Here is a 144179-nt window from a genome sequence, read left to right as displayed (position 1 = left end):
TTCTCCCACCCCAGAGATTCAAAAGGTTGAGAGACGTGCATGAAGAGGCTGAAACTGTATAAGTTATGAAATGAAGCCGCGGGGCCCCCAGAAAAGAACCCCATCCTCGTCCTTGACCTTGGCATTCGTGCAGCGCTGAACCTGTGTTTAGGAGCAGAAACAGTTCCCTTCAATTTTCTCGCGTGACTCTTGTCTGGTGAAGGTCCTTTCTTCTTGTCTTTACATCGACATCCTTCATTCACACAGCCCTGGCTGGCGGCCTAGAAGTCCTTGCTTCCTTAATCTCACTTCTTGATCTCGAGTCTCTGGAGGGTAAATCATTCTCCTGTCTCTGGTTACAGTGGATTTTCCCAGCCTGTGAATCTCTTGGCCTGTGACAGATTTTTGTTGTAGGCCATTAAGCCTCCTGTGAAATCATTTCCCGAGAAAATGAAGACCAATTTCCCTAAAAAAACATACATTAACTACTCCCCCACCCAGACGTTTAAGCTATGCTGCATGACCAACTACCCACCATTCAATTGTTATGGGGCACCGGATAAGGCCGGGCCCCCTCCTGCATGCATGCTGGACACAGAGAGCTCTGGTGTTCTTAATCTTGCTGACAGTTTTATCCGTCAGTGGGGGATGTTGGATACCGAGGCTGTGCCTCATTACTACAGTTTCTCTGGTTCAGACTGTAGTCCCGGTTTGCAATGCTTCTTGACCTGCGTTCTTGCCACAGTAGAGATGGTTTCACAGGGTCGGCGCGGCGACGGGCAGTGGGTAGAGGTCAAAAGGATTTGCAGTAACTGAAGCAAGTTTCTTGAGCTCGTGTGACCCTCTTATATAGATATATCACGTGCTGTGTGGCACGTGTTCTCACACGTGACACTGCACGAGGCAAGGGGGGTTCAGACACAACATCCTATCCCACTCATATTAAAACAAAATGATAGTATGCAAATTAGATGTAGCACCCAACATTTAGAACTCCACCCCTTTCCTTGATAACACGTAGGATTACAAATAGACAGACCTTCTCTGTATGTTGTATCTTTTTGTGTGTATTGTGTATCATTATAAATGTCTGTATATCGCAACATGTAAGCTAAGCACCCAGTTGCCTAAGGGCTCAGTGTGCTCTCTATATAAACTAAACGAAACTAAACTAAACAGACACATACACATTTTAAAACACACACCCAGCCAGCTCGGCACTGGGCACTTGAACAGATGCAAGCTTTATTAGTCCAGAAAGATGTTATACCACTAATGGGCATTTTTACTGAGCCCAAATCAAGCCTACCGGCAGTCCACAGGACCACGGTATCAGGTCGACACTTCACTATGTTCATTTTAAGTGTTGTGCCCATAACGCAGGAACCCAGCTTCTCAAAAGTCCATTAGGGATCTGTGGGTTACATACACTTGGGCAATGTCCCATTCACTTGTACAAGCGCCACAGACAAAAGCTTCCCTATTGTCGCGTGCAGCTTTACCAGGGCCACATCTGCTGTAGTTCATTCGTGGTGGCGGGGAGGCAGCTGTTCCAGGAGCCTTGATGGTGCGCTGCAGAGCCGGCCTTAATGGGGGCGAGCCGGCGAACGCCCGGGGTGCCACGCCCCCCAGGGCCCCATTTGCCCCCGCCACGTCAGCTCGGGGAGTCTTTTAAGGGCTCCCCCGAGCTGGCGTTGTGGGATAAGGCGCAGCAGGCGGCCTTTTACTGTAAAATGTGCCCGCGGCGGCAGGTGCATTAAAATGCGCCCCTCCGCCGCAGACACTTTTCATAAGAAAAGGCGCCATTAGCCCCGCACCACACCAGCTCGGGGGGGGGTCTTTCAAGGGCTCCCCCGAGCTGGCGTAGTGGCAGAAGGCGTGGCAGGCACCTCATCTCCTCACCGTAGCGAGGAGGTTAAAAAAAATAAAAATAAAACAATAAAAAGTGGCCCATCCTGGCCCCGCCCCCTTCTGCCCCGCCCCATGTTAACCAGAGGTGCACGGTGGGCGAGGGGGGGCGCCAATTCGCCAAGGGCGCTGCTGCCCTTAAGGCCGGCCTGGTGCGCTGTAACAGGGATGGTGGCACGGTTTTATTCACCGCGGCAGCAAGCCACTTCGTATGATGGCAAAGGCCGCCCCACTTATTCTCGTTAATGTGGTGGTGGTCCTATCACTCAGGCGGGAAGCAGTGCTACGGGGGCTTCCATGACATGGAAAGCAATTTTTATTTAGTGCGGCCACGCTCTGTTCCATCTGCGTGGCGGCGCCCTTATCTTTCCGATGGGTGATACATTTATTTCCTGCGCCAGCGCACCACTTATCCTACGCTCCACGGCAGTCCTTGCTGTGCATCTCCCCCAGGTGGGAACTTGCCAAGAATACCTGTGGTGGCGGCGGAGATCTTGCCTTCACTGCGTTTCTCTTTGTTGCGCAGTGAGGCGCTCTTTCCTCTCTGGCTTGTCATCACTCCAACTCTAGCCCGCACCAGGGACTCCAGGGCATGTGCTGGCGCAATGCGAGACCTCGTCGGGGAGGCCGACGATCGCCAGGGCAGGTCTGCCAAAAAGAGAGGAGTACTGTACATTGGGTGCAGTTAGGGTGTCCAACTGTCCAGTATTTTGCGGGATTGTCCCGTAATTGGGGACTCTGTCCCGCAGTTTGCAGAGTGGCTGTGCAGGGCGCAGGTTGTCCCGACTTGCTTTGATCCTGCCTCCAGCCAGGGGCGTTGCTAGGAGGGGGGGGGGCTAAGGGGGCTATAGCCCCTGATCTTTTGGTTGTAGCCCCGGATAGAATCTCAGGAGCTACAGCCAAAAGACTAGCTAGCCCCCAGTCCTGACAGTTCCAACATCAGCTTAGCCCCGGGTCTTTTCCAGACCTAGCAACTCCCCTGCTCCAGCACAGCCACTCTGCAAACTAAAGTGGCCATGTACGGCCATGTACGGCTCCTTTTGAACTGAACAGACACAAACTGTATAGCGATCACGCTGCACGTTAACGTGCCGGCTTGAGTCTGGCACCTCCTGACTTGGAGTTTAGAGAAGTCTCTTATTGATGTGAGAAGATTTAGTTCTTGCCTTCCCTCATGCACGCACCCCTAACTCTACTTTAGCGACCCCTTGTAGTTATCTATTTACCGTTTGAAATACACTACAAGTCGCCTTCTCGCGCATGGCCACAGTACACTTTAAAGCGCTGGCAACCCGCGCATGGCCACAGTACACTTTAAAGCGCTGGCAACCCCGTGCCACTTCGCTGTTTTCCTGTAGCCCTCCCGCTCTAGTCTTCCTCTTACAACTGGGCTTTGTACCCCCCCCCCCCCCTCCACTTGCTTCCTTTCTGCTTTATTCTGCCATTAACACATTTAAATTACAAATGGGGTAGGCCAAACGTGAATGATGCTGTGACGTCATCACCGCCTTGTGGGCAAGTGTCCCGTAAAAGGATATCAAAAAGTTGGCCACCCTTCTGCTCATAGGGGAATGCACCAGCCAGGCCTTTCTACAGACAGGGTTACTTTAGGCCTCGGCGCCATTGTTATGGGGCACTGGATAAGGACAGGCTCCCTCCTGCATACATGCTGCGCCCAGGAGCTCTGGAGTTCGGTTGGTAACTGCCACACGTGAGCTTGTGCAGCTCTTTAACTAGATATATCACCTGGTGTGTGCCACCAGGATAGGGGGGAATCAGACACAACATTAATGACTAGACAGCTAACAAGTTCATATATAACATACCCATTACCCTCACGCACATCTTCCTCGTCTCAGTTCTCACTCAGGAGTCTGCTTCCTTCCAAATGAATTATAGCTCGCAACATTTTACGTCGCCAAGGCGGGTGAAAATATCCGATTTATTGGGGAGAGGGGCGCAGGTTACAGACCATTGGAGTGAATGGGCGAATAGGAGGCTTGGCGGGTGAGTCAGCTGATTACAGGGCAGGTGGCACCCACCAAAAACGTGTGAGTTGAGAGCTATGATATATGCAATATATATATATATATATATATTTTCTTTTCTATCCACTCGCTCTTAGATCCATGACATAAAAGGGCCCCGAATCGATAAGACGTTCTGTTATTTCTCCTCTCCTTCATAACGCGCCTTGTTGGCCTCCATGGAAGGCACCTACTATATTTTCAGAAATTAGTGCGCTTTGTTGGTCCCGGGAAGATTCCACCACTTAAACATACCAACATTATCCATTCCATTCAGAGGACAATAGTCCAGTCCTGCCTTTCAATTTGTTTTCCGTGATTTGTAGTTCAGGGATTGTAATCGGGAAAACCAGGACTACGAGTCCCAGAAAGCAAAGTTAAAACCAGGACTGCACTAGCGTCTCCCGAATGTAGTGGATCATGGTGGCATAAATGCACTCACACTTCTCCATGCACTGGGTCTCGATTGTTCTCAATGGGTGGTGAGATGCGACAAATCAATGCCCCAGTTAGTTGTGGTGAGAAGAGTGTTCTCGCCAGGCATGCTGGGAAGACGCCAGGGATTGGGTAAAATGATCCCATTCAGTCTAGCAACAGAAAAGGGTCTTCAGCGGAGATCAGGCAGAAAGGATTCAGGGGCTCAATCACTGGTCATGCACCACACACTCTTATCTCACTCCAGGGGGGACCAAGCAGTGCTCACTGCAATGTCTGGAGTCAAGGCACCTCAGGGCTTTAAGTTGGCCAGGGCTAACCAGGACAAAGCCCTAGCAGTCTCCAAAAGCTGCTCCAGAGCCGGGGTTTTGCCGGGACTCTCCTGCATTCCCACTGGCCGCAGACAGTGCCCTATTCTCCCATGCGTCTACGGCGCTGAGTAGTGTAGACAACATACTTTGCTTGGCCTTCTGTTGATTGGGGACGGGTGATTGTCGCAGCTGCGTCATAGTGACAAGGCCGCCTGCTGTAGCCCTGGGGATCGGTGCTGCTGTTGTGAAACAAAGTGCGAGGCAGGCGCAGAAAAGGAATGCTTGCAAGGTGTGGCACCTTTCCAGCCGAGCCCTGTGAACAGAACCTATTGCATCAGAGAGATTGCTTTGGTGCAAGTGCAGACTTTCTGGCACATCTAAAGTAACATTTTTCTCCTATTTCTTTTTGCTTTATGGGGGAATATCCGATATACTCCACATAAATATGTCACTGCAATCATTTGACTGTGACACTAGAAATGATTCAGTGCTGTGCTACTGGTATCCAGAGCACACGTGGCTGAGTTATGTAATGCTTTGGTGCAGCCAGCTCTTTACAAAATCACCTGCCCCCCCCCCTTTACACCACGCCCAGCACTCTTCCTAGACCAGGCCCCCATTAGAAACCTTTCCCTCGCTTTCCTAAAGCAACTTAAAAGACTGATACCCTGTCATCACATGACTACTGAGTCAGGGACGTCATTTCACCAAAATGCCCGGGGTAGCGGAAGGGACATCATCCGACCTTTGGCCTCCTATGACATCACAGGAAGTGATGTCATTTAACCACCAACCAGAAGTGACATCACGGGAAGCGATACAACACTACCTTTCACCCCTTGACAAAACAGGAAGCAGCATCACATAGAATTGTTCCTAAGTAGACTATGAAAACTATGGTTACAATATCACTAATGTGTTATACATTTCATACAAGAATGGATCACCATATGTATCATTAATATCAGTGTGTATAGGCCCATATTACCAAATCACTGTGAATGCAAGCAGACGTCCAAGGCCAAATGCTAATGATGTGTTATTATAAAGCACTTATGCTTAAGCCCTTTTCCAGAGAACACATATACATACAATATCACCCAACCTTTGCTGGTATTCATTTGTCGACCTCAGAAGGATAAAAAGCTGAGTTGAGGTGTTTAAGAGCAGACTAAATCAGTGACTCACCCCCTGTAGTGTGCCTGAAATAAACCTTTATTGAGACTAGCAATTATTGTATCGAATTTCAGAAAGACACATTATTTGTTATTCCTATTCTTTCTTATTTAGGGTCAGTGCTAAAAGTGTTACACTTGTGGAACCCCCTGTTTTTTTTTTTAAGAGGTCTGAACAAGAAAGCCAGCCGCTCCAAAAATAAAGAGCCACATGGGTGCTGGCCACCTCCCAGGAGCTTAAATAATAAAAAAAAGAAATAACATATTTGTTTTCAGGGGTAGCAAGGCAGACCTCAGAGGTAGCAAGGGAGACCTCAGGGATCGCAACTGAGACCCTTGGCGAAGACCCAAATGACATCCCTGCCCTGAGTCCAGAATTGATACATTAACAACAAATTACTTGTATGGCGATTTAATCCAAAGCGCTTTACATAGAACATTTTATATACAATTATTATTATTATTACCCAATCGAAATTGGTGCTCATTTTATAGACCTTGCTGGGATGCAACCCTACGACCAGCAGATCACAAACAGATCAAGCAGCGAGCGCTCAACCCATGGAGCAATTTTACTGGCTATATTGGCTCTGCACTTAATTTGCTACTGAACACAGCAACATGGTACCTAAGGAGAAGGGGCCATAGAGAGTGCCCCCCCACATCAAATTATTCTTCCTCCTCTAGCTCTCCTACTCTGAACCCAAGGAAGCAAAACAGAAAGCACCAGGTTCCTTCGGACAGCAGGCACATGAATATTGCTAGAGGCACTCAGCAGGAGGAATTACGAGGTAAAACTGACTGGAAGATGCTGAAGTCCCACAGACTTATCTCTTCCACCTCCTCCTCTGCACCGTCCGTCACAGCCCAAGACAGAACATCTGTGGAGGAATTCCTTGAGGAACCCAGAGGAAAATATCAGGATAAAGTAGTGCTGGTGAAAATCCTTTCAGTGAAATTTCAGTGAAAATCCAACTTCATGTCCAACCAGTGACGTATTTAGGCTTTCTGCTGCCCTAGGCCCAAATAAGGGCACGCACCCCTCCCCACTTTTACTCAAACTCTGCCAGACTCTGCACCTTCACGAGATACCGCCCCTTCAACAAACTCTGTCTGCATTGTCCAAACTACACCCCTTCAGCCCCATTTCGAACTCCATTTTGGTTCCATAACATGATAAGGACGTTTTTAAGATTGCAGGGGACTAGAAGGTTATTGCTTCCCATCTACTAATTCAATCTTGACATCGTCTATGTTATGTTAGTTGAAAGAGTATTTTCAGACCTCTGCTGGCTATGATTTGGAGAAGGCAGTGGGCCTCATTACGAGGCTGGCGGCAGCCATGCCTGTATTTTATTTTTTCTGGCGCCCAGAAATGAGCAATTACCGGGTAATTACAGCCTTTGCCCATTCCTGGGCGCCGGGAAAAATTCTTCCCCATTCCCATAGAGCCCCATAGGGCTCTATGGGAATGGGGAAGCTGGATGCATCAACCGTTATGAACGGTGCCGGTGCATCCGAAATGCTGTGCTCGCAGGGGGCGCTCATAGTTTGCCGGTCTGGTAACTACAGTACCGGCAAGCTTACCGGTACCGCAGTTCCCGGACCGGCAAACTTATTATGAGGACCAGTGTGTTCTACAGTTGAGTGTACTAGAGGAAATTGTTACAGCTAATTGTCTACTTTTGGTTAAGTCCGAAAACAATCTTTTAGAGGAAGTGATGAGAACATAAGCTGTCTGCCAGCTGGACACCAGTGAGAGAAGGTTGGAATGAGGAATATTGGTTTCAATGCTAATATCTGGTTTCTCTCATAAATTAAAAAAAACACTTTAAAGTAGGTAAAAAGATTATCGGCCCTTTTCATAGCACGTCCTAAATAACATAGACGAAGCCTTGAACAAGAAAAACAAAGTGCTACGGGGCTATATATGTTCCCTTCTGGATATTTGTCCCACTGTCTAGAGCATCAAGCTGTAATTATTCAAAACAGATTCAAAATGTATTTACAAAAATATAAGTCATTTATTTAAATCTTTTCAATTAGCACAAATAAAAATTTAGTTCACAAAGTCAACAAAACATAAAAAACTACAATATCTCAAAAAAAGTGTAAACACAATTAACAAGTAAAGCAGCAGAGTGAACACCAAACAAAAACGGGGAAAGTAAATAATACCAAATTGTTTGTGAACCAGAAGTGATCCAAATTAGGGTCACTCGGAGGTAGTGTTGTGTAGATACCACCAAACTGAACTTATTTCCACACTACATTCATTTCAATCTCAATTCAGGCATACTCATACTCTTACATTCCCAACATGTTTCTTTCTGATCATGTGTGTAAATATGTTAAATAGAAATTCATCAGGGGTAGTTTGCCGTCTACCACGTCAATTAAGACCTAATCAATTTAATTAACAGGTTACACTTTTTCTAATTACATCCACAATTGAATTTGCGGGTTTCAACAGATTTAGAGAAAAGACACAAGTAACATGTGAATAAGCTTTGTGTACAGTTCATGCGCATAGGTTGGCCAAGCTTTACTAGTCCTGTGCGTGGTCCATGATTCATTTGGAGCCCGACAGTGAAAGGGACTTCATACCTAAAAAGGGGAACAGATCAGGGTATAAGTAAAGGATGCCCGATTATCCATTCTCTGTAAATAGAGTTGGATACACATTTAAAACTGACCTAGTCATAATACTGGTCTCCACAGGTAATGCTCAAACCCTAACTGGCGAGTATACCACTGCAGTGGTTAAGTGGTGACAGTAGCATTTCGTGTTGTCGTCCACTCTCAACAGGAGTAGACCAAAAACCACAATCATCCCACCCTCTATAATTGTGGCAGGGGGTGAGTCCGATACAATATTCAAACTATACAGTCGTCCATGCATGTCTAAATTATCTGTGTGGTTCGCCACTTACTTAGGAAGAAGAAGGTTAACTGGTCCAGAGGCCCTCCTCGGTATGGTCTCATGAGTTGCTAGGTCCTATATCTTGTGTCGCTGGAACTAAACATCTGACCATATGGAAACGGCTGATATGAACTGTGAAGACATAAGGGTAAGCGTACATTTGACCTCTTATGGAGTCCGTTCATGTGTGAATTTCAGCAATTGCGGTTATTAGTAGATTACAATGTTTACCATTCTTCTTGCAAGGGATCAAGCAGTCAGTTTGATGTCATCTGAATTGGCACAAACGTGTTTATCTCGTATCGCAATAGGTACGGAACCGCCCAGGATTATTCTTCCCGTAGTGTAGCATGATCTGGTACTAGTTCGCTGGTGAACTACATGTGGTCATTCCTTGCCTGTATAGTGCAAAAATATCAGTAGGTTAGGACAAGGTAGGTTTAGAAAAACCCTTTGTTATACTCTGCTACATCATGCCGATTAGCATTAGTGCAGGATTTTGAAAATGCTCGTAAAGTGCAGGAATGTGGCTTACTTTTCTATCGCTGGTGTGCGATGGAGATATTTCTTAACGAGCCGAAGGCGGTTCAAGTAGGAAGTTTAAGTAGGCCGCTCGGTCATGCGCAGGACTTCGAAAAGTATACTTCCTTGTATTCTCGATTAGAAACTTCCTTATCTATGCAAAGTAAGAAGGGCTTGAGTTAACTACGTCTTTCTCGAGGTAACTGAATCCAAGAACAATTCTGAAAAGGATTTATCTCGTCTCCCCCTAGTTTGCAATCTTACTGTGATCGCGTTGTCATTCGCGCTCCGCCATCGGTGCTTCCATTTCCGTGGTTGTGTCGTGTGCGGAGTTACATGATTCTTATACGTTAATGCGTACGTATCTCAGCGTCGGGCGTGTCGTGCAGTTGGAGCGTCAGTATTACGAACGCTGTATCCGCTGTATTACGAACGCTGTATTTTGTAGTTCTGAAAGAGTGATCACTTCTATTATGCGTCGGCAATGCTTCCATGTTTTCCTGGTAAGTTGTAGTTTTCGTTGAACGGTCACTTCTTTCATACATCCACAATGCTTTCGCTGTGGTAAATGGTTAAGAAATAGGAGGTAAACTTTAATGATGTTACGGAAGACTACAATCCGGACGAGACTGCTGTGTGGATTATTACATCCATAGAACTCTATCGTTTTACAAGTTGTGTGAAGTAGGAAAAATGTGTGTATTCATAAGTTCCAGTCAATTTTTTCATTAACAGTCACAGAACGTCTAGTTATGAAGATCAGTTGTGGTTCCTTCCTCAAAAGGTTTGTGCTGTCTTTATTGATGTCCAGACTTGATGTTAGTTTATAAATTACCGTCCATCTTATATCTTCAGGAGAGTGTTGATATTCCACCCAATGATCAACCATTGGTGCGTTTCTGGTCCGGTTTTTAAGGTAGCTTCTGTGTTCACCAACGCGTATTTTCACTTTTCGGTCTGTTTTGCCGATATGGATATTGTTGCAGGGGCACCATACTGCATAAATTACAAAAGTTGAGTTGCAGTTTGTGTGGGCTTCTTGTTTCCATTTGGATTTCAAGTCTATGTCTACTTATGTTCTCTTTTTAGTGTATTTGCACTTGGAATGAAAGTTAAGACACTGGATGGTGGTAAATGTTCTGTTCTGAAGTGCCGTCCCACCGTGCCTATGCCTGTCCATATAGTGGCGTGTTGTGCCCTTTCTCAGGTTCCACAGTCTACAGTGTGCAAAGGAGGAGTAAACAGGAAAAGGGGTAGATGAGAGGAAAGCAGATAAAAAGACAAACAGGGATAGAGGACGTGCTGGTGAGGTGAAAGGGAGTGGGGGGTGATTGTGCAGGGGTCGAAGTTCGGGTTTGTTGACCAAGAGCAAAAAGGAGCTCCTGAGTGTCAGGCATCACCCTTTAGGCATGTGCTATGCCTGGGGAACCAGGTGCTAGTGCATAGTAATGTGATTCAAAGAAACATTTTGTCCATTATATGTTATCTGATATGCTTTAAATATCTTTTAGGTGTGTTCTTTATTCCCTTTTATACACATTCCCAAACCTACACAGTAAATATATTATAGCTATGTTTGTATGGCACCACTTGCCTAGGGAGTCACAAGTAGCTCCTGGTAGCACTTGGTTTTAAGCTAACCAGGTTCCCCTCGGCTATAACCAGGTGCTAAATAGATCCCAGCTCCTGGCAATTTCGAACCCTGTTGGTGGTAGGTGGGGTTGATGATAACTCTGGCCAAACATGGAATGTGAATTGAGGGTAGCAAGAGTTGCCAGAGTAATTTCCAGAGGTGTAGCAGATCTATTAGAAATTTCTATAGGGCAGATTTAGGTAAATAGATATTATACATTGTAGTGTATGGCTGCGTGTTGGAATTTAGAGGTGCTCAAATGTTCCTTTGCAGCATGGATGCTTTTTGTTGAGGGAAGGCATTTAATTTCCCCTTCTAAACCAATAGTCTGCAAACTTTGGCTCTCCAGATGTTTTGGACTACAACTTCCATCAGCCCCACCCAGGATAGTCAATTGAGATGGATCATGAGAGTTGTAGTTCAAAGCATCCGGAGAGCGACAGGTTTCAGATCCCTGGTGTAAACAAACACCAGCATAATAATAATGGTACTGTCAAGGCAAGAATATCAAGAGTAGACTGTGTGATAGGTGAGTGTGAATGGAAAACATGTGGAAAGTAGTGGATAAAACGGGTGCCCATCCATCTATATGAGATACAACCCTTGACACCCTAATTGTGTGAAAAGTTCTGTCTTATTGCATGAATCCTATAGTGGGTAAACATTATACTGATGGGAAAATAAATTCTTATCTCTATTCAGGGACATGGAAAACAAATTACAGGTCATATTTCTCTCAACAAGACAAACAAAATCAAAGTGATAATATATCAACTTTATTCTTTTTTTTACTTGTTTTTTATATTACTTCAGTACAAGGAAGAGCAATGCATGCAAAGACACAAACATTGCTTAAAATTCGAGCGACTAAAGGCACACTCAGTTAAGACATTTTTTATTAAACAAGGGGCTTGTTTCCAGCTATAATTAAACTATTTACTCTCAGAAGACCTCTTAGAAATAACATTGGCAGGTCCAATACAGCTCAACGCTTGATGTTATTATGTAATACAGCTAGTTTAAAGAGATCCCAGGATGGCGTCTTTTGGGCGGGGAGGAGTAGGTAGTGGCTGTTAATGGCCTTAGGGATTAGCAGAGCCAGGAGCAGTCAATTGGTGTGTTAGAAGTCAAACACCCACAATCTGTGAGATCGTCCTCACATCCCATCTCATTACTATTTGTACTTCAATACAATACTTTATGGCTTATAGGTAGCACTAAAGTGCCAACTAATAGCCAAAACAAAAAGTATGTAGACATGGCTTATAATACAGTAGTACATCAGGGTTTTCCAGTCTGGCAGGGATATGGTGTCCCTCTGGACCTCTGTCTAATTTTCCTCCAAGTTCCAGATTTACAGCTCCCTGTACAGTTCTCGACAATCTCTGGTTTATAGTGGTTGGCTGCCTTCTTGACTGTTTCAGGGATATAGTGCCCTTGAAAGCGTCATATATTTATTGCCTAACTCACACCTTATCAGTGTAAGCGATACAGGCCTCATCACAAGTTGGGCGGTATCCCAGCATTACCACCGTGGCATGCAGCGTAATCAGCACTGTATCACAATGTGTCGTGAACGCACACACCACTCCGACGGTAACGCTAATTACGCCTGGTAGATTTAGTGCTTTGACAGGACACTCTGGCTGTAAATCTGCCAGAACCCAGTGGAATTACTGTTACCACCGACCAATTAGCGCTAATAGCGCCTGTGCAATTAGCACTGGCAAAAATAGCACCATCGCTGGAATGGGAAGCATGGCAGTGGTCATCTTAAACAGAATCCACCCTGAATCCCTCACTTTCTGCAGCCATCCGGACCCAAAAGTCACAGGGAACATGTCACAAGATAGGACAACAGGGTAGGTGCCCGAATACCAGCTACGGAAGCCAAAATTCAGTGAATTGGAGCTCCAAGTCCTCAATGATAAGGTGGTGGCCATTGCGAGGAATTGTATGCAGCCACCAGAAGAAAACCTCTGGGCAGCGGAAGACTGCAATCTGGCAATCAATAAGCCAGAAGGTGATGGCGGTACGCATGGTTCCCTGCGATGCGGAGTACTTCCTGAAACAGTGAAATGATCTTCAGGTCAGAGAGAGGGTCCTCCTCTCCCAACACAGGGAGGAGACCATAGCTACAGGAGATGGAACCACTGAGCCCCTTGCCCTCACACTGTGGGAGGAGAAGACGAGCACCATCCTGGACATGGAGGGGATCAAAGGAGTTGGCAGAGTGGAGGTGGTTACCAGCAGCCAAGAGGCAGGAGGTAAGTCATCCTCACGCCAATTTGCAGTGCAAATGATCAACCAAAGAAAGTGTCCCTTTGGCACCAATTGGACCAATGGACAGGGACAGATGCCAACAGGGCCAGCTTAGGGCCGGGAAGGCAGGGTGACTGCCTGGGGTGCCACATTATCCTCTCACCACCCCAGCCTGAGGATGGCCTCCAAGTGCACCCTGAGCTGTGTGAATTGTGAAGGTGTGGCATAGGTCCTACTGAAGTGTAATGCACCCCGGTCCCCTGCTGGCGCTGGCTGTGCCATCAGGAGTGCAGTGTGAAAGTAATAACGACACTGCGCCGCTGTCAAACCAGCATGTGCCAGGCCATGTAAGGCAGCCCATGCTGGTATGGCATCTGAGCCATATGGCGTTGTGGCACTCCCTGCACCTGAATGGGTGCAGTGATTCAATAACCAAACCAAACTGAGCACTGCTGCTGGCTCCACAGAAACGTCGCCATGGCAGTGCCCTGGATGATGCAACAAAATCCACTCCCCCCAGGTGTGTGGTGCCAGGGGCGTAGGTGGGGTCACATGATCACATACAATTGCCCCCAGACGCTGCAAAAGATAAGGCTGGGTCTAGATACAAGCACATGTCCATAAGAGTATGCCACAAAATGCATGTCCATGAAGAGCCACTTGCAGGCAATTGTTTAGATCTTTCCTTTGCAGCAGAGAACAACGAGTTCGACTGGGAGATTTCCTGTCAGACTCAGTATTACAAAGCTGGGGACTCCCTCAGGGATCCTCCCTTTCCCCACTGCTTTTTAATCTGTATGTAAAACTGCTTATGGATATCTTAAGAAAGCACATTATACAGTTTCACTCTTACACGGATGATACCCAGGTGTTGCTGAGAGTACAGAATCAAGAGGAAAATTATGAGAGAGTGGAACAGTGTCTACAAGAGATACAGAGCTGGATGTGCGCAAACCAGCTATTGCTGAACGCCAGCAAAACTGAAGTAGCTGTTTTTGCCTCAAAATATCATTTACAGAAGGAGAAACTGCATCCCCCCTGCCTCTTGGGGACGCAGCTGAATTTCTACAAAAAAATTAAGAACCTAGGCTGTATCTGGGAAGATAATATGGAAAGTGGGGCTCAGGTGAGTGCAAAGGTGCAGGCAGCTTATTACTCATTGCGCATGCTGAGACACATTCTACCTTTATTGCGAACGAGGACAGAGCGGTCATTACCGGTACTCTGGTTAACTCGAAGCAAGACTATGGCAACGCTTTATTGTCAGGTATTCCAGCCTACCAATTGCGGAGGTTGCAGCTGGCCCAAAATGCAGCAGGTAGACTGGTGCACAAGGCAAACAAATCAGATTCAATCTCTACCTTGAGGAAAGCCCTGCACTGGTTGCCTGTAAAAGAGAGAATAGAGTTTAAGATCCTCTGTCTGGTCTATAAGGGCGTGAATAAGATAGGATCAGCATACATATCAGACAAAATCAGAAGGTATATTCCTACCCGACAGTTGTGCTTGGCAGACCAAAATCTGCTCTGTATACCAGGCACCAAATGTGTGAAGAAAGGGGATCGTAGATTCTCTGTCTACGGGCCCAGAGCGTGGAACAAATTACCTAGAGAAATTTGTGATATTAAAAGCCTCTCGGTTTTCCGGAGAGCTGTAAAAACGTATTTGTTCTGCTAGGCCTCTGACAGAGTAATTGTGCTAATTATCCTCATAAGATTCAGTGGATCATTCATAGATATATGTTCAATTGAAACATCTGCGCCCAGTTAAGATTCAGTTTGTCAGGTGCGCGATACAAATACCACAATACAATACAATACAATGGTTGACCCAGCCAGCTGCACCTGCATGGATAGGCCGCCTTGGCCACACAAGGGCCAAAGGGCACCTGGCCATGGGTCAGCCACACTCAGCTGCAAACAGACTCACTGTGCTGTGGCCACAAGCAATGTCCCATGTACATCCATACCCTTGTGGCCACAAGGGTGGGTTGTCCCTCTGATAAATAGCATGTGTAACTTGCATGCCTGACAGCATGTAACCTGTTCCCCTACAGGCTCTCAGTGAGCTCAGGATGAGGCAGAGGAGGATGAGGGGGAAGGCCCATCTATCACCAGGGCCTCCAAAGCATCAACATCTGCAAAAACCCTTGAAGGGCCATCTGACGAGATGGAAAAGCACAAAGTGCCAGCGCAGGCCCTGCACTCACCTCACGTGCCTCAGGAATCACTACTCCATCTGCACCCCAACAGCCACCAAAGTGCTTGTGATGGGTGACACAGCTGCTCGCAGGTGTGCTGAAGCCAGTGTGGAAGAACCCACCCGACAGGTACAGTACACCAGAACATCACCCGCCAAGACAGCATGCAACATGGCCAGCAGGCCCAGTCATCAGAGGGAGACATGTACCCTAGTATGGGTCATCATGTTTCAGGCCATGACCCATTCCCCAGCGCTCACCTGACCACACCATCATGCTGAGGCTTGATGTGTTGGAACAGCGCCATGTCCAAATGGGGGCAATCGCAAACATAAACTCCCTCCACCTCCAGGCCATTCAGGGTTGCATCCAGGGTGCCACGCACCGGATTGTGCAGTGCATGGAGCGCGACTAGGCACAGGCAGCTGCTACGACTGCTGCACTGGCAGTATACGGGCAGCATGTTAGGGATCTCATGGAAGGCAACTCTGCCTTTGCCGAGGCCATGCAACAAAACATGGAACTAACTATGGGGGCCAGTGTCAGTTCCATACAAGTTTGGCAACACCAACGGGGGATTCCTTGCCGAGCACCCCAAGGTGCTGTTCAGAGCTCATTCCGAGCCCTAAGTCACTTGGTGAAGCCTTGAAGCGAAAGAGCCCTGCAAGTGACTCTGTACAAGTAGTTAGGCACAGTGGGTGTGTTGGGGTGCTGTTGAAGGGTGGGAGAGGGGGGGATAGTGTATCAGGGGGTAGAGACACATTCCTCCGGATGCAGATATTGTGCAGCATGGCACACACAGCACAATTTTCACAACATTTAAGTGTCCCTCCAGTATGGTCCAGGCATCCGAAACAGGCCTTCAGGAGGCCAAAGGTATGATCAATACAGACTGTGGTCCTGCTGTGTGTGTGTGTGTGTGATTGTAGGCCAACTCCTGTGATGTCTGTGACTCCTGCACTGGTGCCATGAGCCAAGGCAGCCGTGGGTATCCGGATTCTCCTGCAAGCATAAAGGTCAGAGCCGTCAGTCACAGTGTATTGTGTAGGTGTTGCCATTCACTGCATCATGGCAATGGGTGTCATGTGCATGCATATGGGGCTTCATTGCAAGGCATGTATTGATTTCACTGCATCTGCATGTTGCATCTAGCAGTTCATGCATTGTAGTGTAACCACATGCACCCTGTTCTCTTGCAGAATATGGAACTTCCAGCGTCTATAGTTGGCATGACATGATTACATGGTGGCTGTGTTGTGCCTGTATGTTGCTCTCTTCCATGTCCCCTACGGAGGGTTACTTGTGCCTCCATTGGTTTCTAGGGACAGCGGCTCTTCATTGATGGCATAGTGTACCTGGTTAGTTGGCTGTGGAACTGGCAGGGTCATTGGTGTGGGTTGTCATGTCCTACGTAGTGTAACATTGATTATGGATCTATCATGTTGCATTGTGGTACCTGTTTTCATGTGTTTGTGTTGGTAGTCCTTACTGTTGATGTGTATATGCGTATTCATATGTGTTCCAACATGAACATTGTCTTGTCAGGGCATGCATTCTGCTGTTGTGCCCATGCAACCCTCCTTCCCCATCAGGACTGGCTGTATTGCAGCACCTTGATGTATTGTGTGATATAAATTTTACTCTACCACTATCGACATCTGTTGTCCTCTGTGCCTCTCCATGTATCCAGACAGTGTACTGTTGCGTAGGACCATGGCATCGTGAGTGGACACAGGGTAGCAGGCACAGCAGTGTGTCATGTACAGGTCAGGATCACAGGTCACCTGCATGTTCAGTGAGTAGTAGTGTTTCCTGTTGCGGTACACTGCTTTGTGTGCCTGGGGGGCCACCAACGCCACATTGGTGCAGTCCAGGGCTGCAATGACATTTGGCATGTGTGCAACGGCATGAAAACGTGCCTTTATGGCATGCATCTGTGCTGGGGTGGTGGGCAGTGAGATGTACCTTGAAACATGGCACAGGAGGGCTTCCAGCACCTGGACTAACACGGAACAAAATGTTGGCAGTGACATGCAGTGCATCATGGCCGCAGAGTGCTGGAAGGTGCCAGTTCCTAGGAATCGCAGGATGGACACTAGCTTTAGCAGTGGGGTCACTGCTTTGCTGATGTTAATCCTGCTCTGTATGTCACCCTGTATTGTGCTGAGCAGTTCACTTATGCTCTCCCTGTTGAGTCGGTTGAGGGTTACCAGCTGACTGTCCGTGAGGGTCCAGGGTGAAGGCCTGAGCCTGAATGGGCGCTCACCTTAACAGGCGTATCCTCCTCTTCCTCCTCTTGCTCCTCCTCTTGCACCCTGTGCCCTAGGCTGGTTTTTCTGCCTCTGTAGTTCCAGACGCAGCATGAGCAGCTGCATGTCCCATCTAGCAACGGCTAGTAGCAGCATGTTGTTGGGAACTATGTTTGGGGAAGGTGTGTGCCTTATGTAGCCCTCTTAAGTGGATTGGGTTCACCTGTTGGTTCATTTGTGATTTGTGCCACCTGTGTGCTTTTACCTCCACCGGGAGGCTGGAGATAACTGCGCTGTGTTTTTGGCAGTATTTGTGCCGGATTGCGGCGGTAATTCTGCCATCTCAAGGCTTGTAATGTGACGGTAATTGCGTGTTACTGTATCAGCAGTATGACAGCCGGTGCTAATTCCGCTGACTGTAATTGCGCCAGCTGTAATTCCGCCGGTTGTAACACAGTCTCGCTGATTCGTGATTCAGCAGAGCTGTAATTGCAGCAGTAAATCCATTACGGCCAATTTTAAGGGTTACTGCCAGAGTCGTGATGAGTCCCATGTAACCAGGTCTAACCTGCAAAGAACATCCTTCTGTATCCAGCGATTTCTGCTCTTGTGGTCCTCTCCTTCTCCTCTCTGACCATCTTGCTCTCTCCGCCGGTTCCTGGCAATTGAGACCATGAGTTCGCTTTGCTTGAGCATTTTATAGGGAACAGTGCATGTATGCCTCAATAACCAGGTTTGGCATACAGGTCTCTGCATGGGCACTGAGGCTTTACATGGCCCTGTGGTCAGGTGGAAGTCTTTCTCCTATGTGCGGTTCTGCATTCACTTCCGGCATAGCTCAGAGTCTGCTAGAGCAATATTTCTCTGCAACTTTGCAGATCCAAAATGATGAGTGGGCTTGATTCTAGAAGTGCTGTGTTCTGGTCCAGATGTGAGCATGGGGAAAACACTGTCATAGGGATCCTGTGCTCTGTGACAGTCCGAACAGGCAATTGTTCACATCTCACAGGTGCCACTATAGCTCTGGTCCGGGTTGTTCACTTGATGGTTGAAGGGCATGGTCACTTGTGGCGCTAAGATAAAATGGGGAACCGGGTTTGGGAGAGGAAATTTACTGTAGCCAGTAAACATGGTCCCAATCAGGTGATCAAGGCAGATCTTGAATGGGGAGGAGGGATTTGAGAATCCTATCCCTGTCTGCTTCAGGTAGGTCAAGGCACTAGCACAAGAGCCATGATACACAGGATTTCCTGATCCCAAGAGCCTTCCTCAGCTCTTGGGATGGAGTCAGGACACTGCCTACATCACAATTATCTGCCTATCAAAAGTAGGGCCATTCTATAGCCCCCTGGGTCGAGTGTGAGCTGCCTACGCCCAATTATCAGAATCCTGCTAGGAGTAGTCCATGGCTACATAGCCTGCAGAATCAGGAGGATTAGGAGGATATTATGAAAGCTATTTGAGGGGTACCCTTCCCCACTAACAAGGACTCTTAGTTTTGCAGCAAGTTTATATGGATATTTTCTGATCTAACATAACTTCTAGGATAATGATGTGGACGGATGCAAAGTTTATATGTGATGTGTCATGTGCAGAAGCCGTGAGGCATATCTAGCGTACGTATTCTGGGAGGTTCTGCTTCTAGACGCCTGCCCATTCCGAGGGTGGATGCAATCAATAAGGGATTAGGAGTGGTCGTGCCCCACCTGGATGGTTAAAAGTAATGAGTTGTATCATTTGCTTCACATTTAGTAACTGAGACAGGGTCTAGACTCTCGGTTACAGAAAGAGAACTGCTACCTTGTTGTTGCTGTGCTAAGCGCTTCAGGCACTATGTGTGGGGTGAATATTAAATCATCTACTAAGGACATGTCTACGGCTACATAGAGGATAGCTACGTAGAGTATCTAGTTGTTTGACTTTAATTGTATGATCCTTTATTTTCCAGTAAAAATAACTGCATTACTTTCTTCTTGTCAAGGATGCTGGTGGATTGCCAGGAGAAAACTGAGGACGGAGATGATTTTTTGATGGTGAGTCTACGGAGTGGGAATAAAAAAATGGTAGGAGTGATATCTCCTCCTTAATGGGAGGAGCTCATGGAAAGGGATGCCATGCTCATGATCCTTCATGACTGACTATGTACCGGTTATCTGGAAAGGATGTTTGTCGATGAACAGTAAATGGGATCCTCTGAGGTGAAGGATGAGCTGACAGAGGAGAAGGGATAGTTGTTAAACTGACTCAAGTTGGTGCCTTATAGGAGGCTGGGAGATACAATTGTCTTGGTGCCTCATATGGACCAACAAATGATAACTCTTACTAAGAGGAAGATGAGGAAAAGGTTCTGGGAGGCCGAATAAGGACTGCGAAATTGAAATTGTACAGGATGGGTTGGTCTTGTTTAAATAGTGATGAGCACCAAAAGGTTAGCGAGTTGCCATTGTGCATGCTGCCTGTTCCCAAGGGTCCATAGACTAGGAATTGATGTTTTGAGACCTAGCTAATTTTTCTGAAAGACTAGCAAGTTTTTAATAGTAATGGATGATTATACTAAGAAGCAGTAGTAGTGGAGAATGTCACAACAGAAAGGAATGTAGAATTTTTAGAGGGCATCTTTTGAAAAGTAGCACATCCTGAGCTTATCTTGTCTGATAATGGTGAGCAGTCCCTTAGTGTGTTAAGTCAAAGACCATGACTGAAAAAGCATTGTCATTGTGACAAGGCTAATGGAGAAGTACTCTAAAACAAAGGGGGTAAGTTTGAGGTTTTCATCACTGTACCAATGTGAGGAATTGAACCGTCCTCACGGTGGGTGTGCGCTCACCTGGGCTTTTTTAAAATGTTAACTGAAATTGAATGATGGTAGATCAACATCCGGAATATATGTGGGGTTAATCCGCACACATTTTCCTATGCTCACCACAGGACATACGCATAGACCTGTGTACTCTGGGTTATATTCTCCTGTTATATTTAGATGGGCAATGACAGGCAGGAGTACACCAATTTCAGAAGAGAGCGGGCCAAACCTTTCCCCTGCCATGTCCAGCCTAATTAACTAACAAAGCTCCATGGATCCACCTTTTCCTTTAGTTGAGCCCTGTAGCTGGTGGCAGCAATCGCATACTAATGAGAGTTGTATTCAAACTTGCCCAAATGGGGCCTGGCTGCAGAGGCTAACAAAGGAGACAGGAAAACCCAATAACCTTGAATATGCACTGTGTCAACCTTATGCCAGCTCCCGTCTCAGTGTCGATTGGCAGTGAAATGTCTTTTCTGGGATTGCGTGTTTACAGTAGTCATCCCTGCAGGGAGATCCCATTCAGAAAGTGCGAGTATGTGGATTGACGGAGCCAGAAAATCTGGTCTTGCTGCAGCTTCAAGGGAGAGCTGCTGCTTTAATCAGGAACCACAGAGAGCTCCATTAGCCAAATGGACCCTTTGATCCACAACAGACAGGAAGATGGGTAGTACTTAGTATTATATGTTTTCACTCCTTTACCTTTTCTGTTGCAATGCACTCTGGTTATGACTTCACGCATATAGGAGATTGTTGGAGTGGACCTATAATTGGTTCATTAAGGTAGGTTTAGTCTAAACCAATTCTTGTGGTCCATTTGGCTTTAAATGAGGGCTTAGTCCCTCTTTTGGCAAATCATCTGAAGGCTTCACCAAAAGCAGAAGGAAGAACTCATCACTGGACCCTGGTTGAATGTACAATCTGTCTTATATCTCCCGCCAGCGAAGAAAGGCCAGGACCACCAAGAGGGAAGCAAGATCCCTCCCCTAAACATCTCCCAGGGAACAGAGGGAGATACCAACTACAGAGGACACTCCAGCAGCTCCAGAACGTGTACCAAGCCAGCACACAGCATGCCCTGCTAGGCTCTGAAGCAAGCTTCCTAGGTGGGAAGTGCCAAAGAGTCTCTGTACCAAACCAAGGACAAGGCAGCTGGCTGCAACACTCTCCTCGGCTTTGGGCCGTCCGCCTTAAAGGCAAACACAAGCCCAGTGAACAAGCTAGGAGGAGTGCATCGACAAGCATCTACCGACGTCCGCCTTAAAGGACATTTTCGAGCCAGTCAAGCCCCTCAAGCTGCAGCCGACTTCACTGCGGACTGTTGTTATGCCGCAGTCGCTAAAGCCATCTGAGATGCCCCGACCAGTGCTTCAGAAATGCCATCCAGCACTGTGAAAATGTTTCCTGACCCGAACCACTGTGTAGACCAGCCGGTAGCCGTCCGTCCAGCTTTGCTTTCCGAACCACCTGCCGCCTGATACCCGCAGCAGTCTCCCATCTTGAACTCAGTCGCAGAAGCTGCAACGCACCCTGGAACCCACTCGATCCTGTCGAGCACCAAGAACTCCTGCGGCACGAGGTACAATGTGGTTGTGTCCCCAGGGCCTTTTCTGAAGGCCCCCAGTGAAATTGCACCTCCCATTATGCCCTTTATGTTCAAACCAAGTATCCTTGAACTATTACGATTAATTACTATATCAACTACCCTCCTGTCAGTATTCAGGGTGCATTCCTTTTCCTTCTTTGAAACTGTATGTCCTCTGCATTCCTTTACATAGTGGGTTGTATTTTGTAGTGTGCTAGAACTGTCTGTTGTGATAATAAAAAAGTTGAACATTTTAAACAACCTTGACTGAACAGTGCCTTTTACCATTGGGTAATAATTGTATTTTCGCTGTGTTGCAACTAACCAACCATCCACGACCTTTCAGAGATAAGCCTGCCATTCCATCCACGTTACCAAAATTTGAGAAAGAGGTTTATAATTTGCTTGTGTTTCCACTCTGGTCAGATCCCTTCTGGTATACTAAAGGTGTAGGGCTGATTGATGTTTTAGAAACCGATATTCATCCTTGGATCACTGGTGCCCCGAAGTTGATTTGTTACAACCATCCAGAGAGCAATGGAATGGTGGAGAGGTTGTATCAGGTTATAAGTGACTATTTGCGTCAAGGCAAATGACACTGTGCTGAACTGGAGGAATTCCTTAAAGGAGCGATATGTTGTACGAAATTTGAACTGTATGGACCCAATGCTGTCTCTCCTTAAGGCGTATGCGGGGCAGGGTGTCCACCACCATGTTGTCCCGAGTTTGGTTGTGTGACAGAGTAGGTATGAGAATGGTGGATGAGAAATATCTGGCGGGAGCATCTATCAGGCTCAATTCAACGACAACGCTTATCATTCTAGGATCAATCTATCTAATCAATGTGATAAGTGTAAAGACTGGAGAGGGGTATCTGTGCTGCTGCTCTCTATATAGCAGAGTCGAAGCACAGAGCACTCCAGCCAAGATTCTCTAATTGGTAAAAGGTGGTGAGCAATCAAGGCTTAGGATGTGATGTGTTAAGGATTTCAATCAGGCGACACACACCTTGGTCTCGGCCTAGTATGTAGCGCACAACTGAGATGCTTTTCTCCTTATCTTATGCAGATTCAATTTGAGATAGTACACAACTCATATCACACCCCCTTTTCAAATACCCCGGGTAACAATGGACCATGAACTAGGCTGGTTGGTGAAATTCAATATTTATTTATTTATTTTAAAATTCAAAAGAAATCATACCAATTTTAACATGGGGCAGCAATCACCAATAATGTGATAATTAAAATGAGGATGTAATCAATACACTTGGTTTAACATTCTAGTGGAACATTTACAAAACACCAGGGAATAGGAACACTTTTTGATTTAGGAAAGATAGCACCCAAGTTAGGATTTCCCCCTGCAATGTCCCCTCAACCCACAAATAATAAATTCTGAATGGATAGAAAGACACAGCAGGAAATCAGGAAAAAGAGGCAGGAAACAGGATCAAAATCTGACCTTACCTCACTAAATAAGAGTGGAAAACGGATTTTAAACCTCTTGCAATGTTACGAAATGACACTCGGAAATGGATAAATAAATAATTAATGTGCGGTTAAAACTCTAAGGTAAACTCACTAAAGAAATAATGCATAGACACTAACAATCACCAGCAATGGATTACCAAGAACATACATGGAAAACTGAGTGGAAAGTTTAAAACCGATTGCAGCAAAATGACACGTGTAAAAGTTACATTTCCTTTCAATTTCTGTGTAAATTACTCAAACGGTTTCTTAAAAAAATGGGTGAAATATTGCAAATCATTATGTGGTTTTTAGTCTGAGGGACAGAGGTACATCACAGGGATATTACAGAAGTGAAAGAATGGGGGTAGCTGGTGAATTCAGAGTGATTTGGAAGGTAGAGTGAGGTTAGTATTTAGGAAAATATAGCAGTGAAAAAGAGAAAATCGGTTTTAAAAGTGAAAGGCAAATTTTACTTAAACTATATTTAATTGCTAAGAAAAGAGGAATGCCACACATGAATATAAAAGTTACGCTGCAGTTGTAACCCTTCATGCAGTGTACCCCCTTTCTTTAGGGAAAATTAATTTATTTAAACACAATGGGCCTCATTCTGACCTTGCCGGTAATCCCTTTGCACCCTATTCCGAGGTCATTTGCGGGTCCCGCTAAGGCTGCCTGGTTTTACAGAAGGCCTTAGCAGGAGCTGCAAAGGGACCAGTAAGCAAATAACTGTACTGTTATTTGCACCTTCCCCTTTCCCATTGAGCCCTATGGTGGCTCAAATGGGAATGGGGAATGGTTTGGTGAATGGAGACTTACCGGTCCCACCAAGGTCGGACTGGACCGGTAAGTCCCCCTTTCACCAAACCGGAGTCGCTAATAGCGCCATGACTACCTCCAAACACGGAATGAGGGCCAATATCACTACTGATTTATGCTCTATGCAAGACAGAAATGAAGAGAAAAGTGGCGCTAATGCTTGGAATCAAGGGCAGGGTTGCACGGATAATTCTGACAGTTTTAACAAGTTACCAGGATAAGGATATAGACTATGGATTTCTATGGGGTAGGGATTGTACTTACAGTCCACTTTTAGTTTGGGATTTTGGACCGTCAATGGTTCTGGTCACTATACAGCAGCATGCCTGGCAAAGGACAGCTGGGCAGAAGATAGCCGAACAAGGGTCGGGTCACCGGATGGCAATTCTGGTCACTGGATCGCACAAGTACCTCTAGATGCAGTTAGTGAGCAAGCAGTTAGTGGGCAGCAAGCCAGGCGGGTTCAGGATGCTTCCCAAAAGAATACCACAGCTTTCCCCTTTGATTATTTGGGAATTTAGTCGGATTTGAGAATTGAGGCCTTGCTGTGATAGGATCAGCAATGCTTGGGTTTTGCAGTGGGCCCTGGCGTAGGGTCAGCAATGCTTTGGCCTTGTAGTTGTAATCTGGACTCAGCAGGATGAATGAAACAGGAACGCCGTCGCAGGAAAATCAGGAAGAGTGTGTGTCTAGAGGCTTGTCAGGGACTCTTATTTATAATGCATAGTGGCATCCTCAAAGTATATGGCTGGGCAGGCTTAGCTAAGCACACCTCTAACTGACAGGATTGGTCAGGGGTGCTAGTCTCTGCCTCGCTCTCAACTGGTTGGATTTCAAAGCAGGAGGGCAGATTTGTGATGTGAGTTTACAATGTTCAAAAACCTCCCACAGTTATTCTAGTCAAAATCCGGTTTTGCCACAAACTGTACATTTATGCAGTTGAAATCTCTTATCAAATTATATACACAGGTTACATATTTTATGTAGAGCATAACACTCCAACTCTGCAATCCGTGAGACATTGTATCGCCCTTCTTATTCTTTTTGGTAATTTCGAGTATGAACGATTCAGCCTAAAATTCCATAACTTTATACACATGTGTGGACTATCATAAGGGATGCAAATATAAAAATGTGCATTGGCATCATGGATACCTTACTTGTAATCCCTGATTATTTGCCATTTCTATTCCCAAGGGGTCAGTGAATTCTACCATGTCTTAAATGAAAGCCCATAAAATCACTTTTAAACTGCGATTTTTTTTATATTTTTACAAAGTCTTTCTACAGAGATAAAAGTCTTTACATTTTTATTCATACATAGTCTTTGGAAGCAAATGGCAGTCCTTTGTCTGTCACTGGACCATTTTTTTCTTTCTTCAGCTGCCACCAACTATCATTTGCTCCAGAGCAAGGTGGGATATTTCCAGCCTGACTGAACGTTTATTGCCCCTTCCCCACTTCACACTTCCTTGTCCTGGAAATTCCATTGTCAGTTGGTCCAGCCTAGACTAGATTCTGTCCAACCTAATAATTATCACTGGGGTATCTGCTGAGAGAGGCCCTCCTGTTGGTAGCACCCTCCCTCCCCCAAGCAGAAACCTATTTTTCTTTTGGAACTTGCAAAATCCAGCCAATATAGTTTATCAGTTTTACTTTCTTATATTTGGTCCTGAATTAAACAAAGCCAGTTGAATAAATAACCCATGTGTGAATTTTCCCCAGCAGCAAACCCATTCACATTGCTAGATAATCGCAGGCTTTCATTCATTCAACAGTTTACTTTTAAAATGGACCTTTCTCTCCTTGAGTTTGCAAAGCCTATTTTACATGTGTGGTGAAAAGCTGCCATTTCTTTTTAAATTCAGTTTTGCACCTCCCTCTGAATTCTCACACTATCTTGCAGCTATAGTTATTTCTTGTATGGAGGAGTTTTGTTTGAAGCACAGATGCCTTGAAATTGACAAGGCTGAGATAGCTGGAGTTTCTTTTGAATTATTAATATTTGATACTTTGTGAAGAAAATGAACACGTTTTCCCGTGCGAGTAAAAGTGGAGTTCCTTGTTGATTTTTTTCAGAGTTGGTTTGACAGGGCCTGTCATTCAGAAATCATGCCTGGTTTTACTGAAGCAAACTGAGATATACTGGGCATGGCAGGGCCTTATTAATCACAGTGGTTTAAGGAAGAACAGATGGAAATAACGTCAGAGCAGCATTTTTCTTAAAGTCACAATAACACACTTGGTGCTCCGACAATTCTAAAATGGTAATTGTATACAGTTTCTATCTGGTACTACTATTACAATGATTCCATTAAAAGGCATCAACTGTAGACAGTTTAAATAGCATACAAATCAATATAGCAAACGGTATCAACCATAGACATAGGAGGAAAGCAAGGGTTTAGACAATTGGCAGAATAATGGGCCCCTACCGTAAGACACAGTTCTGTGTGAGGATACCCCTACCTGTGCAACCTGTAAAAAAAGATATAACACAAGCACAGTCCATATATTGTCTAATAGAGTCTTATCTCCTTTTATAAAAGTTCTACCACCCCAATGTACCTGGTTTAGCAGAGTTAGATGTCGGGTCGTCGATTGGATCCTTCTTGAGTGTCCCCCTTTAAGGCAGGAGTCACGGATCATCGAGATCCCACGAAGAAATGGTGAACAATGGCATCGGGGCAGCAGGTTCGGTCCTGGTGGTGCTCATCGACAATCTGTCGTGGGCGTCCTGTGAAGATGAGGCATGCGATGCACCTCGACGACGATAGTTTGTTGCCGCAAAGAGTTACTGAAGAACTTTGGCCCAGCAAGGGCGTGGGTCGTCGGTGTCTTTGTGGTCTTCGGGTGGCGGGAAACCCACCGGCGGATTCTCCTCAGCACGTTGGCAACCTTGACTTTCTCCGGTGGGACAAAGCGGTCGTCAGTGATGAGCGAGGAGTCCTTCATTCAAAGTGTTCTTAGGCAATGTAGTGTTGCGTCTCCGGTCCACAATGATCGGCATCGACAGTGATGGACTTCAATGTCCGGGCTGTTCACTTTGTGATTCCATGGTGGCCCCGCCTCAGGTCAGCAGCCTTTCTAGGACTGACTTCCAGGGCGCTTAGGCGAAGGTTAGCTGGTGCACGATAGTCCCTCATAGCTCGGGGAGAGGTCTACTAGCCAGGTCCTCTCTTGGATCAGTTCCTTGAAGGCACAGCAGCTTTCAGATTGGCGAAGGACAGCAGCAGCAATTCTTATTCTTCCAGTGGGCTTCAAGGTTAAGCATCAAGTATCAACTTCAGCTTCTGAACAATTTTCATCAGTGAGAGGTCCCCAGATATACTGTTTGGTCTCTCATTCACTCTGCTGGGTCACACTCAGGCAATCAATCATCCAGAAGAACATTCAGGCAGGCAGCCAATCAGGCTCACAGTATATTCAGGCCATTCTCCTCCCTCCAGACACTCACAACAAGGAATGTGTATTGGAACAAGTACCCAGCCATTCAGCACTCCACACTGCATTCATATCAGTTTCGGGCAGGCCTGTCTCATTCATTGTGTTACATACCAGAGGCCAGACACCCATAACATGAAGTGCATATTGGTCACACACTCCATTCACCCAAGTCCCACCCCAAGAGTGTACTCACAACATACAGTCACTGGGAAGGATCCAGCCAGTCTGGCCTGGACTTCCCCACAATACCATATATGGAACTACCACCCATCAGCCAGTCAGGGGGAAGGGACAGGGTCAGGGCTTCCCAAGACTTTGGGGGAAACAATGTAACAGGCAATAGAAAGCAAGAGGCACAGGGGCCATCTTGTCTCGAGTCAGGAATCAACTGATTACAATGTCAGGGCCTGGGTATCCCAAAATGGAGTATACTCAGAGCACCTGTCAAATTCAGCATGGAGCTGCCACCAACCCATACCCTGCTCTGTGCGCCACACACAGGTGCCCAAAAACATACGCTAGGGGTACCGGGTTGTACTCCCACCCATCGGTGCCATAAGGGTATCCCATGGGTCTGTAGACCAAACCGAAAAGAGGAAGAGCTGCACTGCCAGGAGTCCCACATGGACTCCTGGGCAGAAAACAACACAGAACATATATGAAACGGGACTACAGAGCAAGGACAGGGAGGCCCTGTTCCCTCCAATGCATTTCCAGCATCACAATAACAGTGTTCAGGAATGCCATGAAATGGAAGGTGGAGTTGTTATAATGTTAGTAGCGTGGCAAAATGTAGTACTGAGCTTGCCAGAGTGAGGGAGGATGACTGTCATCATGGCTTCATGGGCGAGGAGGGAACGGGCCCAGTGTTTGAGGATGAAGGATGAGCTAATGGGAGTCGGAGAAGAATTTGAAAGTGTGGCATAGGATGGTGTGGCCTGGTCTGGTGTGGGGAATTATAGGCTGAGTAGCCACGCTCATGCTACTAATACGTTTAAGGGCTTTGTACAATTGATTATGCTAGCTATGTTCTCTCATGAGCAGAACTGTGTACAATGATGTTGAATCTGTTATCACTTTAATATGCACCGAATGTGGTTAAGTTGTGCTGTTTCTGTAAAGTAAGTGTGTGTGTGTGTGTGTACAGTAATCCCTCACCCATGTATAGTAGCTTTTTTTCTCCTGCCACCTCTGCCACTTATGGCATTAAATAGCACATAGAAACCAGAGTGTTCCAATCAGTAATGAGAAAGGCAGAGGTAAGGAGCTGATGTGTACAGGGTCTTTCCTTCTCATTGAAGACCTGAAAACCACTACAGGCCATCATCACTCTTCTGGTGTAAGGCACACTACAAGATGCTAAATTATTTCCGCTGACCAAAGTCACCTTGTCACAATGATACAACTTTTCCAGACGGTCTTTGATGTAACACACAGATTATGTATATTTTTTGGGGGGTGGATTCTGGTAGATGTGATCTTGTTGAACTACATTTGAAACAATTTGGACTCAAGCTCCTGACACAAATCACTTTTAAAAGGAAAGAGCAGGATTAGAAAAGTGGTGTACATTAACACCTACGGTCACCTGGTTCCCTTAGGCAATGCAGAGTTGTCACCTGCTCAGATTTGTCCCAAGAAGTTCTGATTTGGACAGATATGTTGCGTGAGAAAGAAAACCTGCCCGTTAAGGAACTACGTTGTGTTTCGTCTTGAAACACATTAGGGTCAACTTAAATCCTACCTAATTGTGGGCGGTAGACAAATCCCAACAAACCATTGTTCGGGTCTCATTTCAACAACGGATGGCAACCCAACTCCGAGGAGCTGCGTTATTCCCCCCATTCTTCATTGCCATCAAGTTCTCGTGAAATATATCCTTCCCTTGGCATGGTTATTTATAAGAGGAGAACTTAGTGTCGGAGCAGGGTGGGATCCAGAGACAGGCTATCCAGCCCTCAACCAGGCGACACAGTGAGTAAAATGATCACACTGCACCATTCCCCTATTTAGGGGCGCCTCCTCCATCCCTTGGTCGATCCTCCCTTAGCAGAAGGCTGTTCTTTGTTGCAACCAAAATGAGAGGGTGATCAGTACCTGTTGGAGTAAACTGGTAACACCAACATAGCCAGACTCTTATTGGGGCCCATTTTGTATCTCTGACGAGGCGATTCATGGAGCAGGTGGTGTATCTGAGCCTAGGAAAAACGGGACTTGGAGGCCCATGCCAGCTGACAATGGTGAGTCAACAAGGTGGTGGGGGAGGGGAAGCTGTGGGAAGTTGGTAATTTATCAAATATGCAAATTAGTGTCAGGAAAGACTGTGTTTAAGCAAACCTCCTCTTTTAGCCTATGTCCCCCCACTATTGTCACGGAGTGAAAACGTGTGTGTGCTGTGTGTGTGTATGTGGGTGGGTGTGTTAATGATGTCGATTTTAAGGGTCAACTGGGTTTGGGGAAGCTGTGTCTGCGTGTATATGTCAAATCCTGATTAAAATACACATCAGCCTTTGCTTTATGGGTCCAAGTTGGTAGCCCGAACTGCTAGATGGGCTTACTGCCCTGTCGTTTTGGCACGACCTACTTCAACTTCACTGGTCACAGGTAGGTAGCTGACATAAACAATCAAAGTGGGAAATTATGAACCAAGCATTGCGCCCTTGTTTGTTGTGTCGAAGAAGGCACCAAATTGAAGCCGCACCTAATTATGTTCCCATAGAGAAGTGGCGTGGCCTGCTAGTTTGGTCTAAACTGCTCACTTTGGAGCACATTCAAGAGTGAATTTGATATAGTTGGTTTTGATATAGTTGGTCCCCTTCTGTAAAGGCACAAACTGGCAGAAGGTTGGTCCGATGGAGGAATGGAAATCTGCACAGACAATTCCAAGTGGGATAAAAGTGTTGACTCAAGCATTTTCATCTATCACTTGTTTTTCAGGCGTCTAGACCTGAAGTATTCCCCATGCTGGGAGGTATTTGTGCAAGAAACAAGTAGTGGAAATCTGACTCGCTACTGGAGGCATAGAGCAACATGTGTCTAGAGGTTGGGAGCTGTGTAGATAGGCACCGGAATTGGCAAAAGAACGGGATCATCATGGAATGTTCTCTTCAGTCAAAACCAATTCCAATGTACGTGTAACTACTACTGTGGGAATGCTGGGAGGTCTTCCCATAGAAATTCTAGGAAAAAAGACTATTCAGATGTTTTGTTCTTCTTAGCCCTGATATGCAAATGTATTTTTCTACTCCGGTAATGCCTAGTAAGCTACAACGTGATTGTAGACCCTGCTGAGTTGGCACCATCTCAGAAAACAGGTTATTTGGGCATGTTCATTCTGAGTAGACAGGCTCTCAAATGTTTTGAACATGTTGGAATGTTTGGGTTTTCTTTCTACATTAGTAGATGGTAGTCAGAAGTACACTGACCCTTTCTCCCTGTGTCTAGAGAGTGTTGCGGTGGACAGGAAGGATCCCCACAAGCATGTTGAGTCCATGTTGCGCGTGCCATATCGATGACTGGGGGTGCGGCGAACTGGGAGCAATGTTGCTATTTCATATGCATCAAGTGTAGTTAGTAATAGATGGGATATGTTACTTTTAGTGTTACTTTTTGATTAGAACTGATACATATTAGAGTCACACACGCACAGAAAGATAAAATGTTAAAATTGCCAAATGAAATATAAACGCAATTCAGACTTAATGTACTATGGAGTCCCCAGAAGTAGGAAATGAGGGATTTTTAAAATGTGCATATGCATATGAGAAAGGGGTCCTGTCCTGCAAGAATCTACTGCAAAGGAAAGGTGGTATTTACCAGACATGCATGCACACTGAGATAACATTTCAAGGGGACTTATGAATTTACATGTATTCAGGATTTTATAAACAGATTAAAGCATGGCAGTCAGGGGTTGTCTTTCATAAACTGGTTCTGTGGAGTTTAAAAGGCCAGAGGATGGGTGAATAAGTCACTACGACCTTAGTGATGGTAAACTCAGCTGAAGGAGCGGCCATAGTTTTTATGATTTGATAAGTATCACATATAGCAGATACAATCTCCTGAATGCATGGGAGCTTGACAGAGGAATAATGAGCCATCCAGTAGAAGGTCAGCCGGCGAGCAGGACGCAGTAGTTTATGGCTTAACAGTAGTAATATTGCCCATTGCATTGAAGTAGTGCAGAGGGGTTTGGCCATTTTCTTGGGCTGGCAATAAAGATGGTATAAACTGGCACCCGGGCCGTGGTGTCCGGTGGTCAATTGTTTTTTCAGGGTGGAACTAGAAGACATATGTGCTGGAGCAGTAGTCATATAAATTAGAATGAGTTAAGTGGAGCCAGTTGGGAGGATGAGATAGTAATTGATAGTTCAAAGAGATCCTGTTTGCTCAGTTTTTCCTCATGTTGCATAGATATCCATGCGGACCATGTGCAATCACACTTAGAGTTAAAAGGTTTTAGGCCAGTTGTTACTACTGATGAATTATGTTTGAAATGTGAATGTTTTATTATTTATGATGTCACAACCAATTACGGAGCAGTCTCCAGCAAAGGTGGACTTCGAAATATGATCTGAAGATGGTAGTAAAGATAGTCGATGATCAATGAGAAGGAGAGAAATGGAAAAAGATGGAATTTCTTTGTATATGTTTTGTTCAATAGTGAGTGAGGGGTGTGTTATAATAAACTATCTGGGAGTGTTTTAACTGTTGCAAAAATGTATAAAATGTATACTGATGTTGTTCGTTGAGACTTGGGTTACTTTGGTCCCGTGGTAAAATCTAACTGCTCCTTGGACAATTGTACAATAAACTTGCCTTACGTACAAAATGTGCACTCATTCCTCAGGTGCTGGCCCCACTTGGGTTGAGGTAATTAGGGGTCCACCTACACAGCTCAGCCAAACCGCATTGTTGGTGCCTAGCAAGCTTGAAGCATGTGTCTGGGATTGCTGTTGGTACTCTTGTTTAGATGAGGATTGCCACGCATTTCGGTGTTGTACTATCCTTGTAAGTTAGACTACACTAATATTCTCTGGCAAAGCACAGTGAGCTAAAATGTGATTGCAAATACTCCTGAGTTTACATCAGCCCACAGGACAGGTTATTTGGCGTTGTACATACTCTGTAAAGGGGCTGTCACGTGGGCATTGATATGATTGAGCATCACCTTCTGCAAGGCTCTCTCAAGCAAGCTGACATATCAGGGGCCACTCTTGATTGGTCTCGCTTCTCTTTGACTGGGCGTTCCCAAACCGTCTTTTTTCAGTCCTGCTACTCCTTGCAGATGGAGCTACTTTGTGGAGTGCTTCAGGGGTCTGCTCTTTCTCCGCTTCTTTTTAACTTATATGTACGGCTGTTGGCCAAGATTATCACTGCCTATGGAGTACATTTTTACTCATATGCGGATGATACCCAGCTGATTTTTCGGCTTGAGTCTCCTCTGACTGCTCCTCCTGAGAGGCTACAAGATTATCTTGAGAAAGTGGGAGTATGGATGGCAGCTAACTGGCTTGAATTAAACGGGGCAAGACAGAGGTGCTGGTGGTCGGCTCCGGGGTAAGAATTCACTTATGGAATTCTCACTACTGGCCGGACTCGCTTGACACCTGTCCATCCTCCTGCATCTCTGTAAAAGGCTTGGGAGTTAAGCTCCTACTGAATGGCTCTCGTGAAGTTCAGATCTCGGTCAGCTGCAGTGCAGGGTTTGGGAAACTAAGGGCTCTAAGAAACATTCTCCCTTTGCTCCCTGCTGAAAACTAATCTAATCTGGTGGCATCCACTGTGATAAGATCACTGGACTACTGCAATGGTATCTACTTGGGGCAGCCCAAGTATCAGATCCAACGGTTGCAAGTCTTGCAGAATACAGCAGCTCGCCTGGCACTTGGGGCTCCCCGTCTGACTCCGACCCTGCCCCTGCTACAGCACCTGCATTGGCTTCCTGTTGTGGCCATATTTATTTTAAGATTTTGTGCATTGTTCACAGAGCTATCCACAATGTGGGCCCACATTTTCTGAAAAACAAACTGCAAAACTACTGCCCCATGTGACCCCTTCGTTCAGATTCTCACCAACTTCTCAGGGTCCCTAAATTCTGTTGGAAGCGTCTTGGTGACCGCTCTTTTTCAGTGTTGGCCCCCTGAGAGCTTTGGGTGGCTACTCTTCCTTTAGGAAAGCCCTAACGACACTGGTTTGGGTATTTGAACCTGCCATCCGATCCGCTTTTAGCACCTAGACGCCCTGTCGGGCCTTAGAAGCGCTTTATACATTTTAAATATACATTTATATTTATATCTTTGGGCATCACCTCTGCAAAAACCTCTCTACATAGGTATCTATATCATTGGGTATTTTCTCTGCTGGAACTTGCCTGATTGGGTATTTCGATCATAAATCCTCTGCAAGTCTCTCTCTACTTTGGTATTTCTATCATTGGGCAACGCCTCTGCAAGACTCTCTAAATGAGCATTTATATCATTAGGTTTAAGCGCTGCAAGACTCTCTCTACACGGGCATTTATATCATTAGGTATAAGAGGCTGCAAGTCTCTCTCTACATGGGCATTTATGACATTGGGTATCAGCTCTTCAAGACTCTCTCTGCATGGGTGTTTCTATCATTGAGTATCCACTCAACCAGACGTTCTCTACATGGGTATTTCTATCATTTGGCATCACCTCTGCAAAATCCTCTCTACATGGGTATTTATAGCATTGGGTATCATCTCTGCTACAACCTCCCTGCCTGGGTATTTTTATCATTGGACGACACCTCTGCAAGACTCTCTCCACATTGGTATTTCTATCTTTGGACATCACTGCTGCAAGACTCTCTCTTCATGAGCATTTATATAATTGGGTATCAGCTGTGTAAAACTCTCTCTAAATGGGTATTTATATCACTGAGTATCAGCTCTGCAAGACCCTGTCTACATGGGTTTTTATATCATTCGGCATCACCTCTGCAAGACTCTCTCTACATGGTTGTTTATATCATTGGGTATCACCTCTAATAGGCTCTCTCTACATAGGTATTTATGTCATTGGGCATCACCTCTGCAAGACTCCCTCTACATGGGTATTTATATCACTGGGTATCATCTCTGCAAGATTCTCTGTACGTGTGTCTTTATATCATTTGTCGTCACCTCTGCAAGACTCTCTCAACATGGGCATTTATATTATTGAGTTTCATCTCTGCAAGACTCTCTATTTATCGGTATCTATATCGTAGGGCGTCAGATTCCCAAGATTCTCTCAACATGGGTATTTATATTATTGAGTTTCACCTCTGCAAGTCTCTCTCTACATGGGTATTTACATCCACAGAATCCTCCCACTCAGGGTCATTATATAATTGTGTACCGCTTCCACAGGAACCTGGCAGCACTGGTATATCTATCATTGTGCACCACCTTCACAGGAGCCACTCGGCACATGCATTGATGTCACTGTGCATAGGCACCTCCTTGCCTGGATATATAAATCAGTGTACACTGTTTCACCAGCAGCATATCTACATCCCGGTATGTACATCTGCCTGCGCAAGTTCATTAGACACCCTTCTACCTAGGCGTTTATATAAATGCGAAAATCCTTCACAAGATCATTCAAGGCCCAAGTAAGTATATAATTTTTCACTACCTTGCTGGGAGCCCCATTTGATCAGAATGTATACCATTTCTTCAGCAGTCCAGTAGGAGCTTTCATGACTGGGTGTTTTGTATCACCATGTACCACAGTTTTTGAAGCCTATGCCTGGGTGTTTATATCATTGTGCACCAACCCCTAGGATCTCCCTGAGAGGATATTTATACCATGTTGAACCTCCTCCACAGGACACTCTCTGGCTGGGTATTTATATCATTCTGTAACGCCTCCTCAGTAGCCTTCCTTCCCAGATATTTATACCATGCTGCACCTCATCCACAGGACCCTCCCTGGCTGGGTATTTATATCACGATGCACCTCCTCCACAGGATCCTCCCTGGCTGGGTATTTATATCATCCTGTAACGTCTCCTCAGTAGCCTCCCTGCCCAGATATTTATAACATGGTGGCCCTCCACAGGACCCTCTGTGGCTGGGAATGTATATCTCCCTGTGACGCCTCCTCAGTAGCCTGCCTGCCCGCCCAGATATTTATACCATGTTGCACCTCCTCCACAGGACCCTCCCTGGCTGGGTATGTATATCATGTTGCACCCCCTCCACAGGTCCCTCTCTGGCTGGGTATTTATATCATCCTGTAACGCCTCTTCAGTAGCCTCCCTGCCCAGATATTTATACCATGTTGCACCTCCTCCACAGGACCCTCCCTGGTTGGGTATTTATATCATGTTGCACCTCCTACACAGGACCCTCCCTGGTTGGGTATTTATATCATCCTGTAACGCCTCCCCTGTAGCCTCCCTGCCCAGATATTTATAACATGGTGGACCTCCACAGGACCCTCCCTGGCTGGGTATTTATATCATCCTGTAACGCCTCCTCTGTATCCTCCCTGCCCAGATATTTATACCATGTTGCACCTCCTCCACAGGACCCTCCCTGGCTGGGTATGTATATCATGTTGCACCCCCTCCACAGGTCCCTCTCTGGCTGGGTATTTATATCATCCTGTAACGCCTCTTCAGTAGCCTCCCTGCCCAGATATTTATACCATGTTGCACCTCCTCCACAGGACCCTCCCTGGTTGGGTATTTATATCATGTTGCACCTCCTACACAGGACCCTCCCTGGTTGGGTATTTATATCATCCTGTAACGCCTCCCCTGTAGCCTCCCTGCCCAGATATTTATAACATGGTGGACCTCCACAGGACCCTCCCTGGCTGGGTATTTATATCATCCTGTAACGCCTCCTCTGTATCCTCCCTGCCCAGATATTTATAACATGTTGCACCTCCTCCACAGGACCCTGCCTGACTGAGTTTTTATATCATTTGTAACGCTTCAGCTTTAGCTTCTCAGCCCTGGTAGTGATATAATTGTTCACCACCCACCAGAGGAGCGTCCCTGGCTGTCTATTTATATCTTTTTGTACCGCCTCTGCCGGAGTCTCCCTGCCTGGGTGTTTATGTCACTCTGCACCACCTACACATGAGCTTCGCTGGCTGTGTCTTTATATCCTACTGGGGTGACTCTGCAGGATATCCACCTGTTCAGATACTTATATAACGTCAAATCTTGCCTGGAGATGCCTCTCTGCCATGGTGTCTGTTTAATTTGCAACACCTCTGCAGGAACCTCCCCTGCTGGGTAGGGGTGTTGCTAGGTCTGTAAAAGATCTGGGGCTATGCTAATTCTATGACTGTAAGGACTGGGGGCTAGCTAGCCTTTTTGGTTGTAACCCCTGAGCTTCTATCCTGGGCTGCAACCAAAAGACCCGGGACTATAGCCTCCCCATCCCACCCCTAGCAATGCCTCTGCGGCTGGGTATTTATATCATTCTGTGACTCCGGAGGAAGAGCCTTCCTGCCCTGATATTTATTTCATTTTACACCCCCCTGGAGGAGCCTCCCTGGATGTGTATTCATATGCTTTGTACCGCCGCTTCAGGAGTCTCCCTGCCTGGGTGTTTAGATCATTGTGTGCCACCTATAGATGAGCTACACTGGTTGTGCATTCATCATTGTGAAGTGCCTCTGCTGGAGCTTGGGTAGCCAACCGTCCCGTGTTTTGCAGTACTGTCCCGTTGTGGAGGATGTTGTCCCGTGCCTTACACATACCTGTGCAGGACAGCGAAAGTTCCTGACTTCATTAAGTAGTTTTTCTCGACCCAGGCTGCCTTTGTGTTGCAGGTCGAGGACCTTTGTGCTGCTGCCACCGTTTTGCCAGTGTGGTAACAGTGATTGTTAACGCTCTGACGCCCGGCTTAGTTCCAATGCTAATGCTTTGGTCATGGGTTTAGATGGTCATGTTTACAGTTCCACTGGGGAACTGCGGGCGCTGCTAGTAATATCTGGATACATGACCATCCCCCCCAAACGTCAAACCATTTGCATTGGAATTCAGCCGGGTGTTATGAGTGTTAACAGTCATTCACCAGTAGCTTAAGTAGCAATTGGGTACAGGCCAAAGGTGAATAATGCTGTTATGTCATCGCCGTATGGGAGAGTGTCGTGCAAAATGGTGTTAGAAAGTTGACCAGCCTCCTCCGGAGTTGAATGTCTGGCCGGGTATTTATTTCACGCCGCATAACCTCTGTAGGAGCCGCACTGCTGTATTTCAATCTCTGTGCACCACCGCCAAGATGCCGCCCGCTCTTGGGATTTCTATCACCGTGCACTACCTCCACAAAAGCCGCCGCCCCTGGCATTTCTATCACTGTGCACCACCTCCACAGAAGCCGCCACCGCCCCTCGCAGTTCTATCACTGTGCACCACCTCCACAGAAGCTGCCTCCGCCCCTTGCAGTTCTATCACTGTGCACCACCTCCACAGAAGCCGCCACTGCCCCTCGCAGTTCTATCACTGTGCACCACCTCCACAGAAGCCGCCACCGCCCCTCGCAGTTCTATCACTGTGCACCACCTCCACAGAAGCTGCCTCCGCCCCTTGCAGTTCTATCACTATGCACCACCTCCACAGAAGCCGCCACCGCCCCTCGCAGTTCTATCACTGTGCACCACCTCCACAGAAGCTGCCTCCGCCCCTTGCAGTTCTATCACTATGCACCACCTCCACAGAAGCCGCCACCACCCCTCGCAGTTCTATCACTGTGCACCACCTACATAGAATCCGCCCGCCCCTCACAGTTCTATGATTGCGCACCACTTCTACAGAAGCCTCTCTAGCTGAGCATCTTTATCTTTTTTGCATCAGCTCTAGAGGAGCCCCCCCCCCAACTGGGTATTTATATCATTCTTTAACACCCCTCCCACACACCCCAGGATCGATCCTCCCAGCCCAGATATCAATAGTGTTAGGAAAGATTCCTCTTTATGTGAAGGTTTCTCTCCAGTTGTGTGTTCCTCAACTTTTTGCTGCTGTTTAAACACCACAGTCTGACTTTGCCAGTGAAGCACAGCCATCAGCTGCACTCCACCGGGCTTTCGCTCACTTTTTTATGGGGAAACTGACATGCCCATAACTTGTTTCCCTTAGTCCTTTTCCAATGTTACAACTTTTCTGCAACAGGTTACAAGTGCACAATGTACATTCTAGTACAGTGCGCTTGGGTCTTCCTTTCATTTCCAAAGGCTCTAGATTCCCTCAAAGGAGTTTTTAGGAGAAGTACAGATGTGCCTTGGACAGGGCTGGTGGCAGCTTATCTTTTTGCATATTTTGAACCCTTTCTTGCCATGCAAACCGTGCTTACCACGTTTGGCATAGGAAGGTGGCCTGGCTCCAAAGTGGCCATGCCACAGGGTTCTTTGTCCTGTCCTTTGGCAATTTTACCCCTTTGCCTTCCCCAGGTCGAGCCGACCCAGGTCAGTCCTTATTTGGGCATGTGTTCTCCTGTGAAATGCCAAGCTTTTGCGGGCTTCTGCATGCCTTGTGCGTGTACTTCCAGGATGTGGGTTGGACTGTCTGGTTCCAATACACATCCTGGGTGCCAGTGAATCTGGTGTGCTGTGAATGACTGGCACTATTGTGGTCCGTGATTGGTCCATGTCTGGTCTGCCTGTATGTGAGCTGATCTCCCATTGGGTCCTCTTCGTTTTGGCGCGAAGGAGATTCTGGATAAGGGATGGCCCCAAACACCCACACCAGGTCGATCTCTTGAGTTCTCACTGAACCTAGGATAAGATCCAAGTATCCTGAAACTAAGAAGCCGAGTAGAGGAACTGCTGGTAACCCGCTGGAAAGTTTGATACCCTGAGCCAGCTGTTGTCCCTCTGGACCCCTCTGTCTCTGATTGAACTAGAAGGTCTGCGAAGACTCTTCGACCCATTACGATAGTGGGGCCAACTATTCTCGGCACCTTCATCAAACACTGCAAGTAAGCCTTCTTGGAAGTGTCTCTGAGCCAATCAGTGGGCTATCCAGCTTGTGCAGGACCTTTGCTCTGACACCGCTGCCATTTTGAGGAGACCTTTGAAACTTGGTACATCGAAAGCTCTGTGTGCACGGCACTCTTACACCAAATTTCATACACTTGCCATTCCCAGGTCTGGAATAAAGAGAGAGCGCCCAAAGCGGAGTACACGCAGTGTCTGTGTCACCCAGCAATGGTGACGAACTTTGCAGGTGCCTTGCTGCTGTGCCCTTCTGAGCCCTGCAACCGAAGTGGACTCAACTTCCGAAGTTTTGTCCGGACTTCGCCGGGGGTCGGTGAGTACCTGCCACCCTTACCGGTGGCCCCTACTGCATCCATCCACTTTTGCACACGAGTGTCCGTTGAGGGCCTCTCTCCTTTCCACAGATAGCCTGTGCTGTCGAACCTTTCCCAAATCCTGGTACCTGTCCTGCCCCTTTGTGGAGACCCTGCACGAATAGTGGGAACTTGTTCTTTATTGCCTTACCCATCTTCCTGAGATGCTACAGCCCCTGCAAGAGACCCCGTTTTCGCCCTTCTGCACTATCGTGTGTACCAGCATTTGAAAGTACATTGAGCGTTAGGCTCCTCTCTTCGTAGGGACTGGACAGCCTCTCAGTTAGGGTTTTCTTTATGAAGAACTGCCTAAATACTATTTGCACTGCTTGCTTCCTTCTCTTTTAGGTGGTGGGCCTATTCTGTGCTTTTAACCCTTTAGGCCACTTGGTATTGTATATATGTATTATAGTAGTGTTGTGGTGGTTTGATGTATTACTATTGATAATTGCTGTGTGTTTAATTTCAGAGGCCTTGAATAAATGTACTTATATTTTTAACATAGATACACCTGTTTGGAAGTGATTTGTAGTGTCCTTTTCTCTGTGGGCTCATTGAGGTCTTTTAGTCACACTCACACCTCCTGAGATCTAGTCTTGACCGCCGCCAATGGTACCTTGGTTGGTCTTGCTTGTCCAGAAGGTTACGCTGTTCCAAGAAACTAGGCTGGCCTTCTGAACCTCTGCCCACCAGGTCCGCGTTCAGAAATCCATCTTAACATATATCCTTTTGCACCGCCTCTGCAGGAACATCCCTGGCTGGGTATTTATCTCATTCTGTAATACCTCTGCAGGACCCTCTCTGCCCTGGCATTTATGTAATTTTGCATGTCCCCCGAAGAGCCTCCCTAATTCTTTCTATCCTATTGTTCTGCTGCTGCGAGAGTGTTGCTACGTGGGTGTTAATGTCACTTTGCACCACCAGAATGACTACGTATTCATAGCTGTCTGAGACTCCTCTGCATGCGCCACCCTGTACAGGCACTTATATCATTTTTCATCTTCTCAGCAGTGGACTCCCAGGCTGGGTATTTATTTCATTTTACTTATCTTCCGCAGGAGCCTCCCTGGCTGTGTATTTATGTTATTCCGACGTGCCTCTGCAGGAGGCCCCCGGTTCGGGTACCTATATCATTTTGCAACGTCTAAGGAGTGGACACCTTGGTCGAGTATTTATTTCATTTTAAGTCACCTCTGCAGCAGCCTCCCTGGCTGGATACTGATATCATTTTGTTCCACCTCCACAGGAGCCTCTTGCCTTGATGTTTATACCATTATGTACCACTCCCACAGGTGCCTCTCTTGCCGAGTTTTCATATCACTTTGCACCGCCTCCGCAGAAGCCGCCCTGCACTGGTAGTTTCTATCTCTGCAGCTTGAAGAACAATGAACTGGTGCCAAGACAATCGAAGCATTAATTCCGCTTTTGCCTGAGCTCCTGGGAGAGGCAGAGACGGAGGGAAGGGAGACAAAAGGGGAGGATAAAGAGAGAGGACGAGTGAGAGAGACTGTGCAAAAGAAGGTGTGATGTCATGCAAGAGGAAGAGAGATCATCCAGAAGAAGAGATCATGCTTCTGCAAGAGGTACCATGCAGGAGGTTGAGAACATCAATAGGGATTCCATAGAAAAGAGAGAGAGAGAATGTTGAGAATGCAAGAGAGAGACATGCAGAGAGAGAGAGATATCATGCTATTGGAAAAGATTCCATGTAGGAGGGACATGCCATGTATAGAGATTCCATGCACAATAGAGAGAGCGAGAGAGGGTGATAGGGAGAGAAAGAGAGAGAGTGAAAGAGAGAGCGAGAGGGAGACTATTCAGAGATATAAAACATGCAAGTGAGAGACCATGTGTTGGGAAGGAGAGAGGGTCTCCCCATCCCCCTTGGCGATACCGAATGAGAAATAAATGCTAAGAGTGCACATCCAGAGAGTAGGGGGGGGGTGCACATGGAGGAGTGTGCGCGATCACCATAGTGCATGCATTGTAAGCTATATGGTAGATGCAGGTGTGAATGCCATCTTGGCAAGCGGCAGACATCGTATAATTTAGGCCCAAGTGTGGTGATCAGCATTTTGTGTGTTAGTATTAGACCCCTTGCATGAGCGCGAACACAACCCCCAGCCTGGCCAGGTTTCAGAGATCCACAACATCCTCTGTTGCCCAGAGGAATGCGCCCTGCAAGGTCATGAGAAGGGAGCATAGCGGCTCTTGGCAGAACCATTCCACAAAACAGATAGTAAGGCCCTTCTCCCACCAACGATCCCTACATGAGAAATACAGCTTTGCCATGCTTTCTTCCCATGACCGCCGCATACCACAGCACCATCCAAACCCAGACCACCGACCATAACACTTTTACAACCCTCGATAGATCACTAAGATTAGTAGGGAAGGTATCGTGCCTTTAAAAATGGGTCACGTGATTTGTGCAGCGAGGTGTAGGGTAGCATCAGAATTATAGCCTAAAACTAAGGTGGAGGACCTTGGGAGTTGCCGATCTGTCTGGGAGCGAGTAAAGTATGTAAGTTAGTGTGACCTCAGCTCTCCTCCTGAGCCCATCCCTGTATCTATCTGCCAGATGCATTGCTACAACGATAAAATAATATTGTGCAAGTAGTTAATTAGCTAACTAATTGTTAGGCCAGCTTCACCGCAGATGACAAGCCCAGTGATGCTCACGTAGACGAAGATGGACAGATGAAGACGGACCAATGGCCTGCCATCCCATATGAAGCAGGCCCTGAATGTATAGGCCTCCCCTAATCCGTATTCTAGAATTTTACTATATGAAATTCCATCATAAGTGATGTTGTTTGTGCTTACAATGTGCTGGACATACCTACGGAGCTCAGAACGTTTGGCAGCAGCATATTTCTTTGCTGATGCACTTCTAGTTTGTAGAAATAAATACTTGTTATCCTTGCAAGCATGTATTGATCCTTTTTCCCTGGAGGGCTGTCTTTATTCTGTTGTGAGTGTGCAGGGGCGTGCGTCCACATTCAGAGAAATAAATAATGCAAGAGGGAGACCGTGCAGAGAAAGAGATGATGCTCAGGGAAGAATTACCATGCAGGAGGGAGAGACCATGCATAGGGACCTGCTGTGTCCTCGCAGCATATGCCTCCAGTGCGCTAGTTGGAATCTCCTTCTGGTCTCACCTCATGCACCCGAGGCTGGCTATGATGTAGGCGTTCCTTGTCACCAATTGTCACTTGGTGTTTGGTTCTTCAACCACCTGACTTGGGTCTTATATTTGCTTACGCTTTGTAATATCTTAAATAAAAGAACTTAATTTAATAAACTATTTGTTCGTGAATACTTCATTGAGTGGTGACGAGGAGGGACGAGTTGGTGGAAGAAGACCCCCGTCCCGTGGAAAGTATCCTGTGCCGGGGGTGATTCCATGGGCAAACCATGAGGGAAAGTCAGACAGGAGAGGTGGTCTCACCGTGAATAGTAACACAGCCGGAAAGTGAGGTCTTGGTCAGGGAAGAGATATTAATGCGTCGGGTTGATGCCAGTTGACTGATCCCGAACGCAGGCGCCCCATGTTCAGCCTCGTCGAGCCACATAACTACAGTAAGTGGTCCAAGTAAGGCAAGCTGGCTATTGTTTGAGGAGGCAGCATCTAGAAAGCGTTGGTCTGAACAGTCGTGTGGTGCAAAATGAATGTGACACACCATGCCTTGTCCCTCATTCTGAAGTTTGACGCGGCACGCTCGCCTCAGGAAGCTGCCAACGCATGTTGCTGGGCTGTGGTGTGCAGCAAGTGAAGGCGCAAAGGATATTCCTATCTGGGCCAATCCAAAGTGGAACTGTCAAACAGAGCTTGGGTCGCCCGGCTCCAAGTCAAACGTCTGACTGAACGGTAGTCAGAGGGAGGCATACTGTGCATCACGTTACTTCAACGTGTACTTCAACGTGAGGGAGGCGTTGTTTTCATGTGATTCAGTGTGCAAGATGGGAAAGGCTATTAAGGATCCTTTTCTTGTCTAGGAGCTACGCACCAGCTCCCTCCTGTGGTGATCGAAGGTGAGACTGTGCTCTATATTTTTCCTGCACTTTTGGCAGGGTAACTGGAATCGTTATTGTGGGCAGAACAAAAAATGTATTTCTGTGATTTCAGTGCATTCCCTGAGCTCTAGCCATATAAGTCATTTTCCTTATTGGAATATCAACTCACTGCAAGGACTAATTTAAAGTAAGCATCAACAAAATATTGGAGTTGCACCACACCACTGGTGGCACATTCTGTGAGACTGTCCCAGGTCTATCTGGAGGTGAAAGTGGGAAGTGACATATACTCCTGTCTGAAGATTGCTGGTTTATGTGACATTTCTTCTGGTGTAGTGATATCATCCAAAATCTGTAGTCACTATCCAAGTTTTTTCCCCACACCAGGGGAACCACCACTTTCCGTGGGAATTATTTACATTTTCTGGGGGTGAAAGATATATAAATTGCAGGTGCAGTTTGGAAAACAAATCAATATTGTGTTGGAAAGGTACAGGTTTCTCTCAAGGAAACAAGGGGTGGGGGAAGCGGTGAACTCTTTTGTAGCAGATCTAAGGGTACTATTGGCATCATGTGAATTTACCGGGAATGAGGATGAATATATCAGAGACCAGCTAATGATGCACACGTCAAACCATAAAATACAGGAACGTTTGTGGCAAGCAAACAATCGAGCACTACTTGAGGCATTGGCAATTGCCAAGGGTATGGAATTAACAAGCATGTGTCCTCAAGTAGGTAAATTCGAAAGGGAATAAGGAGACGGTACAGGGCATTGTAGAAAAGGTGGGTGAAAATACGAGTGGGGGAGAGGAAACAACTGTATAGGCCATGAAAAAGCCATACAGGTTTGGTAGGGGTAACAATGGTGGGAGGTGGTCCGCATCTGCAAGTGGGGATAACACACCTGCACATAACAACCGCAAGGGGCAATGTACTAGGTGTGGGTTCGAAAAATAAGAGTGCCCTGCAATGAAGGTTAAATGTAGGCGGTGCCGCAAGATGGGACATTTTGCAAGGTTGTGTAAATTCAATAACAACTTCCAGGATGGGGACAGGTATGTTCAGTTTGTGGGGGAGGAGAAGGAAGAGTGGGCCAACAAAATTGTTAACATTGTTGGTGGGAGAGAAGAGGACGATGAAGAGGAATACGTTCCACCTGAAGTGGAGATCATTGCGACAGGATGTTCATTAAAAGCATTAGCTGATTCAGGGTCCCCATATTCCATTATTTCTGAAAATAAGTGCAAAGAAATTTGGGGGAGAAAGGTCATGTTTTACACAACAAGGATATAAGGCCATATGTATAAGGCAGTGGGAAAATAGACATTATAGGTTTTGTGTGGGATGACATTGCCTATGGCGACAGAATAACAAGAGCAAAGATGTATGTGGCTGTTAAAGGGGGCTGCTTATTGGGGTGGCATCACCAAGGCAAATTAGGTATTGAGTTACATCCAGGCAAAGACCTACAAGTGAGATTGGTGGGGGAATACAGGGCAGAGAAATTTGCTAAGGAGGTGGGATCAAGATTCAAGAGTGTGTTTGGGCATGGTATTGGTAAACTGAAGGGATACTGCCTTAAGATTCAGTAGTCTTTGCATGCAAGACCGTGTCTGCACAAAGTAAGGAATCTTATTTTGAGAGTGAGAGAGAAGGTGAGAGAGGAATTATGGGGTTTATCTGATCAAGGCGTGATTGAGCCCATTGAGAGCAGTGAGTGGTTGTCCCCAATTGTAGTCATCAACAGAAATTGACCAACGAAAAAGGGAATAGCCTTTCAATACATTTATCTCTTCATAAATACCAATAAATGTTCAATTGTCAATTTCTAAAAACTTTTATTTGCATATCAAAAATTCATATAAAATACTAATAAATACCTTCTTCAGGACAAGTTTTGGGGAGTTTCCTTATTCCCATAAGCATCAAGTAGGGTGAGTATCACCAGACAAATTATCTCAGTGTGAAAATTTATTACAGACCATTCAGACTCTCTTCAAGAGTGGTTCTTCACGACACAATTCACGGGGAACTGTTAGTCCAAAATAACTCATCTGTCTATGATCATATTTTACATAGAATCTTTTCTTAATTACCGCAGCTCCAATATTCAGCCGTGGAGATAATTCTTATGCTGGATCTTGTTGTTTCCTTTCATTCAAGAACCCGTCTGAGTGCCGTCTTGTATTCGTCAGAATTTGAGTGGTGATACTCACCCTACTTGATGCTTACGGGAATAAGGAAACTCCCCAAAATTTGTCCTGAAGAAGGTTGCAAGAACTAAGGGGCGACGAATATTGACGTCCCAAAAAGACAACCGAAACACATGTAGACGTATGTCGGTGTGATTAGGAACACACAGACGGAACCATCAGAGGACTGGATAGAGGACTTTTGTTCACTGTGTAAATAGAATTCGAGGCGGTCCATGCAGGAGGCCAAAAGATATATATTCCAATGATTTGGTAAAAAAGTAAAAAGTAGAATGAATGGTAGGAGTGAATCAGTATGAGTGGAACTTATAGATATTTGTCCAAATGTTTTATTAATATTTCATATGAATTTTTGATATGCAAATAAAAGTTTTTAGAAATTGACAATTGAACATTTATTGGTATTTATGAAGAGATAAATGTATTGAGAGGCTATTCCCTGTTCCATTGGTCCATTTTTGTTGATTATTATATGATGCCTGGAGGACCAGGGACTGTAATCAGGCACCCCTTTTGTTTATAAACCCAATTGTAGTCATCCAACGACCCAATGGGCAGATTAGATCATGGGTCGACCTCATGGATCTCAATGGGTCGATTTGGCTAAATAGACACCTGTTGTCTAAGATCAGTGAGAGGCTCATGACCATGGGAGATGCTGAATGCTATAGTACACTGAACCTTTCTTCTGCATATAATCAAGTAGATTTACATTCCTTGTCATGTGCCTTAATGGCTTTCATTACCCCGATGGGTGCTTTTCAGTTCAGAAGGATGCCGTTTGGTTTGGCATCGGCATCCGCCGTCTTCCAAAAAGTTATGGAAGATTTATTGGGGGATGTACCTTGGATGCAATGTTTCCAGGACGCCATTTTGATTGGTGCCAAAAATGAATGCTAACATGATGCCCTGGTGTATAAAGTGTTACAGAGATTTGAAAAGGCAGGTTTGACTTTCAAGATAGCCAAGTGACTTTCAAAACGCACCTGGTTTCTTATTTAGGCCACAGGCTAATGACGGTGGGAATGGTACCACGACCTGAAATGGTGGATGCCATTGCGAAAGTGAAATCATCTTCCAGCAAAGATGAGTTAAAAACATTTTTAGGTTTACTAGAATTCTATTCCAAGTTTGTGGAGAATCTAGTCTAAAAAGTCAACCATTACGCATTTTGTTGAAAGAGAAGAAAGAGTTCAGTTTCGGCCAGGTAGAAGAGGGGGATTTTAAGAGACTTAAAGAGGAAATCGCTAATACTGTCACCTTGTACAAGTTCGATCCAGTAGCTGAAACTATTGCATCGGTAGATGCTTGTGTATCCAGTATTGGAGCAGTTTTGAGTCAGATTAGGAATGGCAAGGAAATACCTCTGACTTGCAAAAATGAGAGGGAACAAAAGAGAGAGAAAGAGAGAACCATGCAGAGAAATACATCATTCAAAAGAGAGATCATGCATGCAAGAGGAAGTGAAACCCTGCTGGTGGGAGAGAGTGTGCATAGGAAGACATTTTTGTAAGAGAGCGAGAGACCATGCAGCGAAACTGATCATACAAGAGGGAGAGAGACCAAGTCGAGTGAGACCATGCAAAAGGGAAACCATGTAAAAAAAGAGTGAGGGTGTGAATGAGAGAGAGATATAGTGTGAGGGACCATATAGTGAATGCACTAATGTAAGAAGGAACATGCCATACAGAAGGGAGAGACAATGCAGAGAGATAACATTCAAGAGAGAGAGTGAGAATGAATGCAGTGAAAGATATCAGACAAAAGAGGGAAAGGCCAGGGAAGGGGAAGGGGGAGAGTGCAAAGGGGAGATATCTTGCAGAGAAAGACAATGCAGAAATCAGAACTATAAAGAAAGAATCAAAGGTAGAGAGAGGATGCAGCGAAATATTTTGACGGAGGGAGAAAAACCCCATGGAGACAGACATCATGACACAGTGAAAGGGATTACGCGGAGCACTAGAGAGACCATGTAGAGAATGACATCATATAAGAGGAGGAAAAGGTGGAGACCATGTAGAGAATGACATCATATACGAGGAGGAGAAGGGGGAGACCATGTAGAGAATTATATCATACACGAGGAGGAAACGGGGAAGACCATGTAGAGAATTACATCATACATGAGAAAAGGGGGAGACCATGTAGATAATGACATCATACACGAGGATGAGATCACACAGGGAAAGAAGATGCTCAAAAAGGCAGACAGTGGTCGTGCAAAAGGAGGAGACCATGTAGACAGTAAGAGACCTTACAATGGGAAAAACCCTGCAGGAGAAGTGAGAGAAGAGCCTGTGCAGGGAACGCATTCAAGAGGGAGAGAGCATGCAGAGAGGGAGACAGCGCATGAAAGAAGGCGAGGGGGAGTGACACGGGGAGCGGAAGAGAGGTATTATGCAGGGAGACGGGGGTGGGAGGAGAGAGAGAAAGGGAAAGAGGCAGGGAAAGAGAGGAGGGAGAGAAAGGGAGAGAGAGGCAAAATAAAGATAGAGAGACAGGGAAGAGGGAGAGGGGGAGAGGAAGACAGAGAGAAGAAAGAGAGGGAGAGAGAGGCAGAGAAAAGACGGAGAGTGGGAAAGAGGATGAGGCAGAGAGAGCGAGAGAAGAGAGAGCAGAGAGAGAAAGAGAGGAGAGAAAGAAAGAAAGGGGCGAGTTAGAGAGAAAGAGAAATAGAGAGCGAAAGAGAGAAATGAAGGCAGATACTAGAAGTGGGATGGGTGACACATTCTACAGATATACCCAACAGGGCACGCCTACGTTTGTAAATATCAAGCATTAAATCAATTGCGCGTGCGTGGTGTTGTATTTATATTTAGAATCAAAACAGGTGCGGAATTACTTTTGAAAGTTAAAATGTCTGTAAAATGCTCTGGCAGAGGCTATTTTAACATTCCTGATCGTGGGAGGTGGGGTTCAGGTGACCTACTCAACTTAGCTGGCGATGGGGCGACACCAGTGTTAGTTTAACTTGATGTTTTACACATTGGGCCAAGAGATCAAGCTGCTGCACAAGAGTGGCTGACCATGGGGTGGAACCCGCCCTGGGGGTGACTCTTCCCTCGCTCCTGTCAGAGGGAGGATACGGCTGGCGGACCTGGGAATTCTCCACCCAGGCAGGTCCCATGAAGTGCCCCTCAGGGGTCCACTCCATCACTTCCCTTGGACATTCATGTAAGGTCACTGCTGGGCCAGTGGAAGAGCCATGAATGAGGCCAAGCAGGATCCTATTACACTGCTGAACACTCTGCCCCCGCCCATCATCTTGAGATCCAATCAAACCAAAGTTGACAAATCTGGCAGTCATCAGGGAACCGTACCTCAGTCTTGATGCAATGGCTAGCTTAGGTGTGTAGCTGTCATTCTCCCAGTTCAAAATCCCCCTGCTGGCCCAGGGCCAGGTGCTCTGCTTATCCCGAGCCTGGTCTAGGCGAACACACTAAACGCTGATTTGCCAGACACCAGCTCCAACAACTACAGGAAGCCCATAATGCAGTCATTGGACTAAAAGAAGGCAACAGGTGTCACTCCCGCTGACCATCCTGCACTGGCACCCACTGCAGCATAGAGTAACTTTCAAGGTTCTAAGTTGGCCCTGAAACAGCTCAACAGCTCGGCCCCAAAATAGGACGCTCCACTGGTGCCAACCAGCTGTGCTGTGTCTGAGGGTTCAAATGGGTGAGGAAGATTCTGCACAATGCCCCAGAGATTTATAACTGGAAAAACACAACATCACACACCCTATTCCTCTTAAACTTAAAGGCAGTTTTAACAACATTATCAATTCTGGCGGCAAGAATGACAAAGGAAACTGCAACCGGAAGCACAACACCATGAATGCGCCAATTCTCCATCAGATTGCATGGCATGGACAATGTATAGCCACGAAAAGGTAACTGCACTGCTGCACCTCCTCGCAGCAAGAAAGCACCGTGCTCTGTACTTACCTGACGTCTCCCCTCGTTGCAATTAAGGCATAACCGGCCCCCTTTATGCTGTCATGGATCCCTACTCTGACTGTACTATTATCCCACCCTTTTGTGAGATCACCGCTGTTGTGATGTCATCAGAGCCTATTCTTGTTATCAGCACCCATTGTGATGTGAAGGCCTACTGCTATATCATCACTAAACTTTTGTGTGATCACTGCTGATGTGATGTCATCAGTGCCTACTCTTGTTATCAGCACCCATTGTGATGTGAAGGCCTACTGCACTATTATCACTACCCTTTTGTGTGATCGCTGCTGATGTGATGTCATCAGAGCCTATTCTTGTTATCAGCACCCATTGTGATGTGAAGGCCTACTGCACTATTATCACTACCCTTTTGTGTGATCACTGCTGATGTGATGTCATCAGTGCCTACTCTTGTTATCAGCACCCATTGTGATGTGAAGGCCTACTGCACTATTATCACTACCCTTTTGTGTGATCACTGCTGATGTGATGTCATCAGTGCCTACTCTTGTTATCAGCACCCATTGTGATGTGAAGGCCTACTGCACTATTATCACTACCCTTTTGTGTGATCACTGCTGATGTGGTGTCATCAGTGCCTACTCTTGTTATGAGCACCCATTGTGATGTCATGGCTTACTGCAATATTAGCACTTACCTATTGTGAGATCGACCCATGTGTGCTCCCATGTTATCAACTCAAATTGTGAATTCAAGGCCTACTGCAATATTATTACCACCTTATTGTGAGATAACCCCTTTTGTGATGTCACCAATGCCTATTCTCGTTATCAAAGCCTATTGTGATGTCACGGCTCAGTTCATTATTATCACTACCCTTTTGTGAGATCGCCGTTGAGATGTCATCAGTGTCTATTCTTGTTATCAGCACCCATTCTGATGTCAAGGCCTACTGCAAAATTATCCCTACCCTTTTTTGAGATCAACCCCCGTTGTGATGCCATCAGTGCCTATTCTTGTTATCAAAATCTATTGTGATGTCCAGCCTAAGTGCAATATTTTCACTACCATTTTGTGAGACTGACCCCGTTGTGAGGACATCAGTGCCTATTCATGTTATCAGCACCTATTGTGATGTCAAGGCCTATTGCTATATTATCACTACCCTTTCGTTAGATGGTGCCCGTTCTGATGTCATCAGTGCCTACTGTGATGCATCACCTATTGCAATATTATCACTACCCTTTTGTGAGATCACCCCTGTTGTGATCTCATCAGAGCCTATTCCTGTAATGAACCATACAGTGATGGATGACCTAGTGCAATATTATCACTACCCTTTTGTGAGATCACCCCAGTTGTGATCTCATCAGAGCCTATTCCTGTAATGAACCATACAGTGATGGATGACCTAGTGCAATATTATCACTACCCTTTTGTGAGATCACCCCTGTTGTGATCTCATCAGAGCCTATTCCTGTAATGAACCATACAGTGATGGATGACCTCGTGCAATATTATCACTACCCTTTTGTGAGATCACCCCTGTTGTGATCTCATCAGAGCCTATTCCTGTAATGAACCATACAGTGATGGATGACCTAGTGCAATATTATCACTACCCTTTTTGACAGATTGTGCCCGTTGTAATATCATCAGAGCCGATTATTGTTATCAGCACCCATTGGGATGTCAAGGCCTACTGCAATATTATCACTACCCTTTTGTGAGATTGACCCGTTGTGATGTCATCAATGCCTACTCTTGTAATCAGCGCCTATTGTGATGTCAAGGCTTATTGCAATATTATCACTACCCTTTTGTGAGATTGACCCGTTGTGATGTCATCAATGCCTACTCTTGTAATCAGCGCCTATTGTGATGTCAAGGCTTATTGCAATATTATCACTATAGTTTTGTGAGACCACTCGTTTGTGAGGTCATCAGTGCCTATTCTTGTTATCAGTGCCCATTGTGATGTCAATGCCGGCTGCACTATTATCCCAACCATTTTGTGAGATTGACGCCGTTGGGATGTCATTAGTGCCTATTCTTGTTATCAGCGCCCATTGTAATGTCAAGGCCTAGTTCAATATTATCACTACCCTTTTGTGAGATCACCCCTGTTGTGATCTCATGAGTGCCTATTCCTGTTATCAACCCTACAGTGATGCATTCACCTAGTGCAATATTATCACTACCCTTTTGTCAGATTGTGCCTGTTGTGATATCATCAGTGCCTATTCTGGTTATCAGCGCCCATTGGATTTTCAAGGCCTACTGCTATATACTACTACCCTTTTGTGAGATTACCCCCTTTTGAGGTCATCAGTGGCTATTATAGTTATCAACGTCTCCTGTGATGCTGAGGCCTGTTGCAATATTATCACTACACGTTTGTGAGATCAAGTTCGGTTGTGAGGTCATCAGTGCCTATTCTTGTTATCAGCTCCCATTGTGATGTCCAGGCCTAGTGCACTATTATCAGTACCCTTTTGTGAGATCACCCTCGTTGTGATTTCTTTAGTGCCTATTCTTGTTATCAGTGTCCATTGTGATGCCAAGGCCTAGGGCAACATTATCACTACCATTTTGTGAGATCACCCTCTTGGTGAGGTCATCACTGCCTATTCTTGTTATCAGCGGCCATTGTGATGCCAAGGCCGACTGCACTATTATCACTACCCTTTTGTGAGTAGTTCACCCCCTTTGTGAGGTCATCGATGGACTTTGCTATGTTGTTGCTAGCCTGTTATGTATTGTTCCTGAGCCGTGCTACGTCGCTCCCTACAGGGTACTGTCCCATCTAGACTCCTTTAAGGTTATTTCACATTTACCTTCCTTACCTGTATTGCGCCTGCATGTCTTGTCCGTTCGCCGGTAGCTTTCTAACCTGCTTTGCATACTAAACTACTTGCAGGGCGTCCCGCTTCCTGTCTATTTACAAGTCACGCTACTTTGATGGTCTCGTTCGCTCCCAGCTCTCAATACGGTCACCATACCTAACTGTAGTTCTACCTACTTGGGCTGTTACTGCACTAACTGCACACTATTTAGCCCACTGACTATTCAAACTCACGCACCCTGCACATCGGCTCTCTTATGATGCTTAGCAAAGTATATGTCACCATACCAGTCAGGAAGGTGTCCTTGACCCTAATCTGCACACGTCCAGGCTGCTGGTAGTCCTACACTAAAACTGCGTTGTGCCTTAAGGTCGCTTTCAGACCTTTTAAAATTGTGTTGTGCCTTAAGGTCGCTCTCAGACCATTTCAAATTGTGTTGTGCCCTAAGGTCGCTTTCAGACCTTTTAAAATTGTGTTGTGCCTTAAGGTCGCTTTCAGACCATTTCAAATTGTGTTGTGCCCTAAGGTCGCTTTCAGACCTTTTAAAATTGTGTTGTGCCCTAAGGTCGCTCTCAGACCTTGTAAAATTGTGTTGTGCCTTAAGGTCGCTCTCAGACCATTTCAAATTGTGTTGTGCCCTAAGGTCGCTTTCAGACCTTTTAAAATTGTGTTGTGCCTTAAGGTCGCTTTCAGACCATTTCAAATTGGGTTGTGCCCTAAGGTCACTTTCAGACCATTTCAAACTGTGTTGTGCCCTAAGGTCGCTTTCAGACCTTTTAAAATTGTGTTGTGCCCTAAGGTCGGTCTCAGACCTTTTAAAATTGTGTTGTGCCTTAAGGTCGCTTTCAGACCATTTCAAATTGTGTTGTGCCCTAAGGTCGCCTGCAGACCATTTCAAATTGTACTGTGCCTTAAGGTCGCTTTCAGACCATTTCAAATTGTGTTGTGCCCTAAGGTCGCTTTCAGACCTTTCAAATTGTGCATCTAGCTATTGTGATCCCCTATCTAGGTGCATGCTACTTGGCCACTGTGATATGTCAAACCTAGGTGTTGCCCTGCTGTGTGCACCCTAGCCCACTGTAACGTGTCACCCCTAGATATTACTAGGTGTACTCTAGCCTAACCGAGTTGTATCTAATGTGCCTGACACCCAAACATAGCTGCGCTGCATCTTACAATGCCTCTCCCAGGCTTCTAGTCACACTATAGCACCTGCTTTTACTGCCACCGTCATACCTGTCCCATTCAGGACCAATCTAGTCCCTGTCAACAAGATCATAGGTAATCATTCAACGACCTAAGGCAACCACCCCTGCCCTTGAGGTTAATTATCTTGCCTGCCCAAACCTATACAACCCAGCCTCTCCCACCATGACTATGACCCATATAGCGAGCCCCTCAGCAACTACCGCAGGCGCTCACCACCCTAGTAACCAGATCAACCAATACCTTAATGACCCAGCACTCTGGCTTGAACATTTTGCCACGAAACCTACTCCTAACCAACCTTGCCCCCTCATTCTCAGGAATAAGAGACTAGGCACTAGATTCCGCATTCGTCCTTCCCGCTCTAACACCACCAAGCAAGCCCTACACACACCACCCAGCCCACCCTCGCCCACTTCTACTGGCAAAACTAAGACCACAGGGGTTAAATTGCCTGTGTTCAAGGGCGCCCTTATCAATGCTAGATCCCTCACAGCACACACGCTTGACATAGCCGACCTTATCACCACTGCAGACCTTGACTTCATTGCCATATCCGAAACTTGGCTACATGCCGCATCGGGCCCCTCTCTAGCCCTGGCCCTACCGCCTGACTATGGCATCACGCGCCGTGACCGTTCCTCTGCTCAAACTAGAGGTGGCGGCGTGGCCTTCATCCACAAAAATTCCCTTGACCTAAGAGTGGTATCCGATTCAAAACTCGAATCAGCTGAACTGCTGTCTATCAAATTATTACTAACACCCAACCAAACGGCCACCCTTCACCTTATTTACAGGCCCCCAGGTCCGGCACCCACCATTGTCAGTGAAATTTCCTCTCTCCTTCTAGACAAAACAAAAAACAACTCACAAACAATAATCTTAGGTGACCTTAATCTAGGTCGTGGCGACCCCAAAGATCCTGTAGCAACTGATCTGGAGAATGCTCTCATAGACCTCGGCCTCACCTTGTACATCCAAGAACCGACCCATATCAAAGGTAGGACCATTGATTGGTTAGCCGGCTCCAACTGCAACATCTAGATCCTCAACAACTCCCCATGCTTATGGTCTGACCATCACATCATAACGTTTAACATTGAAGCTACCCCGCGAGCCCCAACACCAATGGCCCCAGCACTTCCCACCCGCAATAAAAAAAATATAACAAAAGAACAACTCCTCCCACTGTTACTCCCTTCCCTCAATGCGACCACCAACTCATGCTCTGATCCCACCTCCCTCGCAGACACCTACAACCAAACGATGCTCACGGCTATTGACTCTATAGCACCTATCAAACCGAGGAAGGCTAAACCACGAGCACACCTTAACTCATGGTTCACTCCACAGCTAAGAATCCTCCGTAAAGCTAAACGCTGTGCGGAAAATCGCTGGAAAAGCCACCCGTCTGATGAGCATAAAGATGGTTTCCTCCTCGCCTCCCTTATTTATAAAGATGCCATCATCACTGCTAAAAAAGAATCGCTCAACAATCGTATCATGCAAGCAGATTCGAATTCCAAGGAACTCTTTAGAATCCTAAAAGAGCTCGAAACCCCAGTCTCCCCTCCAGACACATGCACGAAAGACAGCAAATGGTGTGCTAACATCCAAGCAGCCCTACTAAACAAAATCGCTGTGCTTCAATCCAAAATTAAAGAAAAGCAGGACAGCCTGAAGCGTGACAACCGCTCACTCTACCCTACCAGGTCCACCCCTCCCAAAATGGCAAATACCAAACCCTTCACCTTCTCACCGCTCACTGTCACTGAGGTAGAAAACATTATCCGGAGGATTAAACCGTCCAACTGCCAAGGTGACCCGTGCCCAGCTCCCATCATCAAAGATTCTGCCCACGACTTAGCTCCATTCATTACAGCCTTCATTAACTCCTCCTTTAAAACAGGTATTGTCCCGGACAACCTTAAGGACGCGTGGGTGATCCCGCTACTAAAAAAACCTTCTCTTGACCCAAGCATATCCACGAACTTCCGACCTATTACTACAGTCCCATTTTTGCTTAAGATATTGGACCGCGCAGCTTACCTGCAGATCCAAAACTACCTCGAATCAAACAATCCGGATTTCGGCCCAGACATGGGACCGAAACGTCTCTATTAGACCTAAAAACCCAGATCGAAGTACTGAAGGACAAGGGCAAATTAGCAATGCTACTACTCCTCGACCTCTCCGCCGCATTTGATTTGGTTAACCACCAGATCCTTTGCAGGCACCTCCACTCTGCTGCCAACTTCTCACCGTCCACTGCGGCCTGGATCAAATCCTTTTTGAGCAAGAGATCCATGAGGGTCTTTGCACCTTCGGCAGCCGCGGATCCTTCTCCTATTCATTGCGGCGTACCCCAGGGTTCTTGCGTGTCACCTACACTTTACAATATCTTTACGAAACCACTTTTTGATGTGCTTGATTATCTGGGTGTCCCCTACACCAACTATGCGGACGACACCCAGATACTCATTCCTATCTCAGGTGATTATCTAGCTGACACTAAGGCCCTCAATGACGTCTACCTGGTCATCCAAGCTTGGATGACCCAGCACCAGCTATGTCTGAATGACGATAAAACGGAGCTCCTTATCTTGGGTACCTCACAACGCCTGAGCAAACTTGAGCCATCTTATCAGTCATTCACCATAGACGGCAATACCATACGAGTCTCGAAAGACACTAAAACATTAGGCTTCTACTTGGACTCCACCCTATCCCTATCGAGACAAACAAATGCAGTCAGGTCTGCCTCTGCCTACACGTGCAAACTTATTTCAGCCTGCCGACCGTTTCTCACCACCCCAACAGTGTCACACTAGCCAGAACACTGATCATGGCAAAAATTGATTACTGCAGTGCTCTTTACTTAGGCACTAGCCAAGAGAACCTGTCCAAACTCCAAACTACCCAGAATAATGCCATTCGAGCGGCCTTGAACATCCCCCGCAACCACCACATCTCAGAAGCCAGAACTAGCCTAAAGTGGTTACCTGTGAAGCAGAGAATTTCCCTAAAAACTCTTGCCCTCACACACAAATGCCTAGCCTACAAGGCCCCGATCTATCTCTGCAGTCGGCTTTCGCGCCACTCTACTGGCCGACCACTAAGAACTGCTCAGACTCATTGCCTAACAATCCCCAGGTTTAAGCTTCAAAAAGCGGGAGGCACTAGCTTCCCTGTCCTAGCCTCTAAACTATGGAACACCCTCCCTGCTACCATCAGAGCCGAAGACTCCTTCAACACCTTCAAGACTAAAACCAAATCTTGGCTCTTCGACCAGCAATAAGACATACCCGACATTTCTGTCCTACTTACTCTGCCTGCTTATCCCTGACACCATCTCCGGTCTGCTACCTATGCTAACCTTTTTTTGTTCACCCTAGGTTATATCCTCTGTTATTCCCAGTTGCACTGTAACCTATGTAATATATGTAATTGATATGATTATTATTATGTTCGTATTGTTTAATTTTGTAATGTAATATCCTGCCTGTATGTTTCTTTCTTGCAACCCTGTACAAATTGCGCCCTGATGCCCCTGGGCCTGATGGTATGCGCGTTATAAATAAACAAATACAAATACAATATCAGTTCCCTTTCGTGTTATCAGCGCCTACTGTGAGGTCAGGCCCTAGTGCAGTATTATGACTGCTCTTTTGTGAGATCAGCCCCAGTGTGATGCCAAGGCCGACTGCACTATTATCACTACCCTTTTGTGAGTAGTTCACCCCCTTTGTGAGGTCATCAGTTCACTTTCGTGTTATCAGCGTCTACGGTGAGGTCAGGCCCTAGTGCAGTATTATGACTGCTCTTTTGTGAGATCAACCCCAGTGTGGTGCCAAGGCCGACAGCACTATTATCACTACCCTTTTGTGAGTAGTTCACCCCCTTTGTGAGGTCATCAGTTCCCTTTCGTGTTATCAGCGCCTACTGTGAGGTCAGGCCCTAGTGCAGTATTATGACTGCTCTTTTGTGAGATCAGCCCCAGTGTGATGCCAAGGCCGACTGCACTATTATCACTACCCTTTTGTGAGTTGTTCACCCCCTTTGTGAGGTCATCAGTTCCTTTTCGTGTTATCAGCGCCTACTGTGAGGTCAGGCCCTAGTGCAGTATTATGACTGCTCTTTTGTGAGATTAGCCCCAGTGTAATGCCAAGGCCGACTGCACTATTATCACTACCCTTTTGTGAGTAGTTCACCCACCTTTGTGAGGTCATCAGTTCTCTTTCGTGTTATCAGCGCCTACTGTGAGGTCAGGCCCTAGTGCAGTATTATGACTGCTCTTTTGTGAGATCAGCGCCCATTGTGATGCCAAGGCCGACTGCACTATTATCACTACCCTTTTGTGAGTAGTTCACCCCCTTTGTGAGGTCATCAGTTCCCTTTCGTGTTATCAGCGCCTACTGTGAGGTCAGGCCCTAGTGCAGTATTATGACTGCTCTTTTGTGAGATCAGCCCCAGTGTGATGCCAAGGCCGACTGCACTATTATCACTACCCTTTTGTGAGTAGTTCACCCCCTTTGTGAGGTCATCAGTTCCCTTTTGTGTTATCAGCGCCTACTTTGAGGTCAGGCCCTAGTGCAGTATTATGACTGCTCTTTTGTGAGATCAGCCCCAGTGTGATGCCAAGGCCGACTGCACTATTATCACTACCCTTTTGTGAGTTGTTCACCTCCTTTGTGAGGTCATCAGTTCCCTTTCGTGTTATCAGCGCCTACTGTGAGGTCAGGCCCTAGTGCAGTATTATGACTGCTCTTTTGTGAGATTAGCCCCAGTGTAATGCCAAGGCCGACTGCACTATTATCACTACCCTTTTGTGAGTAGTTCACCCACCTTTGTGAGGTCATCAGTTCTCTTTCGTGTTATCAGCGCCTACTGTGAGGTCAGGCCCTAGTGCAGTATGATGACTGCTCTTTTGTGAGACCAGCCCCAGTGTGATGCCATCAGTTCCGCTTCTTGTTCTAAGCGTCTGCTCGGACGTAAAGAGCCTATCATATTTTCAATACCTTATTGAGATGTCAATCCCTTTGTGATATGACCAGTGGCTATCATGAGATGCTGTTTTTCTTCACTTGTCAGAGTATCTAGCTATCGCCAGGAGTGAGGGTTAGGCTTACCTGCCAGCGGAACCCGTGTGATGGGAAACTAATGGACACTGAGAACCGCCGGCTTCATTTCTTCCAATGTTTATTTCTTTTGCTGTCATGGAATTTACAATCAGGACGTCACACCACAATAAAGCAGTTTAAAAAAATGACTGCATCAGGTCAGTTTACGTTTAAAATGTAGCTTGCAGGAACCACTCTCCTTTCAGAGGTGGAAGGCTTTCAATTTCGGACTGGCCAGTACAGACCAGTCCAAGTGTCTCAACTGGCCAGTCACTCTTAAAGGCAGTCCCAGCTGGGCCAGACTCCATCACTTCATGACATGTGACGTACTCTGCCGTGGTCCTGCCAACCTTTTAAGAGGCACCCATTAGGTCGATGAATGACCCCATTCCTCTGTAGGACATGCGAAGCAGCCACGTGTACCTACCAAAAGTGACCCTTCAGAATGGGCGAGCACTTGTTTGGCAAATTACAATTAAATTGATCACTTCCTTTAATTTGATTCCTCGTTTTGTCATTCTTTAAAGACCTTCTGTGCACAGTGCACCCCAATGGACCGTTTCAACGTGCCCTATCGGGCGCTCTAGCATCAATCATTTGGATTCAACATCCGCCATCTTTAAATGTTCTAATGTTGGCATTTCTGCTTCAACCTAGCCCTGTTCAGAACTCTCTGCACTCCCTGTGCCTTAAAGGTGCTTGTACCTGCTTCACGGCACAAATTACAGTTGCCATCCCCTGTTTCTTCCGTTCCTCTACCAGATCACAACTGGAAAGAATTCCCAAATGAGTTTGCAGTATAGTTGCTTTACCTGCGTTGCCACGTGTCCTTTGGGTAAACAAGGCCCCCCAAAAAATGGAATTCCCCCTTAAGATTCACCTGATCCTGTTTCCTGCTGCCGTTAGTGCAAACTGATGGAGTGAAGATGGGGCAGGTAGGCAGGCCGCTGCGGCTTAAGTCCGGAAATGTTTAACACACATATTTGCAAAGTTTGCTGCTAGAGCGATCCAACCCCAATCCCTATCCCTAACAATGCCCCTCCTGGCTGGGCATACCCATGCAAACCTTCCAAACGTGCTTGGCTCTTCCTGGCATAATCTGGCACCTTTGCCGGTGGCTCCTACTGGAGGTATTTACAGGTCTGAAACTCATGTTCAGTCTCCTTAGTCCTTAAACCTGCGGTTGGCTTGCAGCTTCTTGTAGAAGTTCTCCTCAATCTCTGCGTGGACATCTTTGTCCAGGGCCGCCAAGACAGGAGGCTTTCTTCTCAGGGTGGACTCCCTGCTGGACGTGCTCATTACGTTCTCGGGAGCCGCCTCACCTCTGTCTCCTGAAGTGGCCGCAAGGTTGACGGTTGCTCCCCCGAAGCGAGGCTCTTCCTGGTCCATATCGCTGATGGAGGAGCCTGGGGACACGCCCGCACTCTTGGCAGACCGGAAGCCTCGCATCTCATTCATCTCGTACGTGTCTGGAGAGTCTGCACTCTTTTGGGCTGTCTTCCACTCCCAAGGCCCATTTCCTGAGGACAGGTGCACCACCGGGTGGTGAGGAGCGTGGGCATCGATGGTGACGATGCTTGAGCTGTCTCTGTCGGAGGGAGAGCGGTATTGAGAGGAGGAGTCGGAGCTGGCGGTGGAAGAAGACGAGGTCTCAGAGTGCTTTGGTGTGACCGGCACCAGACCCTGCTGCTTTGACATGGCAATCACTTGCATAAGGCGTGGCGTGTTTGCAGGCCGTTGTGCTGAGCCTTTCTCTGCCATCATCATCCATTTGGCTCTTACAGCAGAGCTACTTTTAGGGGAAATGTTTGCTGGCCCTTGATTCTCTTCTGGAATGTGAACGAGTTGTGTGGCTCCGGGTCTTGGCTGAATCAACACACGGGGTCCTATGACACCCCGGTCGGCATTCCTTGCCTGCACGGTGGGATACAAAGATGGCGGGATTGGCTCCTCATCATCCAAGCTGAGTCCGGCTGATTCTGAGGCGGCGCGCCGGTGCGTTTGGGCCAGAGCCACCTCTTCACACAGTGTCAGGCTGCGGCCTTCCAAGGACTTTTGCTTCCATTCAGTGATGAGTTGCTTGGAGCGTGAGGCATCTACAGGGACATGGATGGTCATGTGGCGCCGGGCCGGGTCATCCATGGATGGAGTACTCACTCTGGGCAGGGTGTTGCTAAAAGTGACCATATTCTCCTTGGCCATCGGGCTGCGGGGTGCCAGGAGGTCCACATCCACGCTAGCCCGCTTCAAGCTGCCTAGCGAGTTCTTCTCCCGTTGCACCTGCCGGTTCATCCCTTCCATCCGCTGCTGGGGGTTCAGCTCATCAGTGCTTACAGACTTGTTCTGGTGATAAACAGAGTCATGGCCCCGCTGTGTGAGTGCCCGTAGTGCGTCCTTGTGAGGAGGGTTCACCTGCGCCTTTTCTGTTGGGGCCTGGAAGTTGCCCACTGCATGATAAGCCTGTGGGTGTAAGGGAAAGGGGTTATAATAATGAATGCAAATGATCCTTTATAGATATATTCTCTTGTGAAGTCTTTGGATTGAGGATTGGGCATGAGCATAACCTTCTTAAATTTTGTCTGAATGAGTATATATGATTCATGGTTACAAACACTTTAATGTTAAGACTGACGAACGTAGTGAAAAAACAAATGAGCACCAAGCCCAGTGTGCATTATACACATACACCCCTCTCAGATCTGTGGTCATTCTTATATTCCCAAATGCTTTTTGACTTCATGCAAAGCAGACAGGAACCTTCATTGGTGCTATTTGTCATCCCACCTTTCCCATAGGAGTATTTTGAAAGATTAAAATATGAGTTTACAAGACTGCCTAGCCTGAATTGATAACATTCGAACAGAAATTAATGTATACAGTTATTCTAAGTTTTGATACTATGTTTTGCTCAGTAAGCAAGTGTTACATTCATATAATATATACTGTGATCATTAAACATGCATATTGTCAAATTTTAAAAACCACTAGTTTACTATGTTACAACGTACAATTACATTATTTTCTTTTTTCATTAGCTTGATTTGCAGAGACTACAGACCATTTTGTCGCTCAAAATGTCCTTCCTTCTTGTAAAGACAAGCACTCAGATAAAAATCAATAATTGTTTTCTTCTCTAAGCACCAAGGCAATTTTTAATTTTGTGTGACAGTTGCTGACTAGATTGCAGTGTACACATTTTATTATGCACAAGCAATAATTTGCAAAATCAAGCATACAACAAACACAGTTGCTGACCTTGCAGTCTGGTCCTCTGTTCCATTACATAGTTTGTCGGAAGCCCAGGAACCCCAGCAGAGCCAATCCATGTCCCACTCTCCTCATCCACCCAGAGAGACAATAGCCCTCATTATGAGTGACCCGGTCTGGAAATAATGCCGGTAACAACGGTTACCGGCACCCTTTCTGGACCTGGTCACTCTGAGTCCGTCGGTAGTGGCTGTAAACTACCGCTAGGTCGGACCTGTCAGTAGTTCCAGCCCCTACCAGCAGATAATTCACTAGAGTACCAGCACCGTTACTAACAGTTCTGCCGCTGCCCGTAATATCCCAGTATTGCCGGGATATCGGGCGGCGGAAACTGTAAGCCGAGGTTGCCGGTAGGCGTCGGTACGGGTGATAGAGACTGAGAGAGAAACAGACTGACAGAGATAGAGAAAGAGAGAGCTAGTGAGACAGAGGCAGAGAGAGTGAGAGAAAGAGATCGAGAGAAAGAGAGGGAGAGCAAAATGATGAAATTGAGCATAGGACCTAGTGTCTCTACTTTGTTCTGTACATTGTGATGGCAGGTGACACGCTAGCCCCATAGGTGCTCTATATGAGCATGGCCTCCATCCAGACACATCCAGCAGCACACTATATACTACTACCAGCTCCAGAACATTGCACTGCCACGAGCCATCTTTCATGGATCAGAGGGAGGAATAATCATTGCACAAGGTCCAAAGCTAAGGTTTACCGGGAATGTGTGCACTCACCAGGTAGGCAGCAATCCCAGAGCCAATCAGGAAGCCCACGTACACATCGATGGGATGACTGCGGTACTGGGTGATCTGGGTAAGGCCGCAGATTCCGGCAGCAATGGCGAAAGCAAAGACCAGGACCGGCTTGACCAGCTTGGTGCTGTCGGTGATGATGGAATTGAAATACATCTAGGATAAAATAGAGAGGCCATAGAGTCAAAGAGTAGCAGAAAGGAAGGGCTAGCGTCATTAATAAGAAAAGGGGTTAAAGAACTCACCGAGACATAGACAGCCGCAAACGCGGACAACGTGGCATGCTGGGAGGGAAAGGTCTTCCTGAAAGAGGGGGAAAGGTAGGACACTGTGAGACTGTGTAGAAGTGCTGTGATGAAAGTAAGGTTCTTGGTGAGGCATAATTGTGACATGCTACTGTGGCATGCGCTGGCGGGGCACCAGACGGCACCTACCTGGCAGAGAGGATAGCATGCCGGTCAGCTCCAGAGCATATGTCCTGTGTGATATAAGGGTTGGCATCGCAGGATATGCCCAGCAAGGTATAGTTGGGTTTACAGACTGTCAGAAAGAAGGGGGCATGGTAGCCTGTGGCTAGTTGGATGACATCTGTGACCAGGGCCGTAGAACATAGACCGAAGACGTGGACACCTGGAAAGGGGGAAACCAAATCACCATTCAGTTCTCTGTTTTCAAGCCGGTTGATGGTGTGTATATCAGAAATTAACTCCCGGAAGGGGATCTAGATGTGGCCCCAGAAAATCCGGAGCTTGCAACGTGGGACTTACCAAATTGTATGGCCCCCACCTTCAAGTCCTAATATCTTGCCTCCTGGCTTTGGCCCCCGTTTGCACATTCCCCAGCGACACTTCCCCCTCATCCCACCCAGCTGCCTGTCCCTAGTTTCACGTAACATTCCTACACTCTGACTTCACCTGACCTGGAGGCTCACCACATAGCTCCTGGCCCTTCTCACCCATCACCAATTGCGACCCTGGAAATGGAGAAGGGACTATGATAAGTTCCATTCTCCTTTTTTCCATGGCAGCCATTTTCTTTTTGTAGATTTATAAACGTGTGAAACGGTCACTATGCCATTCAACAACTTAACAATAAAACTATTGGCATTCCAGATAGTAAGTCGGGGTGCTACTAGCTATAACACCCTTGCATACTTCTCAACTCACATGCTTTTGGTGGGTGTCACCCACCGCTGAATCTGTTCACTCATCTGCCAGGCCTCTTACCCATCCATATACTTCCATAGGCTCTTACCCGCCAAAATCAAAACTGTTTACACCCACCCAGGGGACTAAAAAGCCAAAATCTGGAAGGTGGTGGACAAACTTCTAATTATGTCACAGGACAAAGAGGCATGAACACACTGGTGCCTCTGCTTCGAAATAAGGGGTGGGTGCAGACCCTGGCATAAGTGCAAACCCATCATAAAACCTGCACACTGTCACATTCCACCTCACTATATCTCATATTTTATATTTTCTTGTCTATATGAAATTGGTCTATATTGCTTGTGTCTTATTTTATACTATCTATTGTATATGAAATTGGCTTGCACTGTCTGCCGTTTCTGTGAATCCATTTGTTACATATTTTCTATTCTAATGCTACTCACATTCTTACGCTAAGAGTTCTAAATTTAAATTATTGCAGTAATTCCATTTGCTATTGATTAATTGTTTGGGCATAGTGATTTTGTGTGTGTAATTTGACGATGAAATGAATTTTGTTTTTTTTCTTCTTTTTTGTCTGTATTATTTATTGTATATGTGTAAAGTTTTATACTAAAACTATATCACGTTAAATACATTAAATGAAAAGGTTTGAATGGTATGTACTCTGTAAGAGGCTTTGATGCCTGGTAATGGCCTGGGTCCCAAGTGAAAAGTTCATACGATAAATGTGAAAAGGGACAATCGTTTAAACATGCTTTCCTGTCATGTAACTTCTCATATCAGAGCTTAGACGGAAGACTGAAAGGAAGGAAGAATGGGTTTGTCGCAGAAAACGTGTCATTTCAAACTTGGAAGTGCTCCTCCTGCCTGATAGAGTCCCTTTACTTTGATCTCTGGTTTGGTGGCATGGCTGTCATTGTGGGCAGCATTGCAGGTGTGTCGTGAGGATTCGGGGTGTGCCTTGGAAAAGGCAGGTGGAACTGTGGCAGTATCAGTCAGATTCTCCCTGACATGGGAGCGCTTGCATCAGTCTTCACTTGCCTTCTAAAAGGAACTATTTAAAGCCTGATACGAGGGTGACTCTTCACTGTACACCGCCTACATTTTCAGGGACACTGACTTGCTTGACATATCCTTGATTCTGCATCAGCCTTTCAGAAGCCTTTCAGAAGCTGCTGAATGCCTGAAAATCTCTCCAGGCTTCCTGGGGAGCATTTCATCTCTGTTACCCTCTGTCACTGAGTGTTATATTCCACCAGTGGAACCACAGAGGCAGCACTTTATGTCTGTGTGGGGATGTTGGTCATTAATCTGCCACCTCGTCCCCTTCTCTCTGCGTTCAGTATCCAAAGAATTTCCTTTAAAACACTCTGTATAACCCATAGAGCAATCCACGGACAAGGCGCAGAATTCATAGAGGGAAACATCTCCATCAAACTGAGCACTAAGGTCCTGTAACAACATTTTCCTCAACCAAAACAATACTCAGTGCAGACATTTGGTGGATCAGTATTGTCCTGCATCCCGGCAAAACTTTAGAAGTCACTCATGAAGCAAATGCAAACAATCGAAGGCCACATACAATTCAGATAATTGCTAAAAACATGGCTCTTTAACTCACCAAGCTAAACAGGAAACACTGTTGAAGGGAAACAGCCAACACAACACAAGGGCATCCCCCGAAAGAACTGAAACCTAACAAACGGAATCCTGGGTGCCCCAACAAAATAAAGCATTTCAACACAAACTACCATAGAAGGATATGAACCCTGCCAGACCAACATAACCACCACACATAAGGGCACAGACTAAGCAATCACTAGCCACTCAGTACACGGGGCTGTACTGTGAGTGAACGCTGCATGCACAAATAGGTTGCTGTGTCGCACATGTTATGTTTGCAGGACGCAGCAACCTATTTGGTCATGGATGCATGTACTGAGCGTTTAGTGTTTGCTCAAGTATACTGACATCCAAAGCACTAAAGGTGCCGTGCTAAAACTGCAGCAGCTGAAAGGGCTGCTCCCAAACACAGCGTACTCCCCTGAGCAGTTTTATCTGGCACGCCACGCCGCATGCTGCCTGCGTATTTGTTCTCAAAGCTGTGATTTAAATGGGATACAAAATTGATGGCGGGGCTCTGGAAAGGGATTGTGGCAGACTGTATTGAACGAGGCCTAAAGGAGAGGCAGGTGACTTGGGCAAGGGTTTCCTTCTCCAAACAATACATCTTGAGGCTTTGCAGTCATGTGTGGTCGTGTGTGGTCTTGCTTGCCTCCAGCTTGCATACTGTAAATAAAACTCCCTCTGGTTCAGTTTCTAATTAAGTTGCTGTCTGTAAACAAATCCCTCACTCAGATAAAAGCAATTCATACAGGGAGTAAACCACCTTCATTCTGTAAATACATGGCCCATGCTCAGTGTCTTAATTGCTCTTCTTATGAAATCATTTAGGGGTTCAGTTCCCCTGCTGTCTGCCTACCCTGTGATAATCTGCAGCTATTAACCTTCTGTAAGAAAAAGCTAATAGAATACACATATTCCCTGGGGAGGCGCCAGTCTTCTCCAACTAAAGGCTGTGTTTTTTCTGGCCAAAGGACAGACCAGGTTTTAAAGTACCCTGACATCTTCAGCTGGCCTTGAAATCACCCAGGAGAGCACCCGCGAGAAAGGAGAGCAGGACAACTAGCACCTATGCAAACTGCTTGGTGCTTTTCATAAAATCAAAAAGCATTTTGGCAACATAAGAACAGAACACATTTTCATTTATGACATATCTGTGACACTGATCCAAGCCTGCAATCCTTCTCAGCACGTAAGGCACACTGCCCTTTCTGCTTATTTCATGTATGATGACCAATAAAGTGATGGCAAACTTTCAGTCATATGTACACATCTGGAGAGATTTATCCTTTGGCAGTCAGGTGCTGGCTGGCAGGCAGACGGTTTCCCTGAACATATTTCTTTCATGGTGGCAGTTTAGTTTAGCTGTCGCTGCCACACTCGCAGACACCAACATTGGACTGGGTGTTACTGGGGAGACTAAGGATGCCCTGGCGGCACCCTGGCTCAAGTCCAGCTTTTGGAGACTGCCGGGGCTCCTCCCCAGCTAGCTCAGACCCACTTAAGCCCCTTCTTGATGCCATTTATTCCCCCTGACTTCAATACCAGTCTATTGGGAGGCTGGCATATTTCGACAGGTTGAATCACCTGGTATGCTGTCAGCCACACAGTAACCATAGACCCAACTTCGCAGATGTCTTCAAGACTGACAGTGCTTGATCCATAAAAATGTACTCTGATGTGTAGGGGTGGGTGTCTGCTGTTTTTTCTCTCTTAGTATCAGATTTTCACCCAGGACTCCATTGCAGAGGGGTCCTACAGAGATGTTCTCCCATTTTGTTATGGAAATCTAAAAAAATCCATCCTTAAAATTCTGGGAATAAAATGTCTTCCATGAAAACAAAATGGCGTCAGCATTTCGGGTAATGTCTGAAAATGAAAACGCAGAGCAGCCAACTAGAAAGGGGGAGGGGTTTGGGGAGACCCTCAAAGGGGAACCTATCTATCAGACTATTTAAGAAAACCTCTGGGGTGCCAAGGTTGGAAGTGATGTTTTAAACCCACTGCCCTCTGTGGAGGTCTTTGACTTCTTCCCTCTTAGATAAGGACATTTGTTGGGCTTCCCAGCCATTAGAACCTCGAAAGACTGCTTAACTGAAGCAACGCCAATGGAGTTCCACATACCCACAAATCTGACGGTGCGGCGCAGGAAGGAGTTGAAGTTGCACCCGCCGGCGTTGATGCTGCCTTCGGATCCACTCCGGCCCTTCAATTTGGACTGGATACAGTAGACGATGCCCTCGCCCACCATGATCTGCACAGAGGAAGGGGGAAACGGCCATTAGCACTCAGGGTTGGGCTGGAGAGAACCTGGCGAATTTTCATTCTTTCATAATAACAACAACAATCAGTTGTGACCTCCATGCCAGATTCCTCCTGCTTACACATACCGTAATAACGGGTGCTATTATTAGCCAATGTAACTCTACTCAGTTTATCAACCTTGGAAGGATGAATGCTTATTTTATTTGGCCTGGCTGTCATTGAACTTGCAAAGTGCAGGCTTGCCCCATGTTGGAGGCGAGTGCTTAACTCATGAGATATCCACCTCACCCATACATCGGCTCTCATTACAAGTTTGCCGCTATCCCACCGGTAATTCTGGTGGGATACCGGCAAACTAACCTACTGTTTCCGGTAATACTGGTGCCGGAAATAGCAGCTGTTTTTTTTGCCACTGGGGGTCTGATTTACCCCCAGCTCTTTTTTGGACATAAATCAGTGAACCCCAACCAGCTAAGTATAGTTTGCCGGTCCTGGAAAATTGCTGGTCACGGAATTACCAACAATTTAACCAGACCAGCAAACTTATAATGACCCCCTTATGTCTAAATTGAGGATCCAAAGCTGCTGGATCTCTGAGTCCTGGTGGGAAAGAGAAGCCCCCTAGGAGTTATTCTGACACATAACCTGGGAGTGGTTAGTTAGAGTGCAACCTGTGCCGTAAGTGTGGTGAACATGGCAGAATGAGGCTTGGGCTCTGCTGTGGAGGAATGGGGTGGTAACATCCTCTGGGTGTGATCAGAGGTGTGTGTGTCTGTGTGGGTGCGGTTGGGATGCTAACATGTTCCTGGACCCCCCAGGGGTGGTCAGCATGGGTGGGAAGCTGTTTAATCTGTCCTTCGAGAAGAACATAGTGTGTTGTAGTTAGTGTAAGGAGTGTGGGATGTAACTTGTTCCCTGTGCATGGCAAGAGTAACCAGGGCCATGGATGTAGTCAGAAGAAAGTGTCTCAATATGCCCCGTGGTCATTATAATGACAGGGAGTGCTATAGTCTGCCCTATGAGTGTGATCATTATGTCCTTAAGTGTGGTTGGTGTAACTAGTCCTACAGGTGTGGCCATATGGGCTTTAACATGTCGTCCAGGTGTGTTAAATGTGTGTAACAGGTAACTATTACAAATAATAATGAAACAAACCCAGAGTGTGGTCTACATTGATGAAGTAGCATGTCCCTTGAATGTTGGAAGTGTAGAGGATGTCTCCAGTTGAATATGGGTGTTGTCAGGATGGGGGAGGTGTAACATGTCCACTGGGTGGGATGAGAAGGAGCATGGCATACATCGCCTAGTTCTGTTCAAGGTTGGGGTTTCACCATACGTCTTGGGTTGGTCAGAGTGGGGATGTATCATGTCCACAGGGTGTTCAGAAGACAATATTATCATGTCCGTTCAGTGAGGGCAGAGTGGGTCTGTACTGTCACAGAGTCTTTCTGGGTTGGCCAGAGTGGGCTGACCATGCGCTTTACGAGTTGTCAATATGTCGTGGATAGGATAATAAAGGGTTGTGGGGGTGGAGTGCTGTAAAATGGGGGTGCCTCCTGTGGATGGGGTTGTAACAGGCCACAGGGGTGTAGTTAATGTGTCGTACGTGTGGTCATCATTATAGGGTCCTTGGGTGTGACCATTTTGGGAGGTGCAGAGTTAACATGCCCTCTGGGTATAGACATTGTGGTAGGGTGTAACATCTCCATTGCTTGTGTGTGGTCAGTGTGTGGTGTAACATGCCCCCTGGTTGTGGTCAGCTTTGAGGTACTCAGCAAGTTCCCTAAGGGTGGGGCGGCTGTTGGGTGTTTGCTAAATCTTAGTATAGTCTAGCTTCCCAACCTGCCCGCGTTGCGCACTGTATGGGAATGAGGCCCACAATACTTATTACAGGTATTCTTAGAATGTCCAGTTACTCACAGAGCATTCAAGTACTAATTTAGGTCTCTCGTACTCACAGGTGTCCTGGGCATATATTTAGGTGGAAGTTACAGATGGTGGCTACAGCTACTCAGAGATCGGGGTACTAATGAATGACACATGTTCCCACATAGGTTCCAGGAACGTATAGTGGTCCCTGGTACTCACGGACAATGCAGGCACTCACAAAGGCTATGGGTATTCATGGAGATCCTGGATATTCACAGAGGATGTAAGTACCCAGAAAGGCTACAGTTACCCACAGAGGCTCATTTACCTGCCAAGGCAAAAGTTGTTCACACAGCCAAAGATACTCATGTTGGTCATACAGATAAAGGTACTCACAGAGACTTTAAACGCTAGTAATCACTCACCGAAATGGTAGGTGCTCACAGAGGTAGCCCATACTCACATATGACTTAGGTACTCACAGTAGTGTATGTCTTCAAGAGGTGATAGGAAGTCACAGAGACGGCATGCACCCACAGAACCCAAAGGCACCCACAGAATCCCTGGTCACACACAGAGGCCACCTGTTATCCACAGAGATCCAGTATATGATGATGGCCCCAGACACTCACAGATGCCATGAGAATCACTGAGTCACCAGGTACTGACGAAGGCCCCAAGTTCAAATGGAGGTAGTAGGTACTCACAAAGTACTCACACGTACACACAGAGAAAAAACAGGTTGTTGCCATCTCTGCCGATGTTGCATCTACTCACAGATGATTAAATCATCTACAAAAGATGTGGGTACTCACCAAAGCTGCAGGCACCCACAGCAGCATGAGGTACTCACCAAAGGCTGAGGTATAAAGGAGGCTCTGGGTATTCTTTAAAACAGTAGGTACTCAAAGTGCTTAGATAAGCTAAAGGTACTCACACATTTACCAGCCAACTACTTACAGAGGCCTCAATACTTACAGAGGTCACTCAAGGTTTTCAATGCGGCAATCTGTACTCTCGAGGGCCTCAGGTACTCAGAGAGGCTGCAGGTACTCACCGAGGCTGCAGGACCAGCGAATGCCAGACTGAGCAGCATCAGGAGGGGAATCATCTCCTCGTTGGTCTCAACAAAGGGCATGGAGAGTGCGCGGTCGTAGCATTGGAAGCCCACCTTGGCCGGCTTGAAGAGGTCCGTCAGCTCCAGGAAGTAGAGAGTCACGATGGAGGAGGCCACGATGGGCAGCTGCAAGACACAATGCAAGGAGTGCGGTAAAGGCGCCAACCAGGAAGAGGGAGAGTCATGGGGTAAGAAGGGTGGAGAGTAATGCTCCATAAGCCAGGACAGTATGGTCTAGCAGATTAAGGAACCAAAAAGGTGAGGAGAGCCATTGACCAGAAAGGTTTAGATGAGGACAGTCAGGGACCAAGGAGACTCTTGGACAAGGGAAGACAAAACAGATTCATGGATGAGGAAGGGAGGTGATGCCTTGAGGATGAAGGTGGAGTGCCATAAGCGAGGAAGGGCGGGGAGTCTTGGACTAGGGATTTTGGCATGAGAAAGGTCATAGATGAAGCAGAAATAACTGATGTGCTTCGGGGCCCAGGAAAGGAGAGAGTCATTGACCTGGAAGTGAGCAGGGAGGAGAGTCATTAATTGACAAAGAAATGAGGTGCATCATGGATGAGGGATGCAGGACCATTACAGACCAAGAAGGGAGGCAGCAGAGGCAGACTGCCCTATCTCTGGAGATTTCCCCAGGAGGCCTTTGCACCCTGGGCCACTTTCGTGTGGCTACCTATTCAATTTCCAAATGTTCTCATTGGAAAACCGTAGGGCTTGCTGAAAATGTGTAATATGGGGCCACTCTGAAAATGATTTCCGGGCCTCTTTTGGTTCCCAGTCCACCCCTGCGAGGGGGCGGGGGGTGAGCAGAGTCAATGGAGGACTGTATTTTCGATATTATAGTTTCTTATCACTTCTGAAACATTGTCAACATCTAATTTAACCCGCACTGTGCCAGGATAAAGACTAGGCAGAACACTCTCACCGGTTCCTCTCTGGGTAATTAGCAATTGCTACAAGATAAAATATGTATTACACTATCTAATCTAGTGGTCTAAAAATGTAATTTTCCAAAATGTTCTACATGCTTATGTGAACACAATGGGCAACATGACCAGTGTGGAGGTAATTCCTATTGAACTGCAGTCTAATGGAAATTCCTGCGTAATTACCGACATACTCAATTGCTGTTACTGCGAGGAATTTCGACCATCCACATGGTGGATGTGCGCTTAGCTGGGCTTTTTTTTAAAATGTTAAATGAAATTGAATGATGTAGATCAACCTCTGGAAAATGTGTGGGGCTAATCTGCACACATTTTCCTATGCTCACTGCACAACATACACATAGATCTGTATAGTCTGGGTGGACAGAGCCTACAGGTGCAGTCCTTCTTGTCACATTTAGATGGAATGTGACACCCAGGAGTATGCCAGCATAAATGGCTATCTACATCCAATAAAATACAGCTAAAAACCCTATCCTTGACCTACAAAGCCCTTAATAACGCAGCCCATAGCTACCTCACAGATACATTCCAGAGAAGAACCTCTCTCAGACCTACCAGAACAGGGAATGCTAACGGTCTGACCATACCTAAATACAAACTCACTTCTATTGGTGGCAACAGCTTTACTGTAAAGGCTACTAAATTCTGGAACTCACTGCCTCAAGATCTGAGAGCTGACCAACCCTACCTAAATTTCAGAACAGAAAAAATGTAATAAAATACATCATTGCCACTGACCCCTAGTGCCCCTGTACCTGCCCACATCTGAAGAGACCTCTTACCCGGCATTAATAGTGTATTACGTTTGAAGACCATGTGCAATCTAGTCTTCCTGTGCGTAATCTAATCTACTTGTGAGCCTAAGTGATATACGAAGGGCCTTACCTTTGTAACATATATTTGTGTACAGTGCTTATTGTTTACTTCTCTAATTATATAGGTTATTTCTATTCTTTGCCATTATTTTGTACATTGTGTATACCTTGTAAGCATGTAAATACTGTATCCTGTGCTCATTTCGTAACTTTGTAAGCTTTGCATTTCCATACTGCTGTGCCCTTTTACTTACGAGTCTGGTGCGCATAACAAATGAATAAACAAACAAACATCAATGTATCTCAAAACAGAGAGGGCAAAACCTTCCTCCTGCCATGGCCAACCTAAATTAAATATTAAAGGCTCCATGGATCTGCCCTGTCCTTTTGTGTAAGCACTGCAGAATGGTGGCATCAATTAACATAATTAGCATACTAATAGGGTATACTTCAAACAGGCACACATGGGGCCTGGCTGCAGAGACTAAGACAGGAAACTCCCACCAACCTTTGATATGCACTGTGTCAACATGAAGCCAGCTCCTGCCTCTAAGTATCAATGACAGTGAGCTGTCATGCCTGGTACATGTGATTAAAGTGGGAAACTCCCACAGGGGGACTTCCCCATTCAGATGGTGCAAGTATGTGAATTGATGGAGACAGAAAATCTGGTCTCGCCCCATCTTCAAGGGAAACCTGTCACTTTAATCAGGAACCACAGAGAGCTCAATTAACCAGATAGACCATTTGATCCACAACAGACAGGAAGATGGGTGGGACTTAGTAGTACATGTTTTCACCCCTTTATCTTTCCTGTTGCAAAGCACTCTGGTTATTACCTCACACAAACAAGAGATTGTTGGTGGGGACCCAGGATTAGTTCATTAACGTAGGCTTAGCCTACACCAATCACTGGGGCATATTTAGCTTTGAATGGGGGTTGAGTCCCTCTTTTGGCAGATCATTTGAAGACTTCACATGAAGTAACAGAATAACTCATTTTGACCCTGGCTGAAGGCGCGGTCTGCCTCACAGCATCCACCAGTGAAGGAAGGCCAGGGTTTCCAAAGAGGGAAGCAAGATCCCTCCCCTAAACATCTCCCAGGGAACAAAGGGCGATACTGAATCCAGAGGACCCGTCAGGAGCTCCAGAACCAGTAACTAGCAACCAGACAGAGTGCCCTGCTAGGCTCTGCAAGCAAGCAAGCTTCCTACGTGGGAAGTGCCAGAGAGTCTCTGAACCAAGTGCCTGCAACACTCTCCTCAGCTTTGGGCCGTCTGCCTTAAAGGATGACACAAGCACAGTGTAGAAGCTAGGAGGAGTGCATCGACAAGCATCAGGCAGCCTCTGCCTTAAAGGATATTTTAGAGCCAGTCGAGCTGCAACCGACTGCACCACTGACTGTTGTCACACTGCAATTGTTAACTTCATCTGAGATGCCATGACCAGTGCTTCAGACCCACCAACCAGGACTGCGACAACGATTCCTGACACTCAGCCGCTGTGTAGGCCAGCCTGTAGCCGTCCGTCCAGCCTCGCTCTCCAAACTGCCTGCCCCCTGATACCCGCAGCTGTCTCCCGTCTTGAACTCTGTCGTAGAAGCTGCAAAACGCCCGGGAACGGACTCTGTCGAGCACCAAGAACTTCTACAAGCACAAGGTACATTGTGGTTCTGTCCGCCTTGTCCTTCTCTGAAAGCCCTGAGTGACACTCTATGACCCATTGCTCCCTTTGTGCTGAAACCAAGTATCCTTGAACTATTGTGATTAATTACTTTACCGACTACCGTCCTGTCAGTATCCTAAGTGCATCCCTTTTCCTTCTTGAAACTGTTTGTCCTCTGCATTCATTTACAGGGTTGGTTGTGTTTTGTAGTGTGCTATAGCTATAATAATTAAGTAGATATGTTTATACAACGTTGACTGGACAGCCCCTTGTATCATTGGGTAATATTAGCATGTTTGCTGTGTTACAACTAATCAACGATCCACGACCATGGGAGATAAACCTGCTGTTCCATCCACTATACCAAAATTGGACAAGGAGGTTTATAATTTGCTTGTGTTTACAATCTGTTCGGATCCCTTGCCATGTACTAGAGGTGTGGGGCTGAGTGGTGGTTCAGAAACCGATATTCATCCCTGGACCACTGATTCCCCCAGAAGCTGATTCATCACAGTTACTGCCACTAGGTCTGTTGGTAAATCTGTCAGATTACGAGTGGAGGCAAGGCAGTGTTATTCCCCCATTAATGAAGTCCAATGGAACTCCATGGGCATTCTATGGGAATTAGTGTGAGTGTGAAACCGGCCAGTGGCAATTACTCCAGTTTTTCCATGTAAGGTGGAGGAAATTCCTCCAATCATCAAGTGCTGGAGGTGTTTCCACTACTTTGCCTACAAATTCATAGTATGGCAGTATTGTAAACATTACTGCCACTTTTTTACTGCATGGCCATTCTCGGAATGACCCCCACAATATTTTTAATAATATATGTGTATAACTTAAGTACAATGATTTTAAATGTTCAAATTTCATGTAGTGCAGAAGAGAGTAGAGGGCCATCATACAGAAACACATGTGACAGGTTGCCTTTGGTCAATCGGTAGGATCACTCAACCTCTTATTGGATCTATGGATATCCATTTTACCAATTAAAACCTAGCCAGTAGCCCATTTAATGGTGGTCAAGAAACTGTCCAGCTGACCAGAAAACTACCATGTAGGTACTCCTCAGAATGTTGGTTATTGTATAGAGCTGCCCCTAACAAGCAATCCAATTGTCAAACTGGAGGAAGATTAGAGGATTCAGCGTACCTTTCCTTCTGATGACACATGCCAGTATTAACGTGTTCTAAAACCTAGTGTGTTTCTCATATTGGGATCCAGCTGTGGTTCCCTTATTTTTAGTTTTGGCTCTCTTAACCAATTAAGCAATTAGTGTGTCTCTGAATCTTTTCCTTGCACTGAAGCTTTGCCTGTAAGTATTATATATGCATTTGCCAGACACTAACAATAGAGGTGCAGGAACAGGGGCGTGGGGGGAACAAAACAAGTCCGGTCCAGCAGAGCCCTGGGTTAAGTGCAGAGAGGTTGCCCCGCTCATGGAGCGTTAGCTGAAAGTGCAGTAATGTTGAACAAAGTGCAGCAGCCCGGAGGGAAGTGCAAAAGACTGGAGGGAGAGCCTGTGACCTGTAGGCTCTGGAGGTGAACCAGGCAACCAGTCAGCAAAAACTGAAGATGGGCGCACTCACCAAAAATTTCTTATATCCCCAAATTCGACATTGCACTTTTCACACCAAGAAAATCTCACACCTTTCTTTAACAATGTTCTCATGGTTTTTGTCCTCTCAGCCAAATCCTTGATACATTTGCCATGGAATTCGACCAACCACCAATATGATGATAATTCATTTTTTATCCTTTGGGGCATTTATCTTCATTATTGAATCTAAGGTTGCATATGTTGGTTTCACCCCATCTGCCGATAACTCATACCCCAAACACTGGACTTTCGCAACCTTAAATTTACATTTCTACGTCAAGATAGACAAACCTGCTTCTGCTCTTCTCATTGACACCTCTTTCAGTCGTTCATCATGCTCCTCCTTATTCTTCCCGCACACCAATATATCATCCTGGTAGCAGCACGTCCCTGACAACCCCTTTAGCAACTTGTTCATAACCCTTTGGAATAGACTCAGGGATGTCATTTCACCAAAATGCCTGGCGTGGCGGAAGTGACATCACACGACCCTTAACCTCTGATGACATCACAGAAAGTGATGCCATTTGGCCCACCTCAAAAGGACATCATGGGAAGTGATGGAACACAACCTTTCACCCCTTGACAAAACAAGAAGTGGCATCACATAGCATTGCTCCTAAGTACACTTAAAAAAATATGGTTACAATATCACTATATATACATTTCATAGAGAATGGATCACCATATGTATCACCATATGTATCGTTAATATCAGCGTGTATAGGCCCATATTACCAAATTAATGTGAATGCAAACAGACGTCCAAGGCCAAATCATAATGATGTGTTGTTTTATACACTTACGCTTAAGTGCTTTATATAGAGCAAATATACATACAATATCAGCCAACATGTGTTGGTACTCATTTATCGACCTCAGAAGGATGAAAGGCTGATTTGAGGTGTTTAAGAACAGACTAACTGCCTCATCACAAGTTTGGCGGTAACCCTTAAATACAGTGGTAATGCTATTACCGCCACATTTAAAGGTCTGCCAAATCATGGGCTTGGCAGATTTACCCCCAGCTCTGAGCTGGGGGCAATTCTGCCACAATCTTTCTGATTTTGGGTGCTAGTACCGCCGGCGGAATAACCACTGGCGGTAACAGTGCAGAATATTCCCCTTTGGGACTGACCGTTCCGCCAGACCAGTGATCCGGCGCTAAAAGCGCCGGGGGGATGGCAGTAGGGCTAATAGCCCTGTTAGCGCCCAACTCATGATGAGACTCACCCCATGAAGTGTGCCTGAAATAAACCTTTAATGAGTATAGCAATTATTGTATAGAATTCCTTGGAATACACATTATTTGTTATTCCTATTCTTTGTTATTTAGGGTCACTCCTCAAACCCTCTGTTTTTTTTAAAGAGGCCTGAACAAGAAAGCTAGCAACTCCAGAAACATAGAGCCACATGGTGCTGGCCACAGCCCAGAAGCTTACCTTTAAGAAAATAAATATATATTTTATTTAGTATTTTTTTAGGGGTAGCAAGGCAGATCTCAGGGATCGCAAATGCGACCCCTGGGCACCCCCAAATGCCATCCCTGAATACACTTGAAGCAGACACCAATCCGAGCGGCATACTTTTACCTCGATATAAGCTAAAAGGTGTTCTAAATGCAGTTAGGTTCATGGAGTCAGGATGTAGTTTAACCTGATGGTAAGTTTCCTTCAGGTCAAGAGTTGAAAACATTGTAGCTTCTCCAATTCTCACCAGCAGTTCATCAATTTTGGGGAGTGGAAACCTATCTGGTATCACATTTTTATTAAGACCCCTAAGGTCAATGCACAGTCTCAAACTCCCATTGGGCTTGCGCACGGTCACCATGGGGCATATCTATTCTGTCGAATCAGCTTCCTCAATCATAACTTCATTCATCATACGATTCAGTCAATCTTCCACATCTGCCCGTAAAGCAAGCTCTTGATGCATGCTCTTGACCTTATTGGTACCGCCTCAAGACTTAATCTAATCAGATGGACAAATCCTTAAAGACATTCCATCCTTTCTGCAAAGACCTCTGCAAACAACTTAACCACCTGCTTCTCCATCATCTGAACTGATTCCACTGAACCCGGGCCCTCCGCGGAAGAATTACCTCAGAGGGATGATCAGGATCAAGTCTCAACCCAAGATTGGCCTGGGCATCCCATGATAGTAAATTCCCACCCTTGGATGTTGCTCTAACCAGTCCTTGGGTGCAACTCCCTCCATATCTGAACTGAGCCCGATATTCCCCCACTATGTTGATAAGAATGTCCCCATAAGTGTGTGCACTCAAGCTTTCCTCTTGTAGAACACAACAATTACATTTTTCCCTCCAAGTTTCCATGTTTACAAGGGTATAATCTATCAGTAATCTCACTGGTACAGTATTAACTGATATCTCTGTATGGGGTTTTGCCTATTTGGGCATTGCATTAACGGAATTTACCACACACACTTCTTCTCCTCCATCACTCCCTTCATCCTGCCAAAAAGTCATGCAATCTTGCATTGCTTTAATACTACCAGGCTTGTTCCAGTGCCTGCAACAACGAGTGACATGACTCTTTCTTCTACAGACCTTACATATCACATGATATCTAAAGCACTGTTTATCAATAGCCAAATGGTCAGGGTTTCAACACCTATAATATCTCCTGACAAAAGATCTCCCTTCCATCCTTTGCTTGAAATTCACTTCCTTTTTATTTGTCTGTTTAGTCACTTCTTTATTGTTCTGCGATTTAAGAGATTTATTCTGGTCAACAGCACTTGCACAGCCGGCAGCAGACTTCGTGGGTTCTCTATCCAAAGCCTTAATTCACTTCTATGCCTGCTCCACCATTTTCGCAATTTCAATAGCCCCCTCTAATGTAAAACCCACACCACTTCCTCCTTCTCGCCACAGGGCTTCTCTAATCTCGTGATCAGCATATTGAATCATTAACTGTTCCCTGATATGTTCATTTCTACAATGGGTGTAGTCGTACTTTATATCCAAACCACAAAGGACAATGACAGATTCTTCAATTGTTTCTCCAATCTTTTGATCACTTATGGCAAAGTGTATCTCGCTAAGAATTTATTTTCCTTGATGATAAAATGCTTGTCTAACTTCAAGAGGCTCTGCTCAAAAATAGATAAACCCTCTGCTTCTGGGCTCAGCAAATCGGGTAGTTTTCTAAATTTTGTTTGACCCTCTTGTCCCAGGCAATGTTATAACATAGACTGCTTGCGGTCAGCAGAAAAATTACTCCTATACTCTGTGCAGATACCACATGAAGCCATCTTTCCAATCCACCCCCTTGACATTGGGCTCACCTCGGTGTACCAGAAATAACACAGATGAAGGTACATTCATTTCCTTTAAGCTGAGTTAAGTACCACTGACTATTTGGACAGAGCACACTGTCTGAAGAACTCCACATCGATGCACTTGTCCGCAAAAACACTCCTGGTGTGTGTTTTTTAGAACAAATTTCCTTTTCTAATCAAAAGTCAGTGTCCTTGACAACATTTACTGCTGGATGCTTTGAAAAACATGTGAGCTTGAAGAATAATCAAGATTTACACTTGGATCATGCACACCCACAGTTCCACGTAAAGCGCCTGACCTTCGAAGGGTACTGTGCACTGGTATAACGTGCATTGTCTGCAAGCTTGCTGTTAGGGTTGGCTCCTGTGCTTGCATGTATGCTGTGCCAGGATTGATGCCATCATCAGTATGTAGGCTGTGAGTGTGGAGTGTGAGGTTAGAATGTTTGGAGTTGAATTGGTTCTAACCCAGGCAGTTACAATATGTGAGCCTGGGTGGTGGGAGCCAGTGGGCTCTTATCCCTGATCCTCCTGATATCTCTATGACTTGATGACATCTGATCCTGTAACTAAGAAGCCTAATAAAATAACCACTAAGCGTACCTGTCCTGAGTATCCTGAGTGTCCTTGAGTGAACCCTATGACCAAGGGCTGGTCATAACAATTGGCGACGAGGAAGGTCCAAGGAATGGTGAAGAAGGACCTTGGATAGGACTGCATATTATGGAAGAAGAGTAGAAACAGGTACCTGTGTGATGTCATGTGAGAGAAGAGAAGAGACTCTGCTGCGGGGGGTACAGGCAAGAGGCCAAGTGAATGTAAGAAGAGAGGGAGAGCCCACTGCCTCCCATGGACTGTGCAGCACCCACCACCCAGGGCTGGGAGTGACAGCCTGTCCCAGTAGTTCCCCTCAGGGGGAGAAGAGATTTTGTCCCTGTCTTCCTCTGGCAAGGGCTAAAGGAGGCTGTCCAGTCGTTGAGGAGCTGTGATTCACCCAGGGCTGTGGGAGGCAGTTTGCCCAAGAGACACCTGGGGAGAGACTGTGTGCTGGGTTGCACAGTCCCGACAGCTGACCTGAACTGTAATGAAAACTGGCGCCGGAGAGAAACAATGTGAAGTTGCAGTGTTTAAATGCTGTGATTACACTGGAGGAGTGGCGTGGGAGAAGAGCCCTGTCACAATAACGCAATGCTGTTTATGTTTGCTACCGTTGGGATTCATGGTGAGCTGGAGCTCTGTTACCATTCACAGCTCACTGCATATGGTGACGTATTAGAATCCACCGGAGGAGTTGGCAATGTCGTGGAACGCCGAAGTGGTTCACTGAATAAGGTCACGGAGTCAGTGGTGTACTGCCCGGGCCGCGGGCATTGTTGAAGATGGAGCGTCGTGTTTTCTGTGGATTTTGTGAGTGACGTGAACCTTAGAGGAAGGCACCAGCCAGCATATCACAGCATGACCAGGAAGTGAGATTTGCATTTGTTTCAAGGAAGTGCTCCGCATGTTAATCCGCCTTGAGAGAAAGCAACGTGACGATGTGGGAAGGAAGTCGGCCCAGCGTGTTCAACGTTTTCAAACGGAGCGGCCTACGTGGACCGGAGGCACTTTCAGTTGTTTCATGGGGGCTGATGGGGCAAGGCTGCCAAGTGGAGAGTAATGTTGGCAAGGCAGTCGGCCTCCCCATGAAGTTGAGTGCGGTGCTTGGGTGAAGCAGTCGGTCTACCCATTAAGTAAGAGCAGAGCGCGGCACATGGGGGCAATTCAGAATGCTACTGTTATTATTGGCAGCGAGTTTGTCATGTTATGCCTAATCATTGCATATTGGGACATGTAGTTGCAGTAGGCGCAACAATGTGTTTGTAGTACATGCCGATGTTATCTGTATATAACATGGAGCATTTGAAATGTATGAATGTACATCTTTTGATTTGGTGACAATGATTAATACATTTAGCTGGTGGCATATTGAAAGGGAATTTCATCTATGCTGTCGTATGTTTAGTTGTAACTTATTGGGGAATTGCAGGTTTTAGCATGGGTGTCTTAGACGCAACATGGATTTGCATATGAGATCTGGTAATGATTGCATGATGATAAATTGATGGTGTGTGTGAAAAACCATTTGGTATATCAGTTATGGCAAATATATATAATATAATAATCAGAATGATGTTATCCAGTTCATGCTCAGCATAACATTTTTTGGAGGCATTTCAGCAATTAGTTGCCCAATATTGCCAACATGGACTTTTAGGAAATTACATGCAATTCACAATGTGTTAAAGTATCTGTCAATGCAATGTTTAGAATAACCATTTTGAGGGATTGTAGGTGTGATGTTTTGTTTGTGCGTGTATGGATGTGCAACCCATGATGACTGCTAGAGCGACTGCAGCACTGCTTAGCAGTTAACATTCTATGTGGGGGTTGTGTGTATCTTGTGTATCTTGTGTCTGATGTATGTTCTGGAGTAGTATGTGAGTGTTTTGGGCCAGTTTAGTGCATGACCAAGGAGTGGTCAAGGAACTCTGCGGAGTTGGTGGTGTTGTGTGTGTGTGGCCCTGCGAGGTCAGATACGAAAATACTAGTGGCCGGCTTGTATGGAAACTTGTTGGAGTTTTTGATGGGCGTTGGTTAGTGACTCTGCGGGGTCCAGAGGTATCTAGTAGGAGACTAGTACCAGAATCTTTGCGAAGCTTTGATGTTGTAGTTATTTGTGGCTCTGCGGAGTTCACGTGAAGCTTTGTGAAGCTTTGATGTTGTTTTGGGTTGTGGCTCTGCGGAGCCCAGAGGCACCTAGCAGGGGACTAGTGCCTGAAGCTGTGTGAAGCTTTGATGTTGTTTGTGGTGACCTTATGGATTTGTTAGGGTCCAGGGATTTTGCTTGAAATTCTGAAGATGCAGGTGACATTGTATCTTGTGTTTTCTCTTCTGGAACTGTTAGGTGGTTTCTGGAATTGTTCTTGAGTTTTCTCTTGATCAATTTCAGAAGCCTGGCAACGTTTCATCTGCAGCTGTGTTCACTTTGGGGTGTTTTGTATTGTTTAGAAGGGCTTAAGTGTCTGGCCAACATTTGCAGCGAGTACTGGTGGTGGTTGTTTTAGTGACAGCTTGTTGACTTTATTTATTGGTGTGATTGGGTGAGTGATTGGTGACTTGGTGTGTCCTTGTTTGCTTGCATTTCTGAGTGGAGTTAACAGTGATATGAGTTGAGACGGTGGTTCCTTGTTGACCCGGGTAGATTGTTGGGTTGTTAGTAAGTGTCTTGTGTTGTTACGATAGTACCTGGTTTTTTCCCGGTTTTGGGAGTTAGTGCTCGCATATGGCAGCCCGAGGTTCCTTTGTGGCAGGGGGAACGGAAGGTGATTTGTAGTGTTTGGTAGGCTTTGGTAGTGTTCTGTTGTGTTTGGCCGAGGTGGGCGGTTAGTGCTCGAAAGTGGCAGTTTGAGGTTCCTTTGTGGCAGGGGGGAACGGAAGGTGATTTGTGGTGTTTTGATTGGTTAGGAGCGTTAGTTGTGGCGGCTGGGTCTGTCGTAGGATGTTAGTTACGTCTGTTGGTACAATTTCACGGGCGTAAGTGGAACATTGTTGGAGTCAGGAGTGTTTTGCAAAGTGTGTGGTAGTGGGTTTGTCTTTATGCAACAGGAGGAGGTGTTAGGGTTGGCTTCTTTCTGGTGAGTTTGATATGTGCTTGTTTGTTGTAGGAAAGGAGGTGTTAGGGTTGGCTCATGTGCTTGCATGTATGCTGTGCCAGGATTGATGTCATCATCAGAATGTAGGCTGTGAGTGTGGAGTGTGAGGTTAGAATGTTTGAAGTTCAATTGGTTCTAACCCAGGTAGTTACAATATGTGAGCCTGTGTGGTGGGAGCCAGTGGGCCCTTATCCCTGATCCTCTTGGTATCTCTATGACTTGATGACATCTGATCCTGTAACTAAGAAGCCTAATAAAATAACCACTAAGCGTGCCTGTCCTGAGTATCCTTGATGAGTGAACCCTGTGACCAAGGGCGGGTCATAACACTTGCCTAACTTCAAAATGGTTGCCGGAAGATCTTGCGAGACTTTGCTCGTTATCGGGACCCTTTTCCGCTTTGACGGCGGTGCACATTCCAAAAGCTCGCCAGTTGACGTGGCTTTAACGGCTCACCGTCGTTTGCTGTGCCTGCGGTGCCTTCTCACTGTACCTTAATTTACAGCCACACTGGTGAGAGGCACTCGTGAGCGCCCACCTTGATTCCGATCACAGCAATGGACATTCCCAAAGGCTTGCCGCTGGACCTCATTTATCAGCTCACCACTCGCACCTTGGAGGTTACCTCCTCTGCAATGTTCCTGCAGAAAGGACCGACTGGGGCTGCTGAATTTACTGGATGCTCGTCGCTAGAATTACGTCTAATGATCCTCATGACATGGTAAGGTTTTTCCAAGTATTTATTTCAGTTCTAGCTACAGCAGACCCAAACCTTTCCCATCACCACAACGGTTCTTTTCTATTTCAAGCCCAAGCATTTTCCCCCAGAAGCAAATGTGGTGCATGAGACCAGTTCTCTAACAGAACATCCTGACAGTCCATAGATAACTCAATATTGCATTAATAATGTAAGGCAGATTATGTATATAACCTAAATAACTATTTACATTTTATTAGGCTTGTGTTTTTACCTACATAACACAAAGCGTGTGATTTCACGGCACCTACAATATGCTGCAAGGTGGAAGTTTTTTCCTACCGCTATGAGGGCACTTTCCTCATATTCCTTTATTTCTCCTGCACTTATCTATGGTCCACCTAAAAGGACTAAGTGCACTATAATACCGCCATTCAGATTTGGAAATTGAATTCTCCATTCCATTTTTGTATATATCCGAGCACTTATATTGTTTACAAGACTCCTAAATTATGTGTACTATTTTTGCATCTACGTGCAATTAGCTAGACACCTATCATTTCAACCAAAAAGCACCCGCGCAAGTTCAGGCCTCATGCAAGCACGCATGACAAAATAAACAAACAAAATGGCCGCCAGCAGCGCAATGACGTCCCAGTGACGTCATCGCGCACTCAGTTGTCGGCGCCACTTCCATGTTTAAACACGTTCTCTGAGGCACAGCGATCCAGTACACACGGATACTGTTGTCCAGAGAATGAAGCCACACAAGAAATCTTAGGTACCCACGGGGATACTTACACGTTCCTTTTATATTAGTGTCCCCCTCTAGGGCAACAGGAAGAGGCAGCTGCAATAGAACACCTTGTAACCACAAGGTAGGTTATAAACCTGAAGAACCTTATAAAAAACAGTGCATTGATACATTAGAATGAAACACATACTGCTAATCTTACATTATAAGTTAGCATAGGGTATCATTAGTCTACAGCACAGACTAAAAGAACAGCCCAGCAGTGCCAGAGATCTCATATGAAGCACATGTAGAAGAGGCAGAAGCACAGGCAGGTAAACCAAGATGTACACATTATGGTAGCACAAAAGAGATATGAAAAGAATATCTACAACCACTCTCAAAACTCGTTTGGTTATGCCTTATTGATATTGTTGACCCGAAGATGGTCTAGAAGACCGGAATGCATTGGGCACCATGAACATGCCTGTCTATGAGAATTTAAGCTTCTTTTTTATGAAGAACGATCTGAAGATTATAAAAATCATTGTTTAGTATGAATGTTTGAAACGGAATACTGAGAAATTCGAAAGTGAAAGCAAACAGACAGTAAACTTTATGTGATGAATTCTGTCAATTTCCTTCCAGACGTCTGGGTTAGCCTAAGTCAGACAATTTGCCTTAGCACCTAAGAGGACTGACATGCACCCATACTATCGCAAAACATTCTTCTCCACTGCCTCCCTCCATTTCTCATCCTATTGTCCTTCCCTGCATCCTTTCTGTTCCAGCATACTAAGGTCTGCAGATCTCAAACAAACCTAGCTGGTCTGAGACTACCACAGTGACAGGGCCAGCCTTAGGGCAGGGCTGCCCGGGCGACCGCACAGGGTGCCATTAGCCCCCACCACACCAGCTCAAGGGGAGGCCTTTAAAGTCCTCCCTGAGCTTGAGCGGTGGGAGAATGCACGACAGGAGCCCTATTAAAATTAAATGTGTCCTGCTCTTGGAAGCGGAGCGCATTTAATAACAATAGGGCGCTGAGGCTTTCACATCAGCGCCTGTTGAAAAATGTGGTGCCCCCCACGGATGACAAGGTGCACGCAGCGGTCGGGTGGCATCACATTTTTGTTTTGCTACCCGGGCTCCTGCCTCCGATAAGGCCGGCCCTGCACAGTGGTGATTTGGTGCAGTATAAAAGCCTCATAACATATTGCCTGGTTTTAAATGTTCTCCGTCATTGGCGGAGGGGGCAGTCGCCCACACACTCATTGATGTAGGAAATGAGCAGCAGTGAGCCCAGGGAGGCAGCTGTACTGCTTGAAGTTATAGACGCACAGCGTGCACTTAAAAGATAAGAAAAGGGACTAATTAGTCAAAAGCAGAGGCAGCTACGTCAGAGGATGCGAGGTCACAGCAAGGCAATGTCAGCTCATTCTCTTGACTAGAAATGCTCAATTCAAATAAACTTTGGTATGGCGCTAAAATGCTGCCAGCCTTGCTCACTTAACAAGCTGCTTGGCAATTTACACTACTTTTTTCTAATTAAACAATATGCAGGGACAGAGCTCGCAAGCTCTGCCTTTTAGTACATGGATTTTTCCAGTTCCTGTAATATACCTTTAGTGCCATTTTCATCCTGATAGAAAAACTGACGGCAAACACCAGAATGCTTAAAACCAAAGGTTAGCTAACACCCTACAACTGGCAAAGGGCAATGATGTCTGTAAAATCTACTGCTGAATTAAAGACTTAAAGAGGCATTCCAAAGCAGCCCAAGCAAGGCACTATATGCCTAATACATAGATTCACAGGAAGGGAGCAAGCCACGCGATCCCTAGGATTGAGATTGACAAGAAGCGAGCTGGATGACATATCTCCAGGACAGAGAGTGAAAAGAAGCGAGCCAGGCGCTCTATCGCTAGGGCATATGTTTATTTATTTATTTATTGTGCATTTGTAAGACACTTATACATCAAGTAAATTGTGTTTCAAAGTGCCCACAGGGCAACAGGGAGGGAACATGGGAGTGAAACCAAATATAACAATGAAAGATAGAGTTGGACCTTGTGAGCATTCAGAACGTGTAAGTGCAAAAAGAAAGAAGGGATGGGGGTAAGTGCTAGGTGTATCAGGAGGGAAGTGCTAGGTAGTGAGCAGCTGTTAAGTAACTAGGTGAGAGTGGTCAGCTGCCAATATATAAGTGCTGCAAGCAGTCGGAGGCTGAAGGCGATTGGGTGTTGGAGGACAGGACCCAAGAGGACACATAAGGGCCCTGGTTACCAATCTCAGCAACTGCGGGGTTAAGCTGAGATGGGAGGAAGGGAAGGAGGTGGTTAAAAGGGGAGTCTTGAGTAGCTTCTGCAATTTGAGGAGATCAGGCTCAAGAGAAGAGGAAAGGGGAGGCTGTTCCATAGGAGGGAGCCTGCCGAGGAAAGAGATCAGCCACCAGCTCGCTGTTAAGCAAAGTGCTTGACACACAGGTGGCGCCAGAGGAACGTAAAGATCTGGAAGGAGAGTATTTAGTGAGAGAAAGTTGTAGATAGTGTGGTCCCCCACCCCAGACAGCCTTATGGATGATGCAGAGGGATTTGAATTTGATCCTTGCAGCAACCAGCAGAGTGTAGAGTTTTTAGGGCTGGAGAGATGCGGTCCTTGGGCTTGAGGCTAAGGTTAAATCTCGCTGCCCTATTCTGGATTAACTGGAGGGGTTGTAGAGAAGAAGAGGGTAGATTAAGGAAAAGGCTATTGCATTAGTCTAGACTGGAGCTCTGGAGACAATGAGCTTCTGGGGGAAAGTGAGGAAAGGAAGAATTCTTTTGAGGAGGTGGAGTTGAAAGTGGGCCTTCTTGGCAAGGTCCTGAATGTGAGGGAGGAAGGAAAGAGAGGAGTCGAAGATGACTCTAAGATTTCTGGCTTCAGATGAAGTAGAAGGGGGTGAGCCCATAGAAGATGGCCAGAGTGAGTGAAAGAAACATGGAGCAGGAATCCCAATAGGATGGATCTCAGTCTTGCTGGCGATGAGGCAGAAATAATTGGAAGCACACCAGGACTAGATGGCATATAGGCAGTCAGGAATTATATGATATGGCATTTATAACGCACTTATACACACGTGTTTCAAGGCGCGAAAAAATAATGGAGGAAGTAAGGAGAGGGTCAGAGGGAAGTTTGAAGAGGACTTGTGTGTCCTCTGCATAACACTGGAAGTTAGGGGAGAAGGTGGAAATGAGGTTTGTAAGAGGAGCAAGATAGGTGTTAAAGATCCAAGGAGAAAAGTTGGAGCCCTGGTGGATGCCAGAGGTGAGATAGAGGTGGGGGTGGTGAAAGAGCCCAGAATAACCTGGGATGTCAGAAGGTCATTGAGAAAGGAGGTCAGCCAGGCCAGTGCCCACTGCGAGATACCTTGGGTATCATGGAGCCGTTTTGTGAGGATGGAGTGGTTGGCTGAATCAAATGCAGAGGAGAGATCAAGCAGAATGAGAACAGCTGGAGGACTGGAGTCAAGAGATGCATGCAGTTCCTCACATTGTTCAGAAGAGCAGTTTCTGTGCCTCTGGATGCTCTGAATCCAGATTGCTGGTTGTGGATGCAACCCACAAGTTCAGTGTGCTGGGTCAGTTGGCGGAAGATCTCCAAGAGTTTCCCAAGGAAGGGGTTGATAGATATGGGGCGCTAGTTGGCTGGACAAGAAAGATCTGCAGAAGGTTCTTTTAGGAGGGGGCTCACAAGGAAGTGCTTGAGGGAGGAGGGCAAAGATCCAGTAGCAAAAGAGTGGTTGCAGAAATCAGCAAGTGCAGGGGCAAGAGAGACAATACTGTCTTTAATGATTCTGGAGGAGCAGAGGGAGACCTGTTTGGAAGAGACCTTCATGGAGCGGACAACTCTGGTGACCTCATCAGGTGTGAGAGGAGAGAAGGAGGGGAGAAAGGTGGAGGGAGGATGGGAGGCCGCAGGAGGCAGAGGGTTGGGGGTAGAGGAGAGGGAGAGGGACACAAGGGTGCTCAGGATGTCCTGGGTTTTTGCAATGAAGTGTGTGGCCACTGCATTGAGGAGGGGCTGGGAGGGAAGAGGTGAGGAGGACTGCAGAAGGATTGGCTAGTTTCTTGCAGATTTTAAAGAGTTCAGCCATGTTTCTGGATGCACCAGAGATTCAAGTCTGGATGTGGGTCCTTTTCTTGGTGCGGAAAGATCAGTGTGGATGAAGGCATCAAGAGTGTGTCCAGCTGAGTGAATAGGACCGGAAGGAAGAATGGAGAGGGACAGCGGGGTGCATAGGTCACAGAAGAGAGTGGATGCCGTGATTGAGGAGTCAAGTTGGATGTTGATATCACCCAGAAGAAGGAGTTTAGAGGTGGTTGTGAGGCGAGCGCAGGAGAAATCAGCCCATTCAGAGAGGAACAGGGTGGAAGAGCCAGGTGGTCTGTAGATAGTGACAAAGGCCAGAGAGGAGGCAGGAGAGATGACCAGCTAACAAATCAGGCTCTCAAAGGAAGAGTAAGGCAGGGTGGGTATGAGGGAAGAAGGGACAAACTCAGGGAAGATCAGAGCAACCCCCACTAAGCCAGCACAGTTAGGGAGAGTCTTGGAGATGATCTTATAGCCATCAGGGAGAAGGGAATCAAAAGCAGTGACTGAGCTGGGATTGAAGCACATCTCAGTAAGAGCAAGGATATCGAGGTCAAGGTCTTCAAGGAGGAGGCAAATGTCAGCAGAGAGTTTGATGGCAGAAAGAGCATTACGCGTGGCTAGATGCAAGATGTTTCCACCTTTTAAGGTTTTCCGAGGAGGTGTACAGGGGCTTGGTACACCAGTCGGAGGTGGGCCAGGGTGAGTACAAGAAGGAGTCAAAGCTATGGGAAGGAAGTCAATGAGGGATGGCAGGTGCCGGTCAAAGAGGAGGAGGTTGGGTTAAGGACCCTGAACCAAGATAGGGCCAGTGTGGCAGACATTAATGATACGCCTGGATGGTGTGAAGCCCGCCAAGGGTACTTCCCACCTAGTGCACCATTAATGGGTGAGGATGTGATTGGAGAGAGAGTATAGATGAGATGAGGAGTCCATAGATCAGGAGAGGGGACAAACAAGACAATGGGCCTCGTTACGAGTCCGGCGGTAACCGGTAACCAGTTACTGCCGGACTCGTATTACCATTCTGCCATTGTGATTGCCGGAATCACCGGGGCATTACAACCCCAGTGACCCGGTAATTCCAGAGGCGGAATTCTGTAATGGTGCCGGTGTTTCCATGTCCGCCTGCAGGCGGGTGCTGTTAAACCCGCCAGATCAGACCTGGCGGGAGTGACACCTCCCGCCTTCATGACTCTTAATCAGCCGGTCCGGAAAGAACGGTGGTGGCGGATTTACCTCCACCCTTCTTTCCGGACCGGCTGACTCGTAATATCAGTGAAGATCTGTCTTGAAGTTGCACTGACATAGGGGTCTGCGTTAGGTAGGCCAAGGTTAGTGGTCAGGATGTCTTTTTTAAACATTTTTCTTCCCGACTTTGTGAGAGAGGGATGATAGGTGACAGTGTAGCAGTTAGGAAAGATAGGGGGGATAGTGAGTTAGTGAGTGCCATAGGGGCGGTGGGGGATAATTGGAAGAAAGAGGTGAGGCTGCACAGCACAGTCCAAGCACAAACTCACTAGGTGGCCTAGTAGCCAGGGGAAACAAGAGAACAGATGCACTGGGAATAATTTAGTGCCGCAGATGGGTGCAGAGATGTTAGAAAACACACACCAGGCTTCAAATTTGCAAAAAGAGACACAACATGCAATGCAAAATGGGGGACAGATATGTTAATAAAGACATACCATGCTTCAAATTTGCATAAAGAGACACAAAATGCAATGCTAAACGGGGCGCAAAGATGTGATACAACATACACCAGACTTTAAATTTGCAAAAAGAGACACAAAATCCAATGCAAAAAGGGGTGCAAAGATGTTAAAAAACACCACCAGAATTTGCAAAAAGAGACACAGAATGTGATTAAAGAAGGAATAAGTGAGATAAAGTAAGGCAAGGAAGGTAGAATGGTATAGGAACTCCTTGGTTCAACAGTTGTTGGGGTTAGTGGAGATTCAATGACAATGTCCATGGCATCACTCACAGGTATCCTGCAGAGTTGTAGAGTTGCAGAGGCCCAGGTTTGTGGGGTGAGAGGGTACCTGTGGACTGTTCCACGATTTGCTGCGCTGGCAAAAAGGAGGAGGGGGCCCTCCTAGGCCTGAAAAGGCACAGACAGTGGCCTTACTGAAGGGGGCCTTGGTTGTGTGGGCCTGTGCAGTAAGGTGGGAATAGTGAAATGTCATTCAGGCAAAAAAGTAGCGAGTGATGGAGCACTCACTTCAGGATTTTGTAAAAGCAGCTTCACAAAAGTCCATCAGGGCTTACCTTCAGTGCAGCGATGGTACTCTGCTGCTGCAGATTCCGAGGATGGTCACTGGATGTTTACTAAACGAGATGCTGCAGTCTTGTCTTCTGAGCTGGAATGGGTGATATCAGGTACAGGCAGGGGCCTTATTGAGGGGGCCTTAAAGGTGGGTGCCAGCTTCTGCGAGCCGGTGCCTACGATTGGATCAAGTAGGCAAGGGCTGCCCAATCAGAGAGGCAGCAGGCTAAGCATGGGTTGTTTCCTCCCACGAGGAGGCAAATGCTATTTTGAAGTGTTTTCGCGAAACGTGGAAATCAATGGCCCGTTCCCTACTTCAACGGTGAACACCTTCACAATAACATGTCCCACATATGTGCAGCAAGTTGTTAATAGTTACATTTCATTCAGGTGAAACAGTAGTGAGTGATGGAGTGCTTGCTTCAGGATTTCCAAATTTTGTAAAAACAGCTTCACAAAAGCCCACCAGGGCAGATGGACAAGAAACAAGCTTGATGCCATATCTTCAGGCTTGAGATTGACAAGAAGTGAGCCGGGCGCTCTATCACTAGGGCTGAGATTGACAAGAAGCAATCCGGGCGCTATATAGCTAGTACTGAGATAATACTGACAAGAAGCGAGCTGGGTGCTCTGTCGCTAGGACTGATATTGACAAGAAGCGCACTGGGGCGCTCTATCGCTAGAAATGAGATGAGATTGACAACAAGCGAGTCGAGCATTCCATCACTAGGACTGAAATTGACAAGAAGCAAGTAGGGTGCTATTTTCCTTCAACTGATACTAAAGAGAAGCAGCTGGGCTCTATATCATTAGGACTAAGATTGCCAGAAAGGGGCAATGATGTCTGTAAAATCTACTGCTAATTTTAAGATTTAAAGACGCATTCCAAAGCATTCCAAGCAAGGCACTATATTCCTAATACATAGATTGACAGGAAGGGAGCAAGGCCCTCAATCCCTAGGACTGAGATAAACAAGAAGCAAGATGGATGCCATATCACCAGAACTAAGATTGAAAAGAAGCTAGCCGGGCGCCCTATCGCAAGGTCAGAGAGGGACAAGAAGCAAGCTCGTTGACATATCTACAGTACTAAGATTAACAAGTCGTCAGACAAGCGCCTCTATCACTAGAAATTAGATTGACAAGGAGCGAGACGGGCGCTCTATCGCTTGGACTGAGCTTGACAAGAAGCGAGCCAGGCGCTCTATCACTAGGACTGTGATTAACAAGAAGCGAGCCCGGCACTCTATCGCTAGGACTGAAACTGACAAGAAGGGAGCAGGGTTCTCAGGATCTCCATGTACTTAAATGAGCAATATCAATACTCATATTGGCGAGGCATTACTGCAAGTTGTGAGATAATCAAGCAAACGATACAGCAGCAATAGATACTACTCTCCTCAATATTACCATTACAGGGTCAACGTATGTTAAATAATCTTAGGTCAGCCCGTCTATCTGTGTGTGTAAGTGCCAGTGCAAGTGTAAAGTGAAATACACGCAATATAGTGACAATGCATTCTACTCTCAAGTGTCTGAAGTGTAGCTAGATATAGGGGGTCTTCTCCCCAAAACTGGTATATTTTAAAGGATGTATTTGGCTACTGTTGTTAAGAGCGAAATGTGTCGTCCTTGCATTGTCCGGGTGAAAAAGGTAGCAATGCACTCGATCACGAAGTGCCCCAGCGCCTCGAGTCGTTCGTCCCCTTTGCATAGCCTGCATAGTCCTTCTTCCTTCTTAATTCGCACCCTTTGGCCCATTAATGGTTTCACAATACACGATGAATCTCATGACTTCAGAAAAAAGTTAATATTTCCATGCAGTTTTAGTTTTCTTAAATGCTGGTTCAACTGCAGCCTGTGTGGGCCTCCGAGATGCAAATGTGCCTATCCATTCGTCAAGGACCATTAACACTTCTCGTGAGTAATTGAGACGTGTTAGAGAATTTCATTTCGAACTCATCGCTGTGGCTGCCACAGGCCTGGACTAGGATGGGCACATAACAAACAGGACTCACAATGAACAGCAACGGAAAGTTATGTCATCGCAGCCCAGCATGAGACCCTGCTGAGTGCCCCCCATTCCACGAGCTTGAACCTCATGAGAAACAGTGCCCTCCTCCGTGGGCAGGCCGAAGGTGCAGGGAGTCCACCCGTTCGGGTAACCATTGAATTGTGTCCTGAAGTTTGTCCATCACACTGAAGGACGGTTATGAATCTGACTGAGGAAAGCTCGTGCACATCACTGAGATTAGCCTGCTCATTTCATTAAAAGGATCCTGAATTACTCCTGTACATCTCTGTCAGAGGAACCTGTGCATCTCTCTGAAGGTAGAAGGGATCCTGTGCGACTCTCTGAAGGTAGAAGGGATCCTGAGCATATCTCTGAAGGTTGAAGGGATCCTGTGCATCTCTCTGCAGGTTGAAGGGATCATGTTCATCTCCCTGAAGGTAAAAGGGATCCTGTGCATCTCCCTGAAGGTAGAAGATCCTGAGCATCTCTCTGAAGGTTGAGGGGATACTGTGCATCTCTCTGAAGGTTGAAGGGATCCTGTGCATCTCTTTGCAGGTTTTAGGGATCATGTTCATCTCCCTGAAGGTAGAAGGGATCCTATGCATCTCCCTGAAGGTAGAAGATCCTGAGCATCTCTTTGAAGGTTGAAGGGATACTGTGCATCTCTCTTAAGGTTGAAGTGATCGTGTGCATCTCTCGAAAGGTTGAAGGGATCATGTGCAGCTCTCTGCAGGTTGAAGGGATCATGTGCATCTCCCTGAAGGTAGAAGGGATCCTGTGCATCTCTCGGAAGGGTGAAGCGATCCTGTGCATTTCTGCAGGTTGAAGGGATTCTGTGCATCTCCCTGAAGGTTGAAGGGATCATGTGCATCTCTCTGCAGGGTGAAGGTATTCTGTGCATCTCTCTGAAGGTTGAATGGATCCTGTGCATATCCCTGAAGGTTGAAGGGATCATGTGCATCTCTCTGCAGGTAGAAGGGATCTTGTGCATCTCCCTGAAGGTTGAAAGGATCCAGTGCATTTCTCGGAAGGTTGCATGGATCCTGTGCATCTCCCTGAAGGTTGAAGGGATCATGTGCATCTCTCTGAAGGTTGAATGGATCCTGTGCATCTCCCTGAAGGTTGAAGAGATCATGTGCATCTCTCTGCAGGTAGAAGGGATCTTGTGCATCTCCCGGAAGGTTGAATGGATCCTGTGCATCTCCCTGAAGGTTGAAGGGATCATGTGCATCTCTCTGCAGGTAGAAGGGATCTTGTGCATCTTCCTGAAGGTTGAAAGGATCCTGTGCATCTCTCTGAAGGTTGAATGGATCCTGTGCATCTCCCTGAAGGTTGAAGGGATCATGTGCATCTCTCTGCAGGTAGAAGGGATCTTGTGCATCTCCCTGAAGGTTGAAAGGATCCTGTGCATCTCTCTGAAGGTTGAATGGATTCTATGCATCTCCCTGAAGGTTGAAGGGATCATGTGCATCTCTCTGCACGGTGAAGGTATTCTGTGCATCTCTCTGTAGGTTGAAGGGATCATGTACATCTCCCTGAAGGTAGAAGGGATCCTGTGCATCTCTCGGAAGGGTGAAGCGATCCTGTGCATTTCTGCAGGTTGAAGGGATTCTGTGCATCTCTCTGAAGGTTGAATGGATCCTGTGCATCTCACTGAAGGTTGAAGGGATCATGTGCAGCTCTCTGCAGGGTGAAGGTATTCTGTGCATCTCTCTGAAGGTTGAATGGATCCTGTGCTTCTCCCTGAAGGTTGAATGGATCATGTGCATCTCTCTGCAGGTAGAAGGGATCGTGTACATCTCCCTGAAGGTTGAAAGGATCCTGTGCATCTCTCTGAAGGAAGGTTGAATGGATCCTGTGCATCTCCCTGAAGGTTGAAGGGATCATGTGTAGCTCTCTGCAGGGTGAAGGTATTCTGTGCATCTCTCTGAAGGTTGAATGGATCCCGTGCATCTCCCTGAAGGTTGAAGGGATCATGTGCATCTCTCTGCAGGTAGAAGGGATCGTGTACATCTCCCTGAAGGTTGAAAGGATCCTGTGCATCTCTCTGAAGGAAGGTTGAATGGATCCTGTGCATCTCCCTGAAGGTTGAAGGGATCATGTGCATCTCTCTGCAGGGTGAAGGTATTCTGTGCATCTCTCTGAAGGTTGAATGGATCCTGTGCATCTCCCTGAAGGTTGAAGGGATCATGTGCATCTCTCTGCAGGTAGAAGGGATCGTGTACATCTCCCTGAAGGTTGAAAGGATCCTGTGCATCTCTCTGAAGGAAGGTTGAATGGATCCTGTGCATCTCCCTGAAGGTTGAAGGGATCATGTGCATCTCTCTGCAGGTAGAAGGGATCTTGTGCATCTCCCTGAAGGTTGAAAGGATCCTGTGCATCTCTCTGCAGGGTGAAGGGATTCTGTGCATCTCTCTGAAGGTTGAATGGATCCTGTGCATCTCCCTGAAGGCTGAAGGGATCCTGTGCATCTCTGCAGGAATCCTGTAAATCTAAATGAGATCAGCATGTGATTTTTCTGAGGGGATGATTGTGTATCTCACTGAGGCAGCATGTACCTTTCACTGAGGGGACAGTTTTGCATCTAACGGAACAACCTATGCATTTACATGATGGGGCATTTTGACATCACACTGAGCCAGGAGCCTGTGCAGTTAATGGAGGGTACATGTATGCATGCCATAGAGGATCTTGTGTATGTCCCTGAAGCACGCCTTGTCCTTCATTGGTCACCTTTACTGTGCCTCTGTCCCTCACAGTGCCACAGCCCCTTTTAGCAGCCCTTTCTCTCACAGTTCCCTTGCCCATGCCACTACTCCGTGCCTCTGACTGCTTTGTTCCCTTGTCCCTCTAATGCACCTGAACGTCTGTTCGTTACAGAGCCTATTCGCTTGCTTGTAGTGTGGGTTATGAGCAGGAAGAGGCGGCACATGTATGCAGTGCACAGGACGGTTCAGGTTAAGAAGTGTGGGGGGGGGCACGAAGAGAGGAGACGATCTTGAATCGTCTCAGAGTGGGACATGCTGGACTGAAAGGGTGGAAGTTTAAGATGGGTGGAGTCGCTTCTGAGGATTATGAGGCTTGCGGACGCCCGGAGACGGTGGATCACTATACGATGAGGTTCGTAAAGTATAGAATGCAGAGGGAGTTGCCTAAAGCCAGGATGAGTAGCACTGGGGTGGAGGTGAGGGGGCTATCGGATCTGTTTCAAATGAAAAAAGGGATAGAGGATAAGCAGTGCAGGTTCTTCCTTCAGTATTTAAGGGAGATTGGAAATTGGGCAGCGATTTAACATTACAGGTGTATTTGTAAGGCACACATTCACTACCAGAGGGGCGTCTTGGCACTATAGACAGATAACAGATGTTTATTGTCACCCAACTTAAAGGTACCCGTTTTATCGACCTCAGAAAACTGATAGGTGGAGTGGACCTGCCGGGATTCGAACCTGTGGCCATACTCAGGCCACTGAAGTGGATGCATTAGTCCACTGAGCCACAGACCCAGCTACTCTAGAGACAGAGCTCAGCTGAATGGAGAGTATTAAGGTGAGCATCATCTATACCGATGGAAATGCTGGCTCCTGACCTTTAGGAACCATCCCAAGAAGAAGAAGTAATGTGCCTCACGTCCCTCGTAGTGCCTCCTGTTCTTTATTAGTCTCCAGTCACTCACACTACACCCTGCTTTCACAGGGCCCCTGGTCCTAGCAGTTCAGGGTCTTTAGCCCACCCACTGGAAGCTGCTCCAAAGAAATGTCTCCTTTTTGAGGCCACCTTGAAGCATCTTCCAATTGGCGGGATTCTGCTGCCCATTGGGGGTCAACGCCTTAAGCCCCCATGAAATATGCTTCTGCTCATACCCCACACACATGCAGTATCCAGGTGCTGTTCCATTCGGGGGTTTCATCCCCTGACCCCCATATGAGGTGTTTCAGTCCATCACCCTCCAACCCTTCCCCTCCACATAATGATCAACGTGGCCCCACTCTCTGCCCACCCTGCCTGTGGCCTGCCGCATGGACCCAAACCCCTCTCTCCAATCTGACAACTCCCGCCACCCCGACCCCCGCGATCCACGACTTGCTGCCTCAGAGCTGTGGGTAGGTACCAGCGTAGTGCGGGGTCTTCAATAGGTGGTGTTTCTTGGGCGATCTCTTTTAGATACGGCCGAAGAAACGCGGTCTGAAGACCTTGCATCGCCCCTTTAAGACCCCTTCAATCCCCTCACTGCATACCCTGCGTGTCACTGTGCTCTCGAATCTCACTGTGCCCTTGTTCCAGCTCCAGGGCACTCGTCAAGTGTACACAGGAGTAGAGAGGGGACTCCTCTGCCTGCCTTAGGACAGCAATGGGAAGGAGTCAGTGGGGCTCATTATGAGCGGGCCAGTACACAGTAAAAGTGCCAGTAATAACGTTTACTGGACCATCCAATTACACCGTTGTCGGTAAGGATGGCGTATTTACCTCCAGCTAAGAGCTGGCGTTAAATACGGCCCCTACTGGCAAGAAACGGCCATTATTATCGGCACAGTAATACTGTTGCCGGTAATACTGGCAAAATCCACCCATGGAGTCCTAAGGTAATCCATGGAATGGGGATTTACCAGTGTTTCCGCCACTTGGAATGTGCCGAAAATTCCAGCAGACCAAGTGGCGGTAATTCCGTTTGGTGGTATCCCGCTGACCCCCAAACTTGGAATAAGGGCCACTCTACTGCAATTAAGGGTGAGCCAATGCTGGTCAGCATCCTAAGCAGGGTCTCATGATGGACTGCAATTGTTCAAATCATCATGTCACTGTTTGCTTTGTTACCTGTGATCAGCCATATGGAGTGAAAAGGTCTTGTTAATTTTCCGAAAATGTAAAAGACCAATTAGAAAGACCGCTCTGAGGGCCTCATTATAACCCTGCGGGTATACTGGCAGGAAACCCGCCAGGATACCAGCAAAGGCTATTACCGTTTCCGGCACTCGGTTCGGCGGCATTGCCACCGGATTACGAGTGCTGGAGTGATGGTGTAAATCTCCATTTATGGAGCCCCATAGGACTTCATGAGGGGATTTTGCCATCATCACTGGCAATACTGGTGTTGGTAATGATAGCGTTTTTTGCCGGTAGGGCACCTGCCTTACCTCCAGCTGGAGGTAACTCTGATGCCCCACCGGCAAACCCGGAGTCGACCGGTCTGGTAAAGTCCCGGTATTAGTGAATACCGGCACTTTAATACTGGACGGGCAGACTTGGAATGAGGCCCTCAGAACGCTCAGAGCGGTTTTTCTAAATCTTAACTGTAACGCCTGTGCTGCACACAAGAGCGCGCAGGGACAGGCAGACAGGCCAGGATGGGAAGGGAAAGACGATTCTGAGTTGTTTGTTTGTGTGCCTGTATGCATGTTGTGGGGTAGTGTTCGTAGTGGGGAGTGGCTGGGGACAAGGTTTGTGTCTGCGTGTGTATGTTTGTGTGTATTTGCATGTGAGGCGAGGATTTGGGGGAAGGCGTGTGTGTGTGTATTTGTATGTGAGGTGGGATTCGGGCAGGGGTGCAGGGTCAAAGGGGGGCTCTTGGTAAAACCCGTGGAATTGAAAGGGCATTCAGGCACGGGGCGTTGGGGGGCAGAGTGATGTATTTCGAATATTAAAGCCTGCACCAAATTGGTTGGGAAAAAAAAAAGATTTTTTGTGTGCAGTCTTTAATATTCGAGATTATAACCTAGAACCGTGATCAGCAGCTCAAAGCGAGCACCCCAAAGTCAAAACGGCTCCATTTATCTGCCATATATTTTATTGCATTCAAGTTCACAAACATTGAAAAAAAACTGGTTGATGTCTATTCTGATTTAAATGGTGACTCCTTCTTTGATGCAAAAATGTTCTTTTGAACGGCATATTTTATATCCTGATGCATAGCAGCAAACTTCACGCATGTGTCAAATAATGACTACAGACAGGGGCTATCACACTGTCTCCTTGGGGTCTGCCTTTAAGGCTTTAAAGTATTAGGAGAGTTTATAGAGAGCTCAGGTTGTTGCTAGGTGTCCAGCCAGCCCTGGCTTTTAAACTCAAACCACCTTGCATCCTGATACTTGCAGTCCAACATTTAACACTAGAAGCGCATCACGTGTGAGAGCGCTGCACATTCATTTAAAATACGCGTCGGGTGTCCTTTGGTGGAAAAAGCGGGCAATACGTTTATTGGAATTCCATTTTTCCTTGTCAGCGTTTACTTTCAATGCATATTATTAGTGTATGGTAGAAAAAAAACGCGTTCTACTGAATGTATCCCAAGCAGCAAGGTAGCCTGCCATTTCCTATAGGAGTCTGGGGCTGCTCTGCTGGGTGACATCACACCCCCTGATTCCACTTCCTGTGGTGTTGCACATCCCATATGCTAGTTAGAGCTTGTCCTCTGCCCTGCTTTCCAGTTCCTCACTCTGGTATGGTATGGCAACTTGCAAAGCACAACAGTGACCCAAAGGGGATCCTGGCGCGAGGCAAACAAGAGAGACAGGAGTGAGAGACAAAACCGCACGAGGCGACAGATCAGCCAAGATAGCGAACCGCTTAGTGGAAACACGAACGTTTTTAAATATTTAATAGTTTCCTGAATGCTGGGGAGCTTGAATTTGCCCATAGGGGCAGCAGAAGGCTATTCCAGAGTTTTGGCGCTGCCACTGAAAAGGCACGGCCGGCCATCCTTTTTTTGTGGAAACGAGGGACGGTCAAAAACAACCTGTCCGCAGAGTGCCGTGCTCCAGGTGGTGCATATTTATCAGCTTTTCCTGAAGGTACCTGGCACCTTTGCCATGATAGGTCCGATGTACTAGGCACCGGGTCTTAAACTTAATTCTTGCCTCAACTGGGTGCCAGTGCAATTTTCTAAGCAGTGGGGAAGCATGAGCCTGTTTGGGGGAATTAGTTGCAAGCTTTGCGGTTGAATTCTGTAGAACCTGCAAACGGTTTATGAGATATTTAGGGTGCGCCAGCAATGTAGTATTAGAATAATCTAATGCCCCAGAAATGGATACCGAAATCAACAAGGACCAAAGCTCCCGGGGTTCATGTGACCCGCACTGATTCTGGCACTAACCTGAAGTGTCGGGGTCAGGGATTCAGAAATGCTTATGGCTAGGTGTTTCACCGATTTCACCGGTACTGCTTGAGGACCGTGTAACCACCCGTTTGCAGTGTATCTAGGTGCCTCATAGTGTCTAAAAAAACTCCCCACCATCCATCTGTAATAGTTACTCCGGTCCCTCACAGAAACCTATGTCCCTCACAGTGCAACAGTTCACCTGTCTGCTCCTCACTGACCCTCATCTTACCTTAAAGTGGAGGGTATACCTATCTACTATCGGGGTGTGAATTCCATGATGGCTTTGGGATTCATGGGGGGGCGGGGGAGGGGTCAATCCACGCTGACATTTGGATGTTGTTGTTTCTATACTGCCTGATTGAGAGGTCTTCTCTATTGTGCCTGACAGTGGTCAAATATGGGCGCATGTTTATACAAAATATTCTCTATGTGGAGGCCAAAACTATAGGATTCATTGATGCTTATCAGAGGAGACCGCGGACCAGACAGGAAGGAGAGAAGGGACAAGAGAGAAATGAGAGCTGTGGGTCAGTGTGCTGGGAGAGCAGAGTCATGGTGCAAAGAAAGCACAGCTGAGGAGACTCAACCCCTTGAAGGGTGAAAAGACAGGGAGGGCTGAGGGGAGTCACATACAAGGAAACGAGAAGGATCAGTGACCAGAAAGTGGTGCAAGTCATGAGAAAAGAAGTGAGCAGGGTGATGGACCAAAGGGAGGTGAATAAAGGAGTTAGGATTGTTGCAGGTCAGGCAGTGAGGAATGATGAGCGTGATGGGCTAGGAAGGGAGGAGAGTGCTGTACCTCGAACGTAAAAGAGAGGACAGTCATAATCCAGGAAGGGAGAGTCATGTGTCAGGAGGATGCCAGTCTTAAACCAGGAGTAGATGGTGGAGATTAATAGACCTTGGAGGAATGAAAGTTATGGGACCACGTTGGGGATGGAGGAGATTCGTAGACCGTTGGTGGGGGCAAGCCTTGGATGACAAAGGTAGAGTCATGGACTCAAAAGGGAAAAGGGACAGAGGAAGGGAAAAGAATCCCAGACAAAGATGGAGGTAAATCATTAATCAGGAAGAGTGAGTTAAGGGTGTACCGGAATGGCGAGATCAGTCAGAATCCCGGATAAAGAACGGTGGAGTGAGGAGAGACATTGACCCTGAAGGGAGGAGAGTAATAGACCCGAATATATTAAGTGTAAAAGACATGGATTGGGAAGGGAGCAGAGTCATAGTACAGTGCAAAGTCTTAGGAAAGTAAGGCATCAGTGAAGTGAGTCTATGATTAGCGAGAGATGGTTGGAACGGATCATGTACCAGAGAAGGATAGGCGAAAGGCATCTGTGAAGGGAGTCAGTGATTAGCGAGAGATGCTTGGATATAGTCATGGGCCAGAAAGGGCTAGGTGAAAGGCATCACTGAGGTGAGTAAATGATTAGCGAGAGGTGGTTGGAACAAATCATGCGCCAGAAAAGGATAGGTGAAAGGCCTCAGTGAAGTAAGTCAATGATTAGCAACAGGTGGTTGGATGATTCATGCTCCAGAAAAGGATAGGTGAAAGGCCTCAGCGAAGTAAGTCAATGATTAGAGAGAGATGGTTGGAGGGAATCATGTACCAGAAAAGGATAGTCGAAAGGCATCTGTGAAGGGAGTCAGTGATTAGTGAGAGATGGTTGTCCCCAAACATGGACCAGAAAAGGATAGATGAAAGGAATCTGTGAAGGGAGTCAATGATTAGCAAGAGATGGTTGGATAGAATCTTGGGCCAGAAAAGGATAGGTGAAAGGCATCACTGAGGTGAGTAAATGATTAGCGAGAGGTGGTTGGAGACAATCATGGACCAGAAAAGGATAGGAGAAAGGCATCTGTGAAGGGAGTCAATGATTAGCGAGAGGTGGTTGGAGACAATCATGGAACAAAAAAGGAAAGGTGAAAGGCATCTGTGAAGCGAGACAATGATTAGCGAGAGATGGTTGATGAGAATTATGAACTAGAAAAGGAAAGGTGAAAGGCATCACTGAAGGGAGTCAATGGCTAGTGAGAGATGGTTGGATAGAATCTTGGGCCAGAAAAGGGTAGGTGAAAAGCATGAGTGAAGGGAGTCAATTATTAGCGAGAGATGGTTGGCGTGAATCATGTACCAGAAAAGTAAAGGTAAAAAGCATCTGTGAAGGGCGTCAATGATTAACATAGATGGTTGCAGAGAATCATATACCAGAAAGAATAGGTGAAAGGTATCAGTGAAGGGAGTCAGTGATTAGCGACAGATGGTAAGAGAGAATCATGTACCAGAAAATAATGGGTGAAAGGCATCAGTGAAGGGAGTTAATGATTAGTGAGAGGTGGTTGGATAGAATCTTGGACCAGAAAAGGATATGTGAAAGGCATCAGTGAAGGGAGTCAGTGATTAGTGAGAGATTGTTGGAGAGAATCATGTACCAGAAAAGTAAAGGTAAAAAGCATCTGTGAAGGGCGTCAATGATTAACATAGATGGTTGCAGAGAATCATATACCAGAAAGAATAGGTGAAAGGTATCAGTGAAAGGAGTCAGTGATTAGCGACAGATGGTAAGAGAGAATCATGTACCAGAAAAGGATGGGTGAAAGGCATCAGTGAAGAGAGTCAATGATTAGTGAGAGGTGGTTGGATAGAATCTTGGTCAGAAAAGGATAGATGAAAGGCATCAGTGAAGGGAGTCAGTTATTAGTGAGAAATGGTTGGAGAGATTCATGGACCAGAAAAGGATAGGTGAAAGGTATCAGTGAAAGGTATCAGTGAAGGGAGTCAATGATTAGCCGGAGATGGTTAGAATCATGTCCCAGAAAAGGAAAGTTGAAAGGCATCTGTGAAGGGAGTCAATGATTAGTGAGCCATTGTTGGATAGAATCTTGGGCCAGAAGGGGATAGGTGAAAGGAATCAGTGAATGGAGTCAATCATTACAGAGCGGTGGTTGGATACAATCATGGGCCAGAAAAGGATGGGTGAAAGGCATCTCTGACAGGAGTCAGTTATTAGCGAGAGATGGTTGGAGATAATCATAGACCAGAAAAGGATAGCTGAAAGGCATCAGTGAAGGGAGTCAGTGAGACACGGTTGGAGAGAATCATGGACCAGAAGAGGATAAGTGAAAGGCATCAGGGAAGGGAGTCAATGATTAGTAAGAGATGGGTGGAGGGAATCATGGACCAGAAAAGGATAGGTGAAAGGCATCAGTGAATGGAGTCAATGATTCCAGAGCGGTGTTTAAATAGAATCATGGACCAGAAAATGATGTGTGAAAGGCGTCTGCGATGGGAGTCAGTGATTAGCAATAGATGGTTGGATAGGATCTTGGGCCAGAAATGGATTGGTGAAAAGCATGAATGAAGGAGCAAATGACTAGCGAGAGATAGTTGGAGAAAATCATGTACCAGAAAAGAATAGGTGAAAGGCATCAGTGAAGGGAGTCAGTTATTAGTGAGAGATGGTTGGAGAGAATCATGTACCAGAAAAGTAAAGGTGAAAGGCATCAGTGAAGGGAATCATTAATTAGCGACAGATGGTTGCATAGAATCTTGGGCCAGAAAAGGATGGGTATACGGCATCTGTGAAGGGAGCACATGATTAAGGAGAGATGGTTGGAGAGAATCATGAACCAGAAAAGGATAGTTGAAAAACATCAGTTAAGGGAGGAAGTGATTAGCAAGAGATTGTTGGAGAGATTCACGGACAAGAAAATGATAGGTGAAAGGCATCTGTGAAGGGAGTCAATGATTAGCTAGAGATGGTTAGAATCATGTACCAGAAAAGGAGAGGTGAAATCTGTGAAGGGAGTCAATGATTAGCTAGAGATGGTTAGAATCATGTACCAGAAAAGGAGAGGTGAAATCTGTGAAGGGAGTCAATGATTAGCGAGATATGGTTGGATAGAATCTTGGGCCAGAAGAGGCTAGGTGAAAGGCATCTGTTAACAGAGCAAATTATTAGCAAGAGATGGTTGTCTGAATCATGATCCAGAAAAGGATAGGTGAAAGGCATCAGTGAATGGAGTCAATGATTCCAGAGCGGTGTTTAAATAGAATCATGGACCAGAAAATGATGTGTGAAAGGCGTCTGCGATGGGAGTCAGTGATTAGCGAGACATGGTTGGAGAGAATCATGAACCGGAAAACGATAGGTGAAAGGCATCAGTGAAGGGAGTCAATGATTAGCGAGAAATGGTTCAGAGAATCATGCACCAGAAAAGGATAGGTGAAAGGCATCTGTGAAGGGAGTCAGTGATCAGTGAGAGATTGTTGGAGATAATCATGTACCAGAAAAGGATAGGTGAAAGGCATCAGTGAAGGGAGTCAATGATTAGCGAGAAATGGTTCAGAGAATCATGCACCAGAAAAGGATAGGTGAAAGGCATCTGTGAAGGGAGTCAGTGATCAGTGAGAGATTGTTGGAGATAATCATGTACCAGAAAAGGATAGGTGAAAGGCATCAGTGAAGGGAGTGAATGATTAGCGAGAGATGGTTAGAATCATATACCAGAAAAGGAAAGGTGAAAGGCATATGTGAAGGGCATCAGATTATCGAGAGATGATTGGAGAGAATGATGGACTGGGAAAGGATAGGTGAAAGGAATCAATGAAGAGAGTCAATGATTAGCAAGAGATGGGTGGAGAGAATCATGGACCAGAAAAGGATAGGTGAAAGGCATCAGTGAAGGGAAACAATGATTAGCGAGAGATGGTTGGATAGAATCATGGACCAGAAAAGGATAGGTTTAGTTTAGTTTAGTTTGTTTATTTGTATGGCGCTCCAAGCCCAAGGGCATCTGAGCGCATTTCTCACAGAGAAGTTAGAGGTACACAGCAATAATATTACAAAGTATGTTTAGAACGAGGCATTGGTACATACAGCAAATTACATAATTACAAGGACTAGAAAGGTATAGGTGAAAGGCATCTCTGAAGGGAGTCAATGATTAGCGAGATATGGTTGGATAGAATCTTGGGCCAGAAGAGGCTAGGTGAAAGGCATCTGTTAACGGAGCAAATTATTAGCGAGAGATGGTTGTCTGAATCATGATCCAGAAAAGGATAGGTGAAAGGCATCAGTGAAGGGAGTCAATGATTCCAGAGCGGTGTTTAAATAGAATCATGCACCAGAAAATGATGTGTGAAAGGCGTCTGCGATGGGAGTCAGTGATTAGCAAGAAATGGTTCAGAGAATCATGCACCAGAAAAGGATAGGTGAAAGGCATCTGTGAAGGGAGTCAGTGATTAGTGAGAGATTGTTGGAGATAATCATGTACCAGAAAAGGATAGGTGAAAGGCATCAGTGAAGGGAGTCAATGATTAGAGAGAGATGGTTGAAGAAAGCCATGGACCAGAAAGGGATAGGTGAAAGACATCAGTGAAGAGAGTCAATAATTAGTGAGATATATTTGGAGAAAATCATGGACCAGAAAAGGATAGGTGAGACCATGAGTGAAGGGAGACAATGATTGGCAAGAAATGGTTGGATTGTACCATGGACCAGAAAGGGATAAGTGAAAGACATCAGTGAATTGAGTCAATGATTACAGAGCGGTGGTTGGATAGAATCATGGGAGAGAAAAGGATGGGTGAAAGGCATCTGCGACAGGAGTCAGTGATTAGCGGGAGATGGTTGGAGATAATCATAGACCAGAAAAGGATAGCTGAAAGGCATCAGTGAAGGAAGTCAGTGAGACACGGTTGGAGAGAATCATGGACCAGAAAAAGATATGTGAAAGGCATCTGTGAAGGGAGTCAATGATTAGCGACACATGATTGGAGAGAATCATGCACAAGAAAAGTATGGGTGAAAGGCATCTGCGAAGGTAGTCAATGATTAGCGAGAGATGGTTGGAGAGAATCGTGTCCCAGAAAATAAAAAGTGAAAGGCACCAGTGAAGCGAGGCAGTGATTAGCAAGAGATGGTATGCCATTGTATGGTGTTGTTTATTTATAAACCGTCTATACACAGGCAGTGTTTCAAGGTGCTCAAGGAGGGTGGGAACATGGGGAAAAACAATAGTCACTCAGAGCTCTTGAAATTCTGGGACCACAATAGTCTGCACAGGCAGAGTTAGTGCATAGAATACATTTAACAGTTTGAGATACAGCAAATAGGGCTCACAGCAATTCTGCAGTTTTACCAGTGCAATTAAGGGGGGGAAGACAAGGGAGGACAGACAGACGATCTTTAGGCAAGGTGCGTACGGATCGTGCAAGTGCACAGACAGTCACAGGGAGGGGAAGTTCCAAGTGCACTCAGTCGGTGGAGACTGGGATAAGTTCAGAAAGAGTCACTCTGACAGGTTAATTTCTCAAGTACAGGGAGTGTGGGTGGGGTGTAGGGCCCTGATGCAAGTGCGAAAAGAGGACTGGTGGGGGTACCAGGGAACTGTGAGACTCTGAGGTAGACCAGGCGGCCAGTCAGCAAGCTGTAAGGAAATAGGAAGGAGAGAGGGAAAGAGCAGAGAACTAGGTGAGCATGGTAGAGGGAGAGAGAAGGAAGAGAAGAGGAAGGTATTGAGGAGTTTCCGGAACTTAGGATGATCAGGCTCAAGACGAAGGGCCGCAGGGAGACTATTCCAGAAGAAGGCACCTGCTAAGGTTAAGGAACTCCCTCCAAATTTCTGCTGCTTGGAGAACCGCTCACTCACAGAAGGTTGGAGGTCGATGAGCTGAGGGCTCATGCGGGACAGTATTTAGGTAGGCAGCATTGCAGGTAGGTAGCTCCCAGACCTCAGAAAGGCTTGTGAACAATGCAGAGGGTCTTGAACTTGATCCTTGCAGCCACGGGGAGACAGTGAAGGGATTACAGATGGTTAGAGAGAATCATGTAGCAGAAAAGTAAAGGTGAAAGGCATCAGTGAAGGGAATCATTGATTAGCGGGGGATGGTTGGATAGAATCTAGAGCCAGAAAAGGATGGATGAACAGCATCTGTGAAGGGAGCTAATGATTAGCGAAAGATGGTTGGAGAGACTCATGGACCGGAAAAAGATAGGTGAAAAGCATCAGGGAAGGGAGTCAGTGATTATCGAGAGATGGTTGGATAGAATCATGATTCAGAAAAGGAAAGGTGAAATGTATCAGTGACGGGAGTCAATGATTAGTGAGAGATAGTTGGATAGAATCTTGGGCCGGAAAAGTATAGGTGAAAGGCATCAGTGAAGAGAGTCAATGATTAGGGAGTGATGGTTAGAATCATGTATCAGAAAAGGAAAGGTGACGGGTATCTGTGAAACGAGTCAATGATTAGCGACAGATATGGTATGATATGATATGAAATGGCATTTATAACGCACTTATACACAAGTGTATCAAGGCGCGATGAGGCAAGGGAGGGGGAACAAAGGGAGGACAGACAACGATCCTACTAGGCCAGGTGTCATTCAGATCGCACAAGTGCATGGGTTGGGGGAAGGGGAGAGTGCAGGACATGGGAATAGAATAATAACAATAACGGCCAGCAGGTGGCAAGTGCAAGGTAAGTGCAGACATCAGGTGTCAAGTGCTGGTAGGGGGACTGTAGGGATACAGAACAGTCTCTGAGTGCAGGGGTTGCCAGGGAAGCAGTGCGACTGGTGGGGAGGAGGGGGAAACTGGGCACGAGATCAGAGGGTGGCCAGGTAACCAGTGCAGTTTCGGTCAGGAGCTCAGCAGAGGAGAGGAGGAGAAAAAGCAGAAGCAAAGAGTAAGGCTTTGAGGTGCTTCCGGAACCGGAGATGGTTCTCCTCAATTTTCAGGGAGGCAGGGAGGCTGTTCCAGAGGGAGGCCCCAGCCGAAGAAAGAGATCGACCACAAACTCATTGCTTGGAGAAGCGACTGGCCCTGAGGGAGTTGGAGGCGGATGAGCGAAGAGCTAGAGAAGGAAGATATTTAGGAAGAGAGAATTAAAGGTATTGAGGCCCCAGGACCCAGAAAGCGTTGTGAACAATGCAGAGGGTCTTGAACTTGATCCTTGCAGCCACAGGGAGACAGGGAAGGGATTTCGGATGGTTAGAGAGAATCATGTAGCAGAAAAGTAAAGGTGAAAGGCATCAGTGAAGGGAATCATTGATTAGCGAGGGATGGTTGGAAAGAATCTTGGGCCAGAAAAGAATAGGTAAAAGGCATCAGTGAAGGGAGTCAGTGATTAGTGAGAGATTGTTGGAGATAATCACGGACCAGAAAAGGATAGGTGAAAGGCATCAGTGAGGAGAGTCAATGATTAGCGAGAGATGGTTACAATCATGTACCAGAAAAGGAAATATGACAGGTATCTTTGAAGGGAGTCAATGATTAGTGAGAGATGGTTGGAGAGAATCATGGACCAGGAAAGGATAGGTGAAAGGCACCAATGAAGAAGGTCAATGATTAGCAAGAGAGGGTTGGGGAGAGTCATGAACCAGAAAAGTCAAGGTGAAAGGCATCAGTGATGGGAAACAATGATTAGCGAGACATGGTTGCATAGAATCTTGGGCCAGAAAAGGATAGGTGAATGGCATCTGTGAAGGGAGAAAATGATTAGCGAGAGATGGTTGGAGAGAATCATGAACCAGAAGAGGATAGGTGAAAAGCATCAGTGAAAAGAGTCGGTGATTAGCAAGAGATGGTTGGAGAGAATCATGTATCAGAAAAGTAAAGGTGAAATGCATCACTGAAGGGAGTCAATGATTAGTGAGAGATAGTTGGATAGAATCTTGGGCCAGAAAAGTATAGGTGAAAGGCATCAGTGAAGAGAGTCAATGATTAGCGAGTGATGGTTAGAATCATTTACCAGAAAAGGAAAGGTGACAGGTATATGTGAAAGGAGTCAATGATTAGCGAGTGATGGTTAGAATCATGTATCAGAAAATGAAAGGTGACAGGTATCTGTGAAAGGAGTCAAAGATTAGCAAGAGATATGGTATGATATGATATAATATGGCATTTATAACACACCTATACACAAGTGTATCAAGGTGCGATGAGGCAAGGGAGCGGGAACAAAGGGAGGACAGACAACGATCCTACTAGGCCAGGTGTCATTCAGATCGCACAAGTGCATGGGATGGGGAAAGGGAGAGCGCAGTACATGGGAAAAGAATAATAACAATAACGGCCAGCAGGTGGCAAGTGCAAGGTAAGTGCGGACATCAGGTGTCAAGTGCTGGTAGTGGGACTGTAGGAATACAGAACAGTCTCTGAGTGCAGGGTTTGCCAGTCAGGCAGTGCGACTGGCGGGGAGGGACCTGGGCCCGAGATCAGAGGGTGGCCAGGTAACTAGTGCAATTTCAGTCAGGAGGTCAGCAGGGGAGAGGAGGAGAAAAAGCAGAAGCAAAGAGAAAGCTTTTGAGGTGATTCCGGAACCAGAGATGGTTCTCCTCAAGTTTCAGGGAGGCAGAGAGGCTGTTCCAGAGGGAGGCCCCAGCTGAAGAAAGAGATCGACCACCAACTCATTGCTTAGAGAAGCGGCTGGCCCTGAGCGAGTTGGAGGCGGATGAGCGAAGAGCTTGAGAAGGAAGATATTTAGGAGGAGAGAGTTGAAGGTATTGAGTCCCCAGGACCCAAAAAGCCTTGTGAACAATGCAGAGGGTCTTGAACTTAATTCTCACAGCCACTCGGAGCCAGTGCAGAGATTTCAGTCCTGGAGAGATACGATCCCTGGGCTTGAGGCCAAGGGCAAGTCTTGCAGTCCTGTTCTGGATGAGTTACACAGGACTGCGAGTATTGCAGGCAGATTTCGAAAGAGGCTGTTGCAATAGTCCAGCCTAGAGAGAACCAGGGCTCTGGAGACAGTGAGCTTCTGGGGGAAGGAGAGGAAAGTGTGACAGCTGCTAGTGTGACTTCTTAGAGACATTAGAGATGTGAGGAGAGAAGGAGAGTGTGGAGTCGAAGATGACCCCAACGTTTTTAGCCTTGCAGGTGGGAGCAGGAAGAGGGCCAAGAGAGGCCTGCCAGAGAGCGACAGGAAAGGTGGGAGTGGGTGTGCTGATACTTCTCTCCCTGGCTGTTTAACCAATACCTGGCATTTCTTGCCCACCGCATTTAGTGCTCTCTGCCCCAACTTTCAGTGCGATGCAGATGACACTCAGCTCATTTTCAGGCTACCTTTAGCCACCTCTTCTCCGTCCCTCATCACTGACTATCTGCCTTCTATCCAAAGTGGTGTGCCGCCAATTACCTCTGCATTAATGCCAGTAAGAATCTCAGTCTTACTGGCATTAATGCAGAGGTAATTGGCGGCACACCACTTTGGATAGAAGGCAGATAGTCAGTGATGAGGGACGGAGAAGAGGTGGCTAAAGGTAGCCTGAAAATGAGCTGAGTGTCATCTGCATCGCACTGAAAGTTGGGGCAGAGAGCACTAAATGCGGTGGGCAAGAAATGCCAGGTATTGGTTAAACAGCCAGGGAGAGAAGTTAGACCTCTGGGGGACACCACAGGTAGAGAAAAAGGTAGCAGAGCTGAAGGACCCAAGTTGGACCTGGGAGAGTCAGTCAGAGAGGAAAGAGGTCAGCCAAGCCAAGGCCTGACTGGTGATACCCAGGTTATGACTGAGACATTTGAGCAGGATGGCATGGTTGATCGTGTCAAAGGCAGAGGAGAGATCAAGCAAGATGGTTGGAGAGAATCATGGACCGGGAAAGGATAAGTTAAAGGCATCAGTGAAGGGAAACAATGATTAGCGAGAGGTGGTTGGATAGAATCTTGGGCCAGAAAAGGATAGGTGAAAGGCATCAGTGAAGGGAGTCAGTGATTAGCGAGAGATGGTTGCAGAAAATCATGTGTCAGAAAAGTAAAGGTGAAATGCATCAATGAAGGGAGTCAGTGATTAGCGAGAGGCAGTTGGATAGAATCTTGGGCCAGAAAAGGATAGGTGAAAGTCATCAGTGAAGGGAGTCAGTGATTAGTGAGAGATTGTTGGAGGGAATCATGGACCGGAAAAAGATAGGTGAAAGGCATCAATGAAGAGAATCAATGATTAGCAAGAGATGATTGGAGAGAATCATGGAGCGGAGAAGAATAGGTGAAAGTCATCAGTGAAGGGAGTCAGTGATTAGTGAGAGATTGTTGGAGAGAATCATGGACTGGGAAAGGATAGGTGAAAGGCATCAATTAAGAGTCAATGATTAGCAAGAGGGGGTTGGAGAGAATCATGAACCAGAAAAGGATAGGTGAAAGGCATCTGTGAAGGAAGTCAGTGATTAGTGATAGATGGTTGGAGAGGATCTTGGGCCAGAAAAGGATAGGTGAAATGCCTCTATGAAGGGAGCAAATGATTAGCGAGAGATGGTTGGAGAGAATCATGTACCAGAAAAGGATAGGTGAAAGCCATCAGTAAAGGAAGCCAATGATTAGCGAGAGATGGTTGTATAGAATCCTGGACCAGAAAAGGATAGGTGAAATGCCTCTATGAAGGGAGCAAATGATTAGCGAGAGATGGTTGGAGGGAATCATGTACCAGAAAAAAAAGGTGAAAGGCATCAGTGAATGGAAGCAGTGATTAGCAGGGGATGGGATGGTATGGTATGGTATGGTATTGTTTATTTATAAAGCACCTATACACAGGCAGTGTTTCAAGGTGCTCAAGGAGTGTGGGTACATGGTGAAAAACAATAGTCACTCAGAGCCATTGAAATTCTGGGATGATAATAGTCGGCACTGGCAGAGTATGTGCGAAGAACACTTTTAACATTTTGAGATACAGCAAATAGGCCTGACAGCAATTCTGCAGTTTTACCAATGCAATTAAGGGGAGAAGACAAGGGAGGACAACAGACGATCTTCAGGTAAAGTGCATACGGATCATGAAAGTGCACAGACAGTCACAGTGAGGGGAAGGTCCAAGTGCACCCGGTCGGTGGAAACCGCGATAAGTGCAGAGAGAGCTACTCTCATAGGTTAATTTCTTAAGTGCAGTGAGTGTGGTTGGGGTGTTGGGTCCTGAGGCAAGTGCGAAAAGAGGACAGACGGGGGTGCCAGGGAACTGTGAGACTCTGAGGTACACCAGGTGGCCAGTCAGCAAGCTGTAAGGAAATATGAAGGAGAGAGGGTAAGAGCAGAGAACTAGGTGAGCAGGGTATATGGAGAGAAAAGGAAGAGAAGAGGAAGGTATTGAGGAGATATGGAACTTAAGAAGATCAGGCTCAAACGAAGGGCGGCAGGGAGGCTATTCCAGAGCGAGGCGCTAAGGATAAGCATCTCCCTCCAAATCTCTGCTTGGAGAACCGGCTCACTCGCAGAAGGTTGGAGGTAGATGAGCGGAGGGCTTGTGAGGGACAGTATTTAGGTAGCCAACGTTGCAGGTAGGTAGGACCCAGGCCACAGAAAGCCTTGTGAACAATGCAGAGGGTCTTGAACTTGATCCTTGCAGCCTTGGGAGCCAGTGAAGGGATTTCAGATGGTTAGAGAGAATCATGGACCAGAAAAGTAAAGGTGAAAGGCGTCCGTGAAGGGAATAATTGATTAGCGAGAGATGGTTCGATAGAATCTTGTGCCAGAAAAGGTTGGGTGAACAGCATATCTGAAGGGAGCAAATGTTTAGCGAGAGAAGGTTGGAGAGAATCATGCACCAGAAAAAGATATTTGAGGCATCAATGAAGAGAGACAATGATTAGCAAGAGATGGTTGGAGAGAATGATGTATCAGAAAAGTGAAAGTGAAATGCATCAGTGAAAGGAGTCAGTGATTAGCGAGAGATGGTTGGAGAGAATCTTGGGCCATAAAAGGATAGGTGAAAAGCATCAGTGAAGGAAGTAAATGATTCACTAGATATGATTAGAATCATGTAATAGAAAAGGAAAGGTGACAGTAATCTCTGAAGGTAGTCAATGATTAGCAAGAGATGGTTGGAGAGAAACATGGACCAGGAAAGGATAGGTGAAAGGCATCAATAAAGAGAGTCAATGATTAGCAAGAGAGGGTTGGAGAGAATTATAGACCAGAAAAGTAAAGGTGAACGGCATAAGTGAAGGGGAAACAATGATTAGTGAGAGATGGTTAGGATCATGTACCAGAAAAGGAAAGGTGAAAGGTATCTATGAAGGAAGTCAATGATTAGCGAGAGATGGTAGGAGCGAATTATGGACTGGGGAAGGATAGGTGAAAGGCATCAGTGAAGGGAGTCAGTGATTAGTGAGAGATGGTTAGAGAGAATCATGTATCCGAAAAGTAAAAGTGAAAGGCATCAGTGAAGGGAGTCGATGATTAGCAAGAGAGTATTGGAGAGAACCATGGACCAGAAAAGCAAAGGTGAAAGGCATCTCTGAAGGGAGCAAATGATTAGCGAGAGATGGTTGGAGAGAATCATTAATTAGAAAAGGATAGGTGAAACACATCAGTGAAGGGAGTCAGTGATTAGTGAGAGATGGTTAGAGAGAATCATGTATCCGAAAAGTAAAAGTGAAAGGCATCAGTGAAGGGAGTCAATGATGAGCGAGAGATGGTTAGAATCATGTACCAGAAAAGTAAAGGTGAAAGACATCTGTGAAGGGAGTCAATGATTAGCAAGAGATTGTTAGCTCAGAGTCCGGATCCTGCTCCTTGGCTAGCTCAGAGTCCGGATCCTGTGCCTTTGCTAGCTCAGAGTCCGGATCCTGCTCCTTGGCTAGCTCAGAGTCCAGATCCTGCGCCTTTGCTAGCTCAGAGTCCGGATCCTGCTCCTTGGCTAGCTCAGGGTCCAGATCCTGCTCCTTTGCTAGCTCGGAGTCCGGATCCTGCTCCTTGGCTAGCTCAGGGTCCAGATCCTGCTCCTTGGCTAGCTCAGGGTCCAGATCCTGCTCCTTTGCCAGCTCAGAGTCAGGATCCTGCTCCTTTGCCAGCTCAGAGTCAGGATCCTGCTCCTTGGCTAGCTCAGGGTCCGGATCCTGCTCCTTGGCTAGCTCAGGGTCCGGATCCTGCTCCTTGGCTAGCTCAGAGTCAGGATTCTGCTCCTTTGCCAGCTCTGTTGGCTCCTTTCTGTGTGCAGCAGCCCTTACAGAAACAGGGAAGGGGTGCATGTGTATAACACAAGACCCTCACGATCCAAATCCACTGCACACTTTCATGGTATCCATGCAACATGCGTCTGAATACTGTAAACCCAAATGGGAGGTGATAGCACAATCAGTGATGATCCTAAAACCTGGTGTGGTTGGGGCTCCCGGGCACCAGAATTGGAGAGCTCTCCCATAGCAGCTGATGGTCACGTAGTAGGTTCCTGAGCTCCTTCCCAGCATGATGTCAATGCAGCGCTAGGAGGGAGGAGCCCCCTTTGGAGGGGAAGGTGAGTGGTACTAAGAGCTGAGAACGTCACCAGGAGGATGCTTGCAAGCCGGGGCGTTGCTAGGTCTAGAAAAGATCCGGGGCTACGCTAATGTCGGGACCAACGAGACTCAGGGCTAGCTAGCCTTTTGGTTGTAGCACCTGAGCTTCTATCTGGGGCTACAACCAAAAGACACGGGCTATAGCCCCCTCTGCCCCCCGCCCCCTTAAGCAACGCCTCTGCTTGCAAGCCATCGTGGCTACAAGGGTAATTGGCAACGAAGGTTGGCAGAAACCTACCCTCCATAGAGTTGAAAGGCGCACACTCTGCTGTAAAAGTGGGTTTACATTATCGCCAGTAATTGTACATATTGCCTATTCACAGAGACTTAGAAACCAAAAATACCAACCATTTAGTCCATATCATTTGCAAAAATAATTAAAATAAATAAATAAAAAAGATTCTAGCCGATTGCTACTTAGAGGAAAGTAAATGATGGGAGACACTGATATTGTTGTGCTAGTCAGTTCCTAAACACATCTGTGTGGTCATTACCTTCTTTGAACTTTTACTGATGGACCGTTAATGATTTCCTATGGAATTTACAAGGTGAGCATCCTGGCTGTCAGGTACTTATTTTGAAACCGGCACCTCCTGCCCTGTTACCTCCTGCCCTGTTTCTTGCAATGCTTGCCCTCCTGCTGCTTGTAGTACTGACTCTACCCCGACCCAGCCCTAGCACAGCAGCTGCTCCAGATCCCGATCAGAATGCTTCTGTCTGGACATGAATATAGACATGGATTACATTGCTTTCCTGCTGTGGAATGTACTGCCGCACATTGTAAAGCATGCCAATGGATCGCTGCACGAGGGACCCTTCATAAGTGTCTCATTTTACAGCTTTTAGCCAACATCTTTAGGACCATTTGGCCCAATGTTCTTACATTCCCGGAAATTCGTTTACTGGGGTAGCTCGCATAGTCCCTGCCCTCTTCTAACAGTTACAGAGAGGCCTGGGAAAAGAATGCTGGCAAGCGTTCCATTGCTGCACCCTGGGAACACATAATTACAGGGAACATTCTCCAAGGCCCTGCTGCGCTGTCCCCAGAAGCGCGGAACGGTGTCACTCAAGGATTCAGGCACTGCATTGTCTCCAGTCATAATTCTTCAATGTTCTTCAATTAACTAGACTGCAAATCTTTTTACATGCACCATTCTCTTTCAGATGTGCGCACCCTTCACATGAAATATCAAGGTTTAACATTTTATAAAATAGTCGAAAAAAATCAAATAAAAGAAAGACACACTCAAGGGGCCTAGTCTATAGAGCATCTCCCTCTTCTTGAAGGACCAAAAGGCTGAAATCCCACTTATCCTTTCAGATGTGTGAACTTTGCTCATCTTAACTTTTCCATGCTGGAGTCCTGATCATCATCACCCTCCTCTATAACTCACCCAGAATGCGCTCTGGGGAGTTAAAGGGGTGTCCTGAGCACCATACCAAAGAATAAAAGTTCCATGTGTTAAAATCGTGGCAAAAATGGCAGTGAATATAAAATATCACGTCAAAAATGCAGTGGTTTTGACGCTGCAATCCATGTAAAGGATGCTGGGGACCCCCCCTGCAACCCTCGGACCCATTATACCATTTATGGGGAGCGGGGACACCCCCGCAACCCCTGCTCTCCTTAAATGGTATAATGGGGTACACCTTTAACGGGTCAACCCAAGGCATTTTTGCTGCGATTCTTTTCCAGGCGATATTTTTGCTGCGGTTTTATCACTGCATGCCAGAATAAAGGAAGTAAAGCACATAAATAAGGTTAGCAATTCATGCAAAACCTTTATTATCCAGAACATCATATTACACACATGGCCTAGAACTAGAACATGAAACCCATGTGCCCTTAAGTACTGTTTTATGCCATTCATCTGCCATCAGTGATATAGCATGCGAGAACTCGGCTTCCATCAGTCTACCAGGTCAAATCTCTACAATTCCTCTAGGTCAAATATGGGCACAACTGCACAAGGTCAAATGGCTGCCAGTGAAGTGTACCCGAGTGTGAAATCCAGCTGTACCCCAATGTAACCGCTTGTGAGCTCTGGAAGGGCCCCCCTTGCCTCTTGGAGATCCTGCTACACATGCTGCTTCCAGGTGAGGCTTCCCCTGCAGCCCGACAGGTCTCCAATCAATGGCCTGTGTGGGATGGTGGCTGTCCCAAATCAATGTCCTGTAGATGCCATCATCTGCCTTTATGGCAGTAAGGGATCATTTGAAGTCAGCGGCAACAGCCACATTTCTTTTTTTATTTTAATTTTCATAACACGCCACAACCCCTAGGTGCCAGAGCGCACACAAAACAGAGACAGAAAGCTGGATCATAAGGAGAGCAAGGAGATGAGGTTAAGTTTATGCAAGATTGAAGAGGTGAGTCTTAACATTTTTCTTGAAGTCCGACAGGGAAACTGTCTTTCTCAGGTCGGCAGGGAGTGCATTCCACGCCAAGGGTACCTGGACATTGAATGAGGTGCCGCCAAACCCTTTCAGTTTGAATTTAGGTTGTTGGAGGCTAGCCTGATCAGCTGATCGAGGCGAGCGGCCAGGTTGGTAGACCCTGGTGCGTTCACAAAGATAAGAAGGGGCCTGAAGATTGAGGCATTTGTGACTCAGCGTTAGAGCCTTGTAAAACAATGTTTCACAGGGAGCCAATGAAGCTCCCTCCTAGCATGAGTGGTGTGAACTCGTCTGGGTAAACACTTCACGGCACGGACTGCCCCATTCTGGATCACCTGGAGTGCTGCCATGTTTGCCTTGGAAGTACCCAGAAACAAACTGTCACAGTAGTCCAGGCGAGAGTTGACCAGTGCTGAAGCAAGAAGGGACATGCTCCCAGGAGTTAAGAATGGACGGATGTGGCTTAGAAGTTTATTAATATAGCCACAAGAAGCCCGGAGAAGGGCAACATGAGGTTTCATGGTAAACTCGGCATCGAGCATAACCCCTAGGGTCTTAACACTTTTCGCCACTGGGATGATGGAGCCAGCTATGTTAAAACTGGAAAGCAGCAAGTCGTTTTTTTAGCAGAGGCCCCATGGCAACAATCAGGAGCTCGGTCTTGTCTTTGTTCAATACCAACGCATTGCTTGCCATCCAGGCCTGGATGGTGCCATAGACCATATTGATGGCTCCAGTGTCTTGTGTGTGAATACCCGAGAGCTTCAGGACAACCTGGGTGTCATCAAACGCATGTGCCTCCGCATTCTGCTCTGTGGCATTTTGAAACTTTTCTGGCCAGGGTGGTAATTAGATACAGGAATTCAGGCAGTTCCAGGTTCCTGAGCCTTTCTTGCACCCAGACCAAACAATAAGCAGCAATGCCGTCCATCATGCATGTGCTTAGGCGTTGGCATTACAATGAGTCCCTATGGATTTATCCAGCTCCAATGGACTTGTCTATGCTTGTTTTGATCAAAGTAATTTCTACCAGCATGAAAAATGAGGCTGCATCTCCCTCTCTTTACCCTTCACCCACATATTTCAGGAAAGCCCTGTGGGTATGGCTTACCTCCACAAAGTAGAAACAAGGTAGGAGCGTCATGCTGTCCTTCGGCACGCCCCCTTTGTCCTTCTCCTTGGGTGAGATCATGGCGTCCGCACAAAGTGGGTTTTAGTCCTCTGGTTACTGAATCTGTGGGAAAGATCCAAAGATTGGTTAAAAGTTATGGGTTGACCAGTTGCAAAATACTGGCATTGGGTCATCACTCTAGGACTGACGAGGAGCAAAATCCTGATAATGTTGTGCAAAGTCAGGCTATTGGGTCCTCTTGCATGGATTTAGAGGATGCAAAATACAGACATTGTATCATATCATAGAGCACAAAGACAAGCTACTGAGCCTGTTCTCATGGGCTAGATGCAAAACACAGACATTGGGCCTCATTACAACCTTGCCGGTCCGGAAACAACGGTGCCGGTAAGCTTACCGGCACCGTTGTTTCCTGACTGGAAAAAGTACAACTCTGTTGGGCGGGTGCCCTCCCGCCCGGCAGGTCTCACCTGCCGGGCGGTCTGGCAACCGCCTACAGAGTTTCACGGAAGCACTGGCACCATTATTACCGGTGCTGGTGTTTCCGTGATCCCCATTACCATAGATGGGAACAACATTTTACCGGCCCCTGACTTTCCTGCCACTGGGATTGTAATACCCCGGTGTTACCGGCAAGTCAGGTGGCGGTAACTGTTTATGGGTGTGGTGGCTACCTGCCGGTTTTACCGGCACGGTTACTGCCGGACCCGAATAAGGCCCATTGTATCATAGTCCCACGAGGCGTGTAGCACAAAGACACGCTACTGAGCCAGTTCTCATGGATATAGAGGACGCAAAATACAGACATTGGGCCTCATTACAAGTATGGCGGTAAGGCAACAACGGCGCCGTTATCACTACCAGGGCTTGCACCTGGTGAACAAAACAGATGCATAACAGCTGGTAGAATATATGCGTGTTTATTCTACACCTTTACAACTCAAACTGTTTACCCTCAAAAACCCTGGTCCCTTGTCCCGCCCCCTCTCTATCCCAACATCACTTCCCCCATGTCCTGGCCCAAGCGTGGGCCATCCCACATAACAATGCGTGAGGACGCTGATCCCACACAGTCACGACATGACAGACACCCCCTTTCAAAGAATTCTTTCAGATACGTTTTAGGGTGATTATTGAAACGCCAACAGGCGGATCTCAAGTCCCAGCCTTACTCGTGGAGTGGGACTTCGGTTATATGTACAGTGTACAATTTCCCGATAATTGGACCGGGAGGATAACTTAGGGGTAACACGTTTGTCTAGAAAGCAAGACAAAACAGAGCAACACAGGTTCAAATCCCGGTTAGGATATTAGCGGGAGCAGTGCTGCTCTAATTAAATGTTACTGTTCCTATACTTCTATTTTAAAAATAAACCATTCCGTAATGGTTTCTTTTTAAAATGAAAGTGTAGGAAGCAGTTGAAAATTGCACTTCAGTGCACTGCACTGAACTTTCCCTTAAACAGCTGGTGTGTTTGGGTCTTTGTATTGTGCGTGGGTTGGTGGTGTGGCGATGGGGTTTGTGGGGAGCGGGGCAGGCCAGCAGGGAACATAGCTCCACTACATCATTTCATGCACTTCGACCACTGGATTATTTAATTAACAATGTACAGAAAAGCCAGAATAAAGACATGCAAGGTGGACTGTCAAAGACTTGCTCAGAAGTTGGCTCATGACACTGAAAGTCAAAGCAGAGGACATTGCGCCTCAGCCGTAGTCCTGATATAGCATTGCCTTCCGGGCCACTCTGTCTCCGAGGTGCCCAATGCCAGGGAGAGCTAGGGATCTAGGCTCATGTTGTGCCAATCACTCGTAGCCATGCCAGACATTAGAAATGCCTAATTTGCCTTTAGGTTCTATTTAGAGAGAGGGATCGCCAGTGCCACGGAGTGGGGGGAGGAGGGGGGAAGTAGACAGGCAGGGCTTTAAGTGGGCCGGGACCTGCCAGGGCTGGGCCCTGGCAGGCTCCGAAATTTTGTTTTGAGGCGGGGCCCTGCCGGGGCCCACTAATCTCCCCTGGCAGCCCCGGCCACTACACGAAAAGGCATTTTTTTCTACAGCCTGAAGCTATCGCTCGTGTGCGAGAGCTTCAGGCTTCAGAAAAAAATGCCTTTAAGCCATAATGGTGGTGCCACACCTATGAGGTATCCCTTTAAGCAAGTGATGCCCGTGGGCCGGCGCCACCATTATGGAGACAACGTGGGGCTGCTGGAAGCGGAGGCCTTGTTTTCTAAATCCTGAAGCTCCCGCAGATTCGCAGGAGTTTCATTCTTTAGGAAAAAGGCGTCCGCTTCCAGTGGCATCACCCTTTCAGCCTTAATGGTGATGCTGCCCCTCCCCAGCTGGCGAGGGGCAGCGCCACCATTAAGGCTGAATAGGCGAGGCGCTATCCCCTGCCAGGTAAACCTATAGAAAATAAATGTAGACACGGGGAGAGGGTGCTGATCTCTACAAAAGGCTGCCTGGCAGGGGTGCCAGTAGCCCATTGAGCTGAGGTTCGTCAGGTGGGTGTGGCCTAACGTGCCAGCGGGACCCCCGCCGTTAGGCCATGCTCCCTTGATGAGCCCCGGCTCATTTTGTAGTGCCACTTAAGGCACTGTACACAGGTAATGCGCATCGGCCAGTGCCATGCTGCCATTGTATTAATTCATACATTATGGGCCTTATTACAAGTTTGCCGGTATCCCGCTGGTTATTCTGGAAGGATACCGGGAAAAACAGGACCTACCATTTCTACTGCCTGGTATCCCAGAATTACCAGGATATTACAGGTGGCAGAAAGGGTGGCAAATTTCCATTCTATGGAGTCCCATAGGACTGTATGGAGGGGATTACCGGCACCCCTATTTCCGGCATTTATTTGCCAGTAGGGGCCTTATTTACCACCAGCTCTTGGCTGGAAGTAAATCAGTGCCCACACTGGAACATTTGGGTTTTGCAAGTCCAGTAAAATTGCTGGTGCCGGAATTATCAGAAATTATACTGGCCCTGTTACCGGACCGGCAGAACTGTAATGAGGCCCCTCTTTGAGCAGCAAAGACCATTCCTTTCACCTGAATGCAGGGCTCCCAGAATGTCGAGGAGTTAGTGAGCAGTAGGCATAAGGTGCCCATGGTTCGATGCCATGTTGGTGGGTTATTAGTCCATAACTTCATAATGCATTGCCTTGCGGGTGGTTGCGGGGCAGTGGTGCATTCCTTCGAGCTGAGCGGAGGGCTGCTACTGTGCTGTGTGGGGCAGTGGGCATATGGTGCCCCTCGAGAGGATGGCATGCCATTAAACTCTATCACATTTTATTGTGATTTGGGAGTATGCTGGCACCTGGGAAAAGTGGCCCTCGCCACCAAGAAGCTACAAGATCATGAAACAGGTTGCACCCAGTGCTTGATGCCATGCTGACACTTTAAAATCCTACTTTCAATACATTAGCTTTCAGGGCCAAGGGGTGCACCCCTTTCTCATTAAAGGAGGCGGTCCAGGTGGTGCCCATTGCTCGATGCCATGCTGTTGCATACATTAGTTTATATTCTTTTACAAGTCGGATATCTATTTCACTTGAGAATGGACGACTGTGGGCCCTGGAGTATATGGCAGGTAGGGTGATTAGTACACTGCAAGTGCCACGTTATATTACCCCTGGGAGACTGTGCCATCCTATCAGCTGGCAGGGGTCGCATCATCACTTGGAGGTGAGAGCTGGTGTAGCACGACACTCTTGCCATTCCCTCCATCACCTTTCTACTCAATCCAGTGCCAATGCCCCGCTGCTCTGAGGGAACCATCTATGCCAATAGCATGCCATGCCACCAGAAAAAGGGCAATACAGTTTCAGGGTCGGACTGGGCCATAAAATAGTCTTGGGCACCAATGAAAAGGTGGCCCACAGCTGCAAATGGCTATTCATTCCTTGTGTGACAGACAGTTTGAATATTAACCAATGGGGAGTTTTTTTAAATAAAGTGTGATGCAAATTGTGCATTTTAAAGAATATTTATTCACCAACACTGGTCAGAACTACTAGCCGCAGAATGAAGGAACTCATCACACTGGGCCAAATTGGCCAAAAAAGTGGCCCACTTTGACCAAAAAACACACCAACATTTTGTGTTTTTGGTTCGGCCATTGACCTATCGCCCTATAGGCCAGTCCGAGCCTGTATGCCAGTGTCGACTGGCAGGCAGCATTTTTCCTCTGCAGCAGCCTCACCTCTGGAGGCATGGTGGTGGAATTCTGCACTACAACAGCAGCTCGCCTCCCCCGCCCCCACCCCAAAAGCGTAGCCTCGTATGAATGCATTTTTCTCATTGCCAACATTTCCCAAATCTTTCGGCACAGCAAACGCCAGCTTGGCGCAGACAGTCTGGCATTTCTCATGCAGCGCCCTCACCCCAGGGGTGTCTGTCGATGTACCGGCAAGCAGCCACTTACCTCGCCAAGGACCGGCCCCGCCCCTTTAGATACCGGGTGCTATCGAGACCACCCTGTCTGCCGGACACATCTGAGACCCCATGTACAAAAAAAAAAAAACAGCAGCGCTTTCCCCTGAAATTGTTACGAAAGGCAAAGGGGTGGAGAACTTAAGAGACCACCCTACCGACGACGCCCAGTGTCCTACCCCATACCTACCCCAAATAGACAAGGGTTCCCAAGGAGACCGCCTGCCCAATGTCTCCCATTGCCACGCCTATACTGGATTATGCCTTGGATGCAATGAATTCACCAGCTTAAGAGACCACCTCACTTACAGCGCCCTGTGCCACCGTCCCCCCTCCCCAAATATCAGAGGGAGACCCCACCAGGCTCCAGCGATAGACAAGTAGCGCTTAGAAGACCCGCACCCAAAGCCACTGTCGCCCCTTAGCGCAAAGGATTGGCGCCGGCTAAACCCCATTGGCTGAAAGGAGACTCACCTGCAGCCCCGCGGATGCTGCCGCAGCATCAGGACCACCCCAGGTTCCTCATCCCACGGTCTCGAGGTGCTCCCCCCGCTTGGCGCGACCTCCCCGGCTCACCAGCTCCCCATTAGACGGGCGCCTCGCCTCGCTCTGCCCCAGCCTCCGGGTGCCCTCGTCTCAGGATGCCCCCATCTCGGGAATGCCCACGGGTGCCGCGCCGTCTGCAGCGTGCACTGTGCAAGCGGCAGCACTAGCCCAGGCGCGCAGCCCTGCACAAAGCGGCAACGAGGGGGCTTGCCGAGGATTGGGGGGAGGGGGCGCCAGTGCACTGTACATATTTATCTGTCAGTGTGTGTGTGCGTGCCTTGGTGCGTGTGTTCGTGTCCCTGTTTCCATAGAGAAATCCCAAGGCAGGCAAACAGGAAGACAAAGGATGTGTGGGGAGGGGTTGCGGAGGGGAGCGCGGGTAGGGTGGGGGGGGGGGAGGGTTGTTGGAGAAAGGGGTAGAGGGAGAAAATTGAAATACGGATGGGGGTGCAGAAGTGAGATCTGTGGAGCCCCCATACTCCTATTGTTCTCTTCCTGTTCCCCACCACGTAGCCCTTTTTCTCTGACTGACACCCCCTCCCCACCACCACGGCTTCCTGACACTACCAGTGCCAACTCACCCAAAGGGGGGAGGGGGCGAGGGCAGCCATACACGATGCACTATTTTCTTTCTACCCTGGTATTGATTTATTGATTTAATTCACATGGCGGCTGCTGGGAGAGGGGCCCGCTGGAACCCCCACCAGGAGGTAATTGAAAGAGAGGACATATGTAAGTTTCGCAGAACATTTCCAGACACCAGTGTGCACACAGACAAACGGGCATGCATGTATTGAAAGCACCATACACGGGCGTGCGCGCGCGCACACACAGACATGTAAACATACTACCAACACACACAAACACATATATGCATCTGCCTACCATTGGATACAAATTAACTCACCCATGCTTGCACATGCATATATTACGACACACAGTCTCCGCATCAAAAGCATATATTTATATCCACAGCATATTTACGTACCTGCAGACATTCATATACACACAGATACATGTATGTGATGTGCACATATAACCAGCACACCAACACACTCTCTCACACACACACGCACGCACGCACGCACGCACGCACGGCAAGAAACAGTGCATTACAATGTCATACCACGTCATCAACAGATACTAACAATTAGAAACATCCAGTCTGCAGCATTTGCTGGGCGTGCCATTGGGGTGTGCTTCATGAGTTGCTATCTCAGTGAATAGTGAGGGCATGTATACATAATATCAAATCACATATATGGACACCTACCCGTGCAAATGAACACACCAGGTGGACATGTATGCTTTACTATAAATGCGCACACACGCCACACAACCACATACATATACAAACACACATTCACATGAACACACACACACAATTTTGGACAGCACACTTGTGGAGATTTTTTTCGAAGCATTTATGCATTAAGTCCACAGACACACTTATGAAAATGTATAAATAATACAAGTGCAAACATGTGGACACATGCCTTCATATGAACACCCAGAGTTGTGGACATGTACATATTTACATCAATACACACATATGCTCGTTCATCAATTCATATCGACGTACATATATGGACATTAATATACAGTACCAATGCACGTTTGGACATGCAGACATTCATTTCAACACACGCATAGACATACACTCATAGACTGGCATACGTTTATTTATTTATTTATTTATTTGCATTTGTAAAGCGCACAACTGCCCTCAGACATCGTGGCGCTGTTAAGAAGGCTTGCTTAGTTACATAAGTGCATATGGGAAGACTTAGTTACAGAAGTGCTAGCAAAGGTATACAGTTTGCCTGACCCCCTTTGGGAGGGCGGCTACAACACACTATGCAGAAGGTCAAAAATATGTGGTACAGACATGATGCGCAACCCCATCTTGAAGGGGGGCATCAGTATACAATGCAGAAAGTCAAAATATGTGGCACAGACATGTGAATACACTCATATCTGGCATGCACATGTAATACCAATGCACGAACACACACACCCATGCACGCGCGCACACGCACACACACACACACACACACACACACACACGCGCGCGCACACACACACACACACACACACACACATTCAGACATTGATATGAACACCTATATGGGTTTTCATGAATTATACTGCGCACTGTGGTCCGGATGTCCTTGGCGGTGGCTCAATACACCACAATTCACGCTACCCTCAGTGTCGTAATACCACTAATGTGGTGAGTGGTGCAGTGGAGAAGGTGAGTAACATAACATAACATGATATGCGACAACTACAAAAATGCATTCTTATCTATCATTTCAACACACACACCCATCTACGCACCAATTCATACATCAATGGCAACACACAAATATAGGCGAAGGGACTGACAAGGGCAGTCTGCAGTACTTGCACGCTGTGCTGGTGCATGAGTGACTTTTCCTGTTCCATTGTTGGAGGCATGTGCTCGGAGGCGTGACCTGAGCCCTCCACCCTTTTTATTCTCAGTCTTCCGCGAAGCGAACCGTGAAGGGACTGACAAGGGCAGTCTGCAGTACTTGCACGCTATGCTGGTGCATGAGTGACTTTTCCTGTTCCATTGTTGGAGGCGTGTGCTCAGAGGCGTGACCCGAGCCCTCCACCCTTTTTCTTCTCAGTCCTCCGCGAAGCGGACCGCGAAGGGACTGACAAGGGCAGTCTGCAGTCCGCGGGCCCGCGTGACTGCGCGACACTTTCAACAACTGTGAATAACTTTTAACAACAGAACTCCCGCTTTCCAAACCAATTCGATTTCGGTAAACTAAAGCGCAGCCGGCGGGCTGGCGTATGGCAGCCCAGGACGAGTCCGTAAAGCGGAAACTTGGTTTGGAGGAGCAAGATAAGCGTTCGCTAAGAAGCACCAAATCCCGCCTGCAGAGCCGAAACAAGGATTGCGCAGTCTCGCCGGAAACCGTGGAGCAGCTGGCAACCCAGAGACTCCAGCGCATTTCCTGCATCAAGCTCGCGGGGAAATTGACACAGGCAAACATAATTCGACTAACTGAGCTCAACAAAGTAAGTGACTTAATGTTTCCCCCGATAGAATCTCTGGGCCTGGATTGTATGCCGTCCCACACGGCTGTTAACACGGGGCACGACCTAACTATCTCTCAGGATGTTTTCCCAGTGGTCATTTGTCCTGTTACTCCCTATACTCCCCCCTCAAACAACCCTAAGGTCTGAGGTCTGGAAACTGGGCTGGGTCGCTCCCCACCCCTGGAGCTGATCCCACACCCCAGTCAGGGAGCGCAAGAGGTCGTGTCTGAGCAGTCAACGATCCCCTCTCGGGTTTTGGAGGGGGTGGGGAGCCCGAAGCCGCTCAGCAATTTGGGATCTTCTTTGGATCGAGCTACGAGTCTCGGGGACAGGAAAGTACCTCGGACAGACCCCATTCCGCTCTTAACCCCTGTGGGAGCAGGTAGTGATTATGATACATAATACAGAGGGAGTGGAGGATTTAAGGACACCGCCTGGATTAGACGTCCCCCAATCTCTCCCCAGTTGTCGGAACATGCTGGTGAAGAGGGAGGGGAGGAACACAGGGTGTTGGAGAGTGCGGGGCTCGCTTTGGAAGAAGGTGGTGGCCAGGCTATTGCCACTCCCTCTCGGCCGACAAGTCCAGGGCGAAGCTCCGGTTCCGTGAAATCCCTACAATCTTCACCAAGCGTTCCCCCCACTGCCTCACATGACTCTGTCGTTTTGCCAGCAAACGGTAACCAGATCCTTGGCAGCTTGCCAAAAACCTCGGGAGGCAGTCAAAAGATGTCTTCTCGTAGGACGGTGAGGGCCAAAGCCCCGTACAAAAGAGGGCAGGTGGGCTGTAAAAAACAAGCAATCCCCCACAGTGTGAAATCTATGTCAACACTGAAAGAGTTTTTTGGAAAAAAAATACGAACGGAAGGGGAATGTTGTCAGGACGTATCAGACGCAGAGCTATTGGCCATAGTCGAAGACACAGCCACGCACCTCTCAATCTTGAACTTTCCTCTTAAGATGCCACTTTTGTCAGAAAAAACTGCTAATAAGTCATCGCAGTTGACCTCCCAGGGGAGTCGGAGCCTTAAAATATCAAGGTCGGGATCCAAGGCTCTGACGGGGAGGAGTGCTACAGAGCCTACCCATGGTGGTGGAACCAGTGGTCCGCAGAGCAGGAGGCTTATTGCACCCCAGCTGAATGCTGAGATAGTTCATCCGGGGAAGGGGGTCCAGGGGAGCGCCACCCAGATACCAGGTCCCTCACCCTGTATGGATATGCAAGCAGGGGGAATGGGGCCGCCTGGGGTCCCAGGGGAGGTGATATCCATGTCCCCGGCTTTGGAGATCGGCTCCCTTGTGCCACCAAAAGTGGCCGTCCTCATCCCTCCCCAACCTCTAGCTGCCAGCCTGGAACTGTGTATGGGGGGGGAGGGTCCTCCTTATGACATAAATTCGGGGCATTCCCAAAATCGGGGCTCTCCGTTGCCCCTTAGATGTGTAAGTGAAATTCCATCTAGTCCAGCGATTGAAACCCCCTCGAAAAAAGTGTACCCTATGACCATTCTATCCACAGTCACTATCGTGCTGGCCCCGTTTGGGAAATTATATGAAGCAATTAATGATACTCTAAAAGATCAAACCACTCTGATCGCACATATGCACACCAAATTGAATTATTTAGAGGGGTTCATCACTGCTTTTCAACAGTATAGGGGCGCCGATTCGGGGGGCACGAGCGCTGGCAGCAGTGCACTATCAGTGGTCCGAACAGCTACCCCCCAGCCGGGCTCGGTAACTGGGACGGTATGTGCCCAGGGGACACAAACGATCGAATGGCTTCGTCTGAGGGAAGCCTCTGCGCTGGACCAAGGTTCTGAGCTTTTCCGGGAGGTGGAGTTTGTCGACCGGCCCCCTCCTCCGGTGAAGGGTGCAGTACAGATGGAACGATGCACAAAAGGGGACCAATCCCAGAATGGCCCGACTAGCAAACCAGCAAAGAAAAATTGATCGGTGGCCTTTGCCCTCCCAGAAAACGCAGCTATTCTACCAGCTGCGAAAGTAATAGACTTTTCCACAGTGAAAATTCCGTCTACCTTTGAAATATTTCAACACAAAGGACAAAGTGAACCGGTTCGTAAATGTAAGAAGGTCTTGAAACATAATCCCTCTCAACAGCTCGCGCAAAAAGATAAGCCCGAGATCAGAGGGTCAAGTAATCGAGAAAAAGATACTCCTCCAATGCAAAACCATCAAGTGTTTAAATTAAAACCCTCGGACAAGCCGCGGCAGGCCCCACTGAGTCCAGAGAGGTCGCGAGAGGTCTCATGCAGCTCAATTGACTTAATGAACATGAGTATATACATGGTCGAGGAATCAATCAGAAATTCCGCTCGCTCTCCACCAAAAGAGAAAAAAAACAGAAAGTCGTGATAATAGAGAAGTGGAAGAACCGAAATAAAAGGCCCTGCTCCTTGACTCTCCCTCGACTTCGCCGTGGGCTTTGGGAAAAGCGATTCCGCCTCAAAGAAGAGTAAGCAGGATGTTGGGCCAGGTGCCGGGTAAGGGGCAACAGGGGAGAAATCAAGGGGAAGGTCACCCCCGAGATCCACAGCGAAGATCCAGCCCTCCCGGGGCGAAAAACCCTTGGGTTCAGCAAGATAGAAAAAAGGACAGGAGTCCGTCTGTGGATAAATCTAAATCCCGCTATAGATCAAGGGCCCACGCTCCGAGGGGATCTACAGGTCGGCTGGCCAGCAGAGACACTCGACCAAATCGCTCCCCTCTGCCCAGGCAAAGGAAAATGACGTCAAGAACATTTAAATTGCAAAGGATACATGAAATACAGGATAGCTGGACACTGAACCGTAGGGCCTTATTCAAACTGTTCCAGGAGAGTCAGCTGTCCCAAATTGACGTTACAAAAGATATAAACATCTTGGAACCTAATCCTAATGGAAGAAAATATAGTTTGTTTCTACATATAGGGTCAAATCATATCCAAGAGCAAATCTGGAAAGCAAGAGGCAAACTGCATAACCTTGGTTTTGACCTGATAAATGCAGTTGAGAGCAAAACGTCGACCTCGTCTCCTCAGGAACGGGCTCATCGTCGTCCCTCAACATCCCGGTCTAGACACCAGGAATCTGATCAAGGCTCTTCGCTTCACAGGAACACTTCCGGGGAAAAGGCTCACAGTGAAAACGTTGAAAACTGGACTTTTCGAAAAACTAACATCTCCAGTACTCGACGTGATGCGAATAGGAGATCGAGCCCGAAGAGGGGTCACTCTCCGGTATCGCACTCTATACTCAACTCCACTCGTAGAATTTTTGAACGTGTGGAAAAAACGGATGATGCAACGAAGCAGGGCAGAAGTCCACCAATAAAAATTGTTCCCTGCGAGGAGGGAACTAGATACAGCAGGATCTTCCCGAAACCTCAAGTGAGAAGGCAGTAGCCACCAGAGGGACTTTCCCGCGACTCCACCCGGAAGGAATTGGTTCCCCTGGAAGCCCTGGAGGTGATTTTGAAATTGGGCTCGTGGAACACCAGAGGATTCGCCCACTTAACTACTATATCAGATGTTAATTTCGGGAGATTCGATGCCTTATGTTTGCAAGAAACATGGATAACCGAGTCACCCACGCTGGACGGTTTCCAAATGGCACACTCACCTGCCCACAAAGGTGAGAGGGATAGGCCTAGATCTGGCCTTATTACTGCCATAAGAGTGGGTTCCGGTCTATCACTGTCCAAGGTACTCTTGGCCTCAGAATTCATTTTGGCGACGCTATTGGAGTGGGAAAGGGTGGAAAGCCCCTCAGAGTCAATTCAATGTGCAGTGATCCTGCTGATCAACGCCTATTGGAACCCAAAGCGAGTGACTAACAACCATTTCCTCGCCCAAATCGAGTTCCTAATAGATGACTTTCTGTCAACCAAGTCCAGTGATGTTATCATTGCTGGAGATCTAAATGTCAACCTATCCCTGTGCTCCAACGCGCCCCAAAGCAGAAACAGCATGTGGCACAATCTACTAAATTCAAGAGAGATGCATATTCTCAAACAAAAGGACGCTGTGGTGACCGAAGTCATCCCCACTTGGGAGAGAAGACCAAGAGGCAACAATCGATTACATCCAGATTTACAGGAGCCTACTGCCGGTGTTTATATCCTTTACAGTCACCAGGACGCAGCACAGTGATCATAACTTGCTAACCTTCTCGTGGTACTCACGAAGAAGAGAGGCGGTTCATGGTGCTCAGAACCTGGTAGTAAACCAGAGCGGTATAAGGCTAAGACTGTCAGAAGCAGCTATTGCCAACCTTACCAAGAAATATAAGGAACGCAATATGGTTGACCTTTCTAGCCCGGCAAGTTTGGTCGAATATTCGCCTCTCCTGACAGTGTATCAACGGAAAAAAGGAGTGGTGAAACTGGGAAATAAGGCTCCACAACATGTATATAACGAACAGCTGGTTGCCCGAAGAAAAGGGGTCAGAAAATTACAACGGGAGGCTGCTAAATCCATATCAATAAGAAAGAAGGTAGAAGCTATTACTGCAGCAAAATCCTATAAATGCTGGTTGAAGTCAACAAAAGCACAGAGGGCCCAGGTAGATGCGGAAAATATGCTACGCGCTATCTGTGGTCACAAGGCACGTGATTTCTGGTCACTGATTAAGGGTAACTCTAAATTAGTGAACCAGGCATTGCAAAACTCAATTGGTGAGAAAACTTGGCTATCCCACTTTGAAAATCTCTATGGAGTTCCGGACAAGGAGAAAGAGACCCGGGTCCCAAGTCCTGGGGAAGTGTGGGCAATTCCTCTGGACTTGAATACAATCAAATGGAAAATAACCCATCTTAATGGGTCAAGGGTGGCAGGCCCGGATGGAATAACCAATTTTGATATAAAAAACAACATGGAATTTTGGGCCCTATTCATCAAGGAGGTCTTCACAAATTGTGTCCAGTTTTCGATCATTCCATCGTCCTGGAAAAAAGCGATCTTGGTTCCCATTTTTAAAAAGGGAGACAAAGACAATCCTTTACACTATTGGCCGATCGCTTTACTCGACTCTATAGGAAAGCTTTTTGGTGCCCTAATCCTGGACAACTTCAGCAATTGGATCTCCGTGACTGGCCTGTCAGATCCCTTTCAGGCTGGATTCGTGAAAAACGTCGGAACCATGGTTAACATCTTGGCGGTGAGCACATTCAAAGCTAAAGTGTTCGAGGGCAGCCCGAAGATCTATATGGCATTTATTGATCTGGTCCAGGCCTTTGACCGGGTAGACAGGCAACTACTTTGGTCAAAATTACAACAACATGCCTGTCCCCCAAGGATCCTGGAGCCTATAAAGGCCTTATATACCGAAACCACAATATGTGTTCGGTTGAACAATCAAGGCCTCCTATTGTCCTGGATTCAGACAGAACGAGGGGTAAAGCAGGGGTTCCCCCCCTAGCCCCCGCCTTGTATAACGCATACACGGCCGATTACAAAGACTATGAAGCTAGAGTCCGTATGTTCCCCCCAACATTGGGAATTAGCAAAATCTCACGCCTATTATATGCGGACGATATAATACTTTTTGATGTAACACCTATCGGCCTCCAGAGGCAGATAAATAATCTCGACTCCTATCTTAAAGAGAACAAGCTCCTGATGAACTTGGAAAAAACTAAGATCATGACTTTGGGCGGAAATGAAAGGAAGTCGGAGAAATTTTCATGGTCGGTAAATAACAGCAAAATTGAACTTGAACAATCTCGGGCTATGATGAACAAGTACGGCAATTTCACTATGGCGCCAGTGGTGATCTTTTATAAGTCGAAAGTGATTCCAACTCTCACTTATGGGGCAGAAGCCTTACCTAATCTTCCAGCATCCTTTTGGTTAAAACTGGAAGGTTTTTACTGGAGAAAGGTTCTCGATCTTCCTGACTCACTTCCAACTGTGTTAATAAGAAGGGAACTCTCTCTCCAATCTCTGGGCTCCATCGTGATTCGCAATGAAATTATGTTATTCCGAAAGATCTTACTTCCAGGTCCCCCATTGATTCTGCAAGAAATCCAGCTGGAAATACAATCGGGATCCTGTAAAATGTTAACGGAATGGGCAGTAAAGATCTATTCATTGCTAGATGGGGCTGGCAGCTCCAAAGAAGAATTAATTCATAACCCTTCTAAGGTCAAACAACGCCTCCTAAACCAAGACTGGATAGACACTTTGGAAAAGGCAGCAGCCTCAAAACTGTTAAAAGATCTGCCTCCGCAGCTGACTAAAGTGAATGAACTAAAATCGTACCTGATAAAAGGCCCGGACCCTAAACTCCGGGCGAACTTTCTAAGAATCCGCCTTAATATCCTTCATACAAGGGAAGTCCTGTCAAGAAGAAAATTGGTAGCGGATGCAGCTTGTAGATTTTGTAAAAAACCAGAGATGGTGGAAACTATAAGACATCTCCTGCTAAATTGCTTAGGGATTACGGGCCCCCGTTTGACACACCTGGGGCACTTGTTTAAAAACTTGTATGTCTATGATGAAGAGGAATGGTGGTGTCGGCTTCTGAGTGGGGAAAAGACCACTTGGGTTATTGCGTTGGTGGGCTTCTTCCGAGATATCGACCTACTCACTTGATTGTCGTTATGGTCGGGCTGGGCCGAAAGATGGTGTTCTCATCTTAAACATCTCCTAGGGGGACGTCGACTCCAACCCTGAATGTGAGTTTGAAACTGAGCTGAACTAACTGGGATTTTCTTCTTCTTCTTCTTTTTCTCTTTTTTCTCCCCCTCCTTCTCCTTTTCTGCTCCTCTCTTTTTCTCTTTTTCTTTTCCTTTTCAAAGTGACATTTGGTTTGTTTAGAACTGAGAGACGAATTGGATATTGAACGTGTTGGGGATCTGGAACAGTTAATGTGGGGACTTCTATTTATTTTGTAAAAATTGTTTCATACAATTAAATCAAATAAAAAAAAATATAGACATCGGTCCATTTCTAGCACCATAAACACATTAGACTATCCATACGCAATTGCAAACACACACTTAAATGGACACACGTACACTCCGTTTTTGTTTTTGTATTTTTATTTCCTATATTGGTTTCCAAAAACGTTTACACGAATACATAACATAAGTTATAATAAGGTGCATACACTGATTTACACAGTTAATGCCTAATACGCAGCAACAATACAGCGTTTAGACATGTGACATATAGACGTATAACTAACTGGTAAACATGAGTGATATGGAATCTCTAAAATTCATTCCATGTGCAAAAGGTCATGCTGTAAAAGGTCATGCTAATAAACCCGTTCTGCCCCCTTTTTGCCTAACAGTTTGTAACATGCTTTTATAAAATGGACCCAAGCTACATGGACGTTGGAGAGCTCGCCACAGAGAAAATTGCACCACAGGGCCTAGTAGAATTGGCCGAAATGTGGTTACGCACATCCAATGTGGCTCTACAAATTATGAATACATGTTTCCAACTTTCAATGGTATCCATGGTCTTACATATACGACAATATAGGGCCCGATTCATGGAAAAGAGTGCATTGATCCTGCAAAGCCTGTGCGCCGAGAACGATTATGCGCTGCCCTTTATGCGCTGCCCTGTTGCGAACATTTTTCAAGGTGCGCTCCGTGTGTTGATGGATTCAAACACGCCTTCCAACCTGACCCACAATGTAAACTGAGCTGCATGAGGAACACCCACAACACACCGCCCACAAACAAAAAACATAGTCATTCGCCAGGGGTGTTGCTAGATTTGGAAAAGATCCAGGGCTAAGCTAATGTTGGGCGTGTCGGGACGTGGGGCTAGCTAGCCTTTTGGTTGTAGCCCCTGAGCTTCTATCCGGGGCTATAAACAAAAGACCGGGGGATATAGCCTCCTCAGCCACCCCCCCTAAAAATGCCTCTGCCATTCACCAACCATTCTGCAAACCTCCACTTCCAAAACGGATCCAACATCCAGCACTCCAGTGACACTGCACAAAGTCCCACGTTACGAACGGCTGCACCCCTGCCAATCTGTGTGAGATCCAACGTAGCTAACGGCTGAACCCCTGCGATCCTGCACAAGCACCCCTTTAAGTAACGGCTGCACCCCTGACAATCTGCACAGGGCCCCATGTAACTAACGGCTGAACCCTTGTGATCCTTCATAAGCACCCCCATAAGTAACAGCTGTACCCCTGTGATCCTGCATACCTTCTACCTTACTCCCAACACACAGAAATCGCTGCCATATTCCCCAACTGCACTACAACCCCCTCAAAGCCCAACACCACCCACCAGCCTCCCTCAAGCCCAGTCACCACCCACCAGCCCCCCTCTCCTCCGCCAATATCCCCAGGCAGCACCCTTTGAACCCAGACAACACCCACCAGCCCCCCTTGAGCCCACACACCGCCACAAGCCTCCCTCACCTCTGCCAATATGCCTCGGTAGCCCGTTCGAGCCCAGACACCATGCACCAGGGTGCATGTATGTGCCCCTCACATCTGCCAATACCCCCAGGCAGCCTCCTCGAGCCCAGACACCACCCACCAGCTCTCCTCAGGCCAAACACCACCCACCAGCCCCCCACACCTCCGCCAATACCCCCAGGAAGCCCCTGCAAGTCCAGACAACACCCACCAGCCCCCCCTAATCCGACACCATACCAGCCTGGCCCTGCCATATAACACCCGTAGCTCATCACAGGACTCCTTGGTACATCACAACCATTTTTTCACAGCAACAGAACAGCAGAATGTAGCCCACGCAACACTGTGAACGCACCATGTACATGCTACATAGTGAAGCAATGTAGTGCAATGTCACGTATCATTGTGCCCATGTTCCATTGCAATGGCCTCAAAGTGCTGCAGCTGAATGACCTAGAAGGACACAAGTTCAAGACATCACTGATAGGCCAGAGTCACATGAAATGTGTGTGCATAGTAGCATGCAAAAATCAATGAATGAAGGCAGTCAGGTAGGAAAGCATAGCAGTCAAAGGCCCTGCAACTAACACAAGTTGAACAGGCATGTGTTCGGGCATGGGACAGATGTCTGAGAGTGTGTGAACCAAGGAGATGGATGATGTGCACAGCCAGACTTAAAAAAGTCACATGTGAAGATGAAGCATTTTAGTGGAAGATGTGCAGCATGACATGAGAGCATCCACTGGGTGGTAGCTGATGTGCGTAGGTGGGTGGCCATGTAACTGGAGGGACTCACCTACCAAAAAATGACTGCAAAAGTGATGAGCGTATCCCATACATTTACAGTGAGGCCCTCGACCCATGTGACAGCCACAGAAAAAAGGCATACCCACACCAAATGCAGCACATAAACAAGGAGACACCAACAACTGTGTCATCAAGAAACTCAAATAAGTGTTTGCCATATTTACACTATCAAAAAATGCTACGTGGAAGGGGGGAATGTCCAAGGTCATACATTAACAAAAGTCAAAAAAGAAAATCCACAAAATGAGCTATATACATAGGCAGCAGACTCAATAGTCTCTCATCGCCACCTCCAGGGCAGAGTCACTTTCATCGTCTTCCACATGAAGGCAGGCCACTTCCCTCTCCTGAATTCCTTGTAGGCCCTCCAACATCCACCTCTCCACCTCCTCCTCCTCCCTGCAAGAATCCTCCAAGATGGCAACTAGCCTCAGTATCCTCCTCTCCTCCACCTCTGCCCTTGCCTAGAAACCCATGCTATCCTGGCCCGCTGCCTCTCCTCCATCAGCTGCATTCTAAAGTCCACTTGGACGCACCCCATCTGTCTGATTCTCCTGCATTCCTCCTGCCAAGTGACTGAACAGTGCTGCCCTGCTTGCCTCCTAGATGTTGATGGGCCCTGCGAGGATTGCCTCTGGGCACTCCTAATCTGCTGATGCCTGGCTGAGAGCACACTGCGCAGGTACCCCTGCCATCTGGATGTTGTAAATTGGGGGTGGGGGTACAGTACCAGCACTGTCCTGAGGTGGCAGCTGTCCCACTGATCACTGATGCCTGTTCCTGTGTTGGTGCCTGGGCAGGCACAGGGACCAACCCTTATGTACTTGCTAGGACTTCCACCGGAGGCAGGACGTGCTTGCCACAAGACTGGGCGTTATGGCTGGGATAGGATCAGAGGGGGCTGTGATGGAAACTGGCAAGAAAGGCCCCCTGGAGGACAACTGGGGCACAGAGGTGACAGTGGAGGAGGGTCTGATGAATGTGTACGCGCACATGGACCACCTATGAATAGCGCACGTGCCAGCTGGCCCAGCTAGATGCACATTGATTTGTGATGCTGCGAGAGCACAGTACGAATAGCTCTCAGATCATCATGCACAGTGGCCGTCCCCTTGAAATACAAGCCAGCAGTGTGTGCAACATTTCATCAGCCGTGATCTCCCTGGGCCCAAGGCATGGCTCAGTCTGGATGGAGGCATCTCCGATGGTGGTCAGTGCTGCAGCAGATAGAGCAGGGACAGGAGGTTGATAGCTCCCTCCACGCTGCACTGCACATCCTCCTGTCCCTGGCCCAGGGATGCAGCCTGAACACCCGCTGGGATCCACCACTGGACCCTGTGTGCTGGCCTTCATCTGCCTCCTCCTCCACCACCGCCACCTTCATCTCCCTGGATGACTCCAGAGAGCCTTCCTCCCTGGATGGCCCCTCTGTTTCAACACCCTTGCCCACAGCCACTGAGGAGTCCCCCACCACAACAACCTCCCGGGACGTACCCACAGCAGCTCCGCCCGATGTTCCTTGCACATCCCCTGCCAACTCTCCCTCAGATGAGGTGGTCTCACCTGTGGATGGGTGGGGTATGCGCCTTGGTCTGGTGGTATGGTCCCTGCCCTTGTGCTCCACAGCGATGCCTACACATTGACATTAGTAAGCATCGTCAATGCATGTTTGTCATACACAACATTAACATCACCAAACAGGCAGCATGTTTCATACAAGAACTGACACATAAACAATGCACACACACATGTATGTGCCCATGCAAACTGCATGTCAACTGCTGCATGAGTGTCGTGTGAAGACTGAAACACAGTCATGACAGTCATGACACATGCACATGTCACCCAAACACAGAGTTGAGAGGCCACCAACACATCACCAAAAACGTACAACGCCACCATATCAATGATCAATCAAAACAAGTAATACATGCAGCCATGGGCATGGGAACAGCACCAGGGCACCTGCCCACACAAACACAGTCACCAACATGCACATGCGACAGCATGACCTGCAAGCAAGCAGCATGTACTGCAACACACATCAGGAAACAAATTGCACATGTAATGGGCCCCAGCATACATATATTGCATGCACACACATACACTTGTGCTCCAAATGCAATGGGAGGAGACATCACATCCCTGTCCCGAAGATGTCAATGCATCAATTTGACATAAACAGACATCCATGCACATGTGTCACACACACTAGATGTGTCTTTTACACGAACTGATAGACGATACACGGCGTTCACAAAGAAATTAAGGAGCACGGCTACAAGGACAGAAGAATCGATCCTTCCACTGTGCGCATTTTTACCAGTGAAGACAGATTCCATTCTGGAACTGACTGAATTGAGCGTTCGATCGGCTCATCATAGAACAGGCAGCAACATTAGAAGACTGCCCTACATAGGAGTCAGGGATCCATGCATTAAGCCCACTGGACACCCGAAGATATCCTCATAATCTTCACTAATACTGAAGTTGACATAGAGAATACCATAAATAGAAGTATTCGTCCTGAAGAAAGCGGCCAATGACTGAATCCCGCTGAAACCGGTTGACCTATCTTCAAGTGGTACTGGACTGATTATCCAGACCCCGATACCCCATATATACAGACATAGGTGACGTATATAAAGCAAACACAATCAAATATTTCGATCTAACTTAGTGTTAGACGAACAGAAATATATTGTTTTATGTCCCTTGCCTAGTGGTCAAAGGGAAGTTATTTTACTTTACTTTATAAGCCATACACATTGGAGGCAGCAACATTAAAGGCTGAGACCGACCTCCATCACGTATGCACTTACTTTTAGAAGACAGGTAAGTGATGAGAGAGGAGAGGGAGAGGACCTCGACATCCCATTTGTAGTCGGCACATCACCTTGTGCTAGGGCTGGCGGAATGGGCTATGAGGTTACTTACCTGTAGGGCTATTTAGTTACTGCTAAGGACTTAGCTTGAGGAATACTTTTTAAATAAATATCCTTCTGTCAGTTTTGTGAGGTGTGCCAGGCATGGAGTGGTCCATCATGCATGTCACTCACATGCCCACAACAAAGCATGTCTGCATCTGTACTGTCCCAGCACTTGTACCATGATTTCACACAGCAAGTGCCTGAGTACAAGCCATTATTGTAAAATGTACCAATACCCATGCAAATGGCAGTATACAATGTCTGACACCACATATGCTCAGCATTGGCATGAGGCAGCAAGCTGCTGCCTCTCATACCACACACAAGCTGCAAACAGGATGTGGCATCTGCAAACATGCATGCCACACATATGCTGTAGAGCATAGCTCCGCATGGGTTCTTATCAGCAGCATCTAGATTACTTCTCCAGGCCAAAATATGGGATTAAAGATCCTGATAGAACCTCTCAAGGACACGCATCTCTACCTGGGTTAACTGGTGGCAGCCTGTCTGGTAGAGCTCCACGGTGGGTTCCCTGGTGAGGGCTGCCACCACCTTGGAATGGCTAAGGGCCTTGAGGTCATTCTAATGCCTTGTGTCATTGCCCAGCTTTGTTGCTAGGTTGAAGAGGGCATCATGGGTACCAGGACCCGATCCACCAGGAAGTGGGGAAGTTGGCAGCCCTCTGCCTCGATGTTGGGGTGCTGCACTCCTCAGAGGAGGTAGATGGAGCAGATAAGGCACCCCCCAAGGCAGGTATGGCTTTACTGGGTCCTGGGTAGGTGCTGTGGAGCTGTGGTGTTGTTGGTGGTGGAAGTCCCAAGTACAGAAGGGGTGGTCACAGGCCCAACACAGGAGTACAGGCAAAAGTGGGACAGCTGGCACCCCAAGACAGTACTGAACACAAGCAGGCATTAACACTCGACCAGGCAGAAGCAGATTAGGAGCTAGGAGCGAGTGAGGCAAAGCAGGGCAGTAGGAGGCAAGAACAGCAGTTTGCAGGCAGGAGAACTGTGGTGTTCATCTTGCATTTGCAGTAGCCGATAACAGGGTAAAGGCCCTCAATGCGTAAGTTACATTCTACGTGGGGGACACAACATGCCTACGCAGCACGTCTACGCAGCACGTCTACGCGGCTCACGGTAATGACAGTGTAATATAAGGTGTGCAATGAGTATCACTGGTTGGCGCAAGAAGGTACGATCCGGACGAGTATCACATTCGTATTTACGGTTGCTACGCAAGCTGTTTCCTTCTGGTACCGGGTACTACATTTGTTTGGGGGGGGGGGGGGGTTGCCTCTGCGCATACGGACATGGATTTTTCTACTTTTTGAGACCTATGGTGTTTAGCCTATGCATTTCTTGAGTCTCAGGGTGCCTCTGCATGTTGTGTACAACTTATTTAGCATTTTCGAAGCTTTTCGCTATCACGCATGCATTTTTTGAGTTAAGGGGTGCCTCTGTGTATCGCATACCATATTTTTTGACTTTGGGGTGCATTGGAGCTTTGCTAGACCACACATCTACGTTGCACACCACACAGACTGTTCCCTTCCTCCTTTTGCCCAGAACAACATCTTGGTGTGCCTTCAATTTATCCTTTCCACCTGTACCATGAGTAGAAAGGCCCCAAGAGGCAAAGGGAACAGACATGGTCGGGGTCAGAGATGTGCTGAGGATACATCTGCGCCAGCCCCAGGAGGAGGTTGCGGGCCCCAGTATAGAGGTGACCTGGCACCTGGACACCAACATGGTCACCGACAGACAGGTGAGTCACCACCACGTAGGGCCCGTCGAGCCAAGAAGGGATGCCCTGCAGATCAGGAAGAGGCTTCAACCCAAGACACGGCACAGGAGACTGGACAACAGACGAAGAGGTGCTTCACTGATGAGGAGCACCAAATCCTCATTGATTACCTGACCGATCACTATCGTGAGTTGTGCCAGTATGCGGAGAGCACCCATGCACCTGCAGAACGGATGGTGCATTGGCAGCGTGTCACAGACCTGATCAATGCAGTTGGTGTGGAGATGCACACTGCTGAACAGGTCTAGAAGTGGTGGAATAATCTCACACGTAGGACCAAGCAAAAGCTCAGTGTGAACCGGGCCTCAGCTCTGGCCACTGGAGGGGGGCCACCAGAGGAGGAGCCACTAACACTGTATGAAGAGGCCACAAGTCAATTCATCCCCCTTGAGCAGGTACAAGGCGTGGGAGGCATGGAGAACTATGAGAAAACATCTAGTGAGTGGAATTACTTGTGCATCGTATGTTCCACCACTCACGTAAGATACAATATATATGTTTAGTGGTACATCTGGCTGCAGTTGTCTGACATCCTTGGGTAATGCATGTTTGGTAACGTTAAAATTCATGTAACATGGCCATCATTCTGGGAGTACCCGGTGTGGTGGACATGTGTGGCACAAATTTGTATGACAGTACACATCACACAAAGGGTACTCCTCTGTTTCATGGGCAAGAAATTACACATATTCATATACTGTTGTCTGCTATATCCTTGCGGTGTGCCACTTTGCACTGCTCAACAGGTACATGCAATAGATGTTGACCAATCAAATCACTTCATGCTGGGTTGCATGTTCAAATTGTCACCTGCCCCTATGGGATGCCTTGTCATGATGCATATCAGAGCGGTCTGTCATCACACCCTTTGGTGTGGCCAGAGTGATGGTGCATCAGTGCCCACAGACCACTGCCCCAAGTAGCAGGCGTGATGTTGATGCAATAAAACATGTGTGGTATAAGGGGTTACGCCATTCCCTACATGGTGTAGGATAGCTGATGGTGGGTCGTCATGCATATGTTTCCATTCTTGCAGTCTGAAATTGACATGTTAGTAGACGGCCCATGTGAAATGTTACAGGCATTATGAATGGCAATCAGTGTGCCTGCCTGCATACCATTTCATGTATGTGCATGGTAGTTGTTCAAACATATCAATCAACTTGTCATTAGAAGCACCTGTCTGATATTATAGGCCTGTATGTGTCCGTCATTTGACACATGACAGGCACATGTCTTCTCACTAGCATCATTGTGCTGTGTACTCGCTTGGACGTTGGCATGTCTGCAAGCCAAAACATAAAAGACCAACTGGTACATACCTATCCTGGTCCAGCAACACAGAGAAGTACACAAACCAACTTGTGGAACCTCCCACCCATAACAGGACAATTTAGGTGCAGAAAGTGCTCGGTTTGCAGCTTAATGCAGGATCAAAAAGAAATTTCCCTTAATGGGGTGATGTGGAAATACAAAACTTTCACAAATTTCTTAACAAAGTGGAGCATTTATGCCATTAAATGTCCATTTAACCTGTTGTACATAGGTAAATGCAAACGAAAGATAAGACAGCGCATTTGCGAGCATAGATCCTGCCTAAAAAACTCAATAGAGGACAAACCTATGGTGGCACATTTTGTGAAAAAGAAACATAAACACACGGTCCTACGCTGGTTTGTGATACAAACTGTCAGCGCAAAAGCAAGAAGAGGAGAACGTGATCTAGCTTTAAGGAAGCTCGAACAAAAATGTATCCACCGGTTGGATACAGTAAAGAATAGACTCAATGTATCCATAGAGTGGAATTTGTTTTTCTAATCAAAGGACACAACACCACTGTATAAATTTGCACAGACATGTAATGTGAGTAATACAAGAAGATGTTAGGAAGCTGTGATGACCCATATTATAGAACTACATACATGATAATAAGAACAATACCAGATGTAAAAACCATTTGTCTGTCAAAACGGAGGTAACCATATTGGTAAGGATAAGGCAATGTCTGTGGTGACTGACCAATCATACAATCATACGTACAAGGAGTGTATCATATACAAGCAGGTCCACTGTGCATGTAACAGCAATGTCCATTAGCCGTATTTTTTGACAAAAACCTGTATAATGGAATGTCTTGTTGGTACAAAGATATGTATTTACCACACCAATTTTACCATATAATTAATAACGAAGTTTATTCTATGGTCGTTCAGTACCCATATAATGCCGTATACTGCAAATGGAAGCTAACTGTGAATGCAACTATGACCGGCTGTGGTTCCATAAGAATATGTAAAACTGAGTGTTCAATTGTAATTTTGCCATCTTAAGTCAAAAATCAGCAAGCACGAGATGTGTATATAACCACGAGACAAGCTACTGTTGTATTAAAATAAGACTTGTATATAATATGACAACCAACACATATAAAAAATGGGGTTAATCGTTTTCATCTTGTAGCAAGCTGTACAGAATTACGAGATACAACTCAGCCACCTATCCATTTAAGTCTCTGCTGATTAATAATGAAGGCGCCATGCCACATTGTCTGTAATTAGGTAGCATCGCTGTGCGCACGTAGTTAAAGGAGTTTGTAACCGAGTAGCAGTCATTGGTCCTTATTACGATTTTGGTGGCAGCCATGCCCTTAATAAGGGCATGGTATGCCTCCAAACTCGGGTCTGGGTCCATGGTCTCTGAATGGGTAAATACTGGGCCATTCCGACTTTGGAGGGGCCGGTATTTCCCCATTCAGGGAACCTGGACCCAGACCATCCCCATTCTCATTGAGACCATGTGGGGCTCAATGGGAATGGGGAGCATGCCGTTAATGACGGGCCCGTTGTTGGCATTCTGGTCCCCTCGCGGGATCCGCAAAGGGCATCTGGTCAGACCAGACGTCCAGAGTGGGTCCCACAAGGGGACCTCGTAATAGGGCGGAATGAGTTTAACGGCGCCGGCAGCTCTACCGGGGCCGTTAAACCCATTCTGCCAGGGTCGTAATGAGGCCCATTGAGTTAACAGACAAGGTATGCCTAATTGGCAAGCACTCGTTGCCTAGTAACGTACACATCACAAACGTATACCCAATCACAGGTTAAAACACAACCAAGCCACCGTTTCGCGAGTGCGCATGCTGCAGACCCGAACAGTGTTTCTCTGCATCCCCTTGCAGATTCGTTCCACACAAACCATATGTAACCTACGGTATTGTCCTGTATGTATACTAAATCACAGAGTATTAGTTAGTTTCCAACACTAACATAGAGTATCTATGTAGTAACATCACAATCCGTGGGTACTAATATCAGCGGGACACATATACCGCCGTATTACGGCAGCTTGCCCGGTTACCTAGCAACATAGATCGAGTTAGTGTAATAACAAGAAGTGAGCGACTCAATGGGCACATAAGCAACAACATGGAAACAGGATAAATAGGGGCCCTGTTCTTGTTCTTTTTCGCTATGAAATATAGCTTAGAGAACAACCAATACAAGATCAGTGTCAGCCATTACATTAATATGGCAAAGTCAAGTGTAAACGGTTGGACAATACCAAGTCCATTGCCTTGAAACTGTGATATTATATTTCCAGACAACCCACGTGATGAAAGCAAAGCATAGAACCAAAATCAACACACAATGAATCGTTGGTGACAAGGCATAGTAAACAAATAGTGGTGTACACAAGACACCCTATATAAGAAATGTGGCCCGAGATACGGAATAAATAATATACAGGTATGAAAAGGCACCCATGATGTTTGAAAGAAGCAGGATAGACATGTAGATACACCCACCCATAACATCTTAATACTTTTTAACTTTTAGATACACTATTTCACCAAGAAAACGTTCGGATGAATGAGATATCTTTTTTTTTTATTTTTTATTGTTTATAGCTGAAAAATCAACTTTTACAATAAGACTTTTTATATTCAACATACAAACAATTTTTTACAAAAAAGAAAGAAAA

General features: G+C 46.8%; 1 protein-coding gene across 2 annotated transcripts; it reads right to left on the bottom strand.

Annotated features, from left to right (window-relative positions):
• Positions 1-59459: 59459 nt before the first annotated feature.
• Positions 59460-123364, bottom strand: PLPPR3 (phospholipid phosphatase related 3). 2 transcript variants are annotated; one of them, XM_069647682.1, is made up of 8 exons: positions 123128-123364; positions 118197-118319; positions 71397-71582; positions 68330-68459; positions 63845-64040; positions 63656-63713; positions 63393-63566; positions 59460-61857 (listed from the first exon to the last, which is right to left on the bottom strand). In XM_069647682.1, exons 2-8 carry the CDS (start codon positions 118275-118277, stop codon positions 60562-60564), a joined length of 2121 nt encoding a protein of 706 aa, XP_069503783.1. In that variant the 5' UTR covers positions 118278-118319; positions 123128-123364; the 3' UTR covers positions 59460-60561. The 2 variants fall into 2 exon arrangements, with proteins under 2 accessions (XP_069503783.1, XP_069503790.1); XM_069647689.1 differs by lacking the exon at positions 123128-123364 and adding an exon at positions 122646-122729.
• Positions 123365-144179: the final 20815 nt, after the last annotated feature.

This window comes from Ambystoma mexicanum, chromosome 1p, assembly GCF_040938575.1.
Source record: "Ambystoma mexicanum isolate Mex_15411 chromosome 1p, UKY_AmexF1_1, whole genome shotgun sequence".
In the NCBI taxonomy this organism is placed as follows: domain Eukaryota; kingdom Metazoa; phylum Chordata; class Amphibia; order Caudata; family Ambystomatidae; genus Ambystoma; species Ambystoma mexicanum.
This window is presented reverse-complemented; position numbering and strand designations above follow the sequence as displayed.

What these genes read in the sequence shown, in the direction of transcription:
- PLPPR3 (XM_069647682.1), bottom strand. Translation starts at nt 118,277, where the DNA reads ATGATCTCACCCAAGGAGAAGGACAAAGGGGGCGTGCCGAAGGACAGC. An exon ending in CTTGTTTCTACTTTGTGGAG is followed by an intron (nt 71,583 to 118,196) that starts GTAAGCCATACC and finishes TGTGTCTTGCAG; the next exon opens with CTGCCCATCGTGGCCTCCTC. An exon ending in CATGCTATCCTCTCTGCCAG is followed by an intron (nt 63,714 to 63,844) that starts GTAGGTGCCGTC and finishes CCCCTCTTTCAG; the next exon opens with GAAGACCTTTCCCTCCCAGC.